This window comes from Prionailurus viverrinus, chromosome D2 (genome assembly GCF_022837055.1).
Source record: "Prionailurus viverrinus isolate Anna chromosome D2, UM_Priviv_1.0, whole genome shotgun sequence".
In the NCBI taxonomy this organism is placed as follows: Eukaryota; Metazoa; Chordata; class Mammalia; order Carnivora; family Felidae; genus Prionailurus; species Prionailurus viverrinus.
In genome coordinates, this window is record NC_062571.1 from 64,691,966 (window position 1) to 64,813,861 (window position 121,896).

Consider the following 121,896-nt stretch of genomic DNA (forward strand, 5'->3'; position numbering starts at 1 on the left):
AGAGGTATAGTCTTTCCATCCCTACATTATTGAGAGTTTTTATCAAGAAAGGATAATGTATTTTGTCAAATGCTTTTTCAACATTCTCTATTGAGAGAATCATATGGTTCTTTTCCTTTCTTTCATTAAGGTGTATCACATTGATTGATTTGCAAATATTGAACCAGGCCTGCAGCCCAGAAATAAAAATCACATGATCATGGTGAATAATTCTTTTAATGTACTGTTGAATTTGATTTGTTAGCATCTTATGAGAAGTTTTGCATCCAGGTTCATTAGGGATATTAGCTTGTGATTCTTCTTTTTATTGGGATCTTTGGCTTGGGAATCAAGGTAATGCTGATAATGATAATAGAATAAGTTCTTAGGATTTTCTTACATTTGTATTTTTGGAACAGTTTGAGAAGAATAGGTAAAAACTATTCTTTAAATGTCTGGTAGAATCCCCCTGGGAAGTCATCTGGCCCAGGATTCTTGTTTATTTTGGAGATTTTTGATAACTGATTCAATTTCTTTGCTGGTTATGGGCTGTTAAAATTTTATTTCTTCCTGTTTCAGTTTTGGTAGTGTGTGAGTTTGTAGGAATTTGTCCATTTCTTCCAAATTGTCTAGTTTGTTGGCATATAATTTTTCATAGTATTCTATAACAATTATTGGTATTTCTGTGGTGTTGGTTGTGATCTCCCATCTTACATTTATGATTTTATCTATTTGGGTCCTCTTTTCTTTTTGATAAGTCTGGCTAGAGTTTTACCAGGTTTTTTTTTTATTCTTTCAAAGAACCAGTGTTTAGTTTCATTGATCTGTTCCACTGTTCTTGTTTTTTTTTTGGTTGTTTTTTTTTTTTTTTTTTTTGGTTTCTATATTGATTGTTTCCTCTCTAATCTTTTTTATTTCCTTTCTTCTGCTGGCTTTAGGCTTTATTTGCTGCTGTTTTTCTAGCTCTTTCAGGTGTAATGTTAGGTTGTGTATTTGGAACCTTTCTTGCTTCTTAGATAGGCCTGAATTCCAATGTACTTTCCTCTTAGAACTTCCTTTGCTGCATCCCAAAGTGTTTGGACTGTCATGTTTTCATTTTCATTTGCTTCCATGTATTTTTTTTCTTTATTCTTTAATTTCCTGGTTAGCCCCTTCATTATTTTTTTCTTTTTTTTAAGTTTGTTTATTTTGAGAGAGAAAGAGAGAGTAAGCAGGGGAATGGCAGACAGAGAGGGAGACAGAATCCTAAGCAGACTCCACACTGTCAGCGCTGAGCCCAATGAGGGGCTCTGAGTTTGTGACCCAAACCAAACTCAAGAGGCAAATGCCTGACTGAGTCACTCAGGGACCCCACCCATTTATTCTTTAGTAATATGCTCTTTAACCTCCATGTATTTGAGGGTTTCCATTTTTTTTTCTTGTGGTTGATTTTAAGGTTCATAGTGTTGTGATCTGAAAATATGCATGGTATGATCTCAATTTTTTTTGTACCTGTTGAGGGCTGATTTGTGACCCAGTATGTGATCTATTCTGGAGAATGTTCCATGTGCACTTAAGAAACATGTATTCTGTTGGTTTAGGATGAAATGTTCTGAATGTATCTGTTAAGTCCACCTGGTCCAGTGTGTCTTTCAAAGTCATTGTTTCCTTTTCGATTTTCTGCTTAGATGATGCGTACTTTGCCATAAATGGGGTATTAAAGTCCCCTACTATTATAGAATTATTATCAATAAGTTTCTGTTTGTGATTGATTTACATATTTGGATTCCTCCATGTTGGGGGCATAAATATTTATAATTGTTAGATTTTCTTGATGGATATACCCTTTAATTATAACGCCCCCTTCATCTCATGTTACAGTCTTTACTTTAAATTCTAGTTTGTCTGATATATGTATGGTTACTCCGGCTTTCTTTTGATGTCCATTAGCATGATAGATGGTTCTCCATCCCCTCACTTTCAATCTGCAGGGTTCTTTAGGTCTAAAATGAGTCTACTGTAGGCAGCATATAGATGGGTCTTGTTGTTGTTGTTTATTCATTCTGATATTCTGTGTCTTTTGATTGGAGCATTTAGTCCATTTGTATTCAGAGTGGTTATTGAAAGATAGAAAATTAGTGCCATTATGTTACCTGTAGAGTTGGTGCTTCTGGTAATATTCTGTGGTCCTTTGTAGCCTTTGTTGCCTTGGTCTTCTTTTTTTTCTTCTTTTTTTCCTTCACTCTGAGAGTCTCCTGTAAAATTTCTTGCAAGGCTGGTTTAGTGGTCATGAAATCCTTCGGTTTTTGTTTGTCTGGGAAACCCTTCATCCCTCCTATATTCTGAATGACAGTCTTGTTAGATAAAGAATTCTTGGCTACATATTTTTCCCATTCAGCACATTGAATATTTCCTGCCACTCTCTTCTGCCCTTCCAAGGTTCAGTGGACAGGTCTGCTGCTAAACTTATATGTCTAACCTTGTAGTTTAAGGACCTTTTGTCCCTATATGTTTTCATAATTCTCTCTTTATCTTTGTATTTTGCAAGTTTTATTATGATATGTTGTGGTTTTGACCTGTTTTTTATTTTTAGGGGGAGATCTCTCTGCCTCTTGGACTTGAATGCCAGTTTCCTTCCCCACATTACAGAAATTCTTAGCTATAATTTGTTCAAATAAACCTTCTGCCCCCTTTTCCCACTCTTCTTCTTCTGGGACTCCTATGACATTGGTATTGTTTCATTTTATGGAGTCACTAAATTCTCCAAGTCTCCCCTCATCATCTAGTATTTTTCTCTCCCTCTTTTTTCAACTTCATTATTTTCCATAATTTTATCTCCCATATTATCTATTCTTTCCTCTGCTTCTTTAATTCTTGTTGTGATTGTATCTAGTCAGTATTTCTTCTCAGTTATAGCATTTTTCATTTCAGCCTCACTAGTTTTAAAGTTTATTTATTTTGAGAGAGAAATAGAGATGGGGGGAGAAAGAGAGAGAGAGTGCACATCAGGAGGGGGCAGAGAGAGAATTTCACTCTCTGTGAAAGACTTTCAAGCTGGCTCTGCACTGTCAGTGAGTAACCTAATGCAGGACACAAACTGACTAGTTTTTAGGTCTTTGATCTCTGCAGGAAGAGTTTCTCTGGTGTGTTCTATGCTTTTTTTCTAGTTCAGCTATTAGTCTTATGACAGTTGCTCTAAATTCTTGTTCACATATACTATTTATATCTTTTAGGAGCAAGTCCCTGGCTGTGATTTCTTCTCGACCTTTTTTTTGGGGAGAATTCCTGTCTTGTTATTTTAGCTAAGTTTCTGTCTTTTGCATGTTATAAAAACTTGTTATGTTTCCTGCACCTGAGAGTTCTGCTATCTTTAAAAAGAGCCATAAACTGTCCAAGGCATGGCACTTCAGGAAATGTTTCTGGTGTATGCTGTTTGTACTCTGCTGTTTCATTTTGGCTGCTCTCTCCCACTGGCCAGTCCTCCACAGAGCTCCTCCTTGCTTGTATTGGTGGAGCTTTTGGACCTTTAACTAGGTGTGCTTTGACCTGTTTGTTGAAGTAAGTCTTGTACCAGCCATGCTGTCTCTCTCCAACAGTGGAGATTCTTCTCACACTCTGCAGAAGTGTTCCACATGATCTGACCTCTTTATAGCTGTATTTGAGGACCAGGAAAGCCCAGCATCCTCCTACTTCTCTGCCATCTTAATTCCTCTCTGGTTTGCAAATATTACTTCCCATTCAACAGATGGTCTTTTGATTTTGTTGAACGTTTCTTTTGCTTTACAGAAATTTCTAGGTTGCTGTAATCACCCCTACCCATTTTTTTTTCTTTTTACTTTTGATTTTGTTCTTTGTACTTTAGGTATCATACACAAAAAGTCCTTGTCAAGACCAATGCCAAAGAGTTTTTTTTCCTATGTTTTCTAGAATTGATGATTTCCAGTCTTACATTTAAGTATTTAATCTGTTTCAAGTTCATTATTTTTTAAATTTTAATTCCAGTATAGTTAACATAGAATGTTATAATAGTCTCAGATGTACATTATAGTGATTCAACAATTCCATACAATACTCAGTGCTCATCATGATATGTGTACTCTTAATCCCCCTTACCTATTTCACTCATACTTCACCCACCTTCCTTCTGGAAGACATCAGTTCTCTATAATTAAGAGTTAGTTTTTTTGGTTTCTCTCTTTTTTCCTTTGCTCATTTGTTTTTTAAATTTCGTATATGAGTAAGAGGATATGCTATTTTTCTCTGACTTATTTCACTCAGCATTCACCCTCTAGATCCATCCATGTTGTTGCAAATGGTAAGATGTCATTCTTTTTTGTGACTTTATATTTTCCACTTATATATATTTATATTCCATAATTTGGCTATTGTAAATAACCTACAATAAACACAGGAGTGCATTTCAATTTAGTGTTCTTCTTTTCTTTGGGTAAATACCTAGTAGTGGAATAATTACATTGTATGTTATTTCCATTTTTAAATTTTTGAGGAACCTCCGTACTGTTTTCCACAGTGGCTGCAACAGTTTGCATTCCCACCAGCACTGCATGAGGGTTCTTTTTCCTCCACATCCTTGTCAACACTTGATGTTTCTTGTGATTTTGATTTTAGCCATTTTGACAGGTGTAAGGTAATATGTGATTGTGATTTTGCTTTGTATTTCCATGATGATAAGTGTTGAGCATCTTTTCATGTTTCTGTAGGCCATCTGTTTGTTTTCTTTCGAGAAATGTCTGTTCAGTTCTTCTACCAATTTTTTAATTGGATTACTTTTTGTTGTTTTTGTTTCTGTTTTTGTTTTGTTTTTGTTTTTGGTGTTGAGTTGTAAAGTTCTTTATATAGTTTGGATGCTAACCCTTATTGGATATATCATTTGCAAATATCTTATCCCATTCCATAGGTTATCTTTTAGTTTTGTTGATGGTTTTCTTTGCTGTACAGAAGCTTTTTATTTTGATGTAGTCCCAAGAGTTTATCTTTGCTTTTATTTCCCTTATCTTAAGAGACTTATCTAGAAAAATGTTGCTATAGGCAATATTATAGAAATTACTGCCTGTGCTCCCTTTTAGGATTTTTATGGTTGCTGGTCTCACATTTAGGTCCGTAATCCATTTTGAGTTTATTTTGGTGTACGGTATGAGAAAGTGGTCCAGTTCCATTCTTTTGCATGTAGTGTCCAGTTTTCCCAACAACATTTGTTGAAGAGACTCTTTCGCCATTGCATATTCTTGTATGTTTTGTCAAAGATTTATTGATATACGATCATGAGTTTATTTCTGGGCTCTCTATTCTGTTCTACTGATCTAGGTGTCTATTTTTGTTCCAGTGCCATACTTTTTTTGATTACTATAGTTTTATATATCAGAAAATCATTTAACTTCTATGTATTTGTGTTCTTTCTAGATTTTTTTCTTATGGTTGATTTCTAGTTTGATAGTGTGCTAAGAAAAGATGCATGGTATGACTTTGATTTTTTTTTAATTTGTTGAGACTGGTTTTGTGATGTAATACGTGACCTCTTCTAGAGCAAATTCCACGTACATTTGAAAAAAATATGTATTCTGCTGTTTTAGGATAGAAGGTTCTACATATATCTGTTAGATATGTCTGGTCTAATGTGTCATTCAAAGCCACTGTTTCCTTGTTAATTTTATTTGGATGATCTCTCCATTGATGTAAATGGGTTTTTAAACCCCCCTACTAATATTACTATTAATTACTTTGTTATTCATTTCTTTGTGTATATTCCAAGTTAATTTTGTAAGTGATAAAAGATAGTTGTACAGTTTCATTCTCTTATATGTGAAAATACAATTTTTCTAATAATAGTGCTATTTATTGAAAAGACTATCTTTTCTGTTCCATTGTCAAATATTAGTTGAGTACATATGCTTGAGTTTGTTTCAGGGCTCTTGATTCTATTCCACTGGTCTGTTTTGCTGTTTTTATGCCAGTAATGTTGTTTTTATTGCTAAAGCTTATAACATAGCTTGAAATAAAATTGTAATACCTCCTGATTTGTTATTGTTTCCCAGCCCCCTTAGGATTTCTTTGATAATTAGGAGTCTTTTGTGGTTCTGTATAAATTTTAGGATTTTTTTCTACTTGTGCAAAAAAATGCCATTAGAATTATGATGGAATTATGATAAGGATTGAATTGAATTTATACGTAGCTTTCTGTATCACAGATGTATTAACAATCTTAGTTCTTCCAATTCATGAACATTAAATACATTTCCATTATTTGTGACTTTGGTTTCTTTCATCAATGTCTTATAGTTGTCAGTGTATAGCACTCCCCTTCTTGGCTAAATGTTTTCAAAAATATTTTATTTAAAATTCTATTGTAAATGGAATAATTTTCTTATGTTTCAGATACTTTGTTGTTACTGTATAACACTGATATACTTTTATGTTAATTTTGTACCTGGCAACTACTAAATTCATTGATCTAATATTTTCAGTGTGAGTCTTTAGGTTTTTCTCTCTACGTATAACATCATGGTACTTGCCAATAGAGACCATTTTACTTCTCTCTTTCCAATTCTAATGCCTGCCCCCCCCCCCCCCGCCCCCGGCTGATTGGTCAAGTTGGGACTCTAATACTCTTGTGTAGGAGTAGTGAGAGTGAGACCCTTATCTTGATACTGATCTTAGAGGGGAAGTCTTCATTCTTTTATTATTGAAGATGATGTTAGCTGTGGGCTTGTCATAGATGGCCTTAATTGTGCTAAGGTATTTTCACTCTATACCTAATTTGTTAGAAGATTTTATCATTAATGGATACTAAATTTTGTCAAATGCTTTTTCTGGATCTATTGAGATGATAATGTGATTTTTTTTCTTTCATTCTATTAATGTGATTTATTATATTGACTGATTTGTATATGTTGAACCATCTTTGAAACCCAGGGATAAATCGTACTTGATCATGAAATTTTTTTTAATTGCTAATAATTCAACTTCTTAGTATTTTATTGATATTTTTGTATCTGTATTCCTCATGCATACTGACCTATAGTTTTCTTTTCTAGTAGTGGTTTGTTTGTGGTTTTTTTGTTTTGTTTTGTTTTGTTTTTTTGGTCTTCCCCCCCCCCCCCGACTTTGGTATCAGACAGTGCTGACTTCATAAAATAAGTTCATTTGGAAGGGTTTCCTTCTTTTCAATTTTTTCTGTAACATAAAGGAGGCTTGCCATTAATTCTTGTTTAAATGTTGCTAAAATTCACCTGTCAGTACATCTGATTCTGGGCTTTTTTTCTTTCTTTTGTTTAATTTTTTTAATGTTTATTATTTTGAGAGAGGGAGGGAGGGAGAGAGAGAGAGAGAGAGAGAACATGAGTGGGGGAGGAGAAGAGAGAGAGGGAGACAGAGAATCCAAAGCAGGCCCTGGGCTCAGAGCTGTCAGTACAGAGCCCAATGTGGGGCTCAAATCCACAAACCATGAGATCATGCCCTAAGCTGAAGTTGGATGCTTAACCAACCAAGCCACCCAGATGGCCCTGGGCTTTTTTCATTGGGAGATTTTTGATTACTTATTCAACCTGCTTACTAGTAACTGGTCTGTTCAAATTTCTTATTTTTTTCTGATTCATTATTGGTAGTTTGCATATTTCCAATAATTTTTCCATTTCTTCTAGTTTGTCTAGTTTGTTGATGTATAGTTGACCTTTTGTGATCTTTTTATTTCTATGGTATTAGTTGAAATGTCTCTTTTAATTTATAATTTTGTTGAATGTGTCCTTTTTTTCTTTCTTGATCTAAGTAAAAAGATTTGCGTTTTTGTTTATCTTTTCAATGAACCAACTCTTTTTTTGGTTAATCTGTTGTATTGTTTTCCAGTTTTCTATTTTTGTTCTATGATTTATTATTTCCTTCCTATTGATAACTTCAGGCTTAGTTTTTTTTTTTTTTCTTTTGTTAGGCTCAGTTTTTTTTCTTTTGTTTCTTAAGGTATAGACTTGTTTATTTGATATCTTTTGTTTTGTTTTTTTGTAGGCCTTTATTGCTATAAAATTCCCTCCTAAAACTGTAGTTGCTGGATAAGTTTTGGTGTGTTGGGTTTCCATTTTCATTTTTCTCAAGGTACTTTTAAATTTACCCTTTATTTTCATTTTTTTTGTTGTTGTTCACTAGCTGTTGAGAGTGCTGTTTAATTTCCTTATACATATTAACATTCCAGTTTTCTTCCTGTTTTGAATTTCTACTTTTCTACCATTGTGGTCAGAGAAGATACTTTAATCTTTTTTAACCTGCTAAAATGTGTTGTGTATTCCAGAAAACGTTCCGTGTGCAGTTGAGACAAATGTGTATTCCCCTGTTGTCTGATAAACATTATGTATATGTCTGACAGGTCTATTTTATCTATAGTGTTTTTCAAATGCACTATTTCCTTATTGATTCCCTGTATGATCTATTTATCCATTATTGACAGTAGGGTACTAACGTCCCCACCTGTCATAATGCTGTTTATTTATCCTTTTACTTCAGTTATTTTTTGCTCCATATATTTGTGTTCTGTGAGTTGAGTATATAAATATTTACAATCATTATGTTGTTGGTGTATTGACCCCTTCATCACTATTTAATAATCTTCTTTCTCTCTGTATCTTAAGGTCTACTGTTTTTTTCCTGATGTAAATATAGCTTCACTGCTTTTTTTTTCTTTTGATACCATTTTCTTGAAATAACTTTTTCCATTCTCTTTCTCTAACTCTGTGTGTCTCTAAGGCTAATGTGAGTCTCTTGTAGCCATAATTTGAATTTTTTTTTCATAATTTTACCTTTAAGGTATTCTTAAAGCTTTTGATTAGAGAATTGAATCCATTTATGTTTAAAGTACTATTGATAAGTAAGGACTTACTATTGCTGTTTTTTTTTTCCTGACTGCTTTGTAGACTAGTTATTCCTTATATCCTCCTGTTGTGTGTGTATGTGTGTGTGTTGATATCTTTTGGTATCAGTAAGCTTTGAAATTGTTTATCATGTTTATTTGTATATCTACTATAGATTTTTCCCTTGCAGTTCTCATAAGGTTTACATAAATATCTTAAAATTATAATACCCTATTTAAACTGATAACTTCACTGAATAGAATTCCTAAACTTTACAATTTAACTTCCCCTCATATTTTAGATTATTAATGTTTACATATTTTATATTGTGTAACTAATAACAGATTATTGTAGTTACGATCAATTTTAAACTACAATTGTAGATAAATTACACACCCAAATTACCATATTATAGAATCTACTTTTATGTATTCACCAATATCCATGAGCCTTATACTGCCTTCCTATGCTTTTACAATTTCAATTAACATCATTTTTCTCAGTTTTTATCTCTCCTTCATTTCTGAAAGACAACTTTGCCAAGTATAGAATACTTGCTTGAGAGTTTTATTTTTCAGTATTTTGAATATACCCTCTCATTTTCTCCCAGCCTGAAACATTTCTGTTGTGAAATCCACATGTAATTTCTCTTTTCTCTTGCTGTTTTAAAGATTCTTCCCTTTACTTTTGACAATTTAATGTGTCTCAGTGTAGTCCTATTCAGGTTCAACCTATTTGTGGTTTTTGAGTCCTCTGGATTTAAGAGTTCATTTTTCTCCCCAGTTTTGGAAAACTTTCAGCCACTATAATTTAAAATATACTTTTGGTTCTTTCTCTTCTAGAATTCACATAATGTGGATAATGTCAATTTGATTGTGTCCCATAAGTGTTATAGACTTCTTTACTTTTGTTCATTTCTTTTTGCTCCTCTAATTGGATAATTTTAAATGTCCTTTCTTATATTTGAGTGTTTTATTTTTTATTTTTTTCCTTCCCATATTTGACTCTGCTTTGGGGCTCTTTTCTAAAGTCTTCAGTATAGTCACTGTATTTTTTAGCTCTAGGATTTTTTATTTGTTGGTTTTTGATGGTCTCTATCCTTGCTGAAATTCTCATTTTGTTCATGTATTGTTTTCCTATTTTTGTTCAGTTTTTTGTCTGTTTTTATACTTCATTAAACATCAAGGGGAGGATTATTCTAAAATCTTTGTGTGGCAGTTCATATTTATCCATTTCTTTAGAGTCAAGCTTTATTAGATTCATTTGTCATGTCATGTTTACCAAATTTGTCATGATCTTTGATTCCTTACATTGTTATCTATGCATCTGAGTAAGTGGTCGCCACTTCCAGCCTTTACAGGTTTGCTTTGACATAGACCATTCTTCTCTAGTCAGGTCAGTTGGTTTTCTAGATGCATCTTCTAGGCAGGTAGGACTTGCTATCAGGTTTATTTTGGGTCAAGGTCACTTTCTGAGCTTTGGAGTAGGAGGGTGCTGCCGGCTGAGAATAATTAGCTATGTTTGATGGCTTGGTTCCCTGCCTAGAAAAAAAAAAAAAAACTACTAGAGAGGTTCTGCAGTCACCTGGGTTTTCTGGTCAGGCTTATTATCAGTCAAGACTGGTACTATATTGAGCAGTGAGACTATGAATTAGCTTCTCTGCCCTGGCAAGTCAGCAAGAAGGGTCCCAGGGACTGCACAAATTTTTCTGGGGGACCTGAAACAGGCAAAACTATGCACTGAATTTTCTGACCAGATAGAGCCAGTGGTTTTGCTCTGCAAATGGAAAGAGACACAGGTTTTCTCTGTGTTTATATGCCACTATATGTATGGCTGTTGGATAGGCAGTGCAGCTTGCTGTGTGCTTTGGTTAGGTTCTTTGGTCTGGCAGGTTGAAATATTTTTTTCAGCAATAGGTGGGGCTACCCATTAGTTTCCCTGTCCAATGGCAGTAAAAGAACTTGCTTTAAGGCTGATAAAGTTTTTGTGCGTATTACTGAATCAAGGCAACCTTTGCCCCAATCTCCTTGGCCAAACAGAGCCATTGACTTTGCTATGCAGACTATCACCTCTGCTGCCATTCTCTCTGCTCAGTGAAAAAGTTGGTCTACACAATGTTTTAGGTGTTCTGGCCAGGATTTCTGGTCATGTAAGGCTGGGAGCTTCAATTAGCAACAGGCAGGGCTGTGACTTAACTCCAATGCCTGGTCAGGGCAGAGCAGACTCTGGAACTTGCAAATCTCTTTATTTGAGAACCTAAATTATACAGAATAGCACCCATCAGGTTACCTAGTCAGACTGTGCTGTTGATTCTACTAATAAGCAAAACTGCTGGTCAGGAATACTGTTTAGGTGCTATGGGTAGGAATTTGGTCTGCCAAGATCCAAATACTGGTTGTGGCAAATCTTTCCCCTCCTTCTCTGTTACAGTTAGATTTCTAGTGGTCAAGGTCCACAGATCCCCCTGCAATTCTTGTGGGGCAAGACCAGAGTGGGTACTTCCAATAAAGTGACCCACAATTCTGGGGGTCTGGAAGTGTACCCTGGGCTCTGTTTTCCCACTAGGAGAATAGCATGCTCAGTGGCATGATACTGTGCTAGCCTAGAGGAATGGGCAATGTGGTCAGTGTGTAGTCCCTCCTCTTACTCTTCCTATGTGGTCTCTCTTGGTCTGTGTGGTACAGAGATGTCGAAATTTTGTGGTGGAAACATTATATTTATTAATTATAATGTATAATTAGTATAATTATACATTATAATTATACATATTATTAAATTATACATATATACACACACATACATGCATATATATGCATACACATACATACACATATATGTATATACTACATATATGTATATGTAAACATATACTATATATATGTAGTACATATATAATTTTAGAGTTTGACATGTTCAAGGAGCATTCACATTGAGCTATCTCCTGAAAAGGTGAAACAAGAAGCTAGCAGAGGTCAGGACTAGATATATTGCAGATTTGGGCAGAGATAGATTGTAAGGGGAAAATAACAAAATGTGAAGAGTGCTTAAGGACAAAAGAGGACAATAAATAGGATTGGGGTGAAAAGATAGGAGTTTAGTAAGGGACCTTGTGATTTTCAGGTTCAAAAGAAGTGTAAGAATGGATTCACTGGAGGGTAAATGTTTTAGCTCAAGAGAGAGGTCAGAACCAAAGATATAAAGTCATTGTTATAGAGGCTATATCATAGAGCTATGTATGGAATGACTCAGAAAAAGAAAAGACAGGGAAGGAAAGCCTCCAGGAGAGCTCTGCCAAAAAGAAAATTGGAGAGAGGAATGCAGTGTACACTTATAGAAAGTGAGATAATAAACAGAAAACATTCACTTTCTAGTGAAAGAAGAGAATTTCAAGAAAAAAAATACATTGACATCAACAGTGTCCACTATCCTGTTAATGTCTAGATATGTAAGGACTAGATTTTCCATTAAATTGGGTAGTTTAAAGGTCATTAGTATTCTTAGAAGACCATTCCTAATAGATAGATGCAACAATCCTATGACCTGAGATTTACAAGAAAACATTCTAAAAAAATAACTAAAAAGGTTAATACTTCTTTACCGAATGTAGACATGCAGGAAAAATTGTTTGCCAAAATGGAAAATGTTGGGGTAATAAAGGGAAAAGTGAAGGCACAGGGGAGGAAAGAGAAAGAGACAGAAAGTCAAAATCACTGACCCCAAGGAAAACAGTGATAGAATTATTTGGCACTTTTATTTGCATCTCTATTTATTTTTATTTCCTTTCTTATCTTGAGGAAGAAAAAAAATGGCCGTTCCCGAGTTTTTAACGCAAGCTCTTAATTTTCTTTGTTAAGAAGAGACAATGGCATTGGCTGGGGTGGGGGGGTGGGGAGAAGCTTGATGAACAGAAAGATCTAAAATAACTTTATTATTTAAGATATATTATGGTACAATAGTTTAGAACATGATCATCTCAATAAGTGAAGAAAAACAGATACTGTCTAAACACTGACACTGCTTATTTGTGGTGTAACACTATGTAAGTAACTCCCCAAACCCAAGCAGTCTGAAAAATTGGGATAATATTGTTACATGGTGAAAATTAAGAACTCACATTCATTGAGTGCATCCAGTATTTCAGATTGTAGAGCAATATCTTGAAGGGTATTTCCATTTATATTTCTATATTTTAATTTTCTAACTTAATTGTAAGGATTCACAATGGTATGTACTATACCTGGTATAGTTTTTGTATGTTTTTCTCTACTCAGCATGGAGAATGGTACACAGTGAGAGCTTTAAATGTGTTTGAATTCTCTAGAATTTTGAAAACATTTCTTTGGGTCAGTCTTGTGTCTCTTAACCACAATAGGCTTTTTAGAGTGGGAGACAATAGTACAAAGGAATTTTTCTAGAAGAGACCAGTAACTAACAACATACACTATGAATTAACATTTTTAGAGTAATGTAAAAAAAAAATCCCTTTGTTGTCTGTTACAGGTCTATTATAAGCTTATGGAGAGTTTGGACTTCTATCACTTCTATAATATTTCAGTGCTTAAAGACTTTCATTTTGACTTAATTTTCTACCTATTTGCATAAAGTATGTCTTTATTTGCTCCCAATCTAAGTTCTCTCATTCTTATATTTTGTGTTATATTAGATATTTTGCTAATTTTATGGGTTCTAGTCTTATGTATGAATATATTTTTTCCATTCTTGGCACATGTATTATATAATTACATATCTATGAAGCCTTGGACATCTTAACCATTTTACCTATGTTTTGTGGAATCAACTCTATTCCTTTGGATATTTCTTTCTCTCCTCTAGGTATGGAAATTAATCTTACATTCTATTGCAATTATAAAATTTACCTCAGAATCCACTGACACTTGTAACAATAAATTTCTAAAAATAAGTGAAGTCATGTACAAATGACATATGATACAGTTCTATTGTTTCCTGGGATGATTTCTTGTCAAACAAAATTAGAATAAGCTAAAGCTTTATATTTGTGAGAGAGATACAACTTTGTTTTTCCTCTAATTAATATACTAAAGCATAGCCTATTGAAGATGTTGTTGATGGAAAAGATCTAAGAAAGCTTTTTGCCTAGGGTTTCTTAAAACAATTTTCTATCATATTTTATCAAATAAAACATTCATGGAATCTCAACAAATAAACCAAAGCAATTACACTTTGATATGTTACACGTGGGGGTCATAGCTCTTCTTTCCTTTTTCAGCTCTCTTGTGGATGTGAAGCAACATGGTGCCTCCACAGCATAGTGCAGAAGTGAAGAGAATATATCTTCATCTTTGAGAGTATGGACGGACGTAAGTAAGTGAATGATCCTCCCTTTTAAACTGCGATGATCCAAGGTTTTGTTGTCGGTATTTGGAGCCTAATATATTCCTAACTTACAAGTAACAAATTCTACTTGAGGATGTTCTTGAGTTATCAATGCGTCCAGTTCTAGTGAGTTCTCTATAAGAAAAGAAAAAAACAGTGTACAGGCATACTTGAGACATTGCAGGTTTGATTCCAGACTACTGCAATTAAGTGAATATTACAACAAAGCAAATCAAATTAATTTTTTGCTTTTCCACTGCATGTGAAAGTTATGTTTACACTATATTTTAGAATACAATTGCATACTTAATAGGCTATCTAAAAAAAAACAACATATATACCTTAATTTAAAAATACCTTATTGCTAAAAAAAATTCCAGGTTGGAACTTTTTTGTTGGTGGAAGGTCTTGCCTCAATGTTGACGGCTGCTGACTGATCAGAGTGGTGGTTGCTGAAGGCTGGTGTGGCTATGGTAAGTTCTTAAAATAAGACAACAATAAGGTTTACTGCATCAAGTGACTCTCAGGAACAATTTCTCTGTAGCATGCAAGGCTGTTTGATCGCATTTTACCAATAGAACTTTTTTTTTTCAAATTTAGAGTTAGTGCTCTCAAACCCTGATGTGTTTTATCAACTAATTCTACATATATTCTATATCCTTTGTTGTTTTTCAAGAATCTTCACAGCATCTTCACCAGGAGTAGTCTCCATCTCATAAACCACTTTATCCATCCATTAGAAGCAACTCCTCATCTGTTCAAGTTTTATCATGAGAATGCCATGATTCTGTCCCATCTTTGGGCTTCACTTCTAATTCTAGTTCCCTTGCTATTTTCACCACATCTGCAGTTATGCCCTCCACTGAAATCTTAAAGCCATTGCAGTCATCCATCAAGTTTGGAATCAACTTCTACCAAACTCCTGGTAATGATGATGATTGACCTTTTCCCATAAATTGTGTGTGTTCTTAATGTGATCTAAAATGGTGAATATTTTCCAGAATATGTTCAATGGGCTTTGCCCAGGTCACTATCTGTGGCAGCTATAGCCTTATGAAATTTAAAATTTGAATCCTTGATCCATGTGCTACAGAATGGATGTTGTGTTAGCAGCCATGGGGAAAAAACAAAACATTAATCTCATAGTACATCTACATCAGAACTCTTGGGTGGCCAGGTGCATTATCAATGAGCAGTAATATTTTGAAAGGATTTTTTCCCCAAACTGTAGGTCTTAAGATTGGGCTTAAAATAGTCAGTAACCCATGTTGTAAAGAGATGTGCTGTCACCCAGGCTTTTTTGTAACATTTATAGAGCAGAGGAAGAGATTTACTATAATTATAACAGCCCTAGGATTTACAGAATGGTAAATGGACATCAGCTGTAGCTTAAAGTCACTAGCTGCCACAGCTCCTAACAGAGTCCGCCTGCCTTTAAAAGGAGGCATTGGCTTCTCCTCTCTAGCTAAGACAGACCTAGGTGACACCTTCTTCCAATTTGAAAATCTGTTGTGTAGTGTACTGCCTTCAATAATTATCTTAGCTACATCTTTTCATGAAGCTTCTACATCAGCACTTGCTGCTTCACCTTATACTTTTATGTTATGGAGATGGCTTCTTTCTTAATGAAGCAACTGCTGCTAGCTTCAAACTCTTTCTCTGCAGTTTCCTCACATCTCCAGCCTTCACAGAATTTAAGTTAGAGTGTTGCTCTGTATTAAGATTTAGCTAGGGGCGCCTGGGTGGCGCAGTCGGTTAAGCGGCTGACTTCAGCCAGGTCACGATCTCGCGGTCCGTGAGTTCGAGCCCCGCGTCAGGCTCTGGGCTGATGGCTCGGAGCCTGGAGCCTGTTTCCGATGCTGTGTCTCCCTCTCTCTGCCCCTCCCCCGTTCATGCTCTGTCTCTCTCTGTCCCAAAAATAAATAAAAACATTGAAAAAAAATTAAAAAAAAAAAAAGATTTAGCTAAAGGGGATGTTGTGGCTGGTTTGATCTTCCTTCCAGACCACTGAGACTTTCACCATAAAGTTGTTTCACCTACCTATCATTCAACTGTCCACGGGAATTGCACTTCTAATTTTCTGTATATTCACAACTTGGCTAATTCGTGCAAGAGGCCTGGCTTTTGGCATACTTTTCTCACTGAGCTTAAAAAGTAAGAGATGTGTGACTGTTCCTTTAGAGGCCATTATAGGATTAGCTAACGGACCTAAATTCAATATTGTGTCTCAGGGAAAAGTGAAGCACAATAAAATGAGGTATGCCTGTATATTGTGTATACCTTATTTTTTATTTTTTTTGAATCAAAACGTAGTGTTCTGTGATCCAGAATCCATAATATATGCTGGGGACTTATTGCAGTCAAGAGGACACAGGCTAGGGAGTAATAGGGAGGGAGATATAGGAAGACATTGAGACTATTTATTTGCATATTAACTATAATATTTGAGGAACATTTTTACAGTAATTTCTTTAAAAATAAACTTTAAAACACTGGCATAGTAATTATATATATCTGCATCTATCTATCCACACACAGCATTTAGAGTTTTAACTGGTCAATTAGTAACACCAAATCTCACTTGCATCTATATTAAATACATAAAGTTTCCACACACAAATTATTTTTTTAATTTTTTTTTCAACGTTTATTTATTTTTGGGACAGAGAGAGACAGAGCATGAACGGGGGAAGGGCAGAGAGAGAGGGAGACACAGAATCGGAAACAGGCTCCAGGCTCTGAGCCATCAGCCCAGAGCCTGACGCGGGGCTCGAACTCACGGACCGCAAGATCGTGACCTGGCTGAAGTCGGACGCTTAACCGACTGCGCCACCCAGGCGCCCCCCCACACACAAATTTTATTGGTCAGATAAACCAATTACTGATAGATCGATCTATATCTATCCATACATATCCTGTAATGGGAGTCAAGAAAATTTTATCTATTTCTTACGGGTTTATAATATGAAGGCTTGGCCAACATAATTTTTTAAGAAACCTTTTACACATATTCTTCTTTCACTGTGTTTAAGAAATCTGTCATTAATCTATCTTCCCTTAAAAAGTATTCCTAAGAATATTTCTAATTAAGAAAAGCTCATTTCCATTCCCCATTAATTCATGATTGATATGTAACAAGTAAACCACTTTATTTGTTCAAGTGCTAATTTTGATGTGGACGACTCCCCATAGTCTATGCACCTTTGCTAGCAGAGACACCAAAGCGAAAATAATTTAGTAATAATGAAAATTAACTGTAAGTAGTTGCCTCAAAACTGACTGAATGTGGCTAAAGGAAGAAAAATGATTCATTTTTAACTTATTTATCTGGTAGTGACTTCCTGCTCTAAGTAATCATGCATGGGCATATTGTTATGAATATTCAAAAGGTTTTTTAACGGCTTAATAATTTTTCTTCCTTTGTTTCTAGGAACAGAAGTCATAACACACACTGAAATAGAGTATCACACTTGTCAGCAGCAGATAAAGTAATGTATCATTTGATGCTTTCTCTATCCTCCATGGCATCAACAAAGGCAGACCTGCCATCAAAGGAAAGCATCACTCCCATCTGGGTTTTAATGCAGAAATAACACATAGCTGACTTAGTCTGGGTTCCCTTGATTAAAGTTAGAATATCCAAAGTAAAAGTTTCACTCACCAAGAGTCCTCTCTATCAAAAGCGTGTCACAGATCTATTTGAAATAGATCATGTGTTAGCTCCAGGTTTTCTCAGCAGGATGTTTCTGCTCACTTCCTTCCTGAGTATATAGAAATTGGTAGTTGGCAAAGTCACCTGGAATAAAGAAGAAGAATCAAGTTTTGCTCATTTTTGCTTCACATCTAACAACTTGCTGCTTTTGTTGTGTAAGTTCCTTTTTACCTGGGGAACTTTTACTCTGGGACTCACCCTCTGCCCTTCTTTGCTCACTTTGTGCCCTGGGATACTTGCTTCCTTACCTTCTGGCTTCCGGCTGAGTTTGGTCAACAGGAGGCCCTGTTAGGAAGTGGAAGAGAGATTTATGTCTTCTCCTGTTTCACTGATTTGTCTATAGTGTTTGGTGAATGCACTCCATGTTTATTGGTCCTAGGGAAAGATTTTCTTTCAGAGCTTAACATTTTCTAAAGGCTCGTGTTGTACAGCCTCACTCTTTCCCTCCAACAGGCCTAGAAATGGTAATTGTTTGCCTCTGTTGCAGTGGTGTGCATCATCATTTTGTTGTGGTTTCATTAGCCCTATCCCAAATTCTGTGAAAGCTACTGTAGGTTTAGAACCCTTTCGATTGAGTCTATCATTAAGAGTCCCAGAAGGAAACAACATACTCAAAGCGTTTATCTAAGCAGCCTCAAGAACGCATAAAAGCCTTTTGCATTTGGCTTATCTTTAAGGTCAAGTATATATTCCTCAGGAAAGCATTATTGTCACTATTCTACTTCTCTTCCATTTTGCATTAGTGGAAGGCAAAAATATAACTTATAAGCAAGTGATTTCTAATCATTTTCTCATGCCTCTAGACATATACCACAAAATATTCACATGTTCAATTCGTTACTAGGCACAAGATAAGGTTGATACCTGCACAAGGTAAGATTTTGCCCTTTTCTGCTTAAGAAAGCCTGTCATAAAACAAGTGTGTGAGAATACAGTTGAGACAGGTGGAACACTGAAACTGTGCAATGTTAATTTTAAAGAAAAGTATTTTCAAACTTTGTTAGTAATAACTCATAATTTTCAAAATGCCACAGGTTATCGTGTGGGTCACCTATGCTTGAGTCATGAACAGCTTTTCCTGAGACACAGATGGACAGATAATTTTCTTTCAGGAACTTCCATCAGCAGGTGAGTGACAAAGTGTCCTACTTCTTCCACTAATTACAGTAGGCTGGCCCTTTAGGTATGACTCAAATGTGAATGGAATAACACTGCCACAAATGCAAATATGATCATTCAAAACTCTTTGAGTATGTTGTCATTATTTGCTATCTAGAATGGAACAAAACTGCAGAAACAAAGCAAACTGTTAGAAAGAAATGTGAGAGAAGACATGCCTTCTTGGCCAGTTACCACCAGGTTCCTTTCATTAGAACTGCATAATGTTCATCAAGCATCTACTAAAGATTGTTTCAGAGTGAAATATGCATTATTAATACCCACTCAGAAAAAGACTGACAAGTTTGAGAAACTTAACAGAAGACCATAGGGGAAGGGAAGGGGAAAAAATAGTTTCAAACAGAGAGGGAGGCAAACCATAAGAGACTCTTAAATACAAAGAACAAACTGAGGGTTGATGGGGGGAGCAGCAGAGAGGGGAAAATGGGTGATGGGCATTGAGGAGGGTACTTGTTGGGATGAGCACTGAGTGCTGTATAAAGGCAACGAATCATGGGAATCTACTCCCCAGGCCAAGAGCACAGTGTATATACACTGTATGTTAGCTAACTTGACAATAAATTATCTTTTTAATAAAACACTACGCTTAGTTCTCTAAACATGGTTTTTGGTTCTCTGTTAAGAAAGGATCAATTTGATTCTATTAGAATTATCTTTGTTAATGGGCAAACTCAAATGTTTTATAAGTTCAGTATTTCAATCTTTTAATGATATTTCTTACTTGAAATCACCACTTCCTGACATATTCACAAGTAGTAGTGTGCTTGCATATTTATATCCTTGGCTTTAGGTAACCATACAGATTTGCACATAGTTTTTTTCATCCACAAATTTAAATTTTGCCATATGTGAGCCGTTTTATCACCCATTAGCAAAACCATTCCATACAGTATCTTCAACAACTGGAGACACTACAAAACTGGCTTTTCAAGTTAGTCTCCATTGTGAAAGGGAGTACCTTTATTAAAAAGCTTTCCTAGTTTTGACATTTCTTGCTTCCACTTTAGAGAAATATTAAATATTTTAAAGAAAAAATAGGTTGAATAAAATGTTTGTTTTTCCTGCCATGTTTCCCTCACTATAGCAATAAAACCCCTCAAAGAAGTCCCAGCATCGAAAATGCCATGAAACAATAAATGAAAGACACTAACATTAACCCCATTTTCAGGGAAGGCAGCTAAAAGACTTGAAGGGTTTTCGTCTCTGTCTTGGGCACTTACTGTGCTAGTAAGTGACACAGTCAGGACTTGCAAGACTAGGTTCAATTCCCAAGCTCCTTCTAATGGACCAGCAGTGTCCTGGTGAAAATTATACCGGCAAAGGAATGGCAGAAGTGAGAGCATAGGCAAATCCTAAAAAATGATTTAATAGTCAGTGTCATCTTACCTTCAGAATAAAAGGAGCTAAAGTAGGACTTTTTATTAGCTTCAGGTAACTGCTTTGCCAAAGCCAATTAGTAAAATACTGTAGATTTCTTCACCCTGCTCCTGAGATTCCCATTATGAGTCTGCAATACAACCCAGGAATTTGGATAGTGACTGATCATACTGGATGATACAATACGAGGGCTCAAGGGCTATACTTTGAAAAATGTTGCCATAGAGAATATAAAGGTATAACTTAAGATTTATTACTGGTCATATAAATTTAAAAAAAATGAGTTTTCTCAGTGTCCAAACAGATGGACTCATTTGCTTGCCACTGATACTTATTAAATCTAATTCTAAAAGTATTTAACTAAAATTATATGTAGGAAAGATTGAGAAATTAGAGGATTTAATAAGCTGGTTCTTAGAACTAAATAATCTGGTATTACCAGTGAATATAGTCAAACTGATAAGAGATCACCAGTGTCTGGCAGAATTCTCCAGAATGTGGTAGGATAAAAATTAAATATTTCCTCAGGTTAGAGATTAGTTTTGAGTCTAAATGGATACAAGAACCATAGAGATGTTAAAAAAGATTCTTCGGAACTCTTTTGTACTCATGTGTTGTGGTTGCAAATTTCAATAAGTAATGTTCCTGACCCTAGAGATACCTCTATGAAGAGAGTAAGAATGACCTTTCAGATCTTCTCCCCACCTTCCACTCCCCTAGAACCAGCCCTCTGCTGTCTCTAACTGGAAGGGACTCCTAGCAGAAGTGGGAGGAGCCTTTTTCCTGTACTTCACCTTTCACCCACTAGTCTCTTATAGCATAGAAAAGACCTCTAATGCCCACTTATTTCACATAGTTTATTTCTTGGTTTTAAGTACAGGTAGTGAAGTGTAGATTACTCAAGCATGTGGGAAATAAAATATGGAACTAAACGACTTATAGAAAGGACAACTCCTTATTAGAGATCTATAGTCTGTGTGTGTGGAGGGGAGGCAACAGGTGTGGTGCACGAACCTGAATTTTAGTATTACAAAATAAAACCCAAGTCCTTTAAAGATAATCAAAGGCTAAGTTTGGTCTGAGCAGTGTTTATGAGCTTTGAAGGGCATTAATGGCAAGATCAGTAAAGCAATACTAGAGACTCCAGAAATGGTAACAGAATGAAGCTTAAAAATCTGTATAGGGGCTCCTGGGTGGCTCAATCAGTTGAGTGTCTAACTCTTGATTTCAGCTCAGGTCATGATCCCAGTGTCAGCGGATTGATACCAGCCATGAACTCTGTGCTGAGCATGGACCCTGCTTAGGATTCTTTCTCTTGCTCTCCCCCATTCATGCTCTCTAAAATAAAAATTTAAAAATCTGCACAGTTACTAGGAAACCTTTGTGTTTGGTTTCAAATTGAGCTTCATATTTTTTTCAGATGTTACTGGAACAGCACATTTATAATTGGGTTTTCTCTTTTTTCTTGAATGTTACAACCTTCTGTATGATCATCAGATCATCTAAAAACGTTTAATCTGTGCAGTTTTATATTATTCTTTTTTGCATAAAGATACTTTTTAATAAAAGCAAAAAAATGATAAAGGAACAAATGTATTTTAGAGACACCTTGGAGTCTTGGTACTTTTTATTCACTGTCTTATCAAAACCATGTTAATAACATTTAAGGTTATTTTTCATCCAGAGGATCAAGCAAAGGTTGTCTACTTACCCTCAATAAATAAATTAAAATATAGACATGGATTTTACCTAAACTTGGCCAAAGGAAGTCAAAAGCCCCATAATTCCATCAGCTCCTACTTTGTGATAATATTACTTAGATGCATGTAAAGAAAGTTTTTTGTTTTTGTTTTTTTTTAATTTTTTTTTTCAACGTTTATTTTTGGGACAGAGAGAGACAGAGCATGAACGGGGGAGGGGCAGAAAGAGAGGGAGACACAGAATCGGAAACAGGCTCCAGGCTCCGAGCCATCAGCCCAGAGCCCGACGCGGGGCTCGAACTCACAGACCGCGAGATCGTGACCTGGCTGAAGTCGGACGCTTAACCGACTGCGCCACCCAGGCGCCCCTGTTTTTTGTTTTTTAAAGCTTTACATTAGTGGTAAGTTTTTCATCATGCACATTTGAATCAATCTATAGCTAATAATTAACTTACTATTCAAAAATAACTCCCCTTCCCATATATGAAACCAGTAATGAAAGGTTTAATAGGACTACTAACTTTTCACCCACATCTCTTTGTTCTCAGGCTGTCTGCCACCATGTCTCTGTAAGATAACATTTATGCCTAGCACCATGATAATAAAATGTTGATTTAGTTGTTTTACAGGGACTTAAGCCTTCACAAAGACAGGACCACCAACCTTCTCTTTGACCATGGTGTGCATCAATGGCTGATGGATGAACTTGTGATGTAGAAGGGCCTAAAAATCCACCCTTCAATATGCCAAGAACTCCATGCTCTTGTCCTGTATGCCATGGCCATGTAAGCAGAAGATTTGCACCGGTACAAAGTGACTTTAACCTTCCTTTACTATTAAGTTTATCTGATTCTAAAGTCATATAGCTCCTTTCCTCTACACATACATCCTTCTTTCTTTTACCTTAAAAGGTCCTTGACTATCCCCTTTCCAGGAGGTGGATTTGCTCTCCTGGCTCATTGTTTTCCTGCCTCTCAAACCCTTTCTTTGCTGCATTCTTGTTGTCTCAGTGACTGGCTTTGCTTTGCATCAGGCAAACAAAGTTCCGTTTGATTAAAAATTTGGTGAGCCCGCCAGAACCTCACTGCCCATGGTTCATTTGCCCCAGCCAATAATGGGAATCCAATGAGGAATCCAAGCAGCTTCCTAGACTCTGTCCTAGGGACAGTCCCCACCCCAACTGGGCACCACTGTCCTTCAGTATTTAAGTTAACCCTTATGACAGGGATAAGGTTTTTGGTTCCAATTTGAACAGACATCTCTTGGTGAGTATTTTGTGTGTGATGGCACATGAGCTTATTTCTTACTTTTCTGTCATTTGGCTTCTTTCTCCCTTCCTTTCATTTGCCTCCAAGTAGGGGTTTGGGTTTGTTGCCTTAGCCTTTTGCTTGCTTAAGAAAGGCTGACTAGGAAGCCCTTTGCTTCAGTTGGTGAAGCCCCAACTTTTAGAGAGGAACTAACAGCCACAGAGGTTCTCTGGGCTTCATTTGGTTTGTTTGTTGCTACAGCTTTGGGTATCTTTGGATAAAACCAGCCATGTTCTAAGTGGAAAATAGGAAATGACAATTCAATCCCCAAATGCAGCTCTTTTGGCTGTATTCTCCAAAGTTGAGCAATGTTTAGTTATAAACCTATAAAAACAAAAAATATGACATTCTTTTGCAACACTTCTTGGCCACATATTTGTTAGACTCTGGAGAAAAATAGCCAATTAACACATCCGTAACTCATAATACCATGCTACAATGAGATTTGTTTTATAAAAGGGAAAAATAGGATGACATACCTTATGTTCCATCTTTTATGATTTCAGAATATCAGAATAAGCCAGCTCAGGAAAAATGTAAAGTTTTACTCCAATAGCACACTGACACTCTGAAGTATGTGCTACCCAATCCTAACCAGGGAAAAGAGGATGTTTTGATTAGTTTATTGAATTAAATCCCCATATAGCTCCTCCACTCTATGGAGGTGACAGAGTGCCTGTCCCTCCCCAGCAGCCTTAGTCCTAAAAACTTGAGCCCCAACAAGGCCCTGCACCAGTACCTTCTACCTTGGGGGACCAAGCAGTAGGAATGGTCTTTTCTTCTCATTCCCTACAGGGTGCTCAATTTGATCAGCGAGCCACTCATTCCTAAGGAGGGCAGTATACGCTAAGGTAAGTCCCACTTGGAGCTTTGATGGCAGGGGACAACCTTCAGGAAAGATTTAGATCCACTCTCCATTCTCTGCCTTGTATCTGTTTAATTGAATAAGCAATATGACTATTTATAGAAATGACTTCAAGAGGATGAAAAATTTGTTCTCATCTATTTTGCCACCCATGACCTCACTTGGGCAGATGTACAAAATTTATTAATCACTCTCCTTACTTCTGAGGAACACTATATGGTGCTAAAAAAGCTAGGGAAGAAGCTAATTGGCTGCTGCTGAAACCCCCAGTCACCCCCTAAATGCTGATGCCATAATGGTTCTTCCTAACATGGATCTCAACAATGCAGACAAAGGGAAGCTCAAATACTATTGGGATTGTATTGTAGTTGGATTTTTAAAAAGGGGCCCCAAAACGAAAAACAAAAAAGTTTTAAAAAAAGCTTCAGAATTTGAAAAAAAAAATTGAGATATCTGAGGCACCAGAAAATTTAAAAATGGGCAATGTTTATCAGGCAAGGTGACACAGACATTCAAAAGAAACTCCACAAGTTAGAGGATTCATTGGGAATGCCTGTATTACTGTTGGTTAAAATTGCCTTTAATGTTTTTGGCAGCAGAAACCAAGTGCAACAAAGAAAAGATCACTGAAAAGTGAAACAGCAGGCTATTTTGTTAGCTGTTGCCCTAATTCAAGGGAATCCAAGACCAGGGTCACTACAAGGATGAGATCAACCCAGGGTAAGAAGTTTGGGGTCTCATCAGTGACCCTACTGTAAAGAAGAGACCCATTGAAAGACAGAATGCCCAAGCTCATGAGCTCTCTTGAGGAGACAGAGCCCTCAGCTGACCACCAGATGGTCGAAATGTCAATAGTGACCTGGAATGAAGGGGCCTAAGGGTTCCTGTATACCTTGCAAAATCTGCCATCAAAAGGAACCCCAGGCTATAGTGGCAAATAAGCTCATAGATGTTTTGGCTGATACTAGGGACGCCTATTCAGTACTAAATACCTGGCCCTCCTGGTATTTCAAATCAAACTATGGATGTAATGGGAGTTTCAGGAGAAGTATTGACTAAAACCTTTTACAACCACCCTGGACTGACACATAGGTCACATTCACCTTAAACATAATTTTCTATATATGTTGAATGCCCTACCCCTTCACTAGGTTATGACTTATTAACTAAACTGAAATGCTGAAGTTACTTTTATACCTGGGTATATGGATATAAAGGTACCATCAGAGCAAGCTTGAACCTTTCAAGCAATGTTACTCCATCAAGGTGGAAAAGTCGTATCAGAGCTGCCTGAAGACGTCATTGAAAATGTAAGATTGGATATTTGGGCAGATAGCAAGCCAGCAAGAGCAAAACTGGCAATATCCATACATGTTAAATTTCATGATGGGCTTAAGATTCCAAACCTCAGACACTGCCCCTTAAAGGTACAAGCTAAAATGAACATCAACCCATTCTCTCTCCCTTCTTGGAATTTGGTCTCACTTGTCCTTATCACTATACAATACACCTATTTTATCTGTACAAAAACAAAGCACCCAAGACTTGATTTGTGCAAGATTTAAAAATCATTAACCAGGGGCGCCTGGGTGGCGCAGTCGGTTAAGCGTCCGACTTCAGCCAGGTCACGATCTCGCGGTCGTGAGTTCGAGCCCGCGTCAGGCTCTGGGCTGATGGCTCAGAGCCTGTTTCCGATTCTGTGTCTCCCTCTCTCTCTGCCCCTCCCCCGTTCATGCTCTGTCTCTCTCTGTGCCAAAAATAAATAAAACGTTGAAAAAAAACAAAAAACCATTAACCAAATTGTAGTAGATATTCATATGGTAGTACCCACTCCACATACTATTAACAACTTTGGGGACATTCAGTGGTTCATTGGAGAGGATTTAAAAGATGCATTCTTTTGCATCCCTCTCAGTCCAGACACCCAAAACTAAGAATAAGCAGCAACACTGTGGGACAACCTTTCCTCAAGGCTTTAAGAACTCCCCTCCAACACTGGGGGGAAATATTAGCCCAAGAGTAAAAGGGCCACCAGTTTCAATGAGGAACCCTTTTTACTTGGTTTTTGGTTGCTATCAAGACTAGAAAATAGTCTCACCTCAAAACATGATTTTGACCCCAAACTTTTGGTTACTGACTACCTATTCAGTGTTTTTTTTCCTCCAATATCTATCTGTTAAATAGCCGGGCTATGAAATGTCATAGAGAAAAATGAATCTTAAGGAAAGCATTACCACTACTCAAATACAGTCATGTACATTCTACTGTATCTCGATTCCCAATTTTGAACTCCTTGGTAAACCCCTGTATGAAGTAATTAGAGGTAGAGGAAATGGGCCTCTTAATTCTGAAGAATGCCATAGGCATTCCAAGTTACTGAAGAGAAGCTATTCAAAGCTTCCACTTTAGGCCTTCCAGAAAGTATTTTATTTGTCCATGAGAGGCAAGAGATCAATCTGGGAGTTCTAACTCAGAATTGGGAGAACATAAAAGTAACTATTGTGTATTTTTCAAAACAATTGTACCTAATAACTAAGGGATGGCCTGTGTGTTTGAAAGCAATAGTGGCCCCTGTGAAGTATTATAAGCAGCAGAAAGATTTGCTTTAGGGTAGCCTATCATACTGCAGACTCTACATTATGTACTGGCTCACTTCTGAAAGATAAGGCAAATATCAGGCTATCCTACTGAACAATCTCAATTTTAGTTTGAACGTAGTGACTTTGTTCCCTACTAACTCTGAGAGACCCACACATGACTGCATACAAATAATTAAAAAAAGTTTCTTCCAGCCATTCCAATTTAATGGATCTACTTGTGGAAAAACCCTACCTTGCAATATTCTCAGATGGGAATTTTATTGAACAGGTACAATAAAAAATTAGCTATGCAGTGGTGACCCATCAACAGACACTGGAAGTTCAGAAGCCTTCCCTTCAGGTACCTCTTCTCAGAAAACTGAGATAGTATCTCTCATAAGAGCCCTCTATTTAGGTTCAGGACAAGAGAGTGACTATTTTTATTGACTCTATATGTGCTTTTTCAGTGGTTTACACACATGGATCCATCCAGAAGAAAATGGGTTAAGTATAGAAAATAGAAAAATTATGCAAAAGAGATTTTACAATTATTGAAGGCTGTGTGAGAACCCAAGGAGGTAGCTATTGTCTACTGCTGAGGAGACCAGAAATCAAACTGCTTGGTTGTACCAGGGAACAGTGATGTAGATCAAGCTTCCAAGCTTAAACATCTTACAAAAGTGATAATTAGTCATTCACCAAAGCACCCGTTATAGGTGAGATGCTACTCTCCAATGGATCCTAAAGTATACTGTGGGTCCCAATCTTCAGAAAATATTTAAGTGATAGATTTTGGACTAAAAAACCTTTCTGCTAAAAAAAACAAAAATGTAAGTCTGGGCTCCCACCAATTCTAAAAGGTATACCCTCTACAGGCAGTGATTTTGTAACAACACTGGCAAACAGACTTTACCACAATGCCAAAACAACAGGTAATTTTCAATATTTGCTAGTATTTGTAGATACTTTTGCAAGTTGAGGTGAAGCTTTCTCATGCATTTACAGAAGGCCTCAAAAGTTGTCAAGAACAAAATTATTCCTAAATTGGATTACCACTAACAATGTAGAGTAACAATTGAGTGGCATTTGTGGTGAAAGTACAGTGCCTTGGATTTTCAATGGAAATTACACCCTTCCTGGAGACCCCAATTGACTGGGAAAACACAAGGTCCATACACTTAAAAAAGCTTTGGCGCAATTAACTTGGAAAATGCCCTGCTTCTGGCTAGAGTAGCCCCTACAAGTAAGGTTGGTTTAAGATTTTATGGACTGTCATAGGTTAGACCCTTTCTACAGTCTTTTCATGATATAGGAGTTCTTGATGGGGCTTAAATTAGGAAACTGGATACTATCAGGTGCATTTAATCTTTAGGAAATACACTAACTACTATATATAAATTTGCTTCCTATAGGTTGATATACCCTACAGATGTGCTCTTGCACCACTAAATCCCAGAGACTTGGTGTTATTGAAGATTGGGAAGAATAGGCACCCAGAAAAGCAACTCTAACCTCCTTGAACAGGACATTTTGAGGTGCCATTGACTACCTATTCGGTGAAACTCAAGAGTATTAAGCCATGGATTCACCACACCCAAGGTAAGCTGGATCCTCAAGAATTCACAGGTAGCCTATACACCGTCAGCAAGGAAAACATTGGAAAGAACTGCGCTTGCACCAGAAAATTTCTGATGTACCTGAAATAGCTATTTAGTACAGCTGGTTGGAAAGGAGCAATCTATGGTAAGTAAAAAATAACCTTCTCATCTATGAATAACATACATTATGAAAGGTATTCTTTTTTTGCATTGCATTTTCCTATTGTTTACAAGTTCTCATGCTTGGGAAGATCTAGGATTTCTCAAACTTTGGCCAAGGCTGTCAATCCTCCTCACTGTTGGATATGTCACCTTAAGGCACAGTGCGTGACCACAGCAACCCAATAGTGATGCCTATCATCAACTTCTTTCTGGTCTCTAAGTTTTCAATACATCCAAATTGACAAACTACATTAGCATATAGGGTCAGATTAATTAAGTTGGCTTTCCTCACTGTTGCCATCTCTCATTTTAACTATCCCAAAATATTGGCTCCTTACATTCAATAATTGGGATCCACCCCAAGAAGCTTGAAACAGTTAATAACTTCACCTCTTGTAAAAACAATTGAAACTTTTTTCCTTTCACCACCTTCCAGAGACTTTGTGGAAACACTCTTAACAAACGTTGCTCATCTGATTCTGCTCCTCTTGGTACAATACTGACAAATAAAAAACCTGGCCCCATGGGACCCCCACATCCTCTCCTCTCAGTTATGCAAAACTTAATCATACTTATTGGTTCCAAATGGTACCTTTAGTGATTTCACAGAACAAAAGTATTGAGCCCCCTGAATTAACAGAAACACTATGTGCACCTCAGGTTACTTTTATGACTAGGAATATAAACACTTCCCTTGGGAATATGAACATTTAAATGGCTGGAGCATGGGAAGTACTTGTCTTTTAGGACTTTTGGTCCTAATGACTGATAAAGTCAGTCATTTGACTGTTTTTCTGAAACTGTTTTATAGGTTAAAGTGAGAATACTACAAAACATTCTCATTATTTTTCCAGCAATCAGGAGGAAAAATTTTGGTACATATTTGGGAGACCATTACTTCCATGGTGGAGAATTATATCACGTGAACATATAAGTAGAAACCTTTCAATAACTTTTGGAATCATAGTGAATAACACTGCCCAAATCATACATGGAAGCCCAACAAAAGGCCTTCGACTCTTTGGCTAGAGTAATGTTAAATAACAGAGTAACTTTTTATTTTACCAAAACAAGGAAGTTTTTGTGTAGTGGCTAATTCATCACAATGTACACGTACTAATATTCCCTCAGAATTTAAAATTCCTTTTGACAAAGTGAGACAAGTTACTTGGTTACAAAAATCTCCCCTAAAGTCCAAGAATAGACTTGGACTGGTTTTTAGGGATATTTTCCTGGATTCCCCCAAGAAATTAGGAATATTCACATGAAATAATCTTAGTAAAACTGACTTAACTCTCCTTCTTTGCAACTTAATCATAAAATGTGCTATAAAATATTGTACTGAAACTGTTAACCAAAGAATCAGTAATGCAAAATATTGGGTTTTAACCTAAAAATAAGGAATATTTCCTAATGAGTGCAAAAAGTCTCATTTATCTAAGTCTGATCTTTATCCTCTCTTAGCAGGAAGGAGCCAGAGCCACGATGATCCCAATTTCCTCAAGAATGAGGAATAACAAAAAGACAGTGGGGACTCAAATCAGTAACCAAAGAGTTAATGGAACTAAGAAGTGCAACTACAACTTTTTACCAAAATCAGCTTGTTCTCAAAATGCTGTCTGCCACTGAAAGGGTGGGCCTACGCCAGCCAACTCCATCTTGTTCTGTGTCCTTCACCTTGACCACACCTCCTCCCCTTGAGCAACCTCCCCCTCACCTGCCTAACAGGACTCAGACCCTTCCCCAGCCAATTGGCTGAGGCCATAGCCATTACCTCACCAACTGCCCCTAGATCCCTATAAAACCTTTGTGCTTTTGAAACTCGCTCGCTCTCCCAGGTATCTCACGGCTGCGTCAGTGCAGGTAGGGGATTGAGCTCGAGCTAGCTCGAATAAAGGCTCTTTTGCTTTTACATCGGACTCGGCTCCCTGGCGGTATTGGGGGATCATGAATTCTGGGCATAACACCACCATGTTTCTGTAAGATAACAACATTCTTGCCTGACACCATGATAACAAAATAATGATTTAGTTGTTTTGCAGAGACTCAGGCCTTGACAAAGAAACTGGCCAGAACCAGTCAGGACTACCAATTTTTTCTTTGAGCATGTGTAAGCATCTCATGGATGGACTTCTGATGTATAGGAGCCTAAAAATCCACCCTTGGATCATGCCACGGATGCCATTTTCTGGTCATGGATCACGTTGCAATGTATGCAGAAGATCTATGCAAACAGCGACAAAAAAATGACTTTGAACCTCTCTCAGTAACTTCCTTTATCTGATTTTATTGTTTATTTAGAGAGAAAATCTTAAACAGGATCCATACTCAGCACGAGCCTGATACGGGGCTTGATCCCATGACCTTGGGATCACAACCTAAGCCAAAATCAAGAGTCACATGCTTAACTGACTAAAAACAAATAAACGGAGGGGCACCTGAGTGGTTCAAAGTCTTGTAGCTCTTCTCTCCTGTACCCAGATTCTTTTGCCTTTAAATATCCCTCATTGTACCCCTACAGGGAAGCAGGTTTGGGGCTTGCTCTTCCATCTCCTAATTTGGCTGTCTCTCAAACCCTTTCCTTGCTGCACATTGGGCAACTAAAGTTGAGTTCAACTAAATATATAGTAGGCCCATGTGGGGAATAAGTTTAAGAATTCCCTGGGCTTACACCGATGGGTTAACAAGGAATAAAGAATTAGAAAGCCATAGGATGCTTACATCCAAGCTTGGGCAAACCAGATTAGGTAAATAAGTACAGATACGTTGGGACAAAGGTATAGGAAGTAAACAAAATTAGGTATTCAGGGTAGAAATGCGCCCCTCCCCCCCAATTTAGTACAATAGCAGAAAGCTGCTTTCACAGGAAGAAAGGACCAAATTAGGTAAACAGGTAAATAGGGTTTATAGACCCCTTAGAGGTGAAGTCCAGAGCAGAGCTAATTAGCAAAAGAACCATACCTTGTTGACACTGAGGTAGCATGCTCTTTCTTGTCCCCTAGGCCAGTTTAGGGAAACAGAGGTGGTGCCTCATATCTGCCATAAACAACCCTCTGCCAGGCACCAGGATTTTGTTTTGTATAAACCGAAACCCCTAAGACCACGTATCTTCAAAACCCCCTTTTCCTCATGCCCATGAGGTAATCTTCAGTTTCACTGTCTCTTTGTGCACGTCCATCACCATGTTTGTAAGCCTTCTGATCCTAATAAAAACAGAGCAAGGACCCTGGGGCTCATGTCTTCTTCCCGACATTAGCTATCTCTTGCATTTTAATCCTGCATCCCGCTTTCTTGCTGGACAAGAAAGAACTCTAGACCCAGTGTCTATGACAGCCCCAAATGTAAAGTGAAGAGGCTAAGACTTATTTTACAATTATGTAAAGAAAGTGAAGTGGCTTTCCCTCCACCCTATGGAGGGTGGATGCCTTGAAATCCCACCAGTTCCTCTACTTGAGACACTTTCTCCAAAGTTACAGGATACAAATGCAGATTATGAAAGGTAATTTATCATTCCAAAAACACCCAATACTTCTTTGAGTAATCAAGTAGAGTAGGAACCAGCAAAGGTGAATTCTAAATGACAGAATACTGGGAAGAAAAATGGAAACACCGATGTTCAGAGATTAGAGGAGAGAGGCATAAATGCTATATTTTTGTTACAGCATAAGCAAATCAGGTCACAGAGGATGAGGCCAGGGCTCTATGGAGAAAGGTGCCAATAAAGAACATAAAGAGATGAAACCAACAGTGAATACAAACATAATGTACAATTTTGTAAGCAGCAAAACCATGTTATAGAAGAGCATCTCTTAATCTTGGCTTTTAATAAAGATGCATTAAGTGTAAAAAGTTGATATAAATGGAAAGTTTGTACGAAAGTATGAAGCAAGCTGTCAGGAGACCTTTGACAATTTGAATAAAAATTGGATAAATATGTGTCTCTCCTTCATTTGAAATAGATATGTATAGAGATTTAAGCATTTATTTTTTTCTGAGCTTTTTTGGTTTTAATCTCAGTATTGAGAGAGTCACAAGAATGGAAGGTCCTCACTTACAGAGATTAATGATTTACTACTGCTACAAGCGCAGTAAGAGTACCCATTCTCAAGAGCACTGCCTGATCCTGAATGATCATCTAGATCCCACGAGACTTTTTGGGCTCATAGAAGCCTTTTAGCTTTGTTTTTCCTGACATTAAAGAATTTTAAGTATTCCTGTATGGCCAGATGATGGTGCTAAGGTTTCTTAACTTGACATAAACCCTCAAGTTGCTCTCTCCCCTCTTTCCAAATTCCTGAGTGAATCTCTGGTTCATATACCAATGTCTTAACATTGATTTTGAATCAGTTACTCAGACTCTATAGATATATAGAATACAGATATAGAATATATAGACATATGATATGTAGATAAGTCTTACAGATGGAGAGACAGATCTCAGATAATTAAATAGCAAGTGTTGATAAGGACATGATACATTGAGAATTAGTAGGGAGAAATGTAAATCGGTCCAAAGACTTTAGAAACTAATTAGACATTACTTCCACTTTTGGGTATGTACATTCTGAATAAACTTGCATCAGTGCAACCCCCCCCCCCAAATACATGGAAACAAATGTTTGTAGCACACTATCTAAAAGAAAATTCTAGAAACCAAATTTCCAGTAAAAGGAGAATGTATACTAAACTGAAGTGTATTTTGAAAAAGTTTTGGGAATAAATCAAGTATAGCTACCTGCATCAACATGAATAAATTGTGTCAACAATATTGCTTGAAAAAATTAAGTCACAATAGAATACAGAGTCTAACAGCATTTATATAAAGTTCAAAAACACTAATATATTTCATATGGAAATACTTAGATACGTTTTTTAAGAGAATGATAAACACATGCTCAAAATAGTGGTTATCCCTGTGGAGAATTGAGGAGGAATATGATCAGGGAGGGACACAATGTATCAATAGTATTCTGTTTTTAAGCTGTGGTGAGTACACATGTGGCCTTTTGATTATCTTTTATAATGTCTAAATATGTTCCTATCTATAAATATGTCCCTATACTATAAATAAATAAATATATATGTATATATATATGTGTGTGTGTGTGTGTATATATACATATATACACATATATATGTATATATATACATATATACATATATATATACATATATATATACATATATACATATATATATACATATATATATATATATATATATATATATATATATATATATAGTGTATTTCAAAAACAGATTTAGGAAATTAAAGTTAAAAAATTTTAAATTGTATCAGAAATCGCTGCCTTGACAGAAAACATGAATAGACACTTCTCTAAAGAAGACATCCAGATGGCCAACAGGCACATGAAAAGATGCTCAACGTCACTCCTCATCAGGGAAATACAAAATCAAAACCACACTCAGATATCACCTCACACCAGTCAGAGTGGCCAAAAAGAACAAATCAGGAGACTATAGATGCTGGAGAGGATGTGGAGAAACGGGAACCCTCTTGTACTGTTGGTGGGAATGCAAATTGGTGCAGCCACTCTGGAAAACAGTGTGGAGGTTCCTCAAAAAATTAAAAATAGACCTACCCTATGACCCAGCAATAGCACTGCTAGGAATTTACCCAAGGGATACAGGAGTACTGATACATAGGGGCACTTGTACCCCAATGTTTATAGCAGGACTCTCAACAATAGCCAAATTATGGAAAGAGCCTAAATGTCCATTAACTGATGAATGGATAAAGAAATTGTGGTTTATATACACAATGGAGTACTACATGGCAATGAGAAAGAATGAAATATGGCCCTTTGTAGCAACGTGGATGGAACTGGAGAGTGTTATGCTAAGTGAAATAAGCCATACAGAGAAAGATACCATATGTTTTCACTCTTATGTGGATCCTGAGAAACTTAGAAACCGATGGGGGAGGGGAAGCAAAAAAAAGAGGTTAGAGTGGGAGAGAGCCAAAGCATAAGAGACTTTTAAAGACAGAACAAACTGGGGTGCCTGGGTGGCTCAGTCGGTTAAGCGTCTGACTTCAGCCCAGGTCACGGTCTTGCGGTATGTGAGTTCGAGCCCTGCATCGGGCTCTGTGCTGACTGCTCAGAGCCTGGAGCCTGTTTCAGATTCTGTGTCTCCCTCTCTCTCTGACCCTCCCCCATTCATGCTCTGTCTCTCTCTGTTTCAAAAATAAATAAATGTTAAAAAAAAAATTAAAAAAAAAAAACAGAACAAACTGAGGGGATGAAGGGTGGGTGATGGCTATTGAGGAGGGCACCTTTTGGGATGAGCACTTGGTGTTGTATGGAAACCAATTTGACAATAAATTTCATATATTGAAAAAAAAATAGAAATCTCTGCCTTGAACTGAAAAAAAATATATATATAATGTGAATAATACACATATTTGACTAAAATGGTGCTATTGACAAAAAATACTGAATATTACTTATATCTAATGTGATAAAATACATAAAGTCATTTTCATCCATGGTAAACAATATATGATAAACATTATCCTCCCCCTTTCCATCATCACAAAAAAAGCATTTAGCATTAGATAATAATAATGATTCAAGAGAACACAATGATTAAGAGTGGGAGTACATGTGTGTATGTGTATATGGGTATGCGCATGTTACTTAGAGGTCATGGGTTTGAATATAAGCTCTGGGTGTTATGTGAGTTGCCCAATTTGTCCTCTGTGCTGTTTATTTTTAAAGTTGAGATAAGAGGTATTATATTATTGTGATGAGTAATTAAGATAAAACTAGGTGAACTATTTAATAATTTTCATACATCAGGAACTGTGTTGAATTCTGTGTATAAATTAATACAAATATCAACATGACAACGGCACTAATTTCTTAGAATTATATTCATCTACTCATACTTTAATCCACCTATTGTTACTGAACTTAAGAGGTAACTAGAAAATCCCAAGGTTGGCAATATTTATAATTGTTCAAATGTCTCATCTCTTGTTTATAACCTACAATTGCTTTCTTTTTACTAAGAAAAAAGATTGAGTCTCTATTCTGATTTTTTAAAGAGGGAAAAAGCACAGAAGATTTTGAAGAAAGAATCACCAGTACGATCATATACACATTCCTTAAATTAAACAACCTGATTAAATGCCAGGCTGAATTTGATTTACCATATGTTAGAACGAGGAAAGATTATTTTGAGGCCAGCTTAAGGTCTAAGTATTCACTGCATCAGAAAATAGCAGTCTTCAGCTCAGAACTTAGATAGACCTAATTCAAAACAGGATTAGACATGCATAAAAAGTTCCACTCAATATAATTTTGTTTCTTCAAGTGAGTACACTTCTAAGTACCACCTTTATTTAGCATGACCTTTGGCAAACATTTCAATATGACTTTCTGACAGCTTCAGATTGAAAAAAATTGTATTTGAAGAAACACATCTAATTGTAATATAACAGAGAAGGTTTTCTTAAATTTCCAGTTCAGATTCAATACATCTAGCCATCTATTAATAATGATAAAAAAAAAAGAAAAGAAAGCTCAAGGCATTACTCTGACTTCAAGATTTAGTGTAAAGCTATAGTAATCAGCACAATATAGTATTGGTGAAAGAATAGACACATAGATTAATAGACACTAAATAGAGCCCAGAAATATACCTTAATAAATACAGTCAATTCACCACTGACAAAGGAAGAAAAGCCGCACAGTGGGACCAAGATGGTGTCTTCAACAAATGACACTGGAATAGCTGGATATCCATATGCAAAAATACCCACAAGACCTTGTGCTCATCACAGAAGTTAACTCAAAATGGATCATAGATCTAAATGTAAAATTTAAAAAAAAAGGAACTCTAAAACTCCTGTAAGACAAACATGAGAAAGCCTACATGCCTCAGTTATGGTGATGCCTTTTTAGGTAAAACAGCAAAGATACAATCCATGAAAAAAAAAATGTTAAACTGGAGTAGATTAAAATCGAAAAACTCTGCTCTGTGAAAGACTATATGAATAGAAGACAAGACACACTGGGAGAAACCCATCTGCTAAAGGTCTATTATCCAAAATATGTTAAGACCTCTTCAAACTCAACTAGAAAATAACACAATTTGAAAATGGGCCAAAAAACATTAATGAACTCACAAAAGAAGATATACAAATGACAAATAAGCTTATGAAAAGATGTTCCACATTGTACATCAGAGAAGTACTAAATAAAACAATGAGCTACAATTAAGCATCTATTAGAATAGCCAAAACCTCAGACAGTGACAATACCAAATGTTGACAAGGATGTAGAACCATAGGAAGACTCATACTTTGCTGTGGGAATGCAAACTGGTACAGCCGTGTTAGAAAGCAGTTGGAAGTTTCTTACAAAACTAAATACATTCAGCATATTAACTAGCAATTACTCCTTGGTATTTATCCAAAGGAATAGAAAACTATGTCACATACACACACACACACACAAAACCTGTACATGGATATTTATAGGTTTATTCAGAATTGCCCAAAGTTGAAAAAACCAAGATATCCTTCAATAGGTGAGTGGACAAATAAACTACATCTAGACAATGGAGTATTGTATTATTCAGTGCTAGAAAGTATGAGCTATCAAGCCAAAAAAAAAAAAAAAAAAGGAGAGAGCTTAAGTACATATAAAAGTGGAAAAAGCTTTAAGAGTTTGTTACCATTAGACCACCTTTACAATAAATGTTACAATAAATGTTAAAGGGAGCTTAAAATGAAATAAAAGAAGGCTAATTTGTTACAGAAAACATTATCAAAGTATAAAAATCACTGTCAAAAGTAAATATATAATTAAATTTAGAATACTTTAACATAGTAATAGTGGAAAATACATCACTTTTATCTCTAGCAGAAATGCTAAATGATAAAATATTAAAAATAACTACGTAATTTGTTATGGGGGAGAGAGTATAAAAATGCGGAGCTTTTATGTGTGTTTGAATCTTAAAATATAGTATTACAAATATATGTTTTATGTAAGATTGATGTTAATGACAAAGGAAAAGTTCACAGTAAATACATAAAAGAGAAAGAGAAATCAAAGCATACAACTACAGAAAACTATCAAATCACAAAGGGAGAGAGCAAGAGAAGGAATAAAGGATTTACAGAACAAATGGAAAACAGTTAACAAAATGACAGTAGTAAATTCATACCTATCAATAATTACTTTAAGTGTAAATGGACTAATTTCTCCAATAAAAAGAGAACAAGTGACTGAATGGATAAAAACAAAAACAAAACAAAACAAAAAACCACTATGCAATGCCTACAAGGGACGCATCTCACTCTAGGGACACACTGGAAGTGAAGTGATAGAAGAGGATATTTCATGCAAATGGAAGCCAAAAGAAAACAGTAATAACTAGTATCCAACAAAATAGACTTTAAGCCAAATATTATAAGAAAGAAGGTAATTATATAATGATACAGGTGTCAATCCAAAAAGAGGACATATATGCAAATATTTGCCCAACATAGTGAGTATTGACATATTAAGTCAATACAAACAGCCCTAACATAAGACATAGACAGCAATAATATTAGAGGATTTAATACACCACTTTCAACAATGGATAGATCATCCAGGCAGAAAATCAACAAGTAAGCATTGGACTCAAAGGACACATTAGAACAAATGGACCTAATAGGCATTTTTGGAATATCCCATTCAGCAGCAGCAGAATACACATTCTTCTCAGGTACACATGGAATCTTCTCCAAGATAGTTCATATGTTAGGTCACAAAACAGGTCTTAAAAAATAACATCATGTCAAGCATCTCTTTTGATGGCAATGGTATGAAAGTAGAAATTAATTATAAGAAGCAAGTTGGAAATTTTATAAATATGGAGATTAAACCATAATTTCCAAAAAAAAGAAAGAAAGAAAAAAGAAAAGAAAACACAAACAATGACTCAGTAAAGAAACAAAAGGAAAACAAAAAAATATCTTGAGACAAATGAAAATGGAAATACAACATGTTAAATCTTCCTAGATGCAACAAAAGTGGTTCGAAGAGGGAAGTTCATCAAAATAATGCCTGGATTCAGAAAAAGTCATCTCAAGCCAGTTAACTTTGCACTTCAAGGAACAAGAAAAAAAGAACAAAGTAAACTCAAAGTTAGTATAATGAAGAAAATAAAAATGATCAGAGGAAATAAAAGAAATAGAGACCAAAAAGACAATAGATAAGATCAATAAAACTAAGTGCTAGATTTTTGAAATGATAAGCAAAATAGATGAAATTAGCTAGATTTATCCAGGAAACAAAAAGGAAAGAACTCATAATTCTCAATGAAAGAGAAGACATTACAGTGATAACACTATAACACAAAGGATCAGAAAAGACTACTTTGAAACATTATATGCTAACAAATTGGATAACCTCAAAGAATAGATTCCAGTAAACCTACAATCTACCAAAAGGGGATCATGAAGATACAGAAAATCCAAACAGAGCAGTTACTAATAAAGAGATTAAATCAGTAATCCAAAACCTCCCAACCAGGATCAGACTGCTACACCAGTAGATGTTCCTACCAAACATCTAAAGAACTAACGCCAAACCTTCTGAATCCTCCAAAAAAAAAAAAAAAAAAAAAAAATAGAAAAGAGGAACGCTTCCAAATTCATTTTGACACCAGAATTAATCTGATACTAAACCAGATAAGGATACTATAAGAAAATTACATGCCGATTTCTGATGAACATAAATGCAAAAGTCATCCACAAAATATTAGCAAAGTGAATTCTACAGTGTATTAAAATGAAATACCATGATCATGGTCATAATCAAGTAAGATTTATTGATCCCATATTAACCATGTTAACAAAATGAGGAATAAAAATAGTATGGCCATCTCAAGAGGTGCAGAAAAAACATTTTATGCAATTCAACATAATCTTATGATAAAAATTGCCAACAAACTGGGAACAGACGGAATGTGCTTCAATATGATAAAAGCCACGTATGACAAGCCCACAGCTAACATCGTACTCAATGGTGAAGAGCTGAAAACTTTTCCTCTAAGATCAGGAACAAGACAAGAGTGCCCATATTCACCATTTTTTTTTCAACATAGCATTGGAAAGCCTAGCCAGAGCACAAAGAGAAGAAAAAATCAAATAAAATCATCTAAATTAGGAAGAAAGAAGTAAAATTGTCTCTCTTTACAGATGACATAATATATTAAAAAAAAAAAAAACCCTAAAGATCTCAGAAAAAAATCTAGGACTAATAAGGTCAGTAACATTACAAGATACATAGTGTACAAACAATTTGCATTTCTATACACCAGTGAACTGTAAGAAAGGTAATCTAAGAAAAACATTTTATTTATAATACCATCAAAAAGAATAATATACTTAGGAATACATTTAACCAAGGGAATAAAAGATCTGTACACTGAAAAGACTGGTGAAAAAAAATTGAAGAGATTATAAATATATAGAAAGATATCCTGTGCTTATGTGTTGGAAAATTAATATGTTAAAATGTATATACTACCCAAGTGATCTACACATTTAATGCAATCCCTATCATAATTCCAATGGTATTTTTCACAGAAATAGAACAATCCCCAAGTTTTAATGGAACCAAACAGATCCCAAATAGCCAAAGCAATATCAAGAAAGAGCAACTAATTTAAAAGCATCATACTTCCTGTTCAAGTGGTAATACAATGCTATACCAATCAAAAGGTATGGTATTGGCATAACAGCAGACATTTAGATAAATGGAACAAAATTGAGAGCCCAGAAATAAACCCATGCATGTACGTTTAGTTCATTTATAAGAAAGGAGCCAAGTACATACAATGAAGAAAGGATAGTCTCTTCAATGAATGGTGCTGGGAAAACTGGACAGACACATGCAAAAGAATGAAACTGGACCACTGTCTTACACCACTCACAAAAAATGACTCAAAAAGGATTTTATACTTCAGTTTAAGACCTGAAACCATAAAAGTCGTAAAGGAAAACATAGGCAATCACTCCTTGATATTGGTCTTGGCAGTGCCTTTTTGAATTTGACACCAAAAGCAAAAGCAGTTAAAGCAAAATTTAACAAGCAGATCATCAAACTAAAAAGCTTCTGCATAACAGAGGAAAACATCAACAAAATGAAAAGGCAATCTATGAAATAGAAGAAATATTTGCAAACCATGTATCTAATAATGCATCAATATCTGAAATATAAGAATTCACACAACTCAATAGCAAAAAATAAAAATTTAAACATTTAAGAATTTTTAAATGGCCAAAGGATTTGAATAGGCACTTTTCCAAATAAGACATATAAATGGCCAACAGATACTCAATAGGTGCTCATTGTCACTAATCATCTGAGGAATACAAGTCAAAACCACAATGAGGTATCATAGTGGTTAGAATTTCTATTATCAAAAAGACAATAGATAACAAATGCTGTGGTGGATGTAGAGAAAAGAAAACATTTGTTCACTATTTGGGGGAATGTAAACTGGTATAGCCACTATGGAAAGATGTATATATAGTTCTTTATTTCTTCAAGAAATTAAAAATAGAATTACCATATGATCTAACATTCCTATTTCTGCAGTTAAATATTCTTTTCAAAGGAAAATCTTTATTTCAAAGAGATAGCTGTACTCCCATATTTACTACAGCATTATTCATGACAACCAAGGCATAGAAACAATGTAACTGTCCACAGACAGATGAAAGGATGGAGAAAATGTGGAATGAATACATCTGTATCTCTTTATCATCTATAAAATAGAATACTATCCAACATTTAAAAATAAGGAAATTCAGTCATTTGCATCAACTAGAATCACCCTGGAGGGCATTATGCTAAGTGAAATAAGCCAGAGATGATACTGCATATATGTAGATTATATTTTAAAAGTACAAACTCCTAAAATCAGGGTAGAAAAGTAGTTGTTGAAGGGTAGGGGAAACAAGGAAGGTTGGGAGAATGGTACAAACTTTCAGTTATCAAATGATAAGGTCTTAGGATCTAATGTATAACAAGGTGACTATAGTTGATAATACTGTATTATATACCTCAAATTAGCAAAGAGTCGAATTTAAATTCTGTCTCTTTCTCTCATGCACGCACGCGCGTGCGCACATTCGCGCGCGCGCACACACACACACGCGCGCACACACACACACACACACACACACACACAATGAAAAAGACAAATATGTTAGGTTATAGATTTGGTAATTAACTTGATATATGGAATTCTTTTCCAACGAATATGTATGTAAAAACATCACATTGTATACTTTAAATATTTTATAATTACATTTATCAATTTACTTCAAAAAAGCTAAAAACAAAAAAAGATCAGCAGCTGGTAAGAACAAGGGGTGGGAGAGATAAATTGGCAGAGTGCATAGGATTTTTAGGGCAATGAAAATACTCTATTATAATGATGCATGTATGTCATTATACAATTGTCCAAACCAATAGAATACAAATAACGAACCCTAAGGTTCACCTGTGTGATGATGATTTGTCAAAGTAGGTTGGTATTTGATGAAAAATATACAATTCTGGTGCATAATGTTGATAAGAGGGGAAATCACTGTACCTCTTACTCAATTCTGCTGTAAGCCAAAACTGCTATTTAAAAAAAAAAAAAAAGCCTTTGAGCACCTGGGTGGCTCAGTTTGTTAAAGCCTCTGACTTCTGCTGAGGTCATGATCTACAGTTTGTGAGTTCAAGCCCCACATTGGGCTTTCTGCTGTCAGCACTTGGACCTCTTCAGATCCTATGTCACCTCCCCCCCTTTCTTTCTCTCTGCCCCTTCCACAAACTCTCTCTCTAAAATAAATACGTTTTTAAAAATCTAAAAAAAAATAAAATAAAATAAAGCCTTACAAAGAAAAAAGACAACAATAAAAACCCTACAAATCACCAAACTGAGTATGGTTCTATTCTTCAACAAGTACTATCATATGACTGTCACATTGACTAGCATATTGCCTGGATAGGAAGATGAAGTGTAGGTCTTTAAAAGAAGTCTATGTCTTTAAATAAAGTGTATGTCTTTTCATGAAAGTTTTGATCATCGGGTGATCTAAGGAATTGCCAAATCACTCTATTAAACACCTGATGCTAATATCACGCTGTATGTTTACTAACTGGAATTAAAGTAAAAACTTAAAAAGTTTTGAATACAGCAACAGCATAGCTTGAGTAAACAGGAATGTCTCAAAGCAACTTTGACATAGATCTACTTATCAAGGATGTCATTTTGTGTATTTCCTTATGTCAATAGTCATCAGAGTCTAGGAAAAAAAAAAGTTTAATACTATAAAAACACCACCAGTCTTCTTCCATTTCCATTCTTTTGTATTTGCTTCTTTAAGGAAAAATATAATTGACAGCTGATTGTAAATTAAATAAAACTTATGGTCTGCGAGGGCCATACACTCATTCTCTATCAAAACAATAGGCCCCAGCAGAATAATTCTATGTGTATCCCTACATTTACATGGTATGACCTGCCTCCTAGACCCAACTTAGACACTATAGCACATCAATAGCACTGTCACATAACATAATACTCCCAGTTAGTTTGGCTTCTTGAATTTAGAGTTCACTGTGGCATGGGGATTATGCCCACAATAGTGTAAGCCAAAGCAGCTTTCATAATCAAGCCTGAATGAACCACACCCATGGAAGTTATTTCATCCAATTCTAGATCAGAAGAGTAGCATGCCATTGAGAACTGGCCTCCACTACACATATTCAGAGAAGCCTAGTGATATACTTGGAGATGCAGGAAATTAAAGCCCTATGGCTTTAGTTAATAATATTTGTTAATATAGTTTGTTAATATAATAATTTGTTAATAATAGTTAATAATATGTGGCTACAGTTAATAATGAATTCTATATTTAAAGATTGCTAAGAGAGTTGGTCTCAAATATTCTCACCACAAAAAAGCAAAAAAAATTGTAACTATGTGATGTGATAGGAATGTTCATTAACCTCATTGTGGCAATCATTCCACAATTTATATGTGTATCAAATCATCACATGATACACCTTGAACTTACAAAATGTTACATGTCAATTATATCTCAATAAATCATGAAAAAAAGAGATAAAATCTTAAAAGCAGCCACACAAAAAAAATGACACATCACACAGAAAAGAACAATAAAAATCAGGCTGACTTATCAGAAATGATAGAGACCCAAAGGAAAATGAAATATTTTTTTTTCTTTCTGTGCTTTCAGTATCTAAACTGTTCACATTCTGTAACTTTCAAAAATATGAATGAATTCAAAGGCATTGAAAGCAGGAATTCAGATTACTTGTGTGCCAATGATCATTGCAACATTACTCACAATACCCAATAAGTGTAAACACAAATATCCATCAACGAATGAGTGGGTAAACAAATGTAGTATATCCACAGAATGGAGTATTATTCAGCCTTAAATAAAGTACTGATACTTGCTACATCATGGGTAAACTTTGAAAATATATGCTAAATAAGGCAGACACAAAATGACAAATTATTGTATGATTCAATTTATATGACTTACTGCAAATAGGTAAATATATGGAAATAAAAGTAGAGAGACGGGGAGAGGAGAAGAGGAAAAATTGGGGAGTTATTACTTATTACAAAGTTTCTGTATAAGATAATGAGAAATTTTGGAAATAGTGGCAAATTGCAACACAATGTTATGAATGTAGCTAAAGCCACTGAATTGTATATTTAAAATTATTAAAAAATAAATAAAATGGCAGGGCACCTGGGTGGCTCAGTCAGTTGAGCATGTGACTTTGGCTCAGGTCAGGATCTCACAGTTTCTGAGTTGGAACCCCATTGTCGGGCTCTGTGCTGACAGCTCAGAGCCTGGAGCCTGCTTTGGATTCTGTCTCCTTTTCTCTTTGCCCCTCCCCCACTCACACTCTGTCTTTTTCTCTCTCAAAAATAAACATTAAAAAATAACAATAAAATAAAATGGCACAATCTCTGTTACATATGTTTTACAATTTTTAAAAAATCAAGGTAATATACCCTAAACCCTTGAATTGTATGTTTTAAATGGGTGAATTTCATGTTGTATATATCTTAATAAAGATGTTAAAAAATTAAAGGGAAAAAGTCAAAAAATGTTCACTAGAGAAAAGATAGGAAAGAAAAAACATCCTTCTACTTCTCAACAGATTCTTCTGAAGGTGAGTGGTAGGTGGTACAGGCTGTCCCAAGTTATCCCATGTGACTGAGAAGTCGTTGTGGTTTTGTGTTAAATTGTGGCCATCTTTACTTCTTTATTCCTAGGTACTAGGATTATACCACCTATACCATTCCCTCCCCCTGGCACACTGTTAATGTGTAAACCTTACTTCTATGTTTTCAAGAGGGTCCTGGTTAAGACATAAATCAGGTATGTAGCAGATAAGTTTGTTGTTAGCATAATTTATGTTTCCTGGCCCAGTTTTGATTTCAGCCCCACTGTGGTTCAAAATTTCATGCATACTGAAAGATTCTTATTTATCTCTCCTTTTCAACCTCAGGGCACTTTCTGAACTTGGGAGAGTTGGCTTAGTTAATGTATTTTTTGCAAAGCTCTAAAGAGCGTTGGAGTTAATACCCCTCAGGGACAACTCTCAACTCGAAGAAGCTCCCCATGTTTATCAGACATTGAATACAAGGAGGCATTCCCTTTGCTTCACAGAAGGACCAGTGGAATCTAGGCCTCAACAACAACTTAAATCTCACCCTTAATTCAAATTGTTCTTCTTTTATCTTTCACCTATTCTATAATTCTTCATGGAACAACCTTTCAAATAAACTGCCTTTTAAAATTCTATTCTTCAAGCTCTACAATTGGCAAGACCTACACATTTTTTTTTCCAGAAGTAGTCTTAGAAAAAATATCCTTTAGGATAGAGTTTTGGAACCAGATTCCTTCCTGTCCAGATGTCAGTTATTGATGACAGTATATAGGGTGATGATAACCTGTGATGTGTGATGCAGTATCACAACCACCAATAATTTTACTTGTGGTGGAACTGAAATGATGTACAATAAGAGGAAACATAATGTATGCATTTGTTCTGGCACTTGAATGGTGTGAGGCAATGGTAATTATAAAGATTAGGAGGTAGCTGGCTTTTGTTACATTTCTTAAAAGACTTGAAAAAAGAGGATGGCATGGTTAGGTCTGCCAACTAGCAGACTGTGGCATAATTTAAAGAGACCCTTCAATAAAGCCAGTGCTATGCTAAAAATTAAGCTCAGAATTTAATTGTTAGCAGAATAGCAAAGGAGATCATATACTATCTTGGCAGGTAGCCCAGGGTAAAGTCAGGGACTTCTGTAGGACCTTGGTATTTGTAATTAGTATGTAAATGCCTTAGTAGATTCCTGGGAACCTCCCATTTTGGCTGAAGCTTGACACCTCAACCGCACTCCTGGTTTAGTGGTGACTATCCTTTGTAGGCCAAAATTTGCATTACAGGATGCTGCCATGGAACTGAGCTCCCAAGTGACAATGGGCATAGAAGAAGCCAGGTAGTGACATTTAACTATCAGATACAACACTGACTTTTTTTTTTTAACTGGAAAATGATAACAGAGCAGCAACCAGGCTGTGCTTTTGTCTACAGATTTCGTGGCAATGACTAACAGATGGGTTTCTTGGGTAAGATACTAAGGCAGTTGATAAGGATACTGCTTTTCTTCTTATAAAAGAAAAAAAAATAAAAGAGCTAAGAAGGCTGACAGAAATCTTGAAAGTATTTCCCTCCCAGTTTTCAGATGCAGTTCCCACCAACTGAATGGGAGACCAATTTCTACTTGGGTAGGGCCTCTGAAATGTCATTACAAATGAATACAATCATCCTATCAGTTCTTCTCCAAAGAGAACTTCAGCCATGTATCCTATAAATGTATATGAGTGAGAACTTAAGAGGGGATACTAAATACAGGGTCTGAGCAGACATTGATGCCAGAGAAGTCAAAATACCATCATGGACATCTTACATAACTGTCATACATTCTCCATGAGCTTCCAAACACACTTTTATCTCACAGTAGAGAGAATGGGCCCTCAGATACACCCTATGTTTTTTTTTCCATACATGACTTCAAATTTAGAAGTAAATTTGATATCCATTTATGCTAAAAACTTTCAGCAAGGTGGGTATAGAGGTAACAACATACCTCAACGTGACAAATGCCACATATGACAAGCCCACAGCTAATATCAATTGTGCAAAGCCAAAAGCTTTTCTTCTAAGATCACGAACAAGATGCTTGCCACTTTTTTTTTTTTCACCATAGTACTGGAAGTCCTCACCAGAATCATTAAGCAAGAAACATACATGCAAGTTATTCAAATCAAAAAGGAAGAAGTAAAACTGTCATCATTTGCAGAAGCTATAATATGATATATATAAAATCCTAATGGCCATCACAAAACCATTATATAAACTCAATAAAGTTTCAGGATACAAAATCAATATACAAAAATCTGTTCAGTTTCCACACACTAGTAACAACAACTATCAAAAAGAGATTAAGAAAACAATCCCGTTTACAACTGCATCAAAGAGAATAAAATAATAAAAAATAAATTTAACCAAGGAGATTAAAGATCTGTATGCTGAAACTAGAAGACATAGATGAAAGTAATTGAATAAGACACAAGTGAAAAAAATATTTTATGTTTATGGACTGGAAGAATATTGTTAAAATGTCCATACTACCCAAATCAGATTCAATGTAATGTTGATCAAAATTCCAATTGAATTTTTCACAGAAAGAGAACAGTATTGAACTTTGTATGGAACCACAAAAGACCCCAAATAGCCAAAGCGATATTGAGAAAGAGGAACAAGTCTGGAGGCATCACATTTCCTGACTTCAAACTATATTACAATGTTATCACAATCACAATTGTATGGTATTGGCATAAAAACAGATATATACATCAGAGACATTTCAAGATGGCAGCAGAGTAGGAGGATTTAGAATTGCATTCACCCATGAACACAGCTAGATAACTACCAAATCATTCTAAATACCCCAGAAATTGACCTCAAGACTGACAGAACAAACTCCACAACTAAAGGAAGAGAAGAGACCACATCGAAGAAGGTAAGAAATGCAGAGCCATGGTTTAGGGGAGAAAGGATCATGGGTCCTATGCAGGGAAGGGAGTCATGGTTGCAGAGAAGGATGAGAAAGAGAGAAACACACAGGGGGACACACAAGGGGAATGTTTCCCCAAAGCCACTGGCTTGGAAAATGAGAAGCTGAATTTCTTGAGTTCTTGCAACCAGTGGTGTTAAAGCTGGAGTTTTAAAGTCAGCAAGCTTGGCTGGATAGAGCCCAGAGAGCACTCCACTGCACTTGGACAGAGGGCAGACAAACAATCCGGGGATGGATAGCGTAGAAATGGTGATCTGTGGAATGTCTGCAGCACACAGAGGGAGACTGTTCACTCTTCTCAGGATGTGTCCCCGAGAGGCCATTTTCTTGGAAACACCTCTCTGAAACAAAGACTGGCTGGCACCATTTCTCTCTCCCATCCTTCAGCATAAACATAGCCACCTGTGGGAAGCAACACAGCACTAACAATAACTACCTACATTGCTTAGACCAAGCCCCACCCATCCCACAATCTGATGGGGCTGCCTTTCTGAGTCAAGCTAGTCTCAGTCCCAGTGTGGTGCTCCCCAGCTCCAAAGACCAGGACAAACTCCTGCCCATACAGGAGACTTCTGCAGGGCCTCAATTCTGGTAGAGTTAGTGTTTGGTCTTATTTCATAAGTGGACCAGAGCACACCTGGTTAAAACTTGCCACGGTCAGGCCAGGGACCACACACTGCCCGCAGCAGGCAAGGAGAGCCTCTGCAATTGACTGGCTCAAGGACAGAGCAGCCAAAACACCACAGCATAGCACAAGTGGCACACTCCCTGGAGATAACTCCCTGAAGCACCAGGCCCTGGGCACTACTTGATCTCTTCTTAAGGCCATTAAGAGCAGGAGACCTAACTGGCTTTTCTAACACAGAGAAGAAAGCAGAGACTTATACAAAATGCCAAGATGGAGGATTTCATCCCAAATCAAAGAACAAAATAAGGCCACAGCCAGAAAGCTAAGCAAAACAGATATCAGTAGCATGCCTGGTGGAGAATTTAAAGCAAAAGTCAAAGGGATACGCCATAGGCTTGAGAAAAGAATAGAAGACATCACTGAGACCCTAACAACAAAGATAAAAGAGTTAAGGAAGAACCAGAGATTAAGAGTGCAATAAACAAGATTGGAAACAGGCTTGATGTAATAAACAGCAGTCTGGAAGAAGCAGAGAAATGAATTAGTGACCTAGAAAACAAAGTAATGGAAAATAATGAATCTGAACAAGAGAGAAAGAATTATGAAATACAAGAATATATCTAGGGAACTCAGTAACTCCATTCAACATAATAACATTTCTATTATAGGAGTCCCAGAAGAAGATAGAGAAAGGGAGCCAGAAAACTTATTTCAAGAGATAATAACAGAAAACTTCCCTAATCTGGGGAAGAAAACCAACATCCAACTCCAGGAGGCACAGAGAACTCCCATCCAAATCAACAAAAGCAGGATAATACCAGGACATATTTTAACTGAATTTGCAAAATATAGTGATAAAGAAAAAATCTAAAAAGCACAAAGGCAAAAGAAATCATTAATTTACAAGGGAAAACCCCTAATGCTAAGTGCAGGCTACTCAACAGAAACTTGGCAAGCCAGAAGGGAGTGGCATGATATATTCAAAGTGCTGAAGGGGAAACACCTGTGGCCAAGAACTGTCCACCCAACAAGGCTATCATTAAGAATAAGAGAGATAAAAAGTTTGCCAAACAAAAACTAAGGGAGTTTGTGACCACTCAACCCACCCTGCAAGAAATATTAAAGGGGACTCTTTGAATGCAAAGAAGAGACCAAAAGTGACAAAGACAGGAAAGGATCACAGAAAATCTCCAAAACAATGACAAAATAAGTAATACAATGGTAATAGATACATATCAGTAATTACTTTGAATGTAAATGGATTAAATGCTCCAATTAGAATCTATAGGGTGTCAGAATGGGTAAAAAAACAAACAAAAAACACATCTCTATGCCGCCTCACTTTAGACCTAAAGCCACCTGCAGATTGAAAGTGAGGGGATGGTGAAAATTTATCATGCAAATGGTTATCAAAAGAAAGCTGGAGTAGCAGTACTTCTATCAGACAAACTAGATTTTAAAACAAGGAATGTAACAAGAGACAAAGAATGGCCTTATGTAATAAAGGAGACAATTCAACTCTTATAAATATTTATGCACCGAACATTTCATAGAATTTAAAGAACATTCTAATTGACATACCATTTAAGAAACCCATTTCCACTGGGGTACCTGGGCAGCTCAATCTCTTAAGTGTTGAACTCTTGATTTTGGCTCAGGTCATGTTCTCATTGTTTGTGAGACTGAGTTCTGTGTCAGGGTCTGGGCTGACAGCATGGAGCCTGCTTGGGATTCTCTCTTTCCCTCTCTCTCTGCCCCTCCCATGTTCATGCCCACTCTCTTTCAAAATTAATGAGCTTAAAAAAAAAAAAAAAGACTTGTTTTCAGTTTATGACTGCAATGAGCCACATACTACTATCCTACTTGGAAAGTCACTGGTTTTGGTTTTCCAAAAGAAAATTTTCCTTCTACAATTCTGATTTGAATGTTTTCCTTGCCTTAAAAATGGAAATTAAAAAAAATTTTTTTTGAATATTTACTTATTTTTGAGACACAGAGTGTGAGCAAGGAAGGGGGCAGAGACAAAGGGAGACACCGAATCTGAAGCAGGCTCCAGGCTCTGAGCTGTCAGCACAGAGCACGACACAGGGCAAGAACTCAGGAACCATGAGATCATGACCTGAGCTGAAGTTAGATGCTTAACCAACTGAGCCACTCAGGAGCCCCTTAAAAATGGAAATTTATTAACAAACCCATTAATGTATGTATTTTATACAAAATGTTTTCGAGATGCAATTCAAAATCTGTCTTAGAGATCATTTTTTTCTTTAATAAGGTCAAATACATGTGTTATGTTTTCATGTCATGATCTTATTTTTAAAATTTCTTTAGTTTTGAGGCAACTTGATCAGGCGTGAATATAGACTGTTGTAGAATATGAATTAAAATATACCAATCAAAAATGTTACTTAGTGAACAAATTGGGTATTAGTAATAGAATTGACAGAAGGGTTTGATAATGGGTTTGGGAAAATTCTTTCAGAAAAATTAAAAATTTAAATATGCAAGAATATTCTACATACATATTAGACATAGTAAGCTAATTTACCTTTCCTATCTTGAATTTTGATATTTAAACATTTACAGCATTGATACTCAAGTATTATTAAAATCAAATATTTTATATCATCTTAAATGTTTTATTAGTCAAGAAGCTATAGAGTTAGATATTTTATTTTCCTTCCTTTTTTAATTTGAATTTTAGTTAACATACAGTGTAATATTGATTTTAGGAGTAGAATTCAGTGATTCATCACTTACATACAATACCAAGGGCTCATCACATCAAGCGCTCTCCTAAATACCCATCACCCATCTAGCCCATCGCCCGCCCACCTCCTTCCAGGCTCTGCACCTTGAGCACAGAGTCCAACATGTGGCTCAGTCTCACAAACTATGAGATGGTGACCTGAGCTGAGATCAAGAGTTAGTTAACGGACTGAGGCACGCAGGTGCCCCAGCTGAATAATATTCCTCTATATATATACATCCTACATCTTTATAAATTCATCAGTTGATGGACATTTGGGATCTCTCCAAAGTTTGGCAATTGTTGAAAATGCTGCTATAAATATTAGGATTAAAGTATCCCTTCAAATCTGTATTATTGTATCCTTTGGGCAAATACCTAATAGTGCAATTGCGGGATTGTAGGGTATTTTATTTTTAGTTTCTTGAGAAACTTCCATACTATTCTCCAGAATGGCTGCACCATGAGTAAGAGATTTTATTTTTTTTATATTATTTTGTAATAATTATATTATCTTCTCAGAAACAAGCTAAAAATCATAAAGAGAAAATTATGTTAGTAAATTCATTTTCAGGTAACATTTCCCTGAGATTTCTTCCATCTACTAAAACTGTTACTGCTCAGGGCACCTGAGTGGCTTAGTCGGTTGAGCATCTGACTGTTGGTTTTGGCTCATCAAGATCTCACAGTTCATTTGTGAGTTCTACCCCACTTTAGGCTCTGTGCTGACAGTCCAGAGCCTGCTTGGGATTTCTCTCTCTCCATCTCCCTCAAAAGAAGGATAAATAAACAACAACAACAACAACAACAACAAAACTGTTACTGCTTATTGGTAGGAAATAATGTGTTTGACTCTTAGTAGTATGAGTTTGTATATAATTTAAAAATATTTTTTGATTGAAGTTTACGTGAGGTCTTTTCTGGCAGTAACTCACTCTAGAGTAACACTGTACAGATGATGTTCTTAAAACAATGAGCTATTAAGTTTACACTAAAAAATATAAGGAAACTCATCAAACAACCTATAAATAGCTGTTATTAAATATGGAATTTTGACTCCTTATTCCTAAGTGGATGAAAGAATAAAGAAAATATGGTGGGTGGACAACATGTAAGTTTTTTGTATGTCTCGCATCCATGAAATGCAGCCAGACCAACACTAAACCATCCTACAGACCTCAAAAACTGATTGGAGGATTAACACAATAATGTGCACAACCTGAACCACAGAATTATGCAATGTGAAATAAGTCAGACAAAGACAGGTGGGTAAATTGGGTGAAGGAGGTTAAAAGCTACAATCTTCCAGTTATAAAATAAATAAACATGAGCATGTATTATACACCATGGTTGCTATGGTTAATACTATATTGCATCTTTCAAAGTTTATGAGGAAGTAGATCTTAGAAGTTCTCTTCGCAAGAAAAAAAAGTTGCAACTCTATATGACAGTAAATTTTAACTAGGCTTACTGTAGTGATCATTTTGTAATATGTACACCTATCAAATCATATTGTACACCTGAAACTAATATTGCTATATGACACTTACACCTCAATTAAAATAAAACAAACAAAAAGATTAGCCTAGATCTGGTGCAGATTTTGAATTAGCAGACAAGAACATGAAAACAGTTATTATAACCATAATATATGTGCATAAAGGTGATTATTGACATGGAAAATACTTAAAAATACCAAATATAATTTCTACTAATGAAAACTACAATTATTATGAGAAAAACACCACTGGATAAGATTAACAGCAGATTAACATCACAGAGAATAAGACTGGTGAACTTTATGACACAAGAAGGAAAATCTAAAAACAAAGAGAAAAAGACACATACAAAAAAATGAACAGAGCACCTATGAAAATGTGATACAACTTCAATCAGCTTAATGTACATGTAATTAGAAATATATCCAGAGGAGTAATTTCCAGATTCCCAAATTTGATGAAACTATAAATCTACATATCCGGGAGGCTTAATGAAACCCAAGCACAAGAAGCATAAAGAAAACTACACCGGGGCGCCTGGGTGGCGCAGTCGGTTAAGCGACCGACTTCAGCCAGGTCACGATCTTGCGGTCCGTGAGTTCGAGCCCCGCGTCGGGCTCTGGGCTGATGGCTCAGAGCCTGGAGCCTGTTTCCAATTCTGTGTCTCCCTCTCTCTCTGCCCCTCCCCCGTTCATGCTCTGTCTCTCTCTGTCCCCAAAATAAATAAAAACGTTGAAAAAAAATTAAAAAAAAAAAAAAAGAAAGAAAACTACACCAAGATGTATCATAATCAAATTACCCAAAACCAATAATATAGAGAAAATCTTTTTTTTTTTTAATTTCTTAAATGTTTATTTTTGAGAGAGGGAGGGAGAGAGAGAGAGAGAGAGAGAACACTCGCACATGCATGAGTGGGGGAGGGGCAGAGAAAGAGGGAGACACAGAATCCCAAGCAGGCTCCAGGCTCTGGCTCTCAGCACAGAGCCTGATGTGGGGTTGAAGTCACCGTCCACAGATCATGACCTGAGCGGAAGTCGGAGGCTTAACCGACTGAGCCACCCAGGCACCCCAAGGGAACATCTTTTAGATGGCTGGAGAAAAGATGTATTACATACAAAGGAACAAAGATAAGGATGACAGCAGTTGTCTCGACATAAATATAAGCCATAGACAGTAGAGCACTATCTTTTAATTTGGGAATGAAATGAGAAAGGGATTCTAAAGGAGCATAAAGTAAATTTTGAGGGTGATGGTATGTTCATTATCTTGATTGTGATAATGGTTTCACTGGCCTATACAGATCAAAACTTCTTAAATGTTAGACATTAAATATGTACATTTTATCATAGGTCAATTATATGTCAATAGAAGTATTTAAAAAAATAAATGAAACCAAGTTCACCTTCACCAATAACTAAATAAATATGAATCAAAACAATGAGGTTTGTTCCTGTTTCATGTGTCTGAATACATGATTTTGACTGTAATGATTAATGATCCCGATAGTCTAGGTAAAACAAGGCACTCAACTCAATGAACTTATGATAGAAACAACGCTTGGGAAACCAACTTGGAAGCCTCAGAAACTCTGAACCATTAATTCCATGCCTGATCATCTATATGGAGAAAATCATCCCAATGATAGAAAATATTCAACCCACAATTATTTTCAGTGTGACATTATCTGTAATAGTCCGAAAAATGGACCCAAGCTAAATTGCTCATGCATCAGTCCAGATAATAAACTCTAGGCTACACTATGAAAATAAACAATACATTGGCTCTGCAGAAACAGAAGTTTATTTCTCCCTCACACAAAGATGAAGGCCAAGGAGTCCTCCTCTACTCATTCACTGGTCAGAGATCCAGACTCACTCCATCTCATGCTTCTGCTTTCTCAAATGTGGCATTGTGTCAGGGGAAGGCAATATAACAAAATCATACCTTAATTGTTACCACATCATTTTACTCATAGTCCATTGGCCTAAACTAGCCACCTGTCTCCTAACCAGTAAAAGAAAGCCTGGTACATGTCATGGAACATATGGAATAGTACTACAAACTCTGCTATAACCCATAAGAAGGGAATTGGTTTTTAAAATATTGCCTGGCATAGATTAGACGTTGAATATCCACCAATGATATTATGTAGAAATTTAAAATAATGTTTAAAAAACTGTTAACATAAAAAATGCTCTTAGTATGTTTAAAAAATATAATTTTACACATGTGAAATTTAGGTAGTTATAGTTCCTTCCTAGGGTTGATGTGAAGGAAAAAACAAGAACAAAAATCAAACCCCAAACAGATATGCATGTTGAACTCTTGGGTCAGTGCCTAGATCTACAAGATGGTCAAGAAATAACTTTTCATATTTATTTTTGTCTGTTGCCCTCATTACCTAACTTGGTATATATATAAAATCATTTTCTATTCTTCTCAAAAGAGAGGACTTTTGCTTGTTCAGTGATATATTTCTAGTGCCTAGAAAAAACAAATAGAACTGTGTAAGTAATTATATTAGTTGTTAGAGCACTTTTTTGTTGTTTTGTTTTAGTGGCTATTCTAGATTTACATACTTATTATTGTCTACCCTGAATTAGTATATTCACTACATCTAGAATAATCCAAGAAACTTTAATAATTTTATTAAACCCTTCCTGTGTTTTTGCCATCAGATAGTTTCCTTTGACATGTTTATGTAAGACACGGATATTGTTTTTCACACTTAGTACTCTTTCCTATTTACCCCCATGTTTTTCTTGTCTGTAATCCTTTATTCTTTCATGTAGTTCAAAGCTTACATCTGAAATCATTTTTCTTCAGCCTAAAAAACTTCTTTTCAGATTTCATGCAGTGTGACTGTCTGGTAATAAATTCTTTCAACTCTTGTTTGTCTCAAAGAATCTTCACTCTGCCTTCACTATTGATGAATATTTTCACTAGGTATAGGATTCAAGACTGGAATTCTTTTTTTTTTTTTAAGTACTTAAAAAAACATTTTTATTGTTTCCTGGATTTCATTGTTTCTGTTGAAAAGTCACACATCAGTTTATTGTTCCTCCTTTGAAGGTAATGTTTCTATTTTCTCTAGCTGCTTTAAAGTTTTTTCTTTAATTTCCAACAATCTGACGAGGAGGTGTCTAAAGGTGACATTCTTTGCATTTCTTCTGTTCAGGTTTCTCCAATCTGGAATTTGTGGGTTGTGATTTTTTATCAGGTTGGGGCAATTCTCAGTCATTAGGTCTTCAAGTTTTGTTTCTTCCTCATTCCCCCTCTCCTTTTTTTTTTTATATGTTTTTATTTATTCTTAAGAGAGACAGATACCATATGGTTTCACTCTTATGTGGATCCTGAGAAACTCAACAGAAACCCATGGAGGAGGGGAAGGAAAAAAAAAAAAAAGAGGTTAGAGTGGGAGACAGCCAAAGCATAAGAGACTGTTAAAAACTGAGAACTGAGGGTTGATGGGGGGTGGGAGGCAGGGGAGGGTGGGTGATGGGTATTGAGGAGGGCACCTTTTGGGATGAGCACTGGGTGTTGTATGGAAACCAATTTGTCAATAAATTTCAGAAAAAAAAAAACAAAAATAAGTAAACATTAAAAAAAAAACTTATCCTGTTAAAAAAAAAAAAAAGAGAGACAGAGACACAGCATGAGTGGGTGAGGGGCTGAGCGAGAGAGGGGCACAGAATCCGAAGCAGGCTCTAGGCTCTGAGCTGTCAGTACAGAGCCTGATGCAGGGCTCGAACTCACAAGCCGTGAGATTATGACCTGAGCCCAACTCGGACGCTTAACCAACTGAGCCACCCAGCCGAACCCCCAACTCCTCTTTTTATGCGACTCCACTTCCATTGCATTAGGAGACATAACCATGTCTCATGTGTCTTTCGTACCCTCTTTTATTCTATTTTATTCCCATCTGTACTTCAGTTTAAATTCTTTTCTCTTGGGGCGCCTGGGTGGCACAGTTGATTGAGCATCCAACTTCGTTCTGCCCAGGTCATTATCTTGTGGTTCTCAAGTTCAAGCTCCGTGTTGAGCTTTGTGCTGACAGCTCAGAACCTGGACCCTGCTTCAGATTCTGTGTGTGTCTCTCTCTCTCTGTCCCTCTCCACCTCATGCTCTTTCTCTCAAATAAATAAATAAATAAATAAATAAATAAATAATGAACAAAAAATTAATAAAAAAAAACAAATGCTTTTCTTTTGACTTATGGTTGAATCCCTTAATCCTGTTTTCTACTGTGTCCAGATAATTTTTATATTCACAAAACGGGTATTTAATATTGTATATTGTTTTTTAATAAAATAGCCAAGTTATTAATTTTACAAACAGTAATTCTGTATTGGAATTCTGAAGGTGTTCTTCCACTTTTAACCATCTTTCCCTCTATTTCAACACTTTTAAATAGTTATTTTGAAATCATGTCTCAACTCTAATATCTAAATAAATTGTGATTAAGTTACTTCTATGTGTTTTCATAGTTTCCTATATACTAGTCCTTTAAAAAGTAATTATGTGCTTTCCTTAGGAGCACCTATACAAAAAATAATTATGTGTCAGTTTTTGATCAGATGCCAGTCGTATGGCTTCTATAGAGTCCCTGAGAGATTATACATATATCTCCCCTGACATCATGATACATATAATTCCTCTCCATCCTGATCAAAAAAAAAAAAAAAAAAAAAACTTAAGCATTATAGTTCCTCACAATCCTTTGCAGAGATTAATTTCACCCTCAAAAATCTATGGAATTTACAAAAATCAAAGTATTGTTTTGGAGGACTAGTAAGTACATTTCAGTGATATCCACAATCCTAACTGTTCTGATAGGTAAAGGACTATTTCCTGGACCTTGTATGTGGCTATTTGTAAGAAAAGTATGTTCTTTTCAAACCCCACCCATAATGGAAATTTATTTCAGTTTGCTTTTACATGGGAAATAGAGCAATACACATTCAGTGTCTCAACCCAGGGTTAACTCTTTTGATTTCTGTCATGATACAGTCCACAGGAATGTGAAATAAACTTTATATTCATGCCTAAACTTTTTATTGTTCACATCAGGTCTAATCAGCAGCAATCTAGGATACAATGAAGATGATGCTTTGAAAATTGTGCCCAAGCAGGTCCAGTGAGTACAACTCAGTTTCATGAGCAAAAACGACAGACCTATTCTCCTTACTTATATTGCACCAATGGTCATGGCTGTGGCCTTGTGTGTCATTCCCTCCAGGAAGATGGATGAGGAAGAGAAAACTCAGGCCTGCTGTGCAAAAGCCTTGTCTAGCCAATAAATAAAGCTGAAATGTTATTCTGCCATTCTACCACTTGTCTGAGGATTAGCCCTAAAAGAAAGTGGTGAGAGGAACTTGTAGAAATACACTTGTTTGATTTTTTTTTGGGGGGGGGGAGGGAGGCAAAAGAGGTCTGAGGTAAGGATATACATAACTCATGAAAAATTACAATTATCTTGGCTGGCTGGTCAGGTGACTGGAAAAAAATTGGGAAATCAAATCCAAGAAGTTGTGGGAGTAGATGCATCTTCATGGATCCATGCTAGTGAGCACCAAGGACATGAATATCTGGGTATCATATCAATAAACACAAAGAAGACCCACTGCAAAGGAGGCACACAATAACAAGTGGACAGAATGGCTCATCCAATGGGTGTTAGCCAGCTTCTATATTCTGTCCATCTCTGCTTGTGCTACAGGCTCAGAAGAGGTATATCCATTTTATATGGGTGTCTATGCATGATCCCAACAGGAAAAGCCCATCTAAGTAAAGCTAATTTATCTATTAAACAGCTGAACAGCAGACACATCATCAACACAATTCCATTCTGAGACCCCAGTGGAATAAAGTCCTTTGAGGAGATTGGTTTACCATTTTCTATCTAGTTGAAGACATTGGATCCCTTCTACCCTGTAGGGGGCAATTTTATATCCTTATTAGATTTGAAACTTACTCTAGATATGTTTCCCTTCCCTTCTCAAAGAGCTTATTATAGCAGCACTATTAGAGTATGTATAGAATGTCTATTACACTGGCATAGACTATTGTATAACATCACCTGAGACCAACTGGCCAAGTTTGCAGTGAAGGGGGAGTAGCAATTATTGCATTATCACTTAACTCACTTTACCACATAGTGCATCACATAGAAGTAATCAGTCTAACAGAATGTTAGAGTGACCCATTAAAGGCTCCACTAAGGTTCTAGGGTAACATTCTGTCCTCCAGAATGGAATATATACAACGAACCAATAGCCCATATATGCTACGTCTCCAGTAGCCAGATCACACAGGTCTGGGAGCTGAGTTGCAGAAGGACTGATCCCTCCCACCATCACTTCCTGGTGAGCCACTTGCAAAATTTGTGCTTCTTGTACTCCTTTAGATAAGAGGTCTTGGTTCCAGTGGGGAGGTGTATTTTCACCAGAGGGCATAGTCAATGTTTTCTCAAAACTAAAATTACAGCTACCACCTGTTCACTCTCGATTATTCATGCTTTTATTGTTACTTTACTTTAACTAAAGAATATGGTTACTGCTATATAATGGCAGGGGTGGGGTGGGGGATACAGTTTCTGGAATCAACAGAGTCATTGGGAGCTCTTCTTGGTACTCAGTAGGTAACTATGGCCTAACAAGGGCAGAATTCCTCAGGAACAAGGCTGAGTCACATCAGCAGGCAAGAACTATAAAACACTGAAAGGCTGACAAAAGATGTAGGGATGTAGAATCAGTGATGGAGGAGGAAATTGAGGATTTCACATGGTGTAAGCACCATCTGCAGCAGTAGGGTGTGTAATATATTATTTTAATTTTTTTAATGTTTATGTGTTTTTGAGACAGAGAGTGAATGGGGAAGGGGCAGAGAGAGAGGGAGACACAGAATCCGAAGCAGGTTTCAGACTCTGAGCTGTCAGCACAGAGCCCCACATGGGGCTCAAACTCATTAACTGTGAGATCATGACCTGAGCCAAAGTTGAATGCTTAACCGACTGAACCACCCGGGTGCCCTGGGCCTGTAGTGTATATTTAGTGAATTCTTCCCACATATACGCTTTGAAGAGATTTTTTTCTGGCCCTCATCTTCAAAAATCAGTAAGACATTATATCTATATCTCTATATCTCGGTATCTCTATATCTATCTATAGAGAGAGAGAGAATGAATCCTAAGCAGGCTCCACGCTCAGCATGAAGTCCAATGCAGGGCTTGATCCCACGCCCCTGACCTCATGACCTGAGCCGAAACTAAGAGTCAGACACACAGCTAAGTGAACCACCAAAGTAACCCCAAGATGGAGATAATATTGAGCAAAAGTAGATCTGAGTCATGCAAGGGAAGGTCTATACTGATGCATTTTCTTTTCTTTCTTTCTTTCTTTTTTTTTTTTTTTTGGACAAATTCTGATATCTGATCAGCAGTGATAAACATTTTCAGGCAGACAGCACCCCAACTTAAATGCATACTGTGTGTCTTTTTTCTGATTTTATGTGTCAGGGCCTTCCTCAAAGCCATGGGGTTCTAGTCAGCCAACATAAAAATGTAGTGCAGATACAAGAGACTTGACGCTCTCAGAAGCCATCCTCAACTAGTGGGGAAAAGGAATCGAGTCATCATTGCCCACAGAAGCAACCATAATAATGTACTTTTATATTGTTTATCTTTGTTTTTTTTCCCCCTCTCCTTCTTGGTCTCACTTTACTTTCTCCCTCACCCTCTCTATCATTTCACTGAGATTCTGAAGCTCTGTTTCCAGAGTCTGGTGTATAGAAACCAAAGTCAGGAGAACTCTATATACTTTCTACCTTCCATCCCTTCCCTGAGTCCATAAATACAGAACAGTAAGAGGTGGGAGGAATTCTAGGAGAAAGAGGAAAAAAAAATACTTACAAACATAGATTAAATCTAAAAGGTTATATGTAAAACACTCATCACTATTTTCATTTTTTGTGTCCTCATTGAAACATAATCATAAAGAAAAGAAAAATAGTAATTTTGTCTATTTTCCCAAAGTTTTTAGTCACGATTCCAAATACAAATTATATTGTGGTTAGACAAGAGCTGTGTGGCTGTGCATGCATATGCACAACTCTGTCAATGTTGGGAGGGAAGTAAGGAATGCCTTTCATTTATAATCTACTTGGCCTCTGTTCACATAATCTCAAACCAACCTAATTCAGAAAAGTCATCATGTTCCATAATACCCAGTTATCTTTATTTTTACTTTTCAAACTTCTTCTAGAATGATATAGACAGATCCTTTGTTCTCTATTTTCATCTTATATATAGTACATATTTTTATCTCTGCCAAAATTTCTTTGTACCTGAAAAATCGATTTTCATCACAGGGTGAGTCCTGAAGATGCCTGGAAAGTAAATTCCACCTCATAAGCAGAATTCCGGCATACTCTGTGGTTCTCTTTCATGGAACCCTAAAGTTATTCTCAGTGACTTCCTCCATCTGAGCATTCATCTGTATGCGTCTTTTAGATGACTGAATTCACCACTCATTCATCTGGCTTGGGGTACTGCAACCCTGTCCGTAGGTGGCATTTTCAGCATTTTGAGATAAGAAAAGGAACAAATCTTCAAGTTTACCAGAAGGAAAAAGTCCAGGAAATTGGACCCTGCTATACACTCCTGTACTCAAGGCCCAATTATGAGCACAAAAATGATAAAAAGAAATAATACCCCAAAATGTTAAGACAAACAGATTTCATTACATGTGGGACCTTAGCAGCAGGAACTGCAAAAGAGTGTGAGAAAGGTTCAGGTAATTAGGATTAAATGCAAAATAGTCTAAAACATTAACGACACCCTGAGAAGCACTGATAAAATTACTTGAAAAACAATAGTGCTATGATATGACAATTAACACCTATTTCAACTCCGTATGGTAGGTGTTCACAGCATGAGTAGAGGTTTGAGGGATTTTTTTCCCCCCTGAATGGGAACAAACAGTTTGCTGCACAAAAGAGAAAACAGTGCTATTTGAATTGCAAATTTCTGCTGCAATCATTTGTTTCCCCTAATATTTTTTAGACTGGCTTGAAATTTGGACTATTCAGCCATTTCCAGTTGAAATACATTGTCCTTAGTCATAAGCACCTTGAAACACAGTTTACAAGATCTTCATAATCTCTGCCTTAGAGTTGTAAGCAAGCATATGTTAAGAAAAAAAAAAGGTTAGATTTCATTTCTGATTGCCCTTTTGTCACTATCTACCATTTCTCTCATTAATATGTTCATTTAAATACAGAATCAATCTGACAATTTGCCATTATGTTTTTACCACTGAGGTGGAATCTCTCAAGTGGAATGAGACCCAGGATATGCTAGAAGCCTGACATTTCAGGATCTAGTTTTTCAAAAGGCAGTGCATTCTTTCTACTAAAAGAGGAAAAAAAAAAAAGTAAGGGGGGGGCATATCAATGTTATCAATATTCTTAACTATTTACTAGGTTATCCAATTTTAAGTGGCCACCAGAAAGAGAAAAAATCTTTTGTCTGAAACAGTGCAACAGAAATAAATGGGAATTAATTGAAAGCCAATGAATGGCTAAGGAAAACAACCTGCATCCACTTAGTTTGAAGCTATTCATCAGTGTTTTCAAATGCTCTCTGAACTACTGGATTCTTATAACTATGATAAGAACACTCTACATATTCTAAGAAAAGTAGCAGCTTGAGTAAAGAACAAACTACCTTTTAATTAGGTAGTAATTTAAAAGAGCTCCCAGGTACACACTTGGTAAATACATTGTAATCATCTATTCCAGCTGACAGTAGTTTCCTGCTCTCTAATTTCATTTCATATTGTATGCTGGCTGGACAGCATGGAGTATATTGAACAACCTGTCAAAGTAAATGTTCATTTATATATAGCCAGTTAAGGATATCTATTAACTTCTGTAATAATGTAATATCCAAACCAAAATGTTTAAGGAGTTTTCCCTACACCCCCTTTGGTGGTTCAAAGGAGATCATTCTCTTTGGTGGTGGGTGGTGGGAAGGAAAGGGCACGGCCATGTTTTGGAAAATGATTTGTTATCTAGAATTACCTCCCCAGAATCTTTGATATCTCCATTTGTAATAACAAGGATGAATTTCACTTGTAGATTTCTTTGTACCTGGCTATCTCAAAACACTTCACAGATGTCTCATTCCTACTGACTTACCATCAGGTATAAGGAACCAGGCAGAGCCTGCCATGTGTAATTTGTCATCTGTACTTTGTCTTCATAAGACAAGTCATCTGGGGTAGAACACAATAGGCCAGACCCTGACAGGAAGAGTGTCTTTTCACCACCAGTGGATCAACCAGGTGGGTGTAGATTTTCTTTAATAGGTATTTTTGGGTCGACACTTTGGTAACTTGAGTCGAGTCACTAAAAACAGAATAATAAAGCATACATCCAAATTGAAGTTAAATTTTGTGTCTCTGACAGTCACAAAGTTCTCTGGTACAACAGGAAAGCACTCAAAACCCTTGAGGAGCATAGAAGTGCTTTTGGAAAAGCATTTGTTTATCAAGGTTTTTGGAAACAAAATATTAATAAAAAATTTCACACCATTCTGACAAAGACAAAAGCTCACTAGTAGGGGCTGTATCTAAGTAACTTAGAACAAAAAAGTGGAACTGAAAGCAGTCACAAGAAAAAAGCCTCTCACTGAGACACAATAGACATTTTTAGGGTGGTGGTAGTATTTTTAAATAATGGTCTATGTTTCAACATGAACTATATTAATTTACAAAGCCAAGAATATCCCATTCCTCCTGGATGGAATAGTCACACACGGCATTTGAAAGTAATAGATGCTAAAATATTATTACATCCATTCTAAGAAATTACAGTGCCCAACACGCTCCTAGGACCTCATGCAAAAGCCACCACATCAAAGAATAGCAACCGTCCCATATTGCGTTGCTGCAAGGATTGCCTTCTCTGCATGAAAATTAAGCAATGCAGACTGATACTCATTATGAAAACTGCACGAAAAAAGATGAAGAGCTTGGATATAAAGAGCCATGAAGTAATAACAAAGACATTAGGGTCATTTAAAGGGCATGCAATTCATTCATTAATTAATTAAAAAATGTGGTTTCTACTGTCATGGTTCATTGGTCAGTGGCCCCATTATCCTGTATCAAGTAAAGTGCTGGTTTCTCTTCTGTTTTATACCACATTACTGATAGACTTTCTACTGTTGCCACTAAAAACACAATTTGCAGGCACCATGTTGATCAATGAGATAGTTTGGCCAACGTATTAAGATTGCCTGTTGGTGGACCTCAATCTTCCAACCTTATCTACTTATTTGTTTCGCCATATCTTCACACTTTTAATTATCTCGTTTCTAATTCAAACTTTCTTCTCTCAGACTAACACTTTTATTTATCTATGCAGGTCAGCCTTCCACAATCTTTTTTTTTTATGGCTTCTTAATACCTTCGTATTTAAAATGCGTGCACCATCATTGAAAATGGGAAATGCAGACTATTTTAATATGCACAAATAGATTTTTGTTAGATCTTAAAGACCCTCTGCTGAGCACACAGCTAACTGGAATTTTTAGACTTTCTTATTACATGAATATCTGTAGTCATTTTAAATTTGGGGTAAAGGCATTTGGATGAAGTTTGAAATACAGTTGATCCTTGAAAAACATGGATTTGAACTGCATGGGTCCACTTACACACGTACAGGCTTTTTTTGTGTGATAAATACAGTATGGTACTGTAAATTTATTTTCTCTCCCTTATGATTTTAGTGATATTGTGTTTCCCTAGCTTACTTTATTGTACAGACACACAGTATACAATACACACCAAATATGTGTCAATGTACTGTTAATGTTATTAGTATGTCTTCTGGTCAAGTTAAGTTTTGGGGAAGTCTATTTTTATACATGGATTTTCAACTGTGGGAAGAGTCAGTGTCCCTAACCCTTGCAAAACTGTAGTCTTCAGTAGGCTATCAGTACTATAAATTGGGTAAATAAATTATGTGTCCCCACCTCATTGGCATTTTTTATTTATCTTCTTTGGATGTAAACACACCCATTTATATAAATTCTGTCTAAAGATTAGAAAGAGATGGCAATACACAGAGATACCCTAACAATTTTCCATGAATTTAGAATCTACTGGGGCTTTAAGTGAGCTGTAAGTATGAAAGAACAGTCCACTTCTCATGCCTCAATGTATTTCTCTGGCTATGACAACTGTTCAGTAAGGAGTTCAGATGGAGTAAATGCCAGTGGGCATTATAATTCTTTCAGATGTGCTATATAATGAGGTATCAACATTGGGTCTATCTGTCTAAAGACAGAGATGTGAAAGTCTAGGGAACTGAGAAAATCCATATTGTGGCATTAAGAAAATATTTTTAAAAAATCAAAATAGAGTCTAAGACATGAAGAGTCATGGCAATAATACGGTCCTAGAGATCAAATATAATCCTCGTCCACTTCTGAGAGCTTTGTGAGGGTTAAAAGTTATTAAAATTACTTAGTAATGTTATTCATGCAAAAAAGGAAAAGAGAGATTTTTGTACAGATAAAAATATGAGTGGCGAGTGAAGTAAGTATCTGGAACATCAGCCTACACCCTGCAAAGGGAGAACCAAGCTTTCACATAATCACCTAAGGTTGACTCTGAGTTCTCCTCTGCAAATGTTTCCTATCTTGATATCCTGGGACATTCTTCCCTTTATAATTCCACAATTCAGAGGTTTGACTGATTAGCCCTGCTCAGACTGGACTCACCCAAATGGGGAAACATCACAGTACCAGAGAATACTACAACACCCACCAAAAGTCTGTGCTTTGAGGCAAGAACGACACTAGGGCTTACCCAGCAGTCTATGCAAACATGAGATGCTTGGCCATTACTGCTGTGGCTGCTGGTGTGGTTCCACTGCTCATGGGTTAGCCAGCTCATCTTAACTTCTTCCCCTTTGCTGATGGAGACAGAGCTGATGGCCCCAACCTGAGAGGCCAAGACTGTTACACTGACATTCAAGAAGTGATAGCATCTTCCTTTCTGGACTTTTTGACTGTCAGTTGCAACAACAGTGTTTACAATATGCTGAGATGCCAACTGCCTTACAAAGAGGTAGTATCATTATTGACAGCATTTTGTCACCTCTATCAAGTCCACAGAGTATTGTCTGCTCTGTCCAGTGCTTTCTGGTGGATTGCAAGGAAGTCTGTTGTGTGTTATTGGAGGAGAAGTTGTACTTCTATATCCCTTAAGTCAGGTCAGCACACTGACATTTCTTTGAAGTTTCAGAATTTGTACAGCAATTCCAAGTGTGTTCCTTATACTCACAAAATTTCTAGGACTCAGACTAGGTACAACTGCTTCAGAATCCAAGTTCCTGTCATTACAACAACATATAAACAAATATGATCCTGCAGAATAGATGCTCTCACCCTCCAGATAGACTGTAAGCACCATGAAAATAATATTCTTGTTTAATTTTGCCAATATATCATCGCATTGAACAGATACCTATGTAATAATTGTAGGTGATCTCCAGCCTTATATAAACTGCATTCCTGACAGTTTTATCCTTATATATATATATGTTTTTTCAATTCAAGCCATTACTTTACCTGGGAAGACCTTTCATATCAGGATTAAGTCTTACATTTTTCTTTTAAACAAGGTCATATTCTATCTTATCCCAGTTGTCTTCCCAGCAGCTCCACTCAGAATTTTAACCTCCTTTCTCCTACTCCCTTAATATAGTGATGAAAATCTGATCACTTATCCTCTCCACTAACTAGCAGTGCCATTTATGTAGTTTTCTCCGTCATTCACTAGATTGTAGGCATCTACAGGCTAAGACATTAATGTTTGAGTTCAAGAGTCTAACCAGTAGCTGACAGTAGGTATTCAATAAATGTTGGATTAATACAATTTATACAATTTGTCATTTTAAAAAATAATGTCATATAACAAAGAAAGAATCATGTATTAGATCATACTCCCCTCTAGGCCAAACACTACATATACATATACATATTCATATACATACACATACACACACACACACACACATATATATACATATACATACTTATGATTTTAATAAGGCAACAGCATAGTGCCTTTCCTAGAGCATGTCTCAATAAGTATATTAATTACATAACTACAAATGCAATGAAAGTATTCATGATGCTTAAATTATTAAAGGACTAGGTGAGCATATCTGTCCATTTTATTATGCTATTGATATTATGTACTGAAGAAAAGTGATGGGGTTAAGGAGTCCTTATCCAAAAAGAACAGCTGCAGGGCAGAAAAATGCCAGCATTTAAAAAAAAATGCCCTTTGTCATCATCTGTCTGGCAGTGCACTGACAGAGTGTCACCGATTAAGAAAACTACCTTGTGGCTTTCCCTTAATAATACATCACATTTCTCACCACATCTGTTGTTCGTCTACAACATACACTCCCACACTCATTGGGGAACTTGTAATTATTTGACTAGTATCCAGTTTATGTAATACCAGGGGAGCCATAAATCGTAATTAGAGGTTTCTAGAAAGGCTTTTTAATTTGTTACTCCACATCTTATTTACGTTCTATGCTATATGTCACTGAAAATATACCAATGATACAGGGACTGGATAGGGACCATTATGCACATCATCACATGTGTTATAAAAATGTACTTTTTCCTCCTCACTAAGGTTGCTGTAAAAAGTAAGAAGCTAAGGACTTTAAAGCCACAGGGCATCAGGTAGAAAAATGTGAGGCTGTTCTAAGACTGTGTGGGGTGCATATGTGGGTTTTAGAGGACTGAGGTTGGGCTTTGGTACCTAATTGAAGCAATTCTATAGACTCCAGGTGAGCATGAAAATCTGCACAACCCCAACTGCAACAGCAAAACAAAACAACGGAATGTTTGACTGATTCCCCTTCCTTTCTTCAAACCATAACGAGAAGACAATTAGTTTTGGGGTTTTTTTTGTTTGTTTTTTACATTTTTTAAGATCATGTTTTCCTTAGGGGACTTCCCATGTTCCCACTTCCCCAGTGGAAAAATAAAACTTGCAAACAAAACAAAAAAAATGTCTTAAAAATATTTTTTTCCAAATCACTGGGACTTTGACTTAATAGTGGATCTATGGCTTTATGAGTGCTTTTATTGTATAAACCTGCAGAGGTAAAAAATGGCTGTGTATCCTAAAGCCAAAGTGGTTTTTCCATCCACATGTAAGGAAAGAGGTTTTCAAATCCTCCAATTTTCAGATTCTAAAAAAATCTGCACTCTTTCCATGAATCCTTATGATGATTTGACTGACCTTCATTCTCTTGCTTAAATTTAGATCCGTACCTTCTTCACTAGTAGCTGATGATGTCAGTGCTTCCTTGATTACATCCACGTCTCATAAATAATTATTTTTTAATTAAATTTTAAGCAGCTCCTGAAGATGGGACTTCTTCAATTCCATGGTATGTATAAATTTGTTATTTCAATTTCGCTGCAATGGATCCTTGGCTATTTTTCTCCAAAGCTGCACATGTGTTATGTGCTTGATATCTGCCTGAAAATCTTGCATTTTTCTTAGTATTGCGAACAAGAAGCTTGATTTACAAATCTTTCACTCTCTATGGTGCCTGCAAAGCTGATTTTTTGGTGAAAGATCTTTTAGAATATGGTGACATTTTTATGCAAAGATATAATCAAAGGAGAAGTGAGTAAACTATCAAAAGCTGCAATTGTACCCCCTACTTTAATTAGCTCAGATGGCAAGCAGAATAATTTTTTCCAAGATTTTAAGATTTCAGACATGACCTAAGACTTTTCACCAGGTTTAGAGATAAGCTCATATTGTTCTAACAGAAGACTGACTGGGAAAATGCCAGATTTCTGGTTTAATTTGTTCCTAAAAGACAGCAAACAACCATTTAAGTTTGCTTTTTATTTGCTTCCAGTGAAGCTCTAAAAATTAAGGTTCAGATCTTGAAAGTCTGTGTACTATTTGCTCAAATTATGTAAATAACACAGTATTATATGTTTTAATAAGTGTTTTTATATTTTAATTTAAAACTGAAGACTAAAAATATTGCAGATGTTCTTTTTTGTGAGCTTTTTAACAGGAACCGAATCCCCTGATGAGGCTTTTTAAACCTTGGGTTTAGTAAACTTTGCACTGAATGTTTGTCTTTTTTTTTTTTTATTCTAGTAAAGATTCCTTTACTAAAGCTTTCTTTAAGAGTTGAAGGTAGAGATTGACAACAAGAAGACTGCAGGCCAAATCTACCCATCCACCTGCTTCTGGAGATAAAGCCTTACTGGAACATGGCCATGGCCTTTTGTTTACATACAGTCTAGGAACACTTTCACTCTGTACAGGCTGAACTGCACAGATGCAACAGAAATCCTAGGGCCCACACAGGTTAAAATTAGGTGCCAGCCCTTTCCGGAAAGACGTGTCAGCTTCCGATTTAAATAACTTCATTCAAAGTAGGTCCATCTGTCTGAAAAAGTGTCAGTTTCCTTCAAGTATTTGTCAATACCACCAAATGCTTCAGAAAACATGTGCTGAACAACAGCATACTTTCTCTTCGTCTTGTCCTCTCAGTTTGCCCAATGCAGAGGAGCAAGGCAAATCAACAGATCTCTGATAGAATCAGAGGAGGATGAACAGGAGGAAGTCTTTCCTTGACTCCCTTATAAAACTTTTTTTTTTTTTTTGGCCAGTATAGCTTTGCAAATGTATCAATTTCCAGAATGTCTTTACACTTCTTGCAGAAAATGCCTTTCCTCCACAATTATTTCAATGATTTTTTAATGAGAATTCTTTTACACTGGCACTTACAACCTACTCCTGTCCTCAGAAATTATATCAAGGTATCTTCCTGAGTCATGCGCTATGTGTCAAAAACACTCCTCTGACTTTCCCCTCTAAGTGTGTTAACCTCTAAAAAGGCAGACATCGTCTTAGCCAGAATTCATTCTTGATTCAGAGGTATGATTCCAGGCACAGCAAAAGTTTTTCTTCTCAAGTGTTCAATTACACGAAACTCCTGCTTTTCAAAACATTCTATTTTTTCCTTGTAAGTTAGAAATTGTGTGTAGAGTGAAATTTTTGATTTAGAGTCTAGCTCACTTTCATGAAGGAATTTGGTGGACTCGACATACTTTATGTACAGATATATGAGACATTCTATGTGTCATTGTTTCATTTTTTAAGTATGATGAAATCAATTTCTAAATTTGAAAAAAAAAAATACCCCAAGATTAAAGGGTCATGTTAGACAGGTCTTTCCCCTGATCCTATGTACAGACTCAGTCAGCCATGTTAACTCCCACCTCACCCTCCTATGAGGGTTGTCAATGGACCTGTTGCAGTGGGGTCAGCTGTCAGCTGTTCATCAATAAAAATCACAGCCATTAATATTATCAAAGAAGAGCAATGTTGTAGGTCAAAACATCTTAAGGCTTAAAATTTTCTTTCATTTATTTTAACCATTATACTATTTTTAACATTTATTTACTTTAGAGAGCCAGAGCGCAAATGGGGAGAAGGTCAGAGAGAAGGAGAAACTGAGAGAATCCTAAGCAGAATCCACGCTATCAGGGCAGAGCTTGATGTGGGGCTCAAACTCACAAACCAGGAGATCATGACCTGAGCTAAAATCAAGTGTCAGATACTTAACTGACTGAGCCACCCAGACATCCCAACAATTATATCTTGGACAAAAATTTTAGTATCATTATCTTCTGTGTGTAGTCATCATTAAATATGCAATAAAAAAATGTAGGAAAATTAAGAATCCAGAAGCCTCCTTGGTAGGAGGATAAAGGAAAGGAAACAAAGGCTAAAAAGATAAAAGAGATTAGGCTCAACAGAAAACATTACGTTCATTCTCCCACTCATATTCTCCTATTGAAATCTCACAGTCTGGTGAAAATTAACTCTTCATGTTCTCTAACATACAAAAAGAATTAAGAGTAACCACCTATGCTGTGGGGTGAACAATGGAATGGCATGCAGGCACATTTACTGAAATGGGTAAGGGTAGAAAAACACATTTCTGTGGAAAATTGGGAAACCTATCAGCTCTGAGATGTTTCAATGTCTTAGCACTTTAGTCTCCATTTCAGTGTCCAAGTCTAGAGCTCAAGGGAAACTTCATGATTCAATTCAAAGCTGAGCGTCATCAGAAACACAATATTTCAAGCTTCTTGGAGGTAGAGATAGATACAGTGTATCTGAGAAGACTCAACTTTCCAGTATCCAAGAGCAGGTAGAGAAGGAACAGCTGTGAGGGTAAAAAGAGAAAGAAGAGACACCTAAGCCTAATTTACATGATTCCACAATCCAAGAAGGTTGCGTTAAGAGGCTGAGAGACACAACATGTCCCCATAACACAGAGAGGTGTGCTAACTGCTGCTGCTGAGATGTTAAAGCAAGGTCCATACAGAGAAACAGTCCCTTGATTTGACCACTTAAAAGAGCAGTTTAGTTGGAGGTGCGGACAGAATGGAGCAAACTGAAGAGTAGCTAGTAAATAAAGAGGATAGAACATAATGAGTAGGGCTCTGTCAGGGGATATCTACTTTTTGCAGACCAGTTTTGCAGCATCAGTGTGATGAACTCAGATCCCCCTCTCACCCTGATTGATAAATAATCAAACAAGGGGGGGGGGAACACACTATAAATGATATAGTTGATTGTTTCAATTAATATTATTAAGGCATCTGGGTGATGTCTGAACCCACCAAAGCCATTTTGGCAGGAGGCTAAAGAGAGAGGACAGCATGTTAGAGTAGGACATGACCTGCTAACATGAACTTTGCCTGCTTGTCAAGGCGAGATACCTTGCTGTGGCCATGTATGGGGAGCTGCTTATAAATTTATGGTCAACACTGAATCTGTGATGATATAGTGTCATGTTCCATTCAATAGAAAAATTGGGGAGGATGAAATTTATTAGAGGAAATTTTCTTAAAAAAAGTCTTTGTCCAAATGAATAACATAGGATATACAAGCATGAGGGTTACATCTCAAAATGACATGCTCAGACTTTTTCTGCATCATTTTGTTGGACTAACAGTGTAGGGCCTGACTCAAGAAAGCCCCTCAATTCAGACTTGCAGTTGTGGAAACAAGACAATATACCTTTCTAAAGCTTTATAATGATACATTTAGACTAGAGCCATAGACCTTGTGAGGGTGAGGGTGAAAGGAAGGGGATTCAAAAGCAGGATACAAACTTACGGATTAAGGTACTGCAAGGAAGTACCAACGGGTAAAAGGAATTATTGACAATGGTTGTAATGTGCAGTAATTCAATTTACTCTGCTGGATTCTGCCAAGGGAGATGCGTGGGTGAGACCAGTAAACGACCTGCAGAACACAGCCATTTGAGTTGAACTGTTAAGTCTATTGTTGCTACATCAGAAGTCTAGAGAGAATAATCTGTTTATTTACTAAATAAAGTACCTGGATTACAAAAATGTGTGAAACGAACTGAATTTATAAACTTGTTTACAAATTTATAAATTTGTTTAGAGTGGAGACCCATTTTTCACAGAATAGGTACAATACAAGGATGTTACCATTCCAGAATATTCATTAGGGACGCATTATTCCCTGGGTCTTTTAGGAGGGTAAATCTGTTTTGTGTCTGTAAATGAACTGGAACTTGTTGCATACGTTCTCTTCCTGCAAGTCATCCATCAATTCCGTAAATAAAATTCCTGATTTGAGGTTATGGATCGTGAAGCTGACTGGAACCAGGTAGAAAACAGACAAATCTAGTAGTAAGGTATCTTTGTGGTCCATGGTAAAGAGTGCAGGGGTGCTATTTCTTTGCTGATTGAAGCACACATTTCAAAACATTTTGTGCCTTTATTAATCACGAACATGATAGCCAAGTTTATGATGATGGTACTGAACTGTTATCCTTTTAAAAAAGGAAAGATTAATTCAAGAGTGATTTAGAATAATGCGTTCTTGCAGGAAATCTTATCTGTGACTTGAAACACACTAAACTTTTACTGTATCACTACATTTTTTTTTTCCCCAGATAAGCCTTTGACAGAACTCTCCACAGAGGAACCAGCCAGTTTATATGGAGAAACTTTTCTGACATAATCAGAATAATAGCATCAGAGTAACAGATAACATTTACTGATTGTTTACTCATCCCCACCATGGGCATGCATATATACCTTTAATCGGTAAAAATAGCCCATGAAATATGTACCTTCCTTATCTTTAATTTACAGATGAGGACAGTGAAGGTTAACTAGATTGAGCGATTTACTCAAAGTTGTACCATTTACAGTAGACTCTGGAATGGGGCGGGGGGAAGGGAGGGGTTTACTCCAAGGCCTATGTTTTTAAATTCACTTGTCATACTGTATAGCCATGAGACCTTCAGGTTTTGAACCAAGACTATGAAGGTTTGAATCCCAGCTTGGCTCTATGGACAAAGTACCCTATTTTCTTGTCATGTCAGTCTTCTTACTGGTGGAGGATAAATAAAGGAACTGTGGTAAAGACAAAATGAAACAATGTATGTAAAATATTTATAATTATCTCTGGTACTTAGTAAATACTTAGTATACAATAGGTCTTAACCACACCAAGAGCACAATAATACTACTGCATAACTTAAAAATATTTGCCAATCATTGAAAAATGGGTGTCGATTAGCAAAAAAGTTACAGAAAGACATTTCAAGTTTAGGAGTTAGTGACATGAATTATGAAGCTCAAACTAGAACTTTTTGGTGGATCTTCCTACTATCCTGCTAAATTAATAATTTTAAAGGGACAAACGAATTTTCCAAATTCAGCATTGTCACCATGTGCTTTTCTAGCTTATGAGTGACTTTGGCTGAAACCCTTCTAAAAGGATTAAACTTGTCAACTGTAAAACAGATGGAGTGACCATGGTTCTTTCTCTGAATACATTTTGAAGGGGGAATGAAATTGGAATTCTGTCAGAGCAAACTAAGTTTACATTCCAAACTCAGCCTTAATCCAAATGAGTCCGTTTGTTTGGTCATGAAACCAAATGAAACTCCAACCCATTGTTTCTCTAAAACCACCATCTTGGACTCTAATCTTTAAAAAGTTCATTGTCAACCAACACTGAAAGGGTGGAAAACAATCCAGGGTGCATTTTCTTCTCTCATTCTCATCATAAATTTGAAAGCAACTTCTACCTGTCAAATTGACTTTGACTCATATGAACAGAACAAGTTCACCCAGTGAACCATTCAGCAGTAACAAGAGGTAACACATTCTTCACAGATGCCTTAACTCACTGCATACTTCGGAGACTAGAGGAGAGTGTGGAATGGCGGGGTCAATTTAACAGGCTGGACTTCATTGTCAGGAGGTTAAGAACAAAGAGGATTATCCTTAAAGGGTCACACTAGACAAAGTGCTGAATTTCCTATAGAAATTTGTAACAGATATCACTTATGTGTTTATCTAGTATCATGTATTATCTCATACGTGAATCAACTGCAGTGAGGGAATTTTCAAGGTCAAATGATTATTTTCCTGAACAAAGTAGGAAATTTAACAAGATATAATGGCCCATACTGTGAAATATTCAAAGAAATGGTCAGTGGCACACCATTAAAATTTAATTTTTTAAAAATGTTTTTTAATTTGTTTTTGAGAGATAGACAGAGTGCGAGTAGGAGAGGGGCAGAGAGAGAGGGAAATGCAGAATCTGAAGCAGTTCCGAGGCTCTGAGCTGTCAGAGCAGAGCTGGACACGGGGCTCAAACCTATGAACCGTGAGATCATGACCTGAGCTGTAGGGGGCTGCTCAACCTACTGAGCCACCCAGGCGCCCCACACCATTAAAATTTAAAACAGAACTCTATGGGCAAACAAGTTGAATCTCTGCATATTATAGATCCCTCATGGGGATTCATAATACACATTAGCAAATATAAATGCTTTCAATACACGTGCAATTAAAAGAATCTATTTAGCTTTTTCTACACACAAGTAATCCCAAAATGTATTTACCAGGGAATCCTATCCTGGGCTGTCTTTTCCAGATGAAAAGAATAGCACAGTTAGGAGCTAGAGAAGTAAGCATAGAGCACATAATGGAAACTCTCAGTTTTCTGTACCAAATACTGGTTCCTAAGTACTAAAGTGCGGGGCTAGAAAAATAGGTTGCTGGAGGAGTGGATATGAAATAAAATAGGCTTGCGTGCTAAGCAAAGTAGTTGTTGCTAAAATTTAAAATATAATATTAATAAAAACTACCACTCTTATAAAAATAAAATGCATTCAAATCTATTTGAAAAATAAAACATAGGGGCGCCTGGGTGGCGCAGTCGGTTGAGCGTCCGACTTCAGCCAGGTCACCATCTCGCGGTCCGTGAGTTCGAGCCCCGCGTCGGGCTCTGGGCTGATGGCTCAGAACCTGGAGCCTGTTTCCAATTCTGTGTCTCCCTCTCTCTCTGCCCCTCCCCCGTTCATGCTCTGTCTCTCTCTGTCCCCAAAAAAATAAATAAACGTTGAAAAAAAAAATTAAAAAAAAAAAGAAAAAGAAAACATAATAGGAAAAAAGTCACTTATAATTGAACCAAAATCATTTATAAAATATAAAAGTGGGAAAAACACACTTATAAAATGTCATGAAATTTTTATTGATTTAAATAATTCATAAATTCATATGTTCTATAAATATTTTGAGCACCTATTTTGTAACACACACTTTTCCAGCTACTGAGGATACAGCAGTGACTAAGACAAATTTTCTAACCATGATGGATCTTGAATTCTGGAGGGAGAGAAAGAATAAATATTTTAACAAATAAATATGTAATGTGAAGTAGTGATATAACAATAAATAATCCACATTCTTGTGGAATCCTAGGGGGACAGACTGAAAGGAGACCAACCAGTAGTGCAATGTAGTGTCAGATAACATTCAGAATAATTAAAGGAATAAAATAGGATAAGAAGATGGAGACTGGAGTTGAGAGAGACAAATCATTTTAATATGGTGGTCAAGAAAGGTATTTCTGAAGAGGATACTTTAGAGCAAAGACATGAGGGAGTTAAGAAGGGAATCATTTGTTCCCTGTTCATAGAAATATGGGTTAATTTTAATTTTTTTGCTAATACAAAAAATAATGATCAACTACTTTGGTATCCTTTTGCACACACAATGAAGAGTCTCTTTGGGGTATATGATGAAAAACAGGATTCAAGGGCTGTTTATATTCTAGTTTGCCTGATGTGGTCTTGTACGTGGCACACCAAAATGGCTGTTCAAATGTTCATCCACCTAGTAGTACGTAAACTTAAAGGGATGGAAGTCTTCCTCTCCTATCAGAGGATCTGTGGTCCCAAGAGGGTGAAGAAAATCCCAGTTGTGTTTTTTTCTTGTCCTCCCCTTGGCCAAAAAGCTAGAGTTTTAGTTATTCTGTTCTATTATGTTCCTGATGCTGGCCAAGTCATAGGAAGTACATGGCAAATTCAGTAGCTCCAGTCCCACATTTGTGGCCAGGGCACAGAAGAGGGAACCCCAGTGTACTGGATAGTATTGCAGAAAATTTGGAGAGGGAGGAGCTCAGGAATGTACGCCCCTATGGTTGCTTGTGGACTAATGGGCTCTAAATGATCTAAATCATTACTCACAGTAAGAGATCGGCAAGTAGGTTTAAAAAAGTGACTCATCTGTGTGCTATCTACAAGAAACTCATGTCAAATGCAAGGTTATATTTGGGCGAAAATTAAGTGGATGGAAAAATATTTCCCACACAAACACTAATCCTGAGAAATCTGGAATGGATATATTAATTTCAAAGCAGATTTCAGAGTAAAGAAAATTATCAGAAATTAAGGGAGTAATTATATAATGACCAAATGTAATGGCATCATGACAAAAGGTTAAACCCAAAAAGAAGCCAAAATGGCTTGAAATGTATATAAACATTAGAAGAGAACTTGGGAAAACAAAGCAGAAACTGAATAAAGAAAAAAAAAGAAACTAATATAGCTGTGGATGTCCTAATCAATCATAAATATAACTACTAGACAGAAAACCAGCAGATATGAAAGAAGTGAACAATATCATCAACCAATGGATTCTAACTTATATTTATAAAATATTCCACTCCAAGAAGCAAAATACACATTGTTTTCAATTGTGCATACTTTAACCAAGATAAATGTATTCTGGTTCATAAAACAAAGTTTAAAAATATAAAATTAAAGTCCTAAAAAACGTGTCCTCTGACCATACTGAAATTAAAATATAAAAGGTAACAGGTAAATCTCCCAATACTTAGAAATTAGACAAAGTAGGGGCACGTGGGCAGCTCAGTTGGTTACGCATCAGACTCTTGATTTCAGCTCAGGTCATGATCTCACGGTTCATGGGATGGAACCCCACATTGGGCTCTGCACTGATAGCATGGAGCCTTCTTAGGATTCTCTCTCTTCTTCTCTCTCTGCCCTTCCCCTGCTTGTTCTTTCTCTCTCTCTGTCTCTCTCCCTCTCTCTCTTTTGCTCTCAAAATAAATAATGAAAACATTTAAACAATTAAAGAAATTAAACACAATGCTTCTAAATCATCTGTGAGTAAAGGAGAAAGTCCTAAAGGAAATTAGAATATATTTTAACTGAATGAAAATGAAAACATAATATATGAAAATTTGAGGGATGCTAATCAGTATTTAGTGGTAAATGGGTAAGAGTAAATGCTTATTTTAGAAATCAAGTCTCAATTAAAAGTAGTACAACCATTTTGGAAAAAGAGTTGGTCAGTTTCCTATGAAGTTACACACTATCCTGCCCAACAATTCTGTTCCTAGATCTTTACCACAGAGAAATGAAACATTTCCACACAAAGAACACTTGAAAATGTATATTGCTCCTATATTTACTATAGCAAAAATAACTGGAAACAATCCAAATGGCCACAAATTTATGACTACATAATCAAATTATGCCATATCCACCCAATGAACAAACTTTTGATGTAGGAAACATTGTGCATGAATCTTTTTTTTTTTTCAACGTTTATTTATTTTTGGGACAGAGAGAGACAGAGCATGAACGGAGGAGGGGCAGAGAGAGAGGGAGACACAGAATCGGAAACAGGCTCCAGGCTCTGAGCCATCAGCCCAGAGCCTGACGTGGGGCTCGAACTCCCGGACCGCAAGATCGTGACCTGGCTGAAGTCGGACGCTTAACCGACTGCGCCACCCAGGCGCCCCTGTGCATGAATCTTAAAAGCATTATGCTAAATGAATGAGGTCAGGCACAAAAATGTTTTCAGAGTAGATGGCCTTGATTTTCTCCCAAACTCAGGGGACAGCATTCATTATTTATTTAACCATGAAAAAACATTATCTGATGACTTTGCATTGAAATCCATTAATGTATTAAGAAACTTTTCTTCTGCAAATACATTGCAAGTATTTATGTTTGTTTAATTCTATTGATTTTTTTTCTTTATTGAGAAGAATTATTTCTCTTTATAATAGATTTTTAAATCTTAAAATCTTCACTGGGGGAAGACTCAGTTGGTCATGTTATATGCATTACAAGATTAAATTTGCTAATCATTTTCTATTTTTGTGTTCATTCTCAGGAGATAATTCTCTTTTCTTACTATTATTTAGGTACTGTTATAATGATTATGATAGCTTTATAAAAAGGAGAAAAGGTTTTCTTTTTTTCCTGGAATCACCTTTCCTGCTCTAAATGTTTGTTCATCACAAAGTCACTGGAGCTTAGATGATTTTTAATTATGAATTCCTTATTTTTAAACAGATGAGGGCAGGTCATTTTAACATTTTTTCTTCTCTAACTTTAATTTTGCAAAACAAAATATTAGCTTCATCAAAGTTGTTAAGTTTATTGCCATGAAGTTGCTCATAATATCCTTACAATTATTTTAATGACTACAGGCTCTGGAGAAATGTCCCTATTCTTCAACACTGTCCAAAATTCAGCATAAATGTCTTTTAAAGAATAAAATCAGCTAATTTTTTACTTTTACAGTAAAAAAATTCTACAGGTTCAATTCCCTAAGTGGTCCACAAAAAGCCAAGAACAGCTCTGCTCATTTCTTTCATGCTGCAGGAGAATACTTTGCCCATCTATACCAAAAATATACAAGTGCCCACAGTAGGAAACCGCCATTTTGCTCCTTCTACTTCGTAGAAGGTACTATTTGTAATTTTGTCCTTTTAGGTTTCTTCATCCCTTGCTTTCTACTGGATTAAAAAAAAGTGGAACACACCTAACATCCAGATCTTAGTTTCAAATACAATGCTCTAATAAAAGTAATTGGCTGATTCTTACACCGGAGAAGGAAATACACAAGATCAGCTAGAGCATCTTATAATAACAGAAAGAAGTACTAAAAAAAAATACCACAAAGGGGATATCACAAAGAGATACAAGAGCCAACTAAAAGAGTAATGGACACAACTAGAACAATTTGAACAAAGTAAGACAGTATTGGATGACTACCCAAAGTACAAAATAAACATGCTTGAGTCTCCAGTGATATATGACTATGACTGAATAAATAAATCAATGAGGGACAAGAGACACATCTCTTACGCAGAATAAATCCAGGTAATTTATGCAGATACTCCACCCTCAAGGAGGAGGAGATAATTTTCCACTCCTTAAGTATGAGCTGTGCATAGTGACATCCTTGCAAAAACTTTAGTATAGAGGGTAAAGAGAGGAGATTTAGAATAGAGAACTCAACCAGTATCGCCTCATCCAGTTGATCTAGATCAACATCAAGAGTGAGGTTGATACTACTTACTCTTGATATAATGTTACAAAATGAAACTTAAAATCTGTGCTTTTCCTACAAAAACAACAAAAATCAAAACTAAAACCATCACCATAATATAATCATGGGGGAAAACATCAGAAAAATTCCAATGGGAGCTATTTTACAAAACACCTGACTAGTACTCCTCAAAACTCTTGAAGTCATCAAAAACATGGAACATTGGAGAAGCTGTCACAGCCAAAAAGAGGCTAAAGAAATAGGACAGCTGACTGTACTGTGATATATTTGATGGAATCCTGTAACAGAAAAAGGCCATTTGATTTTAAAAAAATCAAGGAATTTTAGTCTATGAATGTGAAATACTAGCAATGTATCAATATTGTTTTATTGGTTGTTACAAATATACCCTGCTAATGTCAGTTGTTAATAACACAGGAAACTGGGTACACGAGTATATGGAAATGTCATGCACTACCTTCTCAAATTTTTCCAGTAATTTTGAAATTGTTCTTAAAAATAAATTCTATATAAAATTTTTAAGAAAAATTAAATAAATGATTCTATAGTTCATCTTTTTGGGGGGTTCGGGGTTTTGGTGTTTTTTTTTTTTTTTTGTGAGTGAGGTGCTGTTAAGATATCTGCATCTGAATCATTTTGGAATGTGTTCATGTTCATTTGTTCTGTTATCTTGCTGTTTGTTTATTAACATTTAGCCAGTTTTCTTCACACTATTAAGTAATTTATACTTGCTTTCCATGATCTTTTTTTTTAATCACACATTAAATTCTTACGTAATTAAATCAATCAAACAGGACTTCTAGTGATCTTTAAGCAACTTCTCTAGCTACCCATTCTGGGACCTATTCTGTTGGACTTTTAACTGTTTATTTTAAAAAGTTATCTTTGGTCTTCACTCACACATCTCTCCACCCAAAGGGAGCCATGACTCCGATTCCACTATCCCCAAAACTAAATCACTTTAATATTCCTCATTAGAAAAGTTGAGTGTTTCCAAAACTCATTGGCTCACAGAACATTTTTATTTTAAGCCATTTGTCAGACTTTGTGTTTCATAAAACAACTACTCATACATCACTGACATAAACAAAGTTAATTAAAATTCAACAAATATATGTATCTTCTAAACTCAGCTAATAATCATTAATTCTTTTCATCTTTATCCATGTATTTACTCATGACTTCTTTGAAAGAAAAAGTACAAAAATTGTAGTTAGTATTGTACCTAAAAATCATCTTTAAATCCTCATTTCAAAACATAGACTACAGATCAAGTGAGAAGACATGTACATAAATTTCAAGATATTGTTTGCCACATATTGATATAATGGTTGTAGAAAATGTTTCAGTCTTTGGATGGTAGACTCACTAAGAAGCTCTTGCAACAGTATATTGATTCCTTAATGCTTTCATTTCCTTTAAATCTACTCGTCTTGATCTGGCTCTTTACTGTAAAAACTTAATCACAGTAGTTATTGGTTCACCACTTTGTGGTCTTTTAAAATTTTCAAGTATCTCTGATTACCATCTGAGATTAAATAAGGTAACCACTGACCTTGGCAGGTAGATGAAAGAACAGAGCAGTCATATTTCCTTACATAAACAGTGTTCTCAGAATTTTTTTTTTGTTGTTCTGCAGTCTCAAATGTTTTCCCAAGGATGCCAAGCAACATTGATATGAAGATATTTCCCCACTAGTTTCTGTAAGGACTGTATTGTGCATTACATTATGAGACTCTAGAATATCTTTCCCCAACTCTTAGAGTATCCCCTTTCAAACCTGCATTTGTACGAACGTGTTTTATTCTTCCTACCTCTAATTTTAGCTGTGTATCATATAGGATGAAGACAATGAATTCATCCTTATCTGTATTTAATGTGATGATAAGCACAAGACTGAGGTATAGAGTTAGGAATTACAGGATTACTGTAAAATAAGGAGAGTCTTTGAAATCCCACAAAATCTGCCCACACTAGCTAGTTATCCAAATTCTGCCACTCACCTGTTAGATAGGAAACCGTGATTGATGAGGTAGCTATAGGATATCATTACCCTTACCACACGAGTATGATCATGTTTGGATTTTCTGCAATCACGTTATAGGGATGATAGAATTTTTTCAATACTCAATGTTAAAAACAAAAACAAAACCAAAAAAAAACAGGATGACATTCTGAATTCTGGAGATATGAAGATGTTATTAGCACCCCTTCACACAAAGTTCCCAAAGAGTCTGTGTATGTATGTGTTTGTGTTTATGTGTGTATAAAATGAGATTAAATTTTGTATTATTATTATTTTTTTAATCTGTGGCTTAGGTTTGAAATATCAAAGGAAAATTTCTTTTACAAACTGGCCTAGGCCGGCTAATGAACTTGTTTGCCCTCAGGTAGCTTGGTTTAAGAGCTGTAGTGGAATAGAACAAGTTTGAGAACTGCTCTGTTCTGGGACTACTCAAACATATGAATTACACTCCACGTTAGCATATGAAGGAAGATCAAACACACACATCCTCAAACGGGGACAAAGGGAACAACCACAGACAGGTGGAGACCAAGGAAGAACATTTAATGGGGAAAATGCCAAAGCAATACAAGAGTCAACGGAGAGAGCTCCTGAGGGCCAAAACTGAAGCAATCGGAGGAACTGAAATTAATACAGAAGTATTAAATTTCCACTCAAAGCATAAAATACACATGAGCCCACAATGATACAAATCATCCACACAACCACACACATAAAAATATTTTTTCTTTATTCCACACAAATCCAGACTTTTCCACAGTGCCTATAGTTTGGATTAGAACCGTATTTTAATATTTTTCCAGTTGTCATCATCTATTCAAAGGGCTTAAGAATGTGTGATGGACTCCAACTGGACTTGAAGTAAAATGTTGATGGTACCCCACTGATCCTATTTCCTATGGGAACAAAAACCCTCACCGCCCTGGGATAGACTACAAACCCTCCTTTGCTGATCTTAGAGCTAGGCTATCCTGTTCTCCCAGGAGTACTTCTTGCTCAAAATGACCCTTCTGATTCTGGTAACTATATGAGAACTGTCTTAGCATATTAGAGTGCAGCAGATACGGGAAAGCAAGGGAGATGGCACTCATTTCATTCAATTCAGTTTTGGTTAACCTGCTGCTTTCCTGTGCTTCAGTCCTCTGTGGTAGGCAAGGGACTTTGGATCTGTGTTGGCCACAGTCTGCAGGGATTGAGAGAAAGATCATGCAGGTAATAACGGATTACCTTCAAGTTTTGCACAAAACTAGACCCAGGAACTTAGTTTTACATTAAAAAATGGATTCACAAATGGATGCCATGTTTCTTTCCATCCACCATTTCAACAACTTCTATATCAAACTTAGTAACAACACAAGAATAGAAGATTTGTGCCTCTTGATCAAAGTCATCATAGATTTTGAAGAGCCCACAGACACATAATTGTACATGGTCCTAGAGAAACCATCAAAGCCAGTGGAAAAGTCTGTGTAAAATGAAGGCAGGGATGGGCGCCTGGGTGGCTCAGTCAGTTAGGCGCCCGACTTTGGCTCAGGTCATGATCTCACGGTCTGTGAGTTCGAGCCCCACGTCGGGCTCTGTGCTGACAGCTCAGAGCCTGGAGCCTGCTTCAGATTCTGTGTCTCCCTCTCTCTCTGACCCTCCCCCATTCATGCTCTGTCTCTCTCTGTCTCAAAAATAAATAAACATTAAAAAAATTAAAAAAAAAATAAAATGAAGGCAGGGGCTGGTGCCACGGCTGATTATGTCATTGAGGTGACTCTGCCCTCACTTGGTCCTGTGTTCCTGGACTGCTTGGGCCCTGAGGACCTCCATATACCTTTAGGAAAAACTACCAGCTTTTCCAGTAAGATATCCTGTACTAGGATCCAAGGCAAAATGCAGGTCATAAAAGATAGTCCACAGCTTTTAACCAAGTACAATACACATTTGTTTGATATGGGAAAGTTAGCCTCGAGATTAAAGACACACTGCGGACTTAATTTTTAAACAGGGAAAACCGAAGGAAATAGCTTTAGTCAGGTCTTTAAAGTTAGACAAGAAATTACATCATGATAGAATCAAAATTCCAGGGTGGATAGAACAAGTTTCCCTCAGGGTTTCCTGTGAATGATTTACTCTCAAAGTGGGGATTGGAGATCTTTAAGTCCCTGAACTCTGCCCACTCTCCTGCTTACTTCTTGTCTCCCTGGGAGCCATGCAAGAAGCTTTAGAAGACTTGAAGCATAGTCCTCAGAGCAAACCTGTCTGGAACTCCCTGGAGAAAGGGTATCTGGCTATGGGCTATCTGAAGAGAACAGTTATAGAGTGGGACATTAAAATAGCTAATAGCTGAACCAGAAAATGAAAACTTCCCATGGCATGTTCAGAAATTACAAGGTACCTTCAGAATATGTACACAATGATGAATACGTGTCAATATTGCATTGCTATGGACACACACACTCTGAAAGGGAAATTTAACTCCATATCCAACAGAACTCCAGAATGGACGCAGAGTCTCACATATCAAAACTCAACTTACAAAGAGTTCTCAAGGGTTTACTTCCTTAAAACAAAGAGGACACAATGTTTGTGTTTATCAATTCTGAGTATTTCACTTCTGTGAACAAAAGTTTTCTTTTTATCCAAAAAATTTTCCTGGAGAAATGCCATGATCCTTTAAAATGCATATCATTAGTTCCATTTTCCAAATGGCTAATTTCTAACAATAAAGTTTTATTTCCGCTTCCCTGCTGAGTGTCATGTTTTCTCATATACTCAGAGTCAAGAGAATCCTCTGCCCTGCAGACCACAAGGCAATTCTTGGAGAAGGTATTCATACGCATCCTTCCTCCAATGTAATTCTTACTGGCAAAGTAATGATTTTGAATTGTGAAACTGTAGCCCTTTTTTCCCCATAACAAAATTCATGTGATTCCACATAAATGTTGAAATGGATGTAATAGCATGTGTTTGTTTAATCCAAGAACATGCATGAATGGTATAGAGAGCAAGTTCCCTTATTTGCATGCCTGAATTGTTGGTCCTTGGTTTATAACTTGGCTCTGAAGGTTTAAGGATTTTCCGAACACTTTGCAGGGGCATAGCAAGTCTTGGTACTTGAGGTGATAAGTTTAAGAAGACACTTATAGTGACTCCTGCACTAGGACAGGAGCAAAACAGAGAGTCATAACTGCTACTTTCACTTGTTTCAACCATGGATGATGCTCAGTCCAGATTCTTATGATATAACCAGTTGAACTTTTGGAATTAAATGAAAAGGTCATGCCTTAGGACATTGGAAAATCCAGTGGTACATGAGTCATTTGCACATAGCATTGCTCAAATATTGCATAGAGATTGGTCACAGTATATTTAGGAACTATAACTTCATGGACTCTTGCAGCCATTGAATTTTATTTAGAGTAGTTGTTTACTAAGAATCAGAGCCTCTATGTCTCTATTACTGAAATATTCTGTAATCACTACCCTTTGTAAATTTTAGTAACACTATATTTTGCCAAGACATTCTCCATTGCCTCAACCATGTTTATCTAAGTTTGTTCCTTATAATACATAAAAACATGTTTTCTTAAATCTGTAGTATCATTGTTAAAGAATTAACTGAGTATATACATGAATTCATACAAACACACATAAAACAAGCAAGCAAGCAAGCAAGCAAGCAGAAAAAGGATATAAGTGGAAGCTGGGAGGGAGTGTTCAGTTTTTGATGAGGAAGACAGAGGAAATATCTCTGAAAAACTAGTTTGAGTAAAGTAGGATCCAGTAAAAGGAATTGTGAAGGTGACTCACGTGAATTCCTTGAGGGGGAATGCTTCTGGCAAAGAAAAGGAAAAATAAAGATCCAGAGGGAGAAGTCCATTTGACATGGATAGAGGTCAAAGACAACGTGACTAGAGTCGAACAAAAGAAGTAGAACATGTGTTCTATTTCCAGAAGAGCCTGATTGCATGGGCTCTTACAGGCCACTCCAAGAACCTTCCCTTTTAGATTCAATAAACAGGTATTTTTACTCTAAACATATAGAGATGAAATTGAAGCTCATTCTATCTTTGACACTCCTTGTAGTTAATTCGCTAGGTGTTATTTTTCTAGTAATGAGAGTCAAGCCATCCACTACTTCTCACATAATCCTCTTCATTGGCAGTAGTCTTGAGATTAGAGACTATAGGTATGAAATAAATAAAATGAGCCACAATCCTTACTGATTTCGTATGGAATATAAATACTCCTCATTAATTAATTCTTTGGATGAATATCTGTAAGAATATTCTATGTGCTCAGTTCTACTCTAGAAACCCAATGGTGAACTCTAGGAGGAATGGGGCATGATTGTTTCATACTTCTTTTTCTTCACGATGTGCACAGCTTCTAGTTAGGTAGACACATATTCAGCAGTATGTGCTGAATAAATAAATTATTAACATGTGGACGCAATGAGGAAGCGTATATACTTGGAGCCTAAATTTATGAAATTTACTGTCAAGTGAAAGCGATTATTAAATCAGTGATTATATTAGTCATAAGCGTGATGGAAGAAGGGTAGTTCAGAGTGATCAGTGATTAATCGCTGTGACATTTTTTTAATTTTTTAAAAATGTTTAGTGTTTATATATATATTTTTTAATTTTTTTTAACGTTTATTTATTTTTGAGACAGAGAGAAACAGAGCAAGAATGGGAGAGGGTCAGAGAGAGAGGGAGACACAGAATCTGAAACAGGCTCCAGGCTCTGAGCAGTCAGCACAGAGCCCGATGCGGGGCTCGAACTCACGGACCGTGAGATCTTGACCTGAGCCAAAGTCAGACGCTTAACCGACTGAGCCACCCAGGCGCTCCTAGTGTTTATATATTTTTGAGAGAGACAGAGACAGAATGCGATTGGTTAGGGGCAGAGAGAGAGGGAGACACAGAAGCAGAAGCAGGCTCCAGGCTCTGAGCTGTCAGTACAGCGCCCGACATGGGGCTGGAACTCACCAGCTGTGAGATGATGACCTGAGCCGAAGTCAGACGCTCAGCCGACTGAGCCACTCAGGCACCCCATTGCTGCGACATTTTTTAATGGGATGACTACTATCCAACAAAATAACAATAACAAGTCATTGAAACACTGATTGATGTTCCTGGAGAATATTGAAAGGCAAAGATTCAGAATACAATTTGCAGATACTCATTACTTGTTTAAAACATGATTAGTCAAAGTGTTGAAAGGCACCTAACAATATTAAGCCAAACTTATAAATGGTGCCATGATGTTTAGTGGATTTGTTTGGAAGTTTCTCAAAAACAAAAATAATACAAGACTTTGCCAATTTCCTGCAAAGTTAATTCTATAACTATATGCACATAAGAACAAATCTATCAACTCACCATCTTGACTAAGAACAAGAGTAGGCACAAAAACTTTTAAGAGTCATTTCAAAGCAGATGTTTGATTTCCCTCCTATTCTTCTCATAGATAATTCATTAAAAGCTTGCAAATGTCAATTCACAAATCAAAGACACATTTGTATCTTCAGGTTCTTACATGTAAAAGGAGAAATGCATTCATGTTTATGTAGGATATGCCATTTCAATTTATAATTACCTGTCAGCTTTAAGGGAAAATGAATATTCAAGGGCACAGGAAGAATCACCCATGCAACAAAAACCAAAACCTCATTGATTGTTTTGGAAAGCATTAAGTTGTCTATGTACAAACCTTAGTATGAATCTAAAATTATCTCAAGTTTTTCCTATAGTTTAAAAAAAGGAATAGAATCTAACCAACAGTATCTTGACAACAAGAAATGATGTTTATCCTCTCTAAAGCAGCATTTGGCAAACTTTTTCTGCAAAGGGTCAGACTGTAAATATTTCCAGTTGCATAGGGCAAACATTCTGTTACAGCTAGTCAAACTCTACCATAGCATGAAAAGAGCCTAAGCCAACAAATGAGTGTGACTGATAAAACTTTAGTTACAAAAGCTGGAGGCAGACCAGGTTTGGATCTAGGGTTTTACTTTGCAAACACTATTCTGGAAGATACTAGTATTAAAGAAGTTCAGGGCTGCTTAACACAAATTATCACAACCAGGTACATTCCAAATTCTTCAATGCTATGGTGTCTCAGGTGATATCAAACCTGGTAAGTAAATCCTATTTATGTTAATGAATTAAATACTCAAATGAAAACACCTGAACTTGACTGTAGGTGATACAATCAGGCAAACACTGGAAATTTTTATTAAAAAAAAAAAAATTAACCCATAAAATGAGGTTTGAGCAAAAGGGATGCATAAATCAAGTGCCTAAAATCTTTTCCAAAGGACTCACCTGCAATTCATGAAAGCAGAAAACACATTAAACTACAAGTCAAGATGTCTGAATTCTCTTACTAGCTTTGCTACTAAGAGCACATATATACAGTACACTTCAATTTCACTAACCCTAAAATATAACAAAAAAATTAAAAATATGTGAACTCAAGTAACTGTGAAATTATCTCCAACTAGAAAAGCTGCTGGTCTTATGAATGAAATGGCCTGTTTGAGAGTATTTCCTATAGCAGGGAGTCACTGCAGAGACAGCCAATGACAATCCAGAGGATATATGCTCCATCAATCAGATCTTCTTCCATCAATGAAAACTGAGTTTCCAGGGACAATTACAATTAATGACAATTACAATAAGATGTTGGAATACCTTACTGCATACATCCCATGCATTACAGAAAGAGTCTGTTCAACCCTCAGATAACCAAGTAAACAAATGTATTACCAGTAAGCCAATATATTTAATTGCTTGCAAACTCGAAGTCCGGTTTACCTGAGAATATATGGATCATAGCCTCCCCTACAATGTGTGTTAGTACCCTCACATTTCTTTTTCTAAAAGTCAATTTGTACTTCGTATTTGATTATTTAACATGCTGCATTTAACTGTGAATTTTAGATAGCCTCAATCCAAGTAGTTTTCAAAAAATATAATCTCAAATTCCCAGAAGCTCAGCTTTCAAAACTCAGCAGAGAAAAATATTGGAGATGCCTGAAGAATATACTGCCTATTGATTAGATGGGATTCCTTAAAATCTGTCTTTCTATTAGGCCAGATCAGCAGAAAAGCAAACCTCTAACATGCATTTGTTGTCCAACCCAACCCTCTCACCTGCTCATCATACAACTGTTTTACAGAATTATACTTTTCTGTGATGCTATAGACATTAACTTATGATACTAGTATACAAAGAGGCTATGTACTCTGGTTTGCTTGTGACAATCCCAGCTTATTACTGTGGTCCTGGAACAATGACTAATAATGCCCTTCTAAGCATATTTTTTTCCCTAAATGACCAAGATTTAAACAATTAACACCTTTTCAATAATCACAGGGAAAAGAAAACAAAAACAAAAACAATCTTCAATGGTCTTATTTTCCCTAAGCCAAGTGAGAAGAAAGGGAAGGATCAACCAACAGATGTCATTGTTCTAGTAAATGTATGGCTAATATTGATGTTCAAGCAGGAAGACTAGTGGCTTTCTACTTCTTGGTTACCAAGGAAGCCAGATTGTGACTTCTGCAATCACAAGAGCAGGGATCAGTAGAAGAATGCTGGCTGTATAGACCAGACAGGTGCCTATCCTCTTGCCTGAGGCTGCCTTGGGCAGATGACCACAGAGGTCTCACTTTTTAAGGACTTGCTCTCTTTGCAAGTAGTCAAACACTTGGGGCCTAGAATGGCTAGGCAAAAACAAATCACAATCCTTCTAAAAATACTTTGAGGGAAATAACGCTATTTCCCTCACAGTCCCACTTGGACCTGAATTCAGATAGCTAGAGGATATTCAAGTTTTATCAGTTCACTATATATTTTTTATTTTTTTAATTTAATTATCTTTTCTCACTGTATTTTTTAAATACACAAATTTCAACAACTATCTGGGACAGCAAATGATTACGTGGGGAGAACATTTATTTTGAAGGGCCTACTTCCCAAAATGTTATTGTCTAAATCCCCTCATTCTCTTCTGTAGTTTACATTTATTATAGCTACTTGCCTGTATTTTTATGTCATTGTAAATCTTTGCTCGAACAAGGCAACTTATAAATAAATGAGTAGAAAAATATCAATGAATGGGGATATGGCATGACATTTCTGTGGCTTCTGCAAAACATGCTGAGATTTTCCAAAGACGGATGATACTTGTTCGTCTAACAATTATTAAGTATTAGCAGTATGCACTAAATTAGGGATGATAACACTGTATCACCCCCATGTAATTATATGTAATTTATTTCTTTTCCTTTCTTTCTCTAGCAGTAGAGTGTAGATGGAAACAGTGAACTCCTCTCTGCTGCCCATTTCTCTTTATGAAGAGCACACATTTACTCAAAGGCCCAGCCTGAAGAATGGGAGGCAATGGAGGATTTTGTCCTACCCACTGATGTGTTTAAAATCCTTTGGCCTCTCATGCATCCTGCATGAAGTATAATACTTCATGAAGGAAGATAACCCAAACATAACTTTTTAAAGAAACATGGCTATTAAAGGAAATGGGGTAGTAGTGTTGTGGGTTAAACTATGTTCCCCCAAAAGATGAGGTGAAGTCCTAACACTCAGTTCCTGTAAATGGGAACCTATTTGGTAATAGAGCCTTTGCAGATGTGAATAATCAGGAAGAGGCTGTATTGGATTATGGTAAGCCCCAAGTCCAATGACTTATCCTTTAAAAAAGTCCATATCAAGACACAGACACACAGACACAGAAGGAAGAAGGCCATGTGGCAATGGAAGCAGGGAGTGGAGTGATCCAAAGCTGTGTACATGCTTACAGCTGGACCTGCCCTATTTTTTTTTTCGATTATTTAAAATGTTTTTATTTTTGAGAGATAGAGTGAGACAGAGCATGAGCTGGGCAGGGGCAGAGAGAGAGGGAGACACAGAATCTGAAGCAAGCTCCAGGCTCCGAGCTGTCAGCACAGAGCCCTACGTGGGGCTCAAACACACAATCCATGAGATCATGACCTGAGCTGAAGTCAGATGCTCAACTGACTGAGCCACACAGGTGCCCCTGGACACTGCCCTATTAATTTTATCATCATATCCTCCAGGTAAAAAACCTTTTCATACACCATATATTCCCCTTCAACCCTGCATCTGCTGAAATCATACTTCTGGTTCATTCGAACCGGAATTCTAAATGAATTCTAAATGAAGAACTAGCGGATACCTAATCAGTATAATGGTTCCCATTAAATGAACATATTCTATATGTCAGATACAATGCCAAGTGTTTACAGAATATCATTAACCCAACCTGTCGACACATAGAAAGCATTCAATGATGTCTGTTCAATAAATAAATGGGTAAACACGAGTAACACATCAGTGACCCACAAACTTAATACAGGCATCAAATTGTAGAGAAAGTATCTGAAATTTTCTATTGACAACAAAGGAAAGGAGCCATTTTGTGGATTAATGTTACCATTGAGAAAGTATGTTTTAAAATTAGGTTTCTGTAATATTATCTTTTACTTCAGTTTTACTAAAATCTATTTTCAACCAGAGTATCAGAAATCACATTCTTACTGTTTATGTTGTTGTGTTGTTCTAGTCTCCATCTTCTGGCTCAGAGCTGGTCCTCCATGATCTCACATCTCAAGGGAAGGTACTGCTCCAACAGCCAGAGAGACCAACATTCTTCTTTGGAGTAGGTCTTGCTGCTCACATGGAGACTTTGGGCACTTGTCAGATCCTCTCCTCCGAGTTTTGCTTATTTGTTTGCTCATAAATAGCACAAGTAATAAACCCTTTTTCTGTAGATCAATGATTATGAGCTTAACCCCTGGAGTCAGACAGCCTGGATTTACCATTCACACCACTTAAAATCTGTTTGAACTTGGCAACTCATTTCCACTCCCTGAGCCTATTTCTGCATCTATAGAATACGCTTAAAATAGTGCCTAACTCAAAGTTTTATTCTAATGGTAACATTGGGAAGTGGAAACTCACAGCACAGTGCCTGGTGCATCGTGAGCATTTAACAACTAAAAGATTAAAGCATAGTGATCATCAAAATGTACACTGCCTTTCCCTTTCTCCTTCCCTACTACAGACCACACTCCCACAACTCTCCTCCATTACCTTATACAAACATACTCTGAAAACGTGCTGGTGTTTGAGAATCCTGCATGCTTATGAAGGGTGTGGACATGAAGGATGCCCATAGCACCGGAACCTGTGTGCAGATACAGCAGCCTAACATCGGTCTCTTACTTGGTTTCCATTTTTTTTTTTTAGCATTTATTTATTTTTGAGAGAGAAACAGAGCATGAAGAATAGAGGAAGATGCAGAATCTGAAGCAGGCTTCAGGCTCTGAGCTGTCAGCACAGAGCCCGATGCAGGGTTTGAACCCACCAATTGAGAGATCATGACCTGAGCTGAAGTCGGTCACTCAACCAACTGAGCCACCCGGGCACCCCTCTTATTAGGGTTCTGTATCTTATGCCCAGTGCATTCACTGCAGTTATAGGATTTCTCTAGGTCTGTGGTGGAGATGGTGTGTGTGTGTGTGGGGGGGGGATCATGGGCAGAGAGAGTCCCAGAATTCAAGAACAGAACATTAAAACTGAAAGAGACATTCTAGATCGAGATACCTATTAAATAAAGACATGAATCCAGAGAAGTGGCATGTCTGACTGAAATCTGGATTCACTGAAATCCTTGTCTTCTGCCTCTCTCTATGATCCATATTCCTGTCCCATTCTATCTCCCCAGGAACTTTAGTAATGCCAACAACAAAGTAGCAGAGAAGAGATTCACTACCATGGGGCCCAATTTGCAAGAAAAGGATAATTCTATATCATTAATTGATTAAATGAAGCAGATTCCAATGTATCATTTCCTTTCTCTCTGCCACTCCTTGGAGGATAATTTTAGGAAGAGTGAACAAAACTACTCATCAATTAAGTGTTAAGTATTCCAATAATCTATCTGTAACAGATGATTTTAGTATTTTAAGTTAGAAAGAGCCTGTCTTAAAATGAGAATCTAGATTCACTTTGTTATTTTAACTTTTGCTTAGCTACACTATAACAATATTGCACTTAGATAAATTTAAATCATTTAGTTTGGAGAGATGTTCCAAGAGCTTTCCAGAGTACGGGGAAGGAATGACTCATGAGGAGAGGGATTTTACATGCCTAAGGATCCTCCAAGGCATCTGATGATAATTGTCAAGTGAGGGCAGGGTGATGATGTATCAGGTCTTCATTTAACACATGTATATGGATTGGTACCATGCCAGGTATCACATCAGCTACCAAGTATATGAAGATAAGATTTGGACCTTGTTCTCAAGAAGCATATAGTCTAATAGCAGATCCTAACATGTTAATTATTAGAATAAGTGGCAGTAAATATAAAGCTATATATAGGTAAGCCCTATATACTACATTAATCTTAAAAGTGGTCGCTCAATCATACTGGAGCTAAAAAGAAAGACCTATCATTGCAGAATGGGCTCTTGATGGCCAAATTGGGAAAGAGAAACTCTTTGAATGAAGGAATAATGGAGGTTTAGAAGCTTTGGTTTTCAGTTACCAGGTATCTGGTAAAATCTGATCCAGCATCATCTCACTCTCCATTTAATAGCTATTAAAATCATACCAATAATTTTAGACCGGGAATACTAATTGAAAGCTTGTAAGATTCTGTGGGGAATTGTCATTAATTAAAGCCCAGATGTAGTCTTATGGCCAAATATGTAGAGAACACTGAGAGAAGGTGTTTGTTTTTTCTTTTGTTTTGTTTTTTTACATCAATTGCCTGCTCCTATCCCAGTGACAAGATCTCTGGTCATAAAAGTCAGGAACACTGGATACGCTTGGGGTCCTGAGTCGATCTTTCCAATAGTGCTGGACTTCCTCCTATCTTCTTCCCAGGTCACGGTCTTTGTAATTAGCAAATTAAGCTATCTATGTATGTGAGTTCACCTTTCCCTTTCATGGATTTGGGAAAATAGTAATCTACTTCACAATTCAATACTGGGATATTATTTTTATTGTAAAGGACACTTGTTTCATTAGAAATACCATAAATCTTGACAAAGATAAAGTTTGAGATGTAGTGCATTTTTACAAAGTCATGGTCTCACAGAGCACCCTCTACCCTTGCCCTTGTCCTACACTTACAGATGTCAAATTTAATCTCCAGGATTCCATCATGAAAGGGGATTCAGGGGCTAGGGCTCTGACTTGAAATTAGGATTTGGAATTTTAGCCTGATTCCAGAGCCCACAACCAATTTCTTGTTTAAGATCAGTTTAATAGTTTAATGCAGTCATTCAACAGTTATTTACTGAACATTCACTCCATGCCAGGCAGTATTTTATGTGCTAGAATATACCAGTAAATAAGACAACTAGAACTGCCTACACACTGTGATTGTTTTTGTGGAACTGGAAAACTGTCCGTCAAAATGGAATAAAAGCACTTGCTTATCAGTCCAATTACTTGTCAGTTCTATTGCTCCTCAACAACATTAGTGGATTCAACTGCTGTTTCATATTCATGAAATAGGAGAAGTTTGAAATTGGTCATTTCCATTACAACAATGACTGGTGTAACAAATGGACAAGAGAGGGAGGAAGTTAAGATCATCAGGAGATATAATGTTTAAGTACAGAACATTCTTACTCATTAACATTCGCTGTGCTGCCTATTTAAAACCTTATTTTAAAATATGAATTACAATATGTGCACAGATCATAAGTGTACATCCCCTGATGATTTGCATATTATTTTAATTTCTTATTGCAGGGGCGCCTGAGTGGCTCAGTCGGTTTAGCATCCAACTTCTGCTCAGGTCATGATCTCGTGGTTTGAGTTCAAGCCCTGCATCAGGCCCTGTGCTGACATCTTGGAGCCTGGAGCCTGCTTTGGATCTCTATCTCCCTCTCTCTCTGCCCCTCCCCTGGCACGCTCTGTCTTTCCCTCTTTCAAAAATAAACATTAAAAAATAATAATATATTATAAATATAACCTCTGATATTCATGAGACTCAGTTGATACATAACCCCCAATATCATACATAGAAATTGATAAGTACCCATTGAAATATAATTAATTCCATATTTAAAATATAAAAGGTGAATTGAAGGAAAATCCTAGGACTAGAAACAAAGAACAATCTGAAAAAGAGCAATAATCCTTTAAGCTGGCACCATGGCAATCTAGTTTAATATGGTGATAATGGTCAGTTCTGCATATAAACCCATATTGCTGTAGTTGTGAAATCTTGACTTAACATGGCAAGAGAACTAAAAAAGCAATGCCCCCACAAACACACATTCATGCACACACACATACATGCACAGAGCCTTGAATTTAAAATTAAACAAAATACGAGCACTTGGAATTAGAATTGGGATCCAAATTTCTACCACACACGCTGTGAATTGTGTGATGACAATTATTGCTGAAATGGGCCCAGGTTTATTAAGCTTTACATGCTTTTGTCAAAAATATAACTCCAGGTTTCACTCATTATACAGAAACCACTATGACCATGACCAGTATAAACAAAACTCCTATTTTATTTCAATGGTAATCTGCCATCAAAAGTTAGCAAACAAATGAGGAAGTGATCCTATCTAATAGACAGTCAATTGGCACAACATCAAAAAATTAGTATCCAAGAACTTGATGTAATGGGGTAATCCAAAAGAAGTTTTAAAATAAGTATGTTAAAATGAGATAAGGGAGGTTTGAAAATAAAGAAAATAAACCATAATGAAAGAATGAGAGTCTGTGATTAATCAGCTAAGGGTTTAATAAAAAAATAGAATTTTTATAAATAAAGACTAGTCCTTGAAATTTAAACTACAGAAAATGAGCTAAATAACAAATTAGACACTGCTGAAGAGAGACTTGTAAACAGAAAGACAATCTGAGGAAATCATTTGAAGTTCAGAAAAGAGATAAAAGAACTAGAGAAGCAGATCTCAAAGTATCGTCTCTGGATCAAAAGTATCAAGGGGTGATGGGGTGGCTCAGTTGGCTAAGCATCCAACTTCAGCTCAGGTCATAATTTCTTGATTCATGAGTTCAAGCCCTGTGTCAGGCTCTGTGCTGACGGTTGGAGCCTGCATCATATTGTGTCTCCCTCTCTCTCTACTCCTCTCCCATTCACACTCTGCGTCTCTCTCTCAAAAACAAACAAAGTTAAAAAAAAAAAAAAAAGTATTGGCATCACCTAAAATTTTGTTAGAAATAAAATTTTTGAGGCCTGCCCTGGATTTATGGAATCAAATTCTGGGAGGATAGACCAGCAATCTATCTTTTAATAAATTCTCCAGGTAATTCAGATACTTACTATATTTGAGGATATCTTAACTAGAAAAGATGAAAAATAGATTTGGAGATATGGAGATGTAGAAGTTCTCCAACATATCTGAAATAGTCGGGGTGGGGAGAGGAATAGGATAAATTAAAAAAAAAGATTCAATGTTATAAACCATGGTTGCTGTACTACCAAATTGAAGATTAAAAAGAAGAAGAAGGAGAGTTTTAAGGTTTACAAAGAAAATTATCCACTAGAGTAATAAATGCAAACAAATCAAATTTATACATCATGGTGAAACGGCAGAATATCAAAGATAAGCTATTATCTTAAAAGGGGCGCCTGGGTGGCTCAGTCGGTTGGGCGTCCGACTTCGGCTCAGGTCATGATCTCGTGGTCCGTGGGTTCGAGCCCCGCGTAGGGCTCTGTGCTGACAGCTCAGAGCCTGGAGCCTGTTTCAGATTCTGTGTCTCCCTCTCTCTCTGACCCTCCCCCATTCATGCTGCCTCTCCCTGTCTCAAAATTAAATAAACGTTAAAAAAAAATTAAAAAAAAGTAACCAGGGAGATTGACTTTCAAAATGGCAGTGTAAGGAATCTTTTCCAGTCAGACAAAGACTTTAAGTCTTTAGAAATTGTCTTAAGTGTATATAGCACACGGATAACCATCTAGTCAAGACCATCTACTATATCTAGATAAAAACAGCAAGAACCTGTGGCATTAAACCATGATTCACTATAATTCCCTACCCTGTTCCCCTCCACCTCCAGCTCAATGTGATGTGAGTTCTACTTCAGGCATTTGAGGTCAAGCAGATAGGTCTTCCCATCTACTAGCTCTCAGTCTAGGGCTACAGTAGGACCTAGGAGGGCGCTCTACTCCCACCTCAACTCTGAATTTAATAAACCCTACTCTGGGAACTGCTTCCAAGAAGACTGATCTCTTCTTCACCCTGTCCCCACTCATATGGCTAAAGCTCTATTTCAAGTACAACGGGCCATGGAAGCCTGAACCCAAATAGCCCTGCTCAGGTAACGTGTAGGGCAGAGGTTCCATCCCAAAAAGGTCAAGTTCAGAAGTCCAGGAGCTACTTATCTGCACAGAGTCCCACTTGCTGAATAGAGTGTCACTCTAGAAGAAGTAGTTGAGTGTTTTCTACCCTCAGTGGCACAGAGGTTCTGTCCAGTAGGAGAGGTAAACAGTAAGCATAGAGTTCACTCCTTTGCCTAATCTTCACTGAATTTGGAAGAGATAGTGAGCATTTTCAAACATAGAGATTACCAAATGAGAAATTTAGAGCAGATTGATAACTCTCTAAATCTAATTGCAAAAGTCAAAATGGTAAACAGTAAAGAATTTTAACTGAGAAAACCAGGGAAAGAGACAATTAAGGAGAGCCTTCAGGGAGTTTGAACAACCACAAAGACTGTTAAGACTCTGTACCTATAGAGGGGCCTTACTTTAGTTGTATCAGATTGTGGGACAATTTATGCCTCAGGATAGTATTGCAAAAAACACAGCAATCAGTTAGTACTTAATGAAAGCTAATAAATGGGTCTGAGTAGAGGCTGACCATCTCAGGTGCTCAGGTGGATCGAACATGGCCAAGCCTCACACTCCCAAAAGAAATACCAGAGACTTCACATTACCGGAGAAATCAAATTCATTAAACTAGTCAAATTATCAAACAACTAAACATACAAACAGTAAGAAGTCCCAAAAGGTGGAGGCGATAAGGATCCAGAGTTGCTGGAATCTATTGCCTAAAACACCAGTTTCCCAGAAAAAAAAAAAATTATGAATCGTGCAAGGAAACAATAAAGTACAACTCATACACAAGAATAAAAGCAAGTCATAGAATATGTCTGTGAGAAGGCCAAAAATATCAGAGGCAATAATAACAACAAAAAAGTTCAAAGCATCAATTAGAGAAAATCTACTTTCAAATTAATAAAAACCAATATACTTATGTTGTAATTAAGAAATTCTGAGAACCCCAGTGAAATTTCTCTTGCTTTCAGGTCCCCCATATCCAACATGTTTCTCAAATGCTTCAAAAAGTTCCTCATTTCCAAAATCCCAAAGAAATAACAATATTTGCAAGAGATGAGGGATCAGTTTTTTCTTCTAGAACATTTGAAGGTTTATCTGTTTATTTAGTTTAACTCTGAGCTTAATCCTCAACAGCTTCTTGGGAGAGGGGGTCTCTGACCATATTCATAGATCACAATCTGATGAGACCTTCCACTCTTGGACTGTTCTCAATTATAGGATGTTTTTCTCTATATTGTGCTGAAATCAACCACATTATCACTTTTCCACCTAGTTCTGAAAGTGTCCTCCAGAGCAATGTAGAATAAAGTGACACAGCCTTCATCTTTGGATATTTACAGTACTTGCCCTTAATCTTCATCTTGCACATGACATGTCTTATGTTGTGGCATTTTGAACATCTCCCTGCAATGTTACTCCCATACCACTGATCCAGATTTGATTATGCTGCTGTATCCTAACTGTAGTAACTTGGGACATCTCATAAAATCAAGTGCTTCTTTAAGGGTTTTCACACAGAATCATCAAGTAATAATAGGCATTGCCAATATCTTTATTTTTTTAAACTTTTAAAAATGTTTATTTATTTATTTATTTATTTATTTATTTATTTATTTGAGAGACAGACATATGGAGTGTGAGCAGAGGAGGGCAGAGAGAGGGAGACATAGAATCAGAAGCAGGCTCCAGACTCTGAGCTGTCAGCACAGAGCCCGACATGGGAATTGAACTCACATGCCCTAAGATCATGACCTGAGCGCAGTTGGATGCTTAACAGACTGAGTCACCCAGGTGCCCCAACATTGCCAGTATCTAATTCAAGGTATTTTCTTACTTTTTACTTTTCATCCCTTGTGTACTTGATTAACTACCATACCCTGATATATTCAGGACTTCTGACTCCTAGAGCCATCACATGTGATTTCCTGCAACAGCAGGCAGGATCAGAGAAGCTTGTTGTCCAAAGTTTGCCGAGTAAAGACCATTTTGTCAACCATTTCGCAACATCCTGACTTATTGCTGTGGTTCACTAATCCTCACTCTGTGCTTCAGTATGAGTTACTATGGGTCTGGGTTTCTGCAAGGTAGCGATATGTTTTCAATTGCTAGTTATTTTCCAGGAATGTCGTTTCTTGTCATGTATTCAATTAGTCATTAAAAAAAACACATTTATCGCTATAAAGCAAGGCTAGGATTAATGCTGACCTATTTCTTTCCCCTGAATTAGTGCATTTTTTTCTCCTATTTGTGCCTTAGTACATGAACCCTATGTTCTCTTATTAAGGAAAAAAAATGTTTATAAAAATGTTTATTGGCCAACTTCACAGCGTTTTTCTCAATGCCATTTATTCCAAAGATTCAATGTGTGTTCTAACCAACACTGTTAATATCTAAAATGGCCATCATATTATTTAATAAGTGACTTATTTAATAAGTCATTTTCTACTCCATTTGTGATCTCCTTGGTCTAGACACTATAACATATTTAAAATTTTGTTTTAATTATTAATTTGTATAGTGTTGGCCCTGAGATTTAGAAGTGGTATTCTTAGACAATAGTATTTTCTTTTTGTTTTTTTCTTTTTATTTATTTTTTTTGTTTTGTTTTGCATTTATTTATTCTTGAGAGACAGAACACAAGTTGGGGAGGAGCAGAGAGAGTGGGAGACACAGAATCCAAAGCAGGCTCCAGGCTCTGAGCTGTCAGCACAGAGCCCAATGCAGGGCCCGAACTCACGAACTACAAGATCATGACTTGAGCCTAAGTCGCACACTCAACTGACTGAGCCACCAGGCGCCCCTTAGTTTATTTTTAAATATAATTTATTGTCAATCAGCTAACATACAGTGTATACAGTGTGCTCTTGGCTTTGGGGGTAGATTCCCATGATTCATCACTTACATACAACACCCACTGCTCATCCCAACAAGTGCCCTCCTCAATGCCCAGCACCTATTTTCCCCTTCTCCCACCCCAATCAACCCTTGGTATGTTCTCTGTATTCAAGAGTCTCATGGTTTGCCTCCCTCCCTCTTCCAAACTATTTTTTTCCCTTCCCTTCCCTCATGGTCTTCTGTTAAGTTTCTCAAATTCCACCTATGAACTAAAAGGCAACTGATGCAATGGGAGGAGATATTTGCAAGTGACATATTGGATCAAGGGCTACTATCCAAAATCTACGAAGAACTTACCAAACTCAACAACTAAAAAACAAATTATCCAGTGAAGAAAAGGGCAGAAGACGTGAATAGACACTTTTCCAAAGAAGACATCCAGATGGCCAACAGACACGTGACAAGATGGCCAATGGTGTTTTCAAACAAATTATAGCTTATGGTAAAAAAGACAAAGTTACTTCCCAAGCTGGTACTTCAAGATGGCTTTACGATGCGAAGAAGAAGATGCATATTGTGTTTAGGGTAAACTACACTATTCCCTGTGGAATCTGTTTTTTTACCTCTCATGAGGAACGAAATTGAACAGTCTCATAGCTGGCAGATTGGCCCATGTGTGGTATGGGGCTGTTGCTAAAATAAAAACTGCTTGAGCCCACACTAGCTATATGCTATTCCCTTTAACCTATGTACAGCAGCTGAGAGATAACAGCTGCTTCAGTGAACATCAAAACTTGCCCAGAGGAACATATGCATTGCTCCTTCTGTATATATAGAAATTTCTCTTGATTCCCTACCCATGCACATCTGCTGGAGTATCACAACTTACAATGATGACAACTCTTACTGAACACCATGGGAGTGATTTTGAGATGTTTTTGCATTCAGAATCCTTGCTCTGGTTTAAAAACAAAGGAATAGAACCTCATGAGATACCCCTGCCAAGGAAAATCAGATGCTAATAACAACCTCTTACATTTGTAAAGCACCTTACAGCCGTATGAATGGGGATTCACAGATGTCATCACTTTTTAATTCCAACTCCATCACATGAGGTAAAATACTAGACTTTTTTAGTAACCTCCTCAGAATCCACCTCAATATTAACCTTTTGCAAAAGTTCCACTTTCTGTTAGATAAATTGTATGTATCTTAAGAAGCCACTTCCTGGGGCGCCTGGGTGGCGCAGTCAGTTAAGCGTCCGACTTCAGCCAGGTCACGATCTCGCGGTCCGGGAGTTCGAGCCCCGCGTCAGGCTCTGGGCTGATGGCTCAGAGCCTGGAGCCTGTTTCCGATTCTGTGTCTCCCTCTCTCTCTGCACCTCCCCCGTTCATGTTCTGTCTCTCTCTGTCCCAAAAATAAAATAAAACGTTGAAAAAAAAAATTAAAAAAAAAAAGAAGCCACTTCCTTTCATAGATCTAGGGTAAAACCCCTGAATCACCCTAAGCCAGCCAGCAACTCCCCTGGTCATACTGATTGGCACCAGAGTGGACATAAAACCCATGCTGACATTTTCGAAGCATGCTGGGATGACAATATTACCTCTTTCATACTACATGTAAATGACAAAATATCTGACTCTGGAAGCCACTCAAACCCATCTTGAGGCTATGAAGAAAATCAACCAGAGGATGAGCAGATACATTGGAGGACAAGAATAGTAATGGAGAAAAAGCAAATCTTTGGAATATGGTAAAAAATAATGCAGGGATCAAAATGCACATGAAACTATTCCTTCTTTTGGAAGTTTTGCTTGTCTAAAGCAGTAAAACCTCTTGTTGTCCCATCAGTTTTTATTTGGTAACTGAAAGCAATGGATAAAGAGAGTGGCCTTCAGTGAACTCCCCTGGAAACAGAGCTTGAAGGACTTGGGTACAGGTTGTCTAAGATAAAACTCTAAGTAAGACAATGAGAGGAAGAGACAGTGGAGAGAAAAAGGCAAGGAAGGATACAAGTCAATAGGGGAATGTTATCAAGTTGGTCACTGCTGGGGCAATTGGGGTGCAAATTCTGGGGATCCTGAGGTATCAATGTAAAATGTGCCTTGGGGTTGTTTCTCTGAAGGACAGGAAGCTGCAAGTTTATTCACCAGCCCCCACATCCCATTGATTGAGAGTAAGTGCTAATGCTCCTGTACCTCCAGGTTGCAAGTCAGGTTGAATGGCTTCCAGCTGCAGGAAAGCCTTAAGGCAGAAAATTGACTTTGCAGTGGCCTCAGGCTGTGTATCAGCCAGTGCACTGACCTGTCTACAACAGCAGTACCGATATCAGAAGTGGTTAAAGGGATGGATTTTAAGCAAAAAAAGTAGAGAAGGGAGGGAGGGGAGGAAGAAAGAAAGAAAGGGCACATGCTATAGTAGGCCGATCAGGAATTGCCACCATTTTTTGTATACAGCTCTTTTAGAGGATTACTGTATATCTTCACAGTCAAGAATTAATAAGCAGGAATTGTGATACAACAGTCCAGAAAACTGGTATTTGTTGAAATTTTACTATCAACAAGACACCGTGTTACGTTCTTTTCATGTGTTATCACATTTAAACTTTCAAATCGTCTCTTGAGAAAAGGGAACCCTTGTGCACTGTTGGCAAGGACATAAACTGGTACAACTACTATGGAAAACAGTAGAGAGGTTCCTCAAAAAATTAAAACTAGGACTACCAAATGACCCAGCAATTCCACTAATATTTACACAAGGAAAACAAAAACACTAATTCAAAAAAAATATGGTTCCCTATTTTTATTGCAGCATTATTTATAATAGCCAGGATATGGAAACAACTTAAGCGTTCATCAATATATAAATGGATAAAGAACATGTGATATGCACACACAATATTATGCAACCATAAAAAGAATGAAATGTTGCTATTTGTGACAACATGGATGGACCTAGAGAGTATTATGCTACAAGAATTAAGCGAGATAAAGACAAGTACCATATGATTTCCCTTATACGTGGAATCTAAAGCCACACACGGCCATAAATAGAGAACAAACTGGAGGTTGGTTACGAGAGAGGAAATAGATAGAAGGATGGGTGAAACAGATGAAGGGGATTAAGAGGTACAAACTTCCAATTATAAAATAAATAAGTTGTGGAGAATGAAAAGTATAGCATAAGGAAGGCAGTCAATCATATTGTATTAAGGTATGGTGACAGACGGTGGCTGCACTTATCATAGTGAGCGTTGAATCATATATAAAATTATGGAATCAATATCAGTTGTACACCTGAAACTAATATAACAATGTATGTCAATTATACTTCAATTAAAATCTAAAAAATTAAACATCCCTAAAATGAATTGATGAATTAATGAGCCTCTTGAGATAATGTTAACATCCAATTTATAGAAAAAGAACTCGGGTTTAGAAAATTGTGCAACAGACTCCATGCCCCATGTGGAACATGCCTGAATTAGATCTCAGGTTCAGATCTTCCTGACTTCACTACCCACATGACACTGCCTTATCCTCAGCCACAATACATAAGCAAGGGAGGGAATGAACAACATAGATACTCTCATTACTCAAAGAAATGTTTATGTGGATTGTCTGGATTTCCTTGGCAAATTTAAAATTTTTTTAATGTTTATTTATTTTTGAGACAATGCAAGAGACAGAATGCAAGCAGCGGAGGGGCAGACAGAGGGAGACACCGAATCCAAAGTGGGCCCCAGGCTCTGAGCTGTCAGCCCAGAGCCCGACACAGGGCTCAAACTCACGAAGGGCGAGATCATGATCTGAACCAAAGTCGGACACTTAACCGACTGAGCCCCTGAGGCGCCCCAAAGTATTATTTAATTTTAAAGTAAGGATGTCCTCATTTCTCAAACATTCACTTGATCCTTGAAACAAGCAAGAGTCAGGCAATGTTATCTCTAAGGACCCTAGTAAATCCTAGATTATATAATTGTCTGGCATAAGCATTTACAGAAATTCACTACAAGTAAGCTTTACACTATTGACAGATGTAAGTACATCTGAGAATATGTTTTTTAAAAGTTCAATGTGCTTTTGGGTTTTGGGGGGGCCTGAGGGAAAACAAGTGTTATTCATGGAACCATCAGATATTAATACAGATTAATAATATTTAGCCATTCAAGGATATTTGAGTACCTGATTTGGGGAGATGTTATTTAGCGGTTAAAAGTAAAGGGGGATGAAGAGATACCAAAGAGTTGATGGCAACAAGTTGCAGGCCACCAGAGTTTTCTTTTTTTTCTGGAGTGGGATGAGGATAGTATAGACTGATATCAGAAAAGAATAGGGGCACCTGTTCTGAGCACCTGGGTGGCTCAGTCGGTTAAGCGTCCGACTTCAGCTCAGGTCATGATTTCACAGTTCCTGAGTTGGAGCCCCTTGTCGGGCTCTGGGCTGACAGCTCAGAGCCTGGAGCCTGCTTCAGATGCTGTGTCTCCCTCTCTCTCTCTGCCCCTCCCTCAAGTTTGTTCTCTCTCTGTTTCTGTCTCAAATGTAAACATTAAGAAAAATAAAAAGAATAATAATCTAATCTGCATCTCATTTTCTTCCCATATATTGAAGCTGGTTAGGGACTTGTCTAAGAGATAAAAATTTATATAAACCTATATATGTCTGTGCAAGCAAACACACACACACGCACACCTATAATGTGATTGTTTCCCACTATGGTTCTCCATAAGGAGGCAACATAACCTGGAAGAAAGAGCACCGATTTGGAAATTAGGTTGATTTTAGAGTGAACCTCAGCTGAGCCATTTTCTAACTGATAAGTCACTGCCTCTCTGAGCTAGAATGTTCCCATCTTTTGAGTGATTTGTTGAAACTGCCAATCTGTTGGTTGATGCATATGCAGTGCCTGATCCAGGTACTCAAACAGAGGAATAATAACAGCAGCCACTTTTCATTGAGTAGTATTTTAGCAATCATTTAACATATGGGTTTTGAGGGGCACCTGGGTGGCTCAGTCGGTTTAGCAGTCAACTCGGTTTCAGCTCAGGTCATGGTGTGTGGGTTCAAGTCCCTCTCATTGGGCTCCATGCTAACAGTTCAGAGCCTGCTTGGGATTCTCTCTCCCTCTCTCTCTGCCCCTCCTCTGCTCATGCTCTCTCTCTCTCAAAAAAAAAAAAAAAAAAAAAACAAACTTTAAAAAAAATATATGTGAGTTTTGAAAAACAATTTCCTTGAAAATATAACTTCTTCAGCCTAAAATCACAAAGTGAATTATGTTTTTTAAAACATTTTAAATGTCATGAATGATTGTACATAATTAACAACCACTGACAATTAAAAATAAAATCTAATATGGGATTCTCCCTGGGAATCCAAAAGTTAATTTAAAAAATACTGGTAGCGAAATTAAATTCTTTTAAGTGTAGGGATTGTTTTTCTATTTTAGCAGACTTCTCCTTTGTTTTCATCACATAAAGATTTAAAAGCAAAGGACTTTGAAAGCTTATTCTTCTGAGCTAATCATCCCTGATATCAAAGTCTGAAGCGTGAATTTTGGAAAATCATAGATACCGAAGCAAAGTCATCCATAGGTTTGTATCACTTTACCTTACATGGTGTTAATTTAATTCAACATTTTAATTAGCTGTTCCATATAGCAAGAAAATGTTTTTAAATATAAGCAGTTCCCATCAACCACATTAATAGTTAATGATTAATAATTCTCATTATCAGAATTCAAGTAGTTGTACCGGATAAAAATTTGTCCAAGAAATGGATTTGAATGATCAAATTGGTCCCTTTAATGTTGGTGAAGATCTTCAGATACAGTCATATGATTTATCTATAATTCTTCGTATATTATATTGTACCATTTTTGTCATTTGTTAATATTTGTGTTAAAATCTAAGCTAATCTTAGGTGCTGACATCTTTCCTCCCCAGTAAGATTGTAAGATTATTGGTAAAAAGTGACCAGCCTTAAGGCAGTTCCTCTTGTAGCCCCTGAGGTCATGTACCACATATTCTTTATGCATAGCAAGAGCCAGTGTATAATTTGGTGTTTGGCTGATTAGTTCACTCATCTCTGCACACATCTCCAGCTCTTCATGCTGATTTGTTTCTGCTCTGCAACCCCTGTTCTCCAATTTGACCTCTGCATCATCATCCCCGTTTTATCAAATTTCCTCATTTTAAATCAAATCAAGTCTTTCTGTTTACTTTCCACTGACATTGCTACCTGCAAACGTCTATCAGGTACACCTACGCCTAGCTTATTGATGCTGGGGCTGTAATGCATTTCACGACACCGTATGCATCAACGAGGCTTCCCAGAACAAAAACCCTTTCCCCTTTTATCACATCCACCCAATTTCGCACAACTATGACTCCTTCCAGTTGTCATTTCCATAATAGGGCCAGGGAGAACACTGAAATATGAAGATCTTATAAGATGCCTCCCTGTCTAGGCCATTTTTTAGTTAATCAGTTTATTTTGTTTTTTCCTCCCTGTCCCTGATAATCACCACCCACTCTATATTCTTCCGTATTTGAGAATTTCTACAGGCTACTCCTCGTTTAATTCACATTCAGTTCATTTCAGACATGAGCTTCTCATGGACATTTCAATCAGCTTCTCTATGTACCAAAAAAGATGTGTTGAAACATAAGCAGGCTTCATCACCCATATTAACAAAATGTAGGATCTGTCACTGGTTTTATTTGCACCTAAATAACTGACAAAGAATACAGAGGTAGATTGTAACTAACCTGATACGTTACATTGTTTGTTCTATTACACCAGCCTGTTTCAGTGAAAACAATTACAGTGTAACTTTGCTAATCTCTGATCCTCACTAGATCTGTTTCCTTTCCTATACAGAAGGGAGAGGGGGAAGGGCTAGAAGGCCCCTGACATCCTCATTTGAAAACACTATCCACTGTCTGCCTTGTTAGTTGCGTGATGTAGAAAATATATTGTTTTCTCTATTGTAAATCTGTTTATTTCATAATTGTTCAATGCTAAGGGGAGACACGATAAAATTCTGAATAGAAGGATGAGACCACAGAGCAATGACACTTTTTTTTTTTTTGGCAGGGGTGGGCGGGGCTCTAATTTCTGAAAGTCTAATATCAGAGTATCTCAAGCCAGGGGTTAAGGTGTATCTCTTTGCCAAGGCAGGTATATGAGAGGTAGCAAAACCTGACAGGGAGGACTTGTTCCTTACGTCTCGCTGCTAGAGCCACATCTTCACACCATATTCTAGCCCATGAACAAGACGTCTCCCAGGGTAAATAGCAAACTTAAATTGGGACTGAGCGTCTGTTGTCACACTCTTGACAGAAGCCAGGTACCCATGGTTGAAAGGTAAATCAAGACTGCCTTTAAAAATAATCTATTTTTAAGTCTGAAATGTGGAACATAAACTATAGAAATATAAATAACCATATAGAATAATCAAGACCAACATTTTAAAGTCATTTTTGTCTTGACAAATTTGGGATATATGGTCACTGCAGTCCAAGTGGACAAGTCCCTTCTCTTTCCATAAACTCCACCCTGTGAAATGTACATGTGGATTTCTAAGAAGCAACCAGAAACAGAGAGACTTCAGAACTAATCAGATTTCATAGGGACAATCTGCTTTCCTGTTCATAACTGGGGGATTGGGGGTGGGGGGGGGTGGGGGAGCTGCAGTTCAGACCTAAATGGACTGACTGATCTAGAATTAATGACTTTACCCATTAACAATATAAACAAAGACACCTTGTTACTGATATATGTGACACATTTAGCCATGTTTTTTTCCAAACTGCATTAGATTTACTCAGCTTTTGGGGAAGACTTTTAACAATGGAGGCTGGTTGGGTAAGATTTCGGTTTTGATGCATCTTTATTAAAAAGGCTTGAATTTAGACGTATCTAGAGAGTGCCACCTTGTGGACAAAAGGCAGTAGAGGTAGGTGGAGGAAAACTCACACATATGACATGTAAACCTTACTATTTGTACCTGATTGCTATTTTATGCGAACTTTGATAATCCCAATGTTTCTTCAATTATACACAGATATTATTATCTAAGAGAATGGTACAGATTGACCTAAAGATTATAGCTAAACCATTCCATCCACACTGTTTATTCCATGTTGTTATGTAAAGAAAAATATAGTGCATTACATAAAAAAAAGAATCACAGATGTACATGCATTTATACAAAATGTCACTTTGGTGGAGTTCATAAAAACACACAGAAACAAAGTCAGCAAATATTAATATGTAAATATTAAATTTACCAACTACCTTCACATTTTGGTTAGTCAGCTCATCCTCAATCCCATGTAATTATTAATTTCAAGTATTTAGATTCTAAAACTCAGCATAAACATTGCATTATTTTTTAGTGAAGAAGAATGTGGTTATAAAGAGGAAAAATACAGTAGTGCAGTGGATTTCTAATGGTGGCAACCTCTCATTCATTATATCATGTTAACATTATGCAAATTTAATGCTAAAAACAAACCCATCTCAATTCTGGGGGTAACTAATTTCATCCAGATTTTTATAATCTGCAAACACTATACTGTCTTTGATTATAGAGAGATTAACTGGAAAGACATCAAATAAAATCAAATCCTTCCAAAGAAACCTTAATATTATTGTATATATCTATAGCTGTTTATGTTTTTTATTATCTCAAATTCACCTCTAAATACAGAACTCCTTTGAGCTCTTCAAAGGAAAGAACTTGGATATGAGGACTTTTTAGTACTTATTATAAAGAAATCAATTTCTTTCTGATTTACCAAGTATTTTATGGATCCTGAATAAAAAAAAAAAATAGTACATAATAGCTGAACTCTATTCTAATCTCAGACAAAAACAAAAACAAACAAACAAACAAAAAACCTGGAGATGTAGTAGGTTGACTTGTCTCCTAAAAAAACATCTTATTTTTCTTTGAAACATGCATACTTGCTGTCCTCTCTTCCCAAATATCCAAACTCTGAGCCATTGTACATCCATGTCTCCACCTGTCCTGGCCAAGTCCCAGAAGTGCATGTTGCAAGGCAAAGAGTCAGAGAGGGGGGTTTAGTTAGGAATCACTTTCCAATGGGCTCGCCATTTCCCCTTTCTTTCCATCTCCTCCATGAAGCCACCCTTGACTTCTTCATCAGCAATTTCCATTCCTTCCAGTCTCTATACATCTTCACCACACCATTAAACTCTTAATTATATAACGTCATGTTCTGCCCTCTAATTGTTTTACAAAGGCTGATCTTGATTCACTGCTACCTGGCACACAACTTGGGAAGAGAGATCATATATTTTTTTTTTTTCTAAATCCTGCACAGCATCCATCATAGGACTGAGCACAGCGAGTGCTCCATAAATATTTTAAGTAGAATGAATTTGGACTATGGCAAGGCCTTGGCCTTGTCCTGTTGAATATTTGGGGAAATGACTTCGAAGACCTAGAAGAAAAGCCTTTCAAGTTTGTGGATGTCTTCAGGTTGTGAATGAGAACTAGTCTCACAGGGAAGACAAATATGCATGCAATTAACATATCATCCATAGGCCAATATTACAGATATGAAAAAATACTGTGGGGAAATTTAGGATGGAGAAACTAAGTGCGTGAGTCCATAAATACAGAGAGAGGACATCTGAGCTGGGAGAGAAGGGCATTCTGAACACAAGTGGCAATGTACAAAGCAAAAGAACAGAGAGTGATCCAAAATTATTTACAGAACTGTGTTATTTGAATTACAGCAATGTTTGTGGATAAGTGGGCCTTGAAATAGGCTACTCTGGGAGAGATCAATTAAATCCGGGTTGTAAAAAACCTTATTTACCTCACAAAATGCTAGAATTGAACCCGTGGATTCTGTCCATCTCAGTCTTCCTATTTCCAACACCACCCCTCTGAAGTTCCTCTTTGTCTCTTGAAATATTAGAATAACCACTTAATTGTTCTCCCCATCCCCAGGTTTTTGTTTTTGTTTTGTTTTGTTTTTTTAATATATAAATGAAACTTCCAACCAGTCTTACAGTATCAAGCCACTTGTGGTTTGGTTCCTACCAAATTGAGAATAACCTCTCCTGCAATAAGTGCTCTCTGATGTAGGACCATGACCTAAATATCCTGCACCATCTACACCAATACTCAGGAGACCGTCAAATCCAATTTGCCCTGGCACCCAAACATATTTCAGTATTTGGAAATTATTCATGCTTTCCAATTACTCATGTCTTTCATTTTGCTTTAAGCGCCCCATCTGCTTACTAAATTCTACCTCCTTCAAGTCCCACCTTGAGTGATAAATTCTACATAAATTATCCCCAGCAACTCGCTAAACCATCCTTTGAATATTTCAATCCTTTGTTTTTAAGTCTGACAACTTAACACATATTTTCTGTCCTAAGAGCTATCTGTGTTCTTGCCATCACATGATCACTTTATCAATCCCACCTTGTTCTCTCCCTGAAGGAAAATATGCGGATCATGGTCATATATGCAGACCTCAAAGCAGTAGGTACATTTGACAAAAGTATAAAATTGTGTTTGTTTTTGTTTTGCTCTTGGTCATGGTGTGATGTCTTAACACAAAGGATGTGTTGCCATATCATACACAGAGTTGTATTTTCTAAATTGGATTAAATGGAAAGCAGTTGTTGGGGACAAACCACCACAATCAAGACTACATAGTCTCATCTCAAATTTACCTCAAGATGATTTCTGTTGTGCAGAATACTTCTACCTAATGTTTCTCCTCTTGTTATTCTGGAAACATCACCAAAGTAGGCATATAATGGAAACATCCATTGATGGGGTGTGTATGGTCTTCTGTGGTGAAATAACTTTGTTCATCCAATTACCTTCAAAGACAACCAACTCAAAGCAGAGACCTCCCTGAAGAGACAGTGCACCTCATTCCCACATTAAGCATCAGCTGCTTTTCCAAGCTGGGCCATAGACAGGCAGGCAAAGGAGCAATTGCCAAAGAAACCAATGGAGAAGTGAAAATTTTTTCTTCTTGACACAAGCTTCGTCTCCAGAAAGCAGCACACCCAAGAGGCATAGGGTGGGCTTTGATTCAGCCATCCCTCAGGTCTAGTCCAGGAGCTGGTTCCTTATCTACATCTGTGTCTCATTCGTTAAAGTAAAGTTGTTAATATCCACTTGGAATAATCAGTGTGGAGTTAGCAAATTAATAACAACAATAAATTTACCCTTAAAATTGATAATGGTAACATAATAATAAATACGCTGGCTCAGAGTCTGCCAACAGATGATTTTTTTTTTTTGGTAAAATGAAATTTCAGTTCTATCTGCACGTGGATGCTTAAGAAGCAAATTTATAGACGGAAGGGGGTCAAAAAAAGGTTAAAGAAAGACACAACCTCAAACTTATCTTAGTAATGGATTTTATGATTCCCTTAGAGCCCTAATATATAATCCTGTATATGTCAGATAAAGATATATAAATGTAGATGTATAGATATGAAGCTATGTATAAATATAAAATCGAGTAGTTAGCCACAAGCCAAAAATATGTACTAAGTGTTTTATTGTGTCATTTCATTTAGCAACCAAAGGAAACTATTGTACCCTTCACTCTCTGATGAAGAAAATGAATTCTGCATTTGCCATTGACCTTACAGCTAGCCTATCTAAAAACTAAAGACCATGCTCTCATAGTCCTGCTGCTGTTGACGCTACCGTTACCAGTAACAGCGCTGATGCTGTATTTACTATTAACAATATCATTATCATTTATTTCATACTTAGCATCTATTCATTGAGTGTTTGCATTATGTGTTAAGCTAAGCAACTGCTAGGTTAGATACATGTAGTTTTTAACTTTGTGGTACTTCCGTGACTCAGGTCTACTGGACATCTCTTGCTTGGTGTTGTTTTTCTTTTCTTTGGCAAAGTTCCCCTTCCCTAGTCCATGAGATTTTTTTTTTAACATTTATTTACTTTTGAGAGACTGACAGAGACAGAGCACGAGCAGGGGAGGGGCAGACAAAGGGAGACAGAATCTGAAGCAGGCTCCAGGCTCCGAGCTGTCAGCACAGAGCCAGACACAGAGCTCGAACCCATGAACCGTGAGATCATGACCTGAGCTGAAGTCAGATGCTCAACCAACTGAGCCACTCATGTGCCCCTTACCTAGTCCATGAGATTCTTGTGGGGCTGAAAGGGACTTGCTCCCCCTGCTACAAAGACATGTGGTGAGACCCAAACTAACATCACCGGTTTCTCTCCTCCAGAAATTGGAACAATGTACACATAGAGAGGAAACAGACGTGGAGCCCAGGCGTTTGTTCAGAAACACCCAGCTCTGCTCTAAGGTCATGCTCTTTTCAACAACACTCAATTCCTCAGTCCTTCCTGTGATTTGGGGGCTCTACACTCAAGTTATTTTTATTGTATCCTTTCAATAAAGTGATTTGACAAACACAAAGTGAGTCACTTTGACTCCTGTTTCTTGCATTCACATTCAAATTACTACCTCATTCACAAATGAGGCCACTGAAATTCAGCTATAAAACTGTGATGGCAAGACGTGGAGAGGGCCACCAGAGATGTTCCCCCAATCAGCAAGTAGGATTTGAACACAGCTCAGGCTGACCCCCAAGTCTGCACCCAGTTGTGCAGCTTTGCCCCCCAACAGGGTCCCCATTCCTTTAGCAGAGGCCATCTAAAGAATCTGAAAGATTTCCAAAGTTAGGGGAGACTCAAAGGCACTGGACCATGTTCTCCCCTTTGGTTAAGCAGGACCGTCATTCATAATATTTAGCCTTTTGTCAGCACAGGCACTGAGCAGACACAACTGTTGTTGCCCACCTGCTCAGACAGAGATCTGCAGGCTACCTCCCAGGTTCAACACTAACTTGCATCATGAAAAGTCTGTGAGTTCCAAGAAGAAACCAGAGTGGTCAGGGCAGCTGAGGAAACGAGGGAGCTTAGTGAAAAGCTCTTTTACCAAACCATATGGAAATATTTCATTTTTTGTTTCATTTTGGTTTTTTTTATTTTTTTTTTATGTTTTTATTTTATTTTTGAGAGAGAGACACAGTGAGAGCAGGGGAGTGGCTGAGAGAGACGGAGACAGAATCTGAAGCAAGCTCCAGGCTCTGAGCTGTCAGCTCAGAGCCCGACACGGGGCTTGAACTCAGACTGCAAGATTATGACCTGAGCCGAAATCGGACATCCAACCGAGCCACCAAGATGCCCCTGTTTTTTTTTTTTTTTTAAATCACACATATGTTTATTCCAGCATGCATGGGCTGAATTTCAGACCTGGATAAAAGATCATCTTTGAAGATACCCAAAGAGCCTATCTTGAGACTTTGTTCTCTCGAGGTGAACTTGAAGTAACGAAGAGGCTGTTAAGGATGTACGGAAGCTCAAGCTATCCCTTCCAGAGGCAAATTTCCATGGGTGCCCAACCCCCCACAAGGGTGTGTCTAGTAGAGAAACAGCATTTTACTTCCTGCTTGAAACTATTTCCATAGGCTACACATACCCTTTTGGGCTACACTAACCCCTGTGAAATGGAGTATGTCTCCATGTGTTTACCTTTAATGTAGATATAGTTCTAACACTACGAGGTGTTTCCATTGTCCACCTAGAAGTTCTGCTGCTTTGCAGAGTGGCTGTACCAGTTTGCATTCCCACCAGCACATGTACCCTAATGTTTATAGCAGCACTTTCAACAATAGCCAAATTATGGAAAGGGCCTAAATGTCCATCAACTGATGAATGGATAAAGAAGATATGGTTTATGTATACAATGCAATACTACTTGGCAATGAGAAAGAATGAAATCTGGCCATTTGCAGCAACATGGATGGAAATGGAGGGTATTATACTAAGTGAAATAAGCCAGGCAGAGAAAGACAAATACCATATGTTTTCACTCATATGTAGATCTTGAGAAACTTAGAATACCATGGGGGAGGCAAAGGAGGAAAAAAAGAAAAGTTACTGAGAGAGAGGGAGGCAAACCATAAAAGACTCTTAAGGACTGAGAACAAACTAAGGGTAGGTGGGGGGTGGGGGAAAGGGGAAAGTGAGTGATGGGTAGGGAGGAGGGCACTTGTTGGAATGAGCACTGGGTGTTGTATGGAAACCAATTTGAAAATAAATTATATTAAAAAAAAGAAACTAGAAGAAACCTAAAAAAAATGAAAAATGAAAAATAAAATACTGATTTTTCTCCAGAGAAAAAAAGTTCTGCTGCTGGCTGAAGCTCATTAAGAGGCCTATTTAAAATACACAGCTCTTGGGGCGCCTGGGTGGCTCAGTGGGTTAAGCATCCAACTTCCGCTCAGGTCAAGATCTCACAGTTCATGAATTTGGACCCCGCGTCAGGCTCTGTGCTGACAGCTCAGAGCCTGGAGCCTGCTTCCTATTCTGTGTCTCCCTCTCTCTCTTCTCCTCTCCCATTCATGCTGTCTCGCTCAAAAATAAACATTAAAAAATTTTAAATAAATGAAATAAAATAAAATAACACAGCTCTTGCTTGAAACAGGGAAGGCAGGCTCACACCTTCACTCTTCTCCTCACTCATTTCTCTCTTGAAAATAGCAAGTAACTTGTTCCTCCCTGAGGCTCTGCATGAGTTCTCACTCTCCTATGTGGTTTTCCTCCATAAAACTGTGAACTGGAGTCAGAAACTAAAGCAGATCAATAGCGCCTGAGGGGATGGCATACAATGTGTTGTGCTCCCAGACATCTTCATTACTTTAATTACCTAAAAAACATATTAATAGTTTGGCAGGGCAGCAATCGTATTCCTCAGCCTCAATGAGTACAGTGGCTGGGAGAGATGGTTCCAAAGCCTTTCACTTCGAGATTTCAAAAATAAATAGATAAGCAAACAAATAAATAAATTCACACACACATACTCCATATACATGTGCATGTTTAGGTATTTCTGGGAGCAGACCCTATGACTTTGATGTGTGTATGATATGGGTCCTTGAAAGTGGCTTAGGGGCTAGGCTTTGGACCACCTGAGAAATTGTGAAAGTTAACAGCAAATGGTATTTACTACAGGTCTACCACATGTTGTCCTTTCCTTCTTTAAATAGTTAATGTAGCTACTCTGTGGCAGGCGGTATTCTAGGCACCGGGAATCCAACAGTGGAAAGACAGTCCCATTTCTTGCTCTCCTGAAGTTTACGTTCCCGCTGGGGTAGGAGGAACAGGAGAAAGTGATCAAAAACAGAGACACGGACTATTTCTAGATGATGAAAAACAGAGAAATGTGACAATCTGGGGGCAGCCCATTTCAGGAAGATAAAAGAATGTAAAAGGTCCTAAGGTCAGGGAGCCAGCGTGGCACAGCCAAGAATGGCAGATAAGATGGGCTGAGCAGATTGGGTTCGGATCTTATTTTTGACAGCCTAGCTCTGCCACTTACTAGCCATGTGAATTTAAAAGAATCACTTCACATCGATCACTTTCAGTCCCTCCATCATTATATGTGGTTAATAATGCTTCTCTTACAAGGTTTTATAAAGTTAAGTTACAGGATGGAAATTGACCACTTAGTGCTTGGTAAATATAAAGATCACAATAAATGACATTGCCTCTGACGTTGTTATTAATTTGTAGCATCACTCCTTCTCTTCTATAGTATCCTAAACTCCAAAGTGAATCATTATTCTCTAAACGTGCTATTTTTTCTGATGTGTCAACCCTCATCCTGAATGCCATACACAAAACACTCCCCATTGCCACCTTGCCATCAGCCTGCTGTAAAGCTCTGTCTTTCTTGATGGCTTTTGAGAGGTTCTCTCTTCACATCTGGCAATCAGTTAATGAGATATATATACAGATCTCAGCTCAAATGCTTATTGTCTTACCAATGTTTAGACACATCAGGGCACATCTCAAGGTTTCGCAGGGTCAGAGCGCCCAAGGTCTTTTTGCATGGGACTAGGGTAGGAAAGTAATGCCCATTCCAGGTAAATAGTAGGATCTTAATACAGAGGGCTAGTTAGAAAGGTGTAGGAAGTCAACATATCAAACAGTAAACAACTCAGAAATGGGCCCAACCAGAAAGACATATCACCCTTGGGCTGTAGGGATAAGGGGAGGGAATGGAATTGCTAGAGGCCAGAAACTGGTTACCCTCAAGGGGGCAGAAACGGTAGGAGGTGGGGCCACAGAGAGAGGAGGCATCCAGCAAGAGCAGAATGTGGTCCTGACGAGGAACGGTGCCAAAACCAGAGTAAAACATAGCAAAGATTCTCCTTTTCTCCTCAAGTTCAAGCTCTGGTCAGTGTTTGCCACTGGCCAAAGCTAGCTGCAGGCCAGATGAAAGAAAGGTAGTCTGGGAAATACAGTTTGTAGAGGTCCATCTCCTGTGATATGGAGTGGAGCCACCGATGGGTAGGTCCAGCCCTTTGCATACAAACAAACCAATGGATGGCATAGACACAGACCCCAGGGTGGTCCCGCCATACACCACACATTACAGCCCGAGTATTCAGCTACAGCATTTATGCAGCACATGAAGGCACCTTGGAAGGAGAACAGATACCTAGGAAACCATTCATCCTCAAACAAGAGTCAGATACCCTTATCTGCTGAAGGGGAGAAGCAATCTGTGAGGACTGCACGTGGCAGGACATTCCGTTTCTCCCAGCCTGTGCTTAAGCCCAGGATATAAGCCTGAGCCTTAGGAAGGCTAGTCTACAAACCAAACCTGAAAGAGCTCATTCATTAAATCTGTGAAGTATAAAGACTCTGAAGTGGTGCTGGCGTTAAGTTGTGAGTAACAACATGGTACAAGGTGCATCAGTGACATTGGCTCCGTGTTAGCAGAAAGTTGTTTTTAGCATAATGAGCACTAATCCCTGTTACAGTAAAGGAAATTAGTGCTCTCCATAGATACCTCAACGCCCCAGACCTTGACTGCTGAACTGCCCAGGTCCCAGCAACAGCAGCGGCGGCACAAGTCGTTTTATTAGATTCCAGCTGTAGTGCTCACATAATTACACAAACCAGACCTAAATGTCAAATCATCACACTGAACTGGAGCAAGAAGAAAAAACAGGGGTGCCTGTGTGGCTCAGTTGGTTAAGTGTCTGACACTGCTTTTCAGCTCAGGTCATGATCTCACAGTTTGTGAGTTTGAGCTGCACATAGGGCTCTGGGCTGACAGCACAGAGTCGGCTTGGGATTCTCTCTCTCTCTCTCTCGCTCGCTCTCTCTCGCTCTCACTCTGTGTGTCCCTGGCCTGCTCATTCTTTCTCTCTCAAAATATGTAAAGATTATCAAAACTAGAAAGAAAAAACAGATAATATGCAGGTAGCTGATCAAGGCTGCTCATGAACCTATGATAATATGTAGTATCATAAATGTTACCTGAATACCTTATAAATGCATATACACATATTACATAAATATGCATTTTATAGAATTCTCCTTCATTGAATTTGAGACATTGTATGTTTGATTCATATTCCAGCTCAGAGATGTTTAGAAATATCCATCTCAGAGTCAATGAAACATGTAATATTACATACAAAGATTTATAATAAATGACGATTGAGGTTGCTATCAGGCACTATACACCGAGTGTTTTTACCTTAGTTGATCTTTATAGAAAATCTGGCAGGGAGAGTAAATAATTCACCCCCACTTTTCTGATGATGAAAATAAGGTTAAATAATTTGTCCCAGGTTACCACGCTATCAAATAGTAGGGATAAAATTCAAATTCCAAACTTGTGCTTACATCCATTTGCTTACACTGCTTCTATGGGAGACACTTCTTGAGAGCTTCCAAAACTTTGGGGTCTGAGAGAGAATTTGAGAGGAGGATCTAAATCTGAAAATATGAAGACACTGAGCTACTTGGGATGTTTTGTTATTGTGAATTTGTAGCTATGTCCCTGGGACCTGTGCATGCATATACACACAGACACCACACACATGTTGACACAGTAATGTAGTCTAGGGAAAGTTGGATTTAATGCATGTGTTTAATCATTATGAGGTCTATACTTTGTTGGTGGCCCTGGAGTATGTATCTCTCATCACCATATACCTCACGACGCCTATTCCTCCATCAACAACTCAAGAAATGCTTTCTCAGTGAGTGAAAAGTAAGTTAAACTGTTGTGTGCATGTGGTGGTTAGGGGTATGGCGATGCTGGGCACAGAGGGTCAGAGAGACCGTTCCTATCTCATTCAGAACCTCATCAATGATGCCAATTGGAGGGTTAGATCTCTTTTAATTATACTGGGACACTGGCAAAGAGGGGCTGGCTCATACATTTTTCACTTGCTCAAACAATAAAATATTGATTCAGGACTCACAATTAATCCTTACAAACCAACCAGGCTTTTAATAATTCAGTCCCATCTCTCAGTGGTCTTGTTTGTTCCCTCCCCATAGTTGAGGAGAAATTGCTTTCTGAAAAGATGGGGACCATTTTTACCCAAGAGCATCAGTTCAGATTCCTGTAATTACACATCATGGTAAATATTAACTCACTCTAAGTGCTTTGCCTCATTCCCAAAACATTTTTTTTTTAAAGCAGAAACTCAGGCTATTCTTTTCCTTCTATACCCACTTGAAATCCATTTTCTTTTGTATGTTCATTGGATGCCTTCTTGTTAGGACTTCTAATTAGCTTTGAAGCCTTCTGAGTTACAAGATACACTATAACTTTGAGGATGTAGATATAAAATTACATGTGGATGGGCTCTCAAAGAGCTGTGGATAGCGTTAACTAGAAATGTAAAGCCCTGACTCTGTCATCAACCTGCTTTGAGAATGTAAGTCTCCTTTGAAGGCCTCAGTTTCTTCATTTGTAAAATTTAAGACCCAAGGCTCCTTTTGATTTAAACAACTTGCTTGAATCTAAGTCCTGTAATGTTATGAATTCAGGTACTTATAGTTGAGGCAAATTCTGTAGAGTTCACAAAGTAGAGACAGCATCTTACTCAACAAAAAGAATTAATCTCAGTAGAAAAGATGCAAGATGTGGGGTCTTTCAATTCCTAAAGACTTTTCTTTCTGTGATATGGGGTTTACTCTGCTTCCAAAGTAAACAAATTCCCATTTTAGCCATATGCTCAGTATGTTCTATTGATATAATGATCATTTCAAATACATACATGTTAATTTTTTCTTCTGTTTTTATATTCTACAGGTCTTAGTTGGCAGACTTATCTTTGATTCAAAAGGTAAAAATACAGATTGTCATGTAATTTTTGATGCTTTTTAATCCCTATACAAGTGTGTCCATTGCATAGATACAGTCTTAGAGGGAAGAAAAGATAGAAATTTCAGATGAGGTTTCCAGATACAAGAGTTAAAATATTTTAAATCAAGCAGATAGGATACTCTGCCTCTGTCTCCCTAATCTTCTCTAAACTTCTACAGTTTCTTGTCTTCTTTCCCTAATAATATTATTTTCTCCTATTTGTTGCTTCCATTTTCCTGCTCTGACAACTGCAATATCCAGTGATGAGGCAAGGTGGCTAGAATGGAAACTTAAACTTGGACCTTCCTTAGGTAAAAGGAAGAACCAAGTTGAGGTTCAGCTTGAGTAATGATAGACTCTTCCAGGCTGACAATCTACATTATTACTTTCTCTTTTGCCTTGATCCATTAAATTCACCAACAAGCCTGATTTGTTTTGGCTTTCTTTTCTTATATATATGCAAATATCTATCTTGCTGTAAGTCACCTCAAATCCTTTGTAGAATAAAAAAAAAAGCAAGTATAGTAAGTGTTGTGAGCCATTTCCTTAGGTAAACTATAGTTTCAAGTAATGTACTTACAAAAAAGGCAACTGGGAAAAAACTGGGAAAAGTTTCAGATATAGTAATTATGTGCATCAGTTTCCTCGATTAAATACCAATGCATTTAAATAATTATATTGTATACATCAGATTTAAACTACTAAGAAAATCTTCCTCCATCTCTGACATCAGCATTATGATTGTCCTATTGTTAAGGCTAAAAATGAAGAAAAATGATATTAACTTGTCCTATTGTGGGGAATGGGGGCTATGTGGGGTGGGTGGGGGAGGTGTTTCTTTGATGCTCCAAGCAGGATGGAATGCTAGATTTCTATCTTTGTCTTGTATTCTTTGCCTAGTTCAGTGCTTCCCAAACTGTATTCCACTAGAGATCATATTCTGTAATATACTGATCATGTTTTATGTTAGATATCCCTCTTGGAGAAGTACTACAAAAAATAAACGTGCTTAAGATTATGTACCCCAGGTTTGTCATGAATCCTACCCTCCCTCCTACTCACACAGAACCAGCCCCCGACCCAACACCTAGGAACATCTTGCAGAAACATTCAGATCTCGTGAGTATAAATGCAGGACACCACATGAGATGATCATCAGAGCACTACAGGATGGTAGTCGTGGTCGTGACAGTTTTCCAGGGTACCAAATTGCTCACAAGGCCTGACATACACAGGCTTGGCCAACTTATTCTGGTATATTAAATTCCCAAAGTTTGCTTCTTCATTAGTAAATTGAGGATAATGAAAACCTTATGTATTTGTTTTGCAAATCAAAAGAGTATGTGAAGCTTGACTGAGTAATAACACAGCTGGTAATTATGATTGTTACTGCTACTAAGATCATTACTTCTATCTGGGCCTGGCCCAGTGTTGCCAGTATTGCCTCCCTCTACTGGAATTGGAGACTATTTTGCCTCTTCCAACAAATGCAGTTCATTGATCTTTTCATGAAACCTCTCAAATTCATGACAGCCTTTCACCCAATACTGGTTTTCTCAGCAGTGGATACAGTGACCTTGCAGGTGCTAAGAAAGGGATAATTAGCTGTGCTCTTAAGTCATCCAAATCATCTTACCAGTCACTTTAATGTAAGGTGATAAAATCTGTAATTTTTATAACGCTTACCCTGCAGATGCTAACTATAAAATGTGCCACGGAAAGATAGGGGATAATGGGAGGAACCACTACCTGAAGTTTAAAATACACCCCGAATGAACACTGCTCACCTCCACCAGCCATGCTTCAGAATCACAGAGAATGGGTACCGGTGACAACAAAAACGTCGATAGAAAGAGGTCTCCTTTACCCCTGCTTTCTTCTTGCCCTTATTTATAATTTAAGACTCTCTTAAAGTAGCCTCACACAAATACAATCAAAGTCTAGCGGTTTTCAATGGGTAAGACAGAGTGTGTATCCCAACAGTTTTCTCTTGATAACCATTTTCTTGAAAAGCCATTTTCTCTTAATAATGGAGAGAACCCATCAACAGCTCCTATCAGTTTTTATGAGTGTGGGCTACAGCACAGACCTAAGACATTCATACCCCTACTTGTATTTTCCTCGTATTTTCACCCTTGATATCACAGACCTTCCTCTCCCCCCGCAAAGTAGATCTTTCACTTGTCTGCTCACAATTTAATCATCAACCATCACCAGACAAATTTGTGCTATTTCCTCTCTCTGCATCACCTAGGAATTCAAATTTGCCTTATTGATTCTCTATCATCAAATCTGTACTACAAACTATTCTATTCGTTCAAAACAGAGCAGCAGTCATTAGTAAGCAAAACACATTGGCAAAGGTAAATACTGAAGATGAATTATGGGAAAAAAGTAACTAATGTGCTAATCCAAATTCTGCCACATTGGTGAAAAAAAAAATATTCCCTTACCTTTTCTTCTGATAACAGCTGTGTGGCTGTCCGTGGGTCTCAAGGGTTAAAATGCTGGTGACTTCCTTTTAGAACAAACATACTGTGACCGGAGCCTGGTAATAGAAGATTTTCACGATTTGATTCTTTTTGAATTGACAAAACCTAACAAATATTTCTACCTGAGGTGATTTCTCAGCTGTGAAGGGTCCCTGAAGCCGAGTTCTTTTTCTGTGTAAACTGATACAAAGGATCTCAAGAAAATTCCCTAGAAACTAAAAGTTACAAGATATCTCAAGACCAACACAACCAATCCAGTTACCTACCTTGTTGCAAACAGAGTGCCTTTCCAGAAGAAACCCACTCCTCCTCGTGTCGGGGTCAGCTTTTTCCTCCTGAGTCCTGATTGCTTATGACCATGATTCACA

At 37.0% G+C, this 121,896-nt stretch overlaps 1 long non-coding RNA gene across 1 annotated transcript; it reads right to left on the reverse strand.

The window, feature by feature from the left end:
* Positions 1–12,679: 12,679 nt before the first annotated feature.
* LOC125148255 (uncharacterized) lies at positions 12,680–121,612 on the reverse strand. Its single transcript, XR_007145472.1, has 5 exons — positions 121,490–121,612; positions 23,920–24,030; positions 17,827–17,961; positions 14,523–14,645; positions 12,680–14,300 (listed from the first exon to the last, which is right to left on the reverse strand). It is a non-coding gene; the product is annotated as an uncharacterized LOC125148255 (long non-coding RNA).
* Between the last annotated feature and the right edge of the window lie 284 nt (positions 121,613–121,896).